This window comes from Pleuronectes platessa, chromosome 24 (assembly GCF_947347685.1).
Source record: "Pleuronectes platessa chromosome 24, fPlePla1.1, whole genome shotgun sequence".
Classification (NCBI taxonomy): domain Eukaryota; kingdom Metazoa; phylum Chordata; class Actinopteri; order Pleuronectiformes; family Pleuronectidae; genus Pleuronectes; species Pleuronectes platessa.
The window spans coordinates 8,525,128-8,663,223 of record NC_070649.1 but is presented as its reverse complement, the minus strand read 5'-3'; the positions used below and the strand labels follow the sequence as shown (position 1 = coordinate 8,663,223).

General features: G+C 41.6%; 1 protein-coding gene across 9 annotated transcripts; it reads left to right on the top strand.

Annotated features, from left to right (window-relative positions):
• The first annotated feature begins 59,083 nt into the window (after positions 1–59,083).
• nlgn4xa (neuroligin 4 X-linked a) lies at positions 59,084–127,296 on the top strand. Of its 9 annotated transcripts, none has more exons than XM_053417205.1 (8): positions 59,192–59,538; positions 66,337–66,341; positions 71,752–71,804; positions 79,917–79,937; positions 81,346–81,472; positions 118,232–118,417; positions 121,044–121,833; positions 126,402–127,296. In XM_053417205.1, exons 5-8 carry the CDS (start codon positions 81,352–81,354, stop codon positions 127,294–127,296), a joined length of 1,992 nt encoding a protein of 663 aa, XP_053273180.1. In that variant the 5' UTR covers positions 59,192–59,538; positions 66,337–66,341; positions 71,752–71,804; positions 79,917–79,937; positions 81,346–81,351. The 9 variants fall into 9 exon arrangements, with proteins under 9 accessions (XP_053273177.1, XP_053273178.1, XP_053273180.1 ...); XM_053417207.1 differs by lacking the exons at positions 66,337–66,341; positions 71,752–71,804; positions 79,917–79,937 and adding exons at positions 66,260–66,281; positions 77,946–77,953 and having other exon boundaries at positions 59,192–59,576; positions 81,320–81,472; positions 118,232–118,426; positions 126,402–126,723; positions 126,760–127,296; XM_053417206.1 differs by lacking the exons at positions 66,337–66,341; positions 71,752–71,804; positions 79,917–79,937 and adding exons at positions 68,044–68,060; positions 71,948–71,967 and having other exon boundaries at positions 59,192–59,551; positions 81,320–81,472.
• Positions 127,297–138,096: the final 10,800 nt, after the last annotated feature.

Below are 138,096 nucleotides of genomic sequence, written 5' to 3'. Positions count from 1 at the left end.
TTTCACCGCTCTTCTTTTTCCATCCTCCCCTTTCCTATCTTTCCTCCTCTTTCCCACCTTCACACTATCATAGTCTATTTGTTTGACATCTCCTCTCTCTTCTCCTCCCTTCCCTTGTTCTCATATATCATTCCACACTCTATCATCTATTTATTGCCTTTGTCTCCCCCCTTTTCTCCAACTTCCTCTGTTTTATCTTTCACTTCACGTCTTATCCCTTTCTTCTTTCTTATCTTGTGCCTTCCCCTTTCTGCCCCCTTTGTTTTTACCCTCCCTTATTATCTTGCCACTCCTTTCTCTCCTCTCTATTCTCCTCCACGTCTTCTCTGACCTGCCACCTTTATCTTGTGCACTCACCTGTCTTCTTCTCCTCTCTATTTTTCTTTCCTGTTCTTCTCTCAACTCATCCGTTAGCCTCTCTTCCCCTTTTTTGCCCTCTATTCTATTTTTGCGACCCCGCCTTTCTTTCCTCATCTAATGACAACCTATAGCATCACTTCTCATATTCTAACTTCATTTTCTCCGCGGCCCGAGTTCAAAACTGAAAGGACACACTGGCTCTCCAAAGCATGGAAACACAAACCCAGAGACAAGATTAATATCCCACTCAGATAAAACGATGTTAAAATGAAGGCGTACACTATCCAGAGAATTTGTACTTGAGACAACATCCAATATTCATTCTAATATTGGATGTTCCCTGAACACGAGAGCCTGCACAGTTTAAGATGTTACATATATACTGTATATTACACAGTATATAAATGGCTCCACATTTATTGACTTTAAGGATTAGCAATGCCAAAAAGTTAAATGCCAGAAGTGTATATTTGTTAATTTCTACTCACTGAACACAGAGACAAGATTCAAAGAAAAAAGCTCAGTATGAGTTGGTGGTTTTCAAAGTTTTTGTGCAGAGCTAATACATACATACATACATACGTACATACATATATGCATTAATATTAAGCACTTGACGGAGAGAAAGAAAAGAGATTGAAGTAAAACAGTGAACACACACTGCAATCAGAATGTTTAATTAAATTTACTTGGACCGATTGCTTCTAAAACACATCAGATTTAACGTACATGTACTATACTATCTCTAAAACATTCCACCTAAGTAATACAAACTTCTGCCCCCCTTTATACCAACAAGAAGCAATACTTACTAAAAGCAAGGTTTATGTTTTAGATAAAAAAACTCGTTTGCACCATTTGTGCGAGAAGGGGAACAGGGTCAACTGGGGCCAGCCCGAAAAGTCCAAGAGCCAAGACTCCATTCCCACCAAAATCAGCCCAGTGTTTTCAACATAAATAAATGAAATAAATAACAGAACAGAAGGGAACTTTCAGATAGCAATTTTTGGGGCTTTCTCTATGAGCTCAGAATAAGACAGTAAGACAAATCAACCTACATTTAACGACCCCTGCAATCATTTTGGCTCCTTCTAGAGGAAAAAGCAAAGAAGAAACAAGTTTTGAAATACAATCAAAGGACAGCGCTGTTTTATAATATCAGCTTCTGTTTCTCAATATGAGAGCAGACTGCAGTAACAAGCTAAGGAGGAGGACTGAAAGGGCAGGTTGTGTTCACAACCCCCTTATTATTCATGTATTCCTTGTCAAACTTGTTAATTCACTTCCTGGAGTGGGTGTGTGTGTGTATGTGATCTGTCAGCAACTGTTGACAACAGTAAATATAGCAAAACTAATTGGTAGTTTGCATAAACCAACAGTAAGTCTTGATACATGTGGAAAAACAGGTGAAGTCAGTCTGTTAGTTTAGAAGAGACAAAGGTCTGTGTTTATAAAGCGCTTTTCTAGTATTGATGACCAATCAAAGCACTTTATAGTACAGTGACAGGTGAGTTGAACAACATGTTATAACAGGAAAGGATTAAAAGATTAAATAAGTTCTTCCTAATGTGTGGTAGAGAGAAAACTCAACAGGAATGTCTAACCTAAACAACCATAGATTGTTTGTCCATACTCTCTGATATGACACATCAGGGTATCCCATGAAATATTCCCCGATGGATCCAGGTACCTGTCTCTCCTCAACAGGCCAATCAAACAACCATAGTTGTTAGAAACGATACGGCCAAGTCTTAGTTTCATTCCTCTGATATTCTTTGGACACTCTGTCTGCCTTCCTGCATTGCTAATGAGACTTTTATCTCTGTTTCAAGAACATCCAGCCATGCCTGAAATAACTGCTCACCCGGTCTCCACACTCAGCCTGCTCCACTGCTGCCCTTTCTTGAGGTCGTCTCTTGGTATTCTGTCCGCCAGTTGGTCACTGGAAACTGGACTCTGGACCAGTTGAAGAAGACTTTTGGATGTCCGACCTTGCACCTATTTCACGTTGTCTTTACGAGACTCTGTATTCGAACTTTCAAACTTCTTTCTCTCTCTTGGGTTGTGGTCCCACTCCAGTCCAGCCCAATACCTGTAACAGATGCCTAAACGCAGTTGGGACTGTATATCAACACAATTTCGAAACTCATTATCAACATTCGTATTCACTGGCAAGCTGCACTGATTCATCTTAGGCTTGGCATCAAGCTAAGTCCATCGTCACTTTGCCTTCAAAGTTCAGGAGGCTTCTTGGGATGTGTGATAACAGCTATTTATGGCTACTAGGTAACTTTTTTATATATCGCTAGAAAACATGCACATCCTCTGGACTTCGGGCTGTGTATGATCATTCTGACCATCATCGGATACAGTGACAACAGGCTTTCTGATTAACACAGGCCCAAACTGGATAACCACATATTGAGTTCTTGATCATTGTGTTTCTTCCCCCTGTGGATTCCTTTTAATTTGTTTTCCCCTTAATTAAACTTAACGTGAAGCTGAAGCACCACATGAAAAATAAACTCACAATTTCGGGCTGATACTTCAAGAAAAATGGAGAAGAAATCGTTTTTGATTAACAGGTGCTTGTCTTTGTGAGAAACTAGATGCAGCAGATGTGGAGCAGACGCAACAAGAATGCGTTTTTTAATCAAGTCTATTTTAAAGCACATCATCAAACAAACATGATCCATACAAATCTTTACCCTGTAAAATCATCACATTCAGCCCTTTCTGGTTAGACTCTTCATTCATTCTGAATCCTCCCTGCTGCTGTTCCTCATATTTAATTGAAAGGTAGATTAAAGTTTAAACTCCACATTTGGTACATTGTTATACTGGCTTTTTTCTCCTCAGCAGGGAGACTAGCCAGACAGTTTAATGTTGACAAGGCAGAGTGTGAGGACCTTGAGAGGGCATGGGGCTGAATCTGTGGCTTTGACTGTGGAAAATCCACTAAATGCTGTCAGGAAGCTGCACTGTGACGCCAATGGGCCTCACACAATTTCCCACTTGAGTCGCTTATGCAACATTTAGATATCCCTGCCTTTTATATCACCATCTGCTCTGGATCGGGGAGGTTTGTTCCTTTTCCCGTTTCCACGTTTGCTCGAGGCAGCAGCTCCTTGAGCCAACATTTTGAGTATTTCATCATGTGTACAGTAAATCACCGCCGAGAACGCTGGCTGAGGATTTGTCGATGCATCTTGAATCACGTGACTTCCTGTCACTCGGCGTTGGTGGGCGGGATATATGCTTTGAGGTGCAAAATCACCAGATCTGAAGGTGTGAAATGAAAAGCAAATGACCACAAACCAAGTCAAATTAAATCAAAGGAAAGTATCAGTTTAAAAATAGGAGTTTACTTGCATGTTGACCACATATATACATTATCTTAAAATAGATTGGTGTATTACAAGCAATCAAGGTCAACTACCAATATTTCCCAGACAAGTGTTGACCAACTAGAGTTAGAGCTTCTACCTGTGTCCTTTTTCTAAAAGAATAAAGAAAGAGAATTCCCCTTCCGTTCAAATTTTGATAATTAAGACTTTGCTGAGGTGATGTGTCATCACAATAAACCACATTCTATTTTTATTTTAAAACGATAAATTGTAGTCTATATTTATTTAAGGAGCTGTTAATTTTGTGCAGATATTTTACCCAACAGTATGATTTTTACCAATAGATGCACAATTACTGTGACTCCCTCCCAAGCGGAGAGGTTTCCTCTACGGGTTTTTAATGAAGTCTTGTTCTCCACATCAAACCGTGAAAACTAAGTTATACACGGTAACAAAGACATAACATATAACGTTAGCTAGTTAGCAAACACAGTATCAATAATTACAATCAAGGTTAAAGTAAATAACAAACAGACAAAATACCTCGTTGGCTGCATGCTCTGAAAAGGAATCTTCTTATCTTCTCGTATACAACTTAACATAAGTCCTTATCACCTTTTAAAGGCATTAATATCTCTCTTAATTAACAAACTCTTAGACATGTGTGTAACTACATCTGCTTGCTTCTCTGTGCCTCGCCCTCAAACAAGCAGCTCAGCGGAGGCTTCAAAATAAAAGTCATATCTCTAATTACACAATAATGCTATATACAAATACAAAATATACATTGGAAAACCTTAAGTAATATAGTGTCAACAGTTAAAATTACACAACTTCAGTCAGCTCTTAACATTTTCTTATTGTATTTTGTGCATGTACTAATTCTCGTGTCATTTCAGAATTCGGCCACTCCCCCCTGCTCTGCATCACCTCGTCCCACGGATCCCATTACCTGCCCCACCCCCAGACTCACCTGCTTTCCATCAGTCATTAGTCCCCCAGTATAAATACCGGCTCATTTCCTCTGTCCTCTGCCAGATTTTCTAGTGTGTTTGTTCCTGGCTTTCCAGTTTTATCCCTTGATTCATTGTTCTGCCTGATCTCCGCTCTGACCTGCCTTCTGGACCCTGGATTCCCATTTTGCCTGCTCCCTGTCGGAGATGTTAGCTTTCTCTGACTGTCTGCTCGGCTTCTGACCCCTGATTATCCATTAAACAAGACCTCTCGCTATTCCTTGGACTGTTCTAGTGTCGTGATTTGGGTTCGCGTTTGCCATTTTGCGCATCCTGACACACCCTTGCGAAGCGAACACTCAGTAAACCACAACACCACACAATACCATGTCTTTTTAGAAATTGTTCTTTATTGTGCTCGCCCAGCTTTCCACTTTGTAATCGACCCCACAATTTCCAGTTGCCGGTAAAATACTGACACAGCTCACTATAAATACAGTGGAAGACTATGGGAAACAAGGGAGTACCATCTATGCAATATCTCATAATAAAAGCTTCTAACGGCTGGACACCAGATTTTCAATTGGGTCAACCTACATAATGACTGCCAAGAGCAAAGTACTCCTTCCTTTACTATAAGGTGCGGCTCCTACTCTGTCATCCCAGAGGAAATAGGCTGGACACTTACACTAAATCCACATTTCTTTCAACTTACATTTAAACAGTTAAGTCCCCAGTAAGTATGTCTGACTATATTCTAAGATTTGCTCCCTATTCTTGGTGCTTAATACCCCAAAACTACATTGGGGAGAACTACTGTGATCATCTCAGCAACATTACCCATACTGCTTGTTCCACACCATATCTTATGTATCTAACAATTGTTCAGCCTCCAAAGCTCCTCTTTCTATCTTACTGTCCCTGTTCAGGTTTTTCTAGTGCACAGTAACTGGGAAATATACCATTATTACTTTATGGGCTTCCCAAGCTGTAGATTTGTCTCAGAGTATTGGAGTCTATACCCAAGATTTACAGATTTTTTCTTTTTGGTCCTTTTATTGTTTAGTCCATTCTATAGACATAGGAGGCAACGCTGTTCTCTACAGTGGAACATACTGTGGATGACAGGCAGCACCACCAAAACTAAATATAAATAAAACTGCTTAAAACAGCCATAGTTATGTCAACACTACCCTTCATACTGTACTGAACATTTGTGTGTATCTTTCAGTGAATAAGGACTATCTGGATTTGGGATAGGGATGATAATAAATCAGGGTCATGTGTTCAGGGTCATCCACTGGAGGCCTTTTGCATCCACCGGGCTTTGTATATGTCTGCTATGGTGGGAGGAGAGACCCCAATGATCCTTTCCACAGCATTTACTATCCTCTGCAAAGACCTGTGGCCTCAGACTTGCAGTTCCCATGCAGGCTGTGATACATATCATCAGGATGGTCTTAATGTTGCCTCTGTAGGGCGTGGGCATGATGGGTGGACGAGTGTTTGCCTTCCTCAGTCTCTGCAGGAAGTGGAGGCTTTGCTCGGTGGTCCTAGTGAGAACTCATGTGTTTTTGAACCAGTCTCCCTCATCTGAAGTTCACTCTGTGGAATCTCTTGAAATCTAAAGCCATCTCCGTATTCCTCAAATTAATTTGTGAAGCCCATATTCAAAAATCACAATTTACTTAGGGCTTAATCAGGTGAGACATCCTTTGCCCTTAAAGGGATAGTTCTCCCAAAAATGTAAATTCCCTCATGTTTTTACTACCATGCCGATGGAGGGGTGGGTGAAGTGTTTGAGTCCACAAAACACAAAACCCTGCATGAACGTGGCTCCAGAGGATATTCAGGCTAGATGCAAATTACCTTGTTCCGAGTCCAAATTGAATATCCGGGCCTTCGGACACCTTGACCCCAAAGAAGCAGAATGAAGGCATTTTATGTTGTTTTTTTTTATGTTGTTTTTATACTTTTGAAGAAGAGAGTTCCTTGTCTCCTGCAAAGTTATAACTTCTCTGCTGTCGAGTGAACTTCTAAATTTCTCTCACAGTTTAGACAAAATAACAGATGGCACTAAGACTGACATACAGCAAACTGAGAATTTAATTATAGCTTGCTGATTATAATAATTCCTTTGAAAGTCATTTGAGAGATAAACACACACACACACACACTGTTCTGGCATTTCGTTTCAATGACTTGTTGAGTTCCTGTTACTAATATGTACCATGTATGTGTACTTCTAATCAGAAGAGATGAATGTGGATTACACAGACATAAATAGCCTATAGCCTTCTTCCTCATCTCTATTACAAAGATTTTCTGAGGTCAGTATTTTGTGACTGGTTTCCAGTCTACAGCCAAGGGACAGATGGATGGTGTTCGTTTAATTCCATTAAAATGGAATTTAAAAAAACCTGTCCCAACAAGCAAATCATCTACAGATGTACGCAACACAAATTGTAGAAAATGTCTTTGTTTGGGTTTAATTACATTCATAAATATTGCACAGAACCAAAGCAGTGATCACTGCCTCATTAATCCTCTGTCAAAAAACTGCAAAAAACAAAAAGATATGTGAAAGTTGAAGTTTCCCGGATTCCGAGGAGCAGGGTTTAATCGTTCCAATTAAACAGATCATCGTGCAATGGAGTTTCAAATAATTCTTTGATTATTTATAAAGGCTTTTTCTACCCAGCGTGACAGGGCCACTAGAGCGGGTTCCTTTTACTGCATCAATTAACCCTACATGGTTTCAGCATTAGCTTTCTGGGACTTGCACTTGTCATAAAACATAGAAACCTTCAGCTGACTGCTTCAGTGAACAAATTAAGAGATTAAGGCCTTTTTCTTTTCCAGGGATCTCACATTGTCCCTGCTGCAGGACGACTTCATTGCTCAGCCCCCAGCTCTCTTTACGCGATCCAGAAATGGCAGACTGTTCCTCACGCAAAACCCCCAAAGAACAGAGGTCCACATTAATGAGATAGCAAGTTGATTCGGTAGAAAGTGTAAAAAATGCATCTGCTGCCGATGAAGCCGAGCACTGCGCTTGCTGTATCAGTGAGGAAATTGGAGCAATTCTCTGCAATAATCATTAAATATAACACAGCTTGTAATATTCGGAGATTCCTTCCCAATTTGCTGCAAAGTAATTGGCATCCTGCTGCCGTGCTGATTATGACACAGAGCACAGTCTGCATGAGAAGATGTGTCAGCGTCTATGGAATGACTGACACGGAGTAAAAGAGTGATGAGACACACTGAAAGCATCAAATCTGGTTTTGTGTAAATAAGTGGCAGATGGGACATTTATTCATAATATTCCATACTTAACTGCATTGATGGATTACTGACTTAAGCAATTACACATGCACCCAGTGACCAAATCTGTCAGTGGGACCCTGAAACTGTAAAGCTGGAGTCAGATATGAAGTCCGGTAAATATCCTCAGGATTGGGTCTGGACATTTCCCAGTGTTTGACTCTAGCACAAGGGGAATAAATACCATCAATAATTTATTATCAACTCATAATTGTAAGCCATTATTACTTAGAGTGTAAAAAAAAAAAAAAGCAAGAATGCCTGTAACCTCAAAGTCGACTTCATCGAAGGTCTGGTATTGCGGGAGAAGTCGGAGAATGTCGTCTGCTCTGAAAGAATCAAGGAGCTGGAGAGCAGGAAGACTCACAACACAAAGTTCAGAAGATGGAGGAGGATATTAAGCTCCTCATCGTAAAGTCTATTAAGCTTCAGGTAAGTGACATCAGCTCAGTTTCATTTGAACAATAACTTGTTGGATTGTGAGTTTGTTTCAGATTTAGACATTTGGAGTGAAAATAATGAAATACGTGTCATCTCTGTCTTTTCAGGAACTGGCCCTCATGTCAGACAGCGAAAAAGCCAGAAGAAGTGAGGATGAAAGAAAAGCTCAGAAGAAGCAGGAGAAAGAGAAAAGCGAGAATGAGCCAAAAGACAAGAAGAAGCAGGAGAAGATAGAGAAAGATAAAAGAGAATGAGCTGAAAGAGAAGAAGAAGCAGGATAAATTAGAGAGAGTAAAGAGAGAAGGAGCTGAAAGAAAAGAAGAAGCAGGAGATAGAGAAAAGCGAGAACGAGCCAAAAGACAAGAAGAAGCAGGAGATAGAGAAAGAGAAAAGCAAGAACGACCCAAGAAGAAGCAGGAGAAGATGGAGAAAGAGAAAAGAGAGAAGGAGCTGAAAGAAAAGAAGAAGCGGGGTGAGAAAAGAGAGAACGAGCCGAAAGACAAGAAGAAGCAGGAGGAGATAGAGAAAAGAGAGAAGGAGCTGAAAGAAAAGAAGAAGCAGGAGAAGATAGAGAAAGAGAGAAGGAGCTGAAAGAAAAGAAGAAGCAGCAGGAGATAGAGAGAGAAAAAAGAGAACTGGGATCGTTGGCTTATTATATTGTTGAAAGTGTTTTTTGCATCTTGGTTTGCGATTGTGTCCTAACTTTGAGAGAGCCTAACAAAAAAGCAAATCAGGAGAGGGTCATATATTGAGGGTTTCTATTGGCTGTCCAGAAAGAAATCAAATTGAACTCTTTAGAGCCTGACCGGTGTTAACTGCCGGCCCTGCACTCACTCTCACCGATGATACCTTTATTATAGGAAAACACAAAGCTCCTGGATATAATCCCTTGGGTGTTTAACTGAAAAGCAGCTCCTCTGGCTCATTTCTTCATCACTTCCCTTTCAATATAAATACAAAGGCAGCAGAAAAACACTTTGTCTTTTCATTTCAGAACTAGTGAAGGAAGCTGTTGTGTGATGTCAAGGATATCTAATACACTCTCAAAGGGCTTGCCACGTCACTCCGCCAATACCTTTCATTCTGGTATAAAAAACAAAGGTCCTGTCCAACATGCCAACCTTGAGGCTTCACCATGGCACTTCACAAACCAATGGGTGCCATCACTGTTGCATGTTAATTGTCTATCCTGTATTAACTGCTAAGAAAATAATAAAAACTTGGATCAGCATGTGATGCCATGGACAAAATCTACTAATACATCCCCTTGTGTTTCCTTTCCCCTCCGATGCTGTGTATTTATATTATACTTATACTACATTCAATCAGGTTTTTTTCTCATTGAAACAGAATCAATCAAATTGTATTTGTATAGCCTATATTCACAGAACAGAATTTCTCTCATAGGGCTTAACAAGGTAATGGAAAGGTGTGTCAATATTTATAAATAAGAATATGTCTGATAGAAATGAAGTGAGCAGCAATGACAATTGAGTTACTGCCAGTTATGGTAAAGTGAGCGAGTAGACATATTGTATATCAAGCAGTCTTGTTGTAATCACCATGCCTCCATGATCATGAATGGCACATTACTGACCTGCTACATCTAACTGGTGAATTATTCAACCATTCTGTTTGGACATTTCTCAAATATGTCATGAGAGTGCATGAATCGGTTGTTCACAGCATTGTGTGACTCTGATCTGGACCAGCATCATACCCTCTGTGTTGGATGGGGGTCCAGTGGCTCTCAGCACGATGTCTCCTCCTTGCCCTGGAGCGCAAAGTCAGGTCATCGATTTCAGGGGTCACATTTATCCTGGGGTAATCGTGCGCTGCTAATTGACCCTGCAGCAGATCCCTGTCAGTTACCCAGGGGGGAGCTGGTGGAGTGTGGGCTGGGGTTGGTGGTGGGGAGCATTAGTTTGGTGAAAAAGGGGGGGGGGGGTGATCGGCGGGAACAGCTGCTGCACCATCACCTCTACCGGCTCCTGTGGTGGGATGTCAGCTGTCTTCGTCTCAGTCAGAAAGGTGTGGATCCCTTTGAAGCAAAATGGGAGAAATCCACATTGACTATGACCACCCCCCCACTATGAATCGTGGTCTCTTGAACTGTATTCATGGCGGCTGATGAGGTCGCAGCGGGGGGGGCTGGACACGCTGCAGGAAGCCATGTCCCTCTGATGTACTCCGGCCCGAGGTCAGCGGCTCCCTTAAACTGAAAGTTCCAACACTTTATATGGTGAGGCTGTCCAGCCATATGGATATGATTCCACAGTGGAATCACACTCGCACACACTGTTAGACATGACATACAGTCGGTCTCCGACTCTGACAGCAGCTCCAACGGAATGCGTCTATTTATGTCCGTCAACATTTACCTGACAGCTACAGTACAGAGTAAAATAACCGAGGAGGCTTGATAAATAAATAACACCAGGAAAAATAGCAACTACAGCCTTGACTTCCCTCAATACACCAGCACAGATGTTCCCAGGTTCTTGACAGCTAGACAGATTGACTCCATGATGTGGAGTTCAGGGTCTTTGTGGGGGCGGGGGGGTCACACTCTCTGCAGGACTCCTTGTTCTTCACTCTGCAAACACGTTTTTTTTTTTTTTCTGACCCCAGCTGAACTCACTCTCCTGCAGCCGGGAGAAACTGGGACAGATGCTTGCCCGATGGAAGGGTGTGATGGACAAGGGTCCACACATCCAGGTGCCAGACATCTCAGCAAAGCACTGTATCTCTACTACATTTGCTTTGTACACAAATATATCAGGTCCCCATCACAGTTGTATGGCCAGTGGGTCTGTGGTATATCCTGCCATGCCCGTACTTAGAGTTCTAACAGATTTGGAAAACAGTTGAAGTTTAAGAGAAAGTTTTGAAAACTGGACAGTTTGTGTTTGCAGCCATTGTGCCAGGGTTCCTGTTCAAAGGGAATTCTTGCTGCAAATCACATTCAGTGAAATAATCCCGTGGAGTTGGAATTTGCATTCATTAAAAGTACATTATCTAATTATTCATCTGTAGGTTGTTTCATCTGGGTAGCTAATTAAAGTTCCAACACAGTGAAACATTGACTTTAAATTGAATTAATTAATAAAAAATTGACTGAAACTGTCAATTATTTCTACGCAGGTATGTAGACTAAATTAGTTTGAGCTTCATTCTATATGACTCATGCTGGAATTGACTGTCTGTATAAAGTCTCCAGTCGCTTCCTCAAATTGGCCACAAAAATAAAACCAGTTGCTGTGATCAGTGTTTGTCGATGTTTGTCTGGACGTCACTCATTTTGACAACCAATTCATATCAACTTCATGTGAACGTGTGTGTGGCATGGCCAAGTACACTATGGATTGTGGAGTTGGCTATTGATTCAATATTTGACTGAATCAGAGGGATTTTCGGGTCAGCTGTTTCTCAGTGTGCATCAATGTGGTAATTACTGGCTGACGCTGACCAAAGTGGGAACCAGTCACCGGCTAACTTGGAATTTGGTTGCAGGGCAGCTAAAAGAATGATTTTTGAGTGAATTTCTGGTACATGCACGATTGTGTCATCTTAATAAGCACAGCTGAACGATCTCTAACAAAGCTAAATGGAGCGTGGAGCCTTAACTCCTTCCACTAGATGCAGTGAGTGTTCTGATCTCTGTTCATCCAGGCTTACATATTGCATTACATGGACATCATCTTGTAACACAAGTACGTAGAGATTATAGGTTAAAGTACAACTCGTTTCCATGTAACACACAGCTCAATTCTTCATCCATAGCCTATCACTGCTGAGGGATCAGATACAAACAGATGATAGAGTCATTTATATCATCTGGAGTCTGGCTTGTCAGAACCCAGTAAAACGATGGATGATATTAGCCTGGGGCCGGTTCAATACCTAATTTAACCTCCCTCTCTGCTGTCTTAAATGATAGATCAATCAAATGCAGTCATTCGATTGATTTACATTTCAAGAGCAACAGACACAGTCACATTGAACATGAGCTCTGCTTCATACACAGACATCTCTTTACCCGAATGTATTTTTCATCCGTAGAAATGGTTGAAAAAACAATATTTGGCCTCGGGCAGTTACAAATATATTTTTTCTATTTAAAAAAAAAGAAGAATACATTAGTAATAAAACACAATCTTTTAAGTACATGATCATTTGCACAGAGAAGGTCTCCAACACTTGCAGCTGATCACCTGTGATCATCTGCTCCAGCGTAAGAACCCCCGTCTTCACTCCTCGGTTGCTAATTGGCCAGCCAAACCACTATACATCCTTTCCCATAGAAATCTTGTTATATGGTCTTTGTTTATTTATCTTTTTATAATCTACAAAAATGGACACATTGCACACGCACACATTGTCCTGCTGACCCAGATTCTCACTAGAGATACAAGCATTTACATTTACACAATTTGCCTGTAGTAACCAGAGCATTTGTGAAAGGCTAGAAAATAAAATAATGTATTTACCTGAGTTTGAAAAATCATACATAGATCATAAACTTCACATAACCGGTAAATCAATCTAAACATAAAATATGTATGTATTATATTTTTAGGTTTGATGTGGGCTGCGAGTCATAGTCAAGTCTGATATTTGCTGTACATATCTTTTAAGATGCTAATTGTATTAGGGTTAGTATTCCAGTCTTTCACCTAGGATAGTGTGTGTGTGTGTGTGCGTGTGTATTCATCTCTGTCGCCCTTTATACACAAGCTATCACATTTATTAAGTAATCAATCAATGGTGCTGGATCTGGATTGTTCTGGTCACCTAAACACTGATGTCCTGGCTGTGCACGTCTCATGTTGTGTGTTGCAGCTAAACTGAGTGTGCAGAAATTGTTTCAATGTGTTTAAATAAGTGTCTCACAAACTCTCACGCGAATAAAGAAACAAATTCAACTTCAGCACTGTTCATGGCCCGTATGACTTGTGGGAGACAAGTCCAAGAAGGACAATTTCTCCTACTCAGAGAATATTTCCCAGAGACCTGCAGGTCCTAGGCAGTAGGGTAGCATGGTCTCAACTTGGAGATGTGGCCGACCTTCTAGTCTTCATCTGAAGCCTCCAGAACCACTGTATCGTTCACAGGCCCAACTTTCTATACTGCCTGATATGGTCCTTGCCATTCAGGGGCAGCATTGGATTTTTCTGAGGATGGGTTCATACCAAGACTCCTGTTCCGTAAGCTTCTGTTCTGGTCTGGACAGCCGAGATATGTTTGTCCCAATGCTTATGCTGATCCCCAATATGGGATGCAATCATGGTCTTTAAGGTGCGCTTCACTCTCTCTTTGAGGTTGGTCTAAGGGGTGATGTCTGTGCACTGTTTGGAAGACCGAAGAGACAAACTGTGCCCCACGATTGGAGAGGAGAGTCCATGAAAGTAAGCATTTTGTAAGAAGCTCTTAGGAAATGGAAACATCAAATGTAACCCGGGCATCTCCCAATGGGGTTGGACCCTGGTTTGCTGAAGCTTTCTTGCTTGTTTCTTTGGTTTGTAAAATTGTTATATCTGGACATCCCTGTTCAGCTTTAGCCAGTCGCCCAAGTGTTGTTGTCCTCGGTTGGTTTTGGGGTAGTATCGATGGAAGTACTCCAAAAGCTACATCGGTAATCTCAAAAATCAAAAGATTGAGGCTGTGTGGGTCGTTCAGAGTTGAATCCATGCATGTACAAAGTCCCTTCAGTCTCACCCCCAAACACAATTCACTTCAACCCAGTTCGACCAAGGCAAAACAAATACAAAAACAGTCTGCTAAGGATTTTACAGTGGATCTCCACAAAGCATCAAATCAGGCAATTAAAAACAACTAGAAGCGTCTGTATCGCAGTTCAATAACAACAGTGTTTCTATATTCAATATAAACAGGGAGCTCTGTGTCCCCGTCGATGGTCAAGTCAGTCACTCAGCCAGGCATAAAGCCTCAGCCTTAACTCCGCCAAGGCCAGCAGCTCTGAGAAGCCTCCACGGGGAAATAACAATCCACTGAATGCTCATTCCTGACCACGGCTGCATCGAAGAGACGTCCGCTCCCGAGTGGTGACAACCTGCTGACTTTACAACAAGCTTTCGCTAAGGCAAAACTGACAATCCTCTCCCGCTGTCCCCTCTGACCCACACACTCATCGCTCTCATGGCCTATGAGTCACTTCCGTGTGTTGGTTTGGACCACGCAGGGATGGTGTGGGGTTGTGATTGGAATTTTTAATGATTGTGGGTGTATCTGGGGGGGAACATGACGGAACGGACCCTCTGACAAGTAGGCGGTGACGTGATTCAACACTGCGCCATACAGAATGCCTATGTGTGTGATCTTGAATGTGTGAGATGTCTGTCATTTACAATGTGCTCCGCTCTGTAGCCAAATCCAATTTGCCACACAAGTTGACAATTGTCGCGTCCAGGAATGAGGGAAGAGCGAAACATAGAAGTCGTTCAAACAAATGAGGAATACAAAAAGAAAAACCCACTGTGGCATACAAATGCAAAATTATGAGATGCTCATGAGGAGGTACAGCAAACATGGGAATTTAATACACACGTTAGGAAGACTTGTGCAAAACGAATACAGCCCAGACAGGTTATCGACAAAGGAGGAAAACCGGTTAAAGACATGATGTGAAGTGAATAAGACACTCATGGAAATATGCTTCAAAATAAAAGAGGAGATAAAGAAGAAGATAAAATGCCAACCAAGATATAAACCCACAAACCAAATGCGGGCAGCCGTGGCTGAGGGGTAGAGCGGTCGTCCTCCAACCTGAGAATCGGCAGTCCAATCCCCAGCCTTCTCCATGTGCATGCCGAAGTGTCCTTGGCCAGGATGCTGAACCCCTAGATTAACAAAGTACTGTACTGTTCATAGCTTTGAGTGGTCATCAAGACTAAAAAAGCTATATATATATAATATAAGTACTTTACCCTGCCCGCCTTCTGACAGCTCTGCTTGTAATCATTCTTGGGCCTTTCAAAAGAAGGTGACTCATGAATACAGTACTTCAAACAGCATTAACTCTCAAGATCCTGCTCATTGTGGGAACTGTTGGGTTTCTCTACAATTGTAAAGGTCTTCTATGTAAAGTGCCATGAGATACTGCATATAACGAATTGCCGCCATACAAATCAAATTGTATTGAATCTCTGCGTATGACCCATAACTGCTTGCGGTGCCGTGTCGTGACAACATAGTAAATAGAAAAACAGATCAATGGCAAGTTGGCTCATAATTACACAAAATTGGTATAACAAGATGGTGAAGTGAGTGAGGAAGAAGTTTGGTGGGATACAACCTTGAAGAGGAGAACCCATCAAATCCGAGCAGACTGAAAAAAACTGTTAAATCTGACCACACAATCTTTATTCATTTCAATTCATGATGGAAAAAGGAGACACTTTATCCAAGTTTGTTCCACAGTTCTGCTTCATTCACATGAATTTCTTGCGTATTAACGGTACATCAGATGCAACTTCTCTCCGAGACTTGTTATTTCTCTGTTTATTGACTTTGTCTCATCCCATTTTTCTTTCATCACCAGTCCTGCAGAGGAGAACACCCATTTCAGAGGAAATTTTCACACTAATATCCGAACGCAGAGACACAAATCAATTGCAGTGGGCAAACAGCTTTTTGATTAAGAGTCCCTGGTTGCCTTATGAAGAAAGCGCTGTGTGTTAACCCCCGTCCTACTCTGTATATGTATATATATATATATTGGAGGGGAGGTTGGAATCTTTTAAAATGGAGAGCTCTTGTCTGGATATGTGAAATGGTTAGTGGAAAACATGTAGACCCGTGGACGTGAGGGATGAAGCAGGGGAGGCATTATAGATGGATGGAAGGTAGTGGGCGTATCGATCGCAGCCCAAAACTCATCAAGCCATTCCAGGAAAATGTCCAATGGATCCGACAGCCAGTCCACTCAGCCCCCATGATTCCCTGGGTGGCTAATGACAAATCTACGGCTATATGTCATATAAGGGTAAGGCAGGCTGGAGCATTTGTCAGCAACTCCTGTTCATATTCTTTTCTTCTCCCTGCTAAGACGTTCATATACTTCAGCTGTCGTCCATGTGGCTGTGATGTCAAAAGAAAGGCGAAGGGCGGGGGAAGCTGCTAACAAACACAGCTACAAATGAAAACCTTAATATATACGTGTGAGTGAAGGTAGAGAGAAGGAATGGAAATCAGGACATATGGTGTGCGGACAATATTTATTATTGAAAACAAGTAACATTAGAATGACGAGAGCTGCGGGCTGTGAGGCTCAACAATATTTTCAACCTGAAGAATCATGCTTCATCCATTTTTTTGTTTTTACAATTTCTGTATTTGCTTTTAAGAAACGTATGGAACACTCGTAACAATATACAAACATAAATCTAAATCTAATATAACAAACATTAGGGAGAAAATTAAATAGATACAAATAAAAACAATTTTAAATAATAAGAACTTAAGAAAACAAAAGGAAATATACATACATATGCATACGTACACATAAATACACTCGTAAAAATAAACACAGTCACATTTAATCACTTTATTTAAAAAATCATAACACATTTGCCAGTCATGTTGGCAGCACTGTGACAAAGATAAACTGACCACGGGCTAAACGGAGTGATTTTTGTGAAAGTCACTTCTTTTGCTTTATACAATCTGTCTCTCAGCAAGATAGGTGAGTGCTCTGCATTGTGTTGGTTAGTTGTTGAGTCGGTCTCTACTGCCTCCAGGAAAAAGCCATATCCTAAAATGTGCACCTACTCCGATTTATTTAGCATGAGCAAACTAGCGGACATATAAATTTAAGCATTAAATAGTGTTGCAAACTCACTTACTGTGTGGCAAAGTTTACCTCAGGGAATGCGGAAGGAAACTAACCACAGAGTTACGTTCACTCCCTCATACTCGATTCAGCTGCTGATAATTTACTATGTTTTTCACTTTTACTTATAAAATACCATATATAATACACGTGTGTGTTTGTTATTTTATCATTACACAGCTGCAGGAGAAGTCTGTCAGTATTACTAAATCATTTTTAATTGAGAGATTATGTGTTAATGTGACCTGCTCTTGTGCTCTCTCATAATAGAGCACAAGAGTCTGGAAAAGTTTGTCGCCCCATGTATTGAAAATCACACACTTATTTTTTCTTAATAATCTGACCATTTGTTCTACTGTATAGAGAGAAAGATCTTTTTCTCTCACTTTTGAAGGAGTTGGTTAAATTATAATCTTAATGATGTAAATAATCCTAACCGAAACCTGTGCTATCAGTTGAAATGAAGCTATAATAGGTATTATGTATTCTTTTAATGTGATTAACTCTCCCAACAACTTTTAGTGGCAACTTTGCTCCACTCTGCTCTTCATCATTTGTAAACTCTTTTGTCACTGTCGGCATCCTGTAGATTGACGACTCAGGTTTTCCAAGAATCTGGGCCAATGGCAGGTTTTCACCTCTTGAATTGAACTTGCTTTAGAGCAGGTTAGCGCTTGAGCTAGTTATCCTGATCGAGCTTGGTTAGCACAGAAAAACCCAGAGTTAAACCAGAAGTTACCTCGATAACCGCAAATTCCGTTTTTTATAGAACAAACCCCTGCACACAAAGATCAGGCCACAGCCAAGCCAAGACTTTCATGGAGAATAAATGTGGTATTTGTGATATCAAGAAAATAGTAAACGGTCTGTATTTATATATCACTTCTCTAATCTTCATCCCCACTTAAAGCACCTCACAGTACAGTTTACTGCCATTTACCCATTCACACACACATTCATACAAAGCATCTCTGTGCGGCTAAAGTAAGTAAAGGAAAGCCATTTGTATCAATTTGATTTCATTGACGCAACTTATGGGCAAATGCTATTTTTGAAAAATTGTAATTACCACAGATTTTCACCCTGTATTGAATCTTTGCTCCACCAATTAAAATTGAATTGAGTTATTACTGGACTGAATTGGAAATAGCACTACCGCAGAATATGAGATGAATACAAATCCCTAGAAACGTAAATTTGATAAAGACTCCTGACTGTTGCAGTAATTTAAAAAAAAAGTCTTTAATGTTTATCTGATGCTGTGGAGGCTCTCAATGATGGAAATTGCTATTCATTTTTCTTTGATGGACTTTCTGAATTGCATTTAAGTATGGAACTTATTTTGTTATATTTTCTCAGGGCCTTTGTATTACCCCTGGATTTCCCGGGACCTCATTTGGAACACCTCTCCGGTGTATCCATCACTCTGTCCATGTGTCCGGCCTTGCTTCCCCTCTGCTCGCCCTTTCTGGTTTCGTAAGAGACTTTCTGTGTCAGTGAATTTTCTGCACCCATGCGTCCCATCCACACACTAACCCCAGGGGCACAGCCCTTATTTTATGCATGTCCTCTCCCTGTCGCAAGGCCCATAAATGGTCTCTCAGTGGGGAGAAGTGGGCCAGTGCTGCTGCATGTCACTCACACGGGAAGTGCCACTGACGGTCTGCCCTGAGCCCTGTTTACTGTGTCTGATTAACCTCCTCCTCATCCTCATACCCATGTGTCCGCCCTCCCTTTATATACTCTCACCCAGTGCACCCTCTGTCTCCAAGAAACTGGCTGTAAACCAGCGATTGCATGGGTCATGCACTGGGCAAACCGGTTCATTTTTTAGACAGAAAATATGACAAATTAATCCATGACTCAGTCTTTTCAGTTGGAAAAGAGGGTAAAACAGTTATGATGAGGAGCCTGAAATTGAAAGTTGTTGGGAATACATTTTGTCTTGACATTTCAACAGATGGTGAAGGGGCACAAGTTACAACATAAACACTGCAGATAGCACGTTTCCCTTTAGTACAACAAGGATTGCAAAATTCCGGGAATATTCAAAGTTGGAAACTTTCCATGGGAATTAACGGGAATATACGGGAATAAACTGAAAATTTTGCGTAATTTATACTAACTGTATTTACCTTGTCATATACAGATATAAATATAAACATTTTGTTTTGTCATAGGCTGATTTGAGCCCTGAGGAAACTTTGGGCACTTGACTATATGCTTCTGCGTCTTTGCACAGTATTTGCAAATGTACACAGCCTTTCCTTCTACATTGGCTGGGGTGAAATGTCTCCACACATGAGATAGTGCACATGGAATTGTTCTGTAGAATAAGATGAGAAAAAAAGCTTGTAAAAAAACACTAATGCAATGCTAGAGATATAAATAGTTGTTCAGTTGGAATCGTCTTTAAAAATATTTTTTACAATTGATGGATAAATGAATAGAAATAGGCTAGATGAACAGATGAACAATCCTCAATCAACATGTTAATATATGTTCCCCAGTAATATCATCGAAACTTACCTGACTAGTGCTGCACACTACAGCAGGCCTCAATAGCCCGGCTGTAGTGTGCAGGATGCTGGGAATTATCTGTGCATGTGATGGAGAAATGCACAGTGGAGGGTTGAAATTCAACGTGTAGCGTGTGCTGCCTTCCATACATCTTTAAAATAGAGTTTTGAATGATGTTTTTATTGCTCAGCATTCAATTTTTGAATTAATTTTTTTCCAAAATTCCCAAGCTTAATATTCCAATGGAAAGTTTCCAGAAAGTTAATGGAAATTTACCAGACATTTTCTGCCCCTTTGCAACCCTAAGTACAACATCCATTTTTTAAAACCAAACATCCTCCATACGTTTCCCAGGATTATAAGTGAATATTTCAAACAGACTGTGGCCATCACACATTACTACAGCCTGTTTTCCACTGGTCAGAAACACCCACCAACACCCTTTAACATTTGTCTCTTCTCGTCAATGGTAATGGTTCAATCAGCATTCACTTCAGGGGTAGATGACTCTGCAGGACAGGACTCGGCGATATGAAGCCATGCGTCTTCCAGTCCTGCGATAATAACAATACAATATTTTCCTATGAACACAAAGTTTAAACATTGACACACTTTTCCATTATGTCACAAACTGTTTATTCTAATCAATGCTGTTATTTTGCTGACGTGCTCGGTTACATGCGGCATCAATTCCACTGTTTATTTTGTTGCCCAGCACGCTGAGAAAAATAGGTGAGACTCTGAGTGAGGCTCATGGGGGTATAATGGATTGATCTAGCCTGAACATGGGCGTCGAAATGAAAAGCAAAAAATAACACAGTAGACAAACACAGTACAAAATAATAAAGAAAAATGAAAAAATAGTCGATACATCTCTTTGGAATTAAATAAAGGCTGCCTCTGTAAACATCAACTTTATTACAAATCTCTTTAGTGTCTCCAGGTTGTATATCTTTTCTACATCTCTTTTAGACCTGAATAGAGAACTTGCAAAACATTGATCCATAAAAAAATGATCGTGTCCGATTTTGTGAGAGAGAACAGAAACACTCGGTGTCACTGTCTGCAGATGATCGCGTCCGTCTTCCTTATATCCTTCCTTTTGGCAGTGCCACTGTACTGTCCTCTGCTCTTTTCTCCTCCTGTATTGTTGAGTGGAGTAAGGGAACAGCTTAATGGAAGTCTGAGATGAAGATGGCACGGCTGACGGTAATGGGAGGCTGATAAAGGCACAGCTCTCACAGTGGGAGGCACAGAGGGAAAAAATTAAAGGAGATGGGCTGATGTTGTCTCCCCAGAAGTGTTCTGTGGCAGGACAAATAGGCGAGGCTCTGCCACACTGCCAGAAAACAGAGTTGGTCCTTTCTGCAAAGCCGCAGGAGGCTTATCAGAACCTGCCACTGGTGCTTCTGGAGCTGAAGAAGGTCTTTTTTTCTGGGACCTGCAACGCCTGCTGAACCTGGGAAGACAAAACAAAAACAAACAATGAAATAAATACACGAGAGGTTGGGATCAATTGCTATTTGAAAGTGATTTTATTGCAGCAGCCTGCCACAAATGGAGTCACACTCCATGAGTCAGCAATAATGTTTTGTAAAATGATTATGGATGAGATGTGTAAAACATCCTCGGCATAGCATATCATCAAAAGCATATATGATACATGCAGTGGATGACTGTTTGTATTGACAACAGAAATAAACAATGTTCCTCAAACAAGCTATTTCGCATTGAAAAGTCCGCCCGGCAACCGAAAACTATCCAGGTCTTGGGTGAGTGGTCAATCCTTGGTTGTAGCTGGTGGGAATTCTGGAAGCGCCGCGAGCCCTGATTGGCCGGAGCATCCAAATCCTGGTTGAAACTTGGAAGAGGGCAGAGAGGTGATTGGTCCGTCAGAACCAAGATTCAACTCGACTCACAGGTGGCAGGAAATGTGCAACCAGACTGACGATTTCTGCTCAAGTAACAAAATAATATTTTTAAATTACTTTACACGAAAATGTATGTGTATCCAATGTCTAATAAAATTGACACACAATTTAGAGTATTGCTGAGTCAACTACTGTTTGAGATGGTTGAGTCACTCCATCTTATTATTGTCAATAACATTCACATTGTTGACAGTGGATTTAGTCTGCGACCAGAACAGGTTCAAAAGCTTTCACATTATTAACAACCAAAAGCCGGGTCAGTCCCAAACTTATGATTGTCATACTCATAACAATCTGTCTGAATAAGGGACCAGCTACGCTTCTTGTATGGGGATCATCACCATCTAGTCCTATATTCTAAAATGACAAACATCTGAATCCACTGGTTTCATCATGTCACATCAGTTTTGGGTAAAGATGTGTCTTTACTCATGAACCTGATTCATGAATACAATCTTAACATCATTTCAATATGATAATAAATTAAGAATACATAAGTTTGACTTTTCTTCCCACCTCGAATGAGAAACTTCACTGATTCTTAAACCCTCTTGGATCTGAGCAGCACACAATCAAGACGCCGACCCCCTGTAGCTGGAAATCCCCCATTTGCTGTCTAACAAGCAATCTCACTCCACACATGTCTGACACTGATTGGCAGGTGGGGGCTGTTTTTGCTAAATTAATCAGGAACTCATCAGAGCGGTGATTACATAACAGGGCTGTTTAATCTGCGTCGTGCTAATCACCAGCTTCTACGCGTGTTTGTGTTTCAACTTGGGAAAAAAAAGAATTCCTTATTCCGAGGCAACATGAAATGGGAAACCGGGAAAAATTTGAGAAAGACGTGAAGATGAAGACACTTTGACGGCAGTGTGCAGCTGTGGTGATGGCGGAGAACATCATGGAATACTTGCATAGGTCAGGATTACTGTATAACCTTTCAAACAAACACGTGAACTGGTATGTGTGATTCATTATGTGCTCCTTTCCTTCATTACCACATATTCATAGTGTAATTTCTGTGATTACACTGATGAGCCGAAACATTGTGATCAGTAGGGGCACTTTGACCAGTCTGTGGAAACAAAGCCCCATGCAGCAGTGTTTATAGTATATAGTATATCTTAGAAGTGAGCTGACTAGTTGATGTTATTGCCTGCATCCGTGAGTTGTCATTGGTTTATCGCCCTAGTTGTCTCTTGGATCATAATCTATAGGTACAATCAAATCATAATTAATTATCTGGTTTTATTTAAACAAAACTCTGGACCAAGAGGGTGAGGTCTTGGCAGATTACTAAACACAACGCGACTTATTCTCTCCAGAGTTTGTAACATCCGATAAATCATGGGTGGTATGTTTGAATGGATCTGTAGGCTCTGTATATTCTCTCATAATCGGATTATTTTTATTTCAACATATTACTGACCTTACGCACATTCAAGGATGTCACGGGTGCTGATCTGCATCATGGCATTCAAATAATCACTTCCTCTTATGAAAGTTGTCATTAGAGTAAATGCACCATGTTCATTTTGTTGCCCTAATTACTTTATAATGAGTAAAGAGCTTTTATTTTGAAAATTGGTGAACTTGGGTCTGAAGATGAAATAGTGGACATGCAATATGTGAAAAAAAATAACACCAGTTCAGTAAATGCTTCAAATTTATATATAAACCACACATGTGAACAGTAATAAAACCTAACAAAAGAAAACAAAAAACCTTGTCTATGAAATCTTGATTGAAGAATATATGCAATGCTCACTCTGTGCCATAAACTGTTCTTAAAAAGCTCTGCACACGTCTGTTATTGAAGTTACAGTATGTTGAGCCTGCTGGGCCACCATACTTTTAGGTTGAAATGAGGACGTTTACAATAAAAAGGAGAACTGACAGCTTATTATCATGTTTAGGTGAATAGACTGTTTTGCAGTCACCGACTTGTTCGCTTTCTGATATTCAGGGCCACTGTAATGAAAAAATCGAATGGTTTTTGAGTTTAATGCAGCGATGTAATGCTGGCAGTCTCTGGACGCTTCCTGAAACAGTCTCCGACAGACAAATTAGCTGCAGATTGCTCTTTGCAAACAGAAATCAAAAACCAGAAACCACAATGTCTCTCCGTGGAAGTTTGGGGCAGCCTGTAATGTCTCTTCGTTTGTATGCATTAACATCACAGTGCTTGCTGGGAATGTGCTCTGCATCAGAAGGAGGGCCGCCTCATGTTTCCACTGATCCCCCGGACTGAAAGTTCTCCTGCTTGTGAATATAAACGTTTACTGCCCCTAGCAGGAAATGGGGTTGAGCCAAACTCTTGGATAAATAGATTATCCGGTATCAATAATTGACTTTTTCCGAGCACGTTTTTTCAATCCGAGTGAAATGTGTCAATATCCGTACTCGTGATGAATGAAGAAGTTAAGACAACACAATCTTGTCCTTGTCACAGCCACTCTGTCCACAGGGACACTAACCTGTAACAGCGTTAGCTATAATCATATATTCTCAGCATCCACTGGCCATAGATTAATATACATAAATGCCTTTATATAAATGTATCAAATATTCCAATTGTTAATAAAAACTAAGACTGTGATCCTACTCCATATTTCAGCTTTCAAAGTAGTTTGTGCAAGAGAAATACACAATGGTGACAAGTACAAGAGCACTCAGCCAGGAGGAGTGCTTGCAGGTAGAAGGATTAGAGTCTCCTTGGAGGAGACCCCTTTTAAGTTGAGCTTTTATTGCTTTATCTCTCCGATATTCTCAATAGGTTTACGACCACTCACGGGTCCCGTGTGCTAAACTTAGGCCGACTAACAACCCTCCACGCAGCCGACCACGCAGCTTCGGGAGTTTAAAGTCCTTCAAATAAAATGTATTCATGTAGGCCAAAACGATGCCGCTAAAAAATACATGGCGGAGGAAAAACATCACTGGGGGCCGGAGTGAATACTAAACAGTCGGCCTCCGTGTTTCTTTAGCACAGAAAACGATGGGGTCGGTGCAGGCTGCTTTGAACCATTACATGGCCGAGCTTTAACAGTCAGGTAAATCCCGCCGAGGCTCAGATCAAAGTGTCAAAAGACAGGCAAGTGCAGCAGCGTAGACCAGCAGTCGAATGTCCCACTTGGATCTGCATGGGATACTTTGTGTACTGTAACCACATGTGATAAGCTGGTTTGCCGCTAATTTCTTCTGGGCCATTATCTAGAGATCACTGCTTAATTATCTCATTATGTAAACATAACAGATGGTGCTCAAATTGACTTTTTTCTCATATTTTACTAAATCTATATGGAAGAGTGTGAGTCTAGATTTACACTCAGTGGCCAATCTTTTTCTTCCTTTTTACAACTAAGAGTGCAGGGCCTCATATCCCGCCCTCTACACGGCCACACCTTGTGAATATTAAATTATCCTGCTGACCAATGGGTTTCCACGATGAATTACGACAGAGTCACGGCATCAAGCGATGAAAAGAGGAAGCGAATCTTTCCGACACTGACATCGAGGTGTTTGCTAGCAGACAAAACAGTGAGTACACAAATAAGACTGAAATAATAGAAATCTAATTCAAAAGGTGGAGGCAAAACAATAATCGCTTCACACTGTCAGAATGTGTAAGGAACTTGTTTTATTGCCTGTACGTATTCAGAGACACCTATTTTGTCCCCAATCTATAACATTTTACAGAAATATATTGATATGCTTCTGTTTTTTACTGGGATGGTTCAGTTCCGTCGGTTGACCTGTGTGATACTGGACTCAGTTCAGCACAAAGATCACAGCTCACAGATCTATAGAATCGATATCAGCTGATCAGTCATCATCGGGGGACAAAAAATCGTTGTGATCGCCCAACCCTTGTTTCCTCCTCATCCTTCCATGCGCATGCATCCATCAGGCGGCATTACGCACGAGAGTCACCACAGTATTTATTTATTTAGAACAATTGGACCCATTAATTCACACATCAGTGGATCCTGACCTCCACTTATATTTCAGCTAAAGCTGAACAGGAGAAAAGTCTTATTGGGAGCTGGCACCGTTCATTGACCGATCACTGAGCCAGAATGGGCACCATGCCACCATCTAAATAATCTGCTGCTAATGTTAGCCTACAGGCTAAGGAAGGTTTTTGGTGTTGATATAATGGGCCCACATTGATTAGGATATCTGCAATAAAGATGGATGACCCTTCCTCCCACTGTTAACTTTGTTCAAATGTCAAATAGAGTGTACAAAAAAAAGGTTTTGGCCGAAATCCTGCTTACAAATAAACCAATAACAGAACCTGCTTAGTGAAAGTTATGAAGCTAAAACGTCCCCGACATTAGTGCTGCCATCCTGTGGTGTTTTTTATAGCATCAAATAACAAACAAAATTTCAGGATGTTTGCTTTTGTTTGAGTCATTAGCTAATTACTGTTCTATGCAGATGATACCAGACAGATTTTTTCTCTTGGAATTATCATTGTGGCCAAGAGAATGCAGAATAATGGTATCCCATTTACATGACTTATATGGAAGATTTGAAAACACAGGTAAACAAACAATGAACAATCTGACCGCACTGCCTGTGGCTGGGGGCCCCACTGAGAACAGAAAACAGCAGGGATCAGAGACAGACATTACATATCAATTTCTTAGTCTGATTGATTTTCATTTTTTTGCACAATGAAGATTGCTTTCAAAGTCGAATTGACGGAAATTGCATGACGCGATGTCACAAAAGCCAATCAGCGTTGAGATTGAAGCTCACCTGAGACAGATCCTGGCACCAACCTGAGCTAACAGGTCATCAAACTGGCCACTGATCAGTCTCGGGTCCCAATGTAACAGTTGGTCATCCTGAGACAGCTCTTAGAAAAGATGGTGAAAGTCCAAAGAATAAACAGAAAACAAAGCCTGGTTATGAATTGATGATTTCCTGGTTTCCTTTACCCATCGTAACTCTATGACTCGTATTCTTTGCACTTCAGTGACAAACCATTTTTCAAAGAGGTCATGTTGTAATGGCAAGCAACGAGAAGTCCTACACCTGAGTATCACACCTACTGCTCAACTGCACAGCTAACGGTAAACAAAAACGCATTCACACTTTTCCTGCTAACCAACTCAAGCAATAAAGGCGGGACAAGCTGGTGACGTAAACATCTCACCCCCTTCCATCAGCCCTCCTTCCGTGATTCACTCGCTAACTTCTGAGTATCGTCTCTTCGACGCCTTCATTTGTTGATGGCCATCAGGACACAAAGAGCATATCAACAAATTCATGAAGTGTTTCAGGAACAACTTACAAACGGGGACTTGAAGGTCTGCCACGGGGATCACAGGTTCAATCACTCAGTGGTGCAAATACATGATTTACTGATTGCTTGGGACAATGAAAAGCAAGACGATCCTCCTTCCCACACAAAATCTACGTTACGGGTAATCGAAGTGCAGTCCAGTTTGATTATCGGACAAACACAGACCAGAGGAACAATCGGGAAACCAACAAAAAAAAAAATTTTAACGAGATCGACAGGGCAAATAGGTCCTGAGTTGGATTTGGAATTTGAAAGAAACACTTATTTCAAAGGATCCATCATTTTGGAACCGTTTCCTTCAAGGCTTGCTGGAGAGAACAATTCTATTTGACACTAATTCCAGAAAAAGACTGGTGCAGAGAAGAACATATTTATACATTTTTCATTTAATTTTCATCAATGTTGAGCCAACTAACAGACTTCCTGGGTCACAGAAGCGTTTCAAATGAAATAATTGAAAGTGCATCAATCAAATTAAAATTAATTTAATTGCAACAATAATAAACAGTTCTTTCTAGGAACTTTCTCTAGAAAATTATTAATAAATGACAGCGTAGAGAAATAAGCCACTACCTCGACAGCTAATGCAATAGGGAGAAGTAAAGTAAATACACAGCTACTCGGCAGGTAACTGCTGTTGCCTGTTGTGTATCCGTGTCATTTTGTATTTGTGTGTGTGTTGGGGCTCCATAGCTGAGGTCAACAGTGCGGAGCTGGAAACTTTGCATCGTCCTCTTCAGGCAGACCCCTTCCTGCTCTCTGTAGGGTTCCACGGGGTTGGGAAACAGCATTTGCATCGAGAGGCAGTGAAAATGAATTCAAGGCCAACTGTAAAATCACAAGGAGTTGCCATCACTCATGCTAATGAGACGGCACTCAGAGTGCAAACCTCCATAAGAACTGAACTATTCCTGAACTGGAGTTCCGGCCGGCGGCATCGTTTCTCTCTCTTAGATTTAACTTAATTGGCCTTCTTGACCCTGAAAAACACACCCCGAGGATCTGACCTCTCGGAGAGCTTCACAGTTAAGACCAACTTGAGGTGTTTTTGGTGGAGATGCAGATATGTTATCATCTTTGGTCCAAGGTCTGTCTACTTATTTCTGAGCGATGACACGAAATACAAATCTTAATGCAGGACATTTTAAATAAAGGGCCAAATTATAAAAATCCCCCTCTTCAATTCTAAGATTGTCCCCCTTAGAAAAAAATCATATTAATTGTTGCAGTGCCATTGCAAGTGACGGATGGGTCTGTTGTTGCTGCTGAGCTTCTACGTGAGGTTTCCTGTATGACTATTGTAACTCCTTCAAATAAAAGTAGGTCTGTGCACCAGATGCCAGGACGTGAAGCTGTGCATCATCGAGTCCTGCAATAACAATATAATCCTCGAGAAAACAAATGAGTAAAGATTCAGTCAACATAAACCCGGAGTTATTTTACTGTGAAACTGATAGGAAGTATTACAAATAATTTCCGTGACATGTTTGACGGATATGCATTCAAACCGCTCACCAAGAGACTTCCAGCTAACCTCTCCTCTTAAAACGCGGCATTTGACTCCTTTTATAGTAAGCTCTTTTTTAACTTGCTTTTTTTATTTTTCTATTTTTATTTAACTATTGCACCGCTGAGCTGACCGGTTTCCTCTTGTCCAACACCTTCCATTGTACTGTTGACCCTGTTCACAATTTTACTGAGCATGTGTTTCTCCTGTACATAACTATGCAGGTTTCAAAGAGTGTAAAGCATCAGACTCCATGCAGTTACAGGAGAGTGCTACAGTTTGCTCCTCCTTGGCTGTTGGGGGTGATATCGGTTGGATTCCCGGTGTGAGACGAAAGCAGAAAGGCTGTTTAATTTGAATGCTTGTAGGTTGGTTAATATTGTTTCGGAAGTGTGGAAAAAAAAAAATCAGGAGGGTTGATTTCTTTCGTATTATCTGTTATTTATGTCACCATTTGGGATTTTATGTTTTGGACTTCCTTTTGGATGATTTTCAATTTGTTGTTATTATAGCATCTTCTTCTTTTTTTAAGCCTATTTGGGCTGGACATGTTCAATTCATGACGCAATGATAAAATATCATAATCTGCTGGGGCCAATCTCATGATATTGGGGCATGGGTACAGGGTAGTCAGGTCACATTCAGACTCCCACACACCTACAGGCAGGTTAGCATCACCAATTAACCCTAATATGTATTTGGACTTTTCGGAGGAAGCCTGAACAATCAGAGAAAGCCAACGCAGGCACAAGGAGAACCATGCAAACTCCGCACAGAAAGGCCCCCTGCTGACCCTGCTGTGAGGCAACAATGCTTAACACCGCTCCACCATGCCACAGAGAAAGGCTCTCTCCGACATCCTCTTGAGTATTTTAGTATTGGCAGTCACTGTTGTGCACTGCAGGAGGGGTTTCTGCCAGCTGTGGAACACATGTCCTCATTGGTGTTATCGTTCCAGTGCTCATTTGATTCCCCAACGCACACTTTAACCTCCGGGTTTCAGTAAACTGGGAAGTTAAGTGACGACTCAGAGCAACAATGGAATATTGTGATAAAACATTTGAAGAGGGACTCATACCTTTTTCACGACAAACCCCACTGACAAAACTCGGGCAGGTTCCAGCCAATCAGCAGCCACACAGGATTACTTTAGAGCCCAACAAATAATCCATCTTAATCTAACATGGCAGCTGTGTGTCTGCAGCCTCCCACCCTGCCACTTAGTGTCCAACAGATAGTGCTCTAATGCAGCTATAATGAACATTTGACATACTGTATTTTGTTTCCTCACGCTGCCCGACTCACACAGCTCGGAGACATGCGTGATTGCACAAACTAATGCCCGCAGATTATGATTTTATGTGATTAAACAAGATTCCTAAAACCAGGCAGGGAGAACTGCAGCAACCACACCACCTGCCAGTAACTAATGGGCTCTCTGTGGCTGCAGCCATTGCTAAGGGACGGGGGCCTGTTTTTTACATGTCAAGGTCGCGGAGTCATTTTGGTACCAGCTTACCATTCTGGGGTTTGTTTCAGTTCTCCCGGTTTCAAATACCCAGGGAGTCCCGGCGCTGAAATGTGAAGGGGTATGGCATTTATTATAAAGCAACTCCTTACAACAGTGGTGTGGCGTATCAAGTTGCTTAAAGGGGACATATTATGCCCATTTTACCACAGTTGATATGGTTCCTTGGGGTTCTAATGAAATGTCTGTAACATATTTTGGTCAAAATACCACAAGGATCATTTAAAACAGCACCTTTTTACCATGTCTAAAACAGCCCTCCTCAGATTGACCTGTTTTGAGTGCCCCAACCCCTTCACCCCCGATGCGAGTGGCCCCAGCTCCCGAGCGCAGCCCCGCAGTGGGAGCAGTGGGAGCCTGAGCTGGCGCAGCAGCGGCATCCTTCCACACTGTTGAGTCAATGTTTAGAGGTGTCCGGGGGGTCCCTTGTTTATGTGGCAACTTAAATGTCTGACGGGTAGCAGCAGCGAGCTAACGTTAGCCGGGGAGCCGGGCTCCCCTAGCCGGCGGAAGCCCCTAGGGAGCTCCCAAGCTAGCATTAGCTCGCAAGATAACCGGGCCGGTGGAGCCCGGCTAGCGTTAGCTCGCTCGTCCAAGGCCATGCAGTGAGACTCCCTACAAGGGCATGGTGTGACTATGACGTTTATTTCTGTCGTAATCCCATTCGACGCACTCTAGTGTATCGTTTCTGACATAGAGGAACCACATCAAATCACATCAAGAGTTTTTGGGACGGTAGACATGCCAGATACACAAATTAACATGTAGAAGCACTACAAAAGTGGAATTTTCATAATATGTCCCCTTCAAGACTTTTAGGGGCAATTTGTCTGTTTTCTGTAAACATGAGGAAGTAGAATTGGACAATATCCTGAGGTCAACTATGCCACGTAGCAAGCAACATGTACTGAATGTTTGCAGATGAGTTGGATCGCGAGTAAATTAGATGGATTTATGCTCTCTGCCTGAAACATTTATCTTAGTGGTACTGATCGTATCCTTTCAGAATTGCTTCATGCAGTCATTACACCTGTTCACTCCCTCCATCAGATGCTTAGATTAAAGCCAACTGGGTGTTGATGGACTTCCCGGGAGATTGTTTGGTGGATTTGATGCAATGGCACAGAAAAGAAAGCAAAACAAAGAAATGAATGACAACTCGGCTTATAGGATGAGACAGGAAAGCCAGCGAGGAGGGGATTGCTACAGGACAGCTTGTGAGAGGGTGATTCCTGAGTAACAAGGCAGCAGTCGAACCCCATTCACGCCTGTCCTATTGAAATACAATTATTGCCCTCATAGTCATTAAACATTTTGATTAAAATACACAACAAACACCAGCTGCAGCACCGGAATACGTGCTTCACCTTAGACTTTACGATATCCTGTACGTACTGTGATCCATGACACCCCCATCTGTCTGTCTGCCCGTTCGCTATGGCAGCTGCCATTTGTGATTTGGATCAAAGGCCCAGTTGGTCAGCGGATTGCCCGGAAATTTCTGCGGTCTAAGGTCGGGGACAAACTGGGGGCAACATCAATCCGAATTTATGAGAATCACGGATGACATGGTGCAGCTGCAAGGTGCATTGCACTATTCGAGATGGAAGGATCACTAACAGGTCAAGGAGAGGGAAGTGGGGAAATATCCACGCGAGTCAGAGACAGAGGAAATAGTTTTGGCATAAAAAATAATAAAAGGTAAGATGAAGAATAGCTTAATATCTTGCCAATCTAAACTTCTTAGTAGCCATTATTTCAACATTTCTACTAGCCGAAGAGGTGAAAGCAAGCATTTCATATTATCAGCATAAGCTCCAGTTGCGTCACTGTGTAGTGACATGTGACATGCTACTGTTATGAAAAGTCAGAAATTACACACACACCCAACCAGAGTAGACTGACTGCTCTGATACTGCCTGTGTTAAAAAAAACAAAATCTGAATTATCATAAATTATCAAAGGACATCTGTCACAATAGCATTCCACTACATGTAGAGAGTGCAATGCATTTAAGGGCAGAAGTAGCTTAATATGGAGAAATAAAGCTTTATTAATAATTATATGTGGCGAGCACTGTCTGTATTTGTCCAATGATATAATCTTACTCAGCACAATACATTATAACCATATCAAGAGTTTCTCTAGGCACAAAATAACAAAAACTTAAGTAGGGCAAGCAACAAAGATATGCAAAGTGACTGAGAGTAACTTACTGACAACAAAACTTGTTACATAAAACATTCATTTGCTTCAGTGCTGACAAGGGATGACATCAATAACACAATAAAGGAAATTACAATAATTACGTACAATGATTAAACGTATTCGGAAAGCATAATGATACTAGGGGACGTCCTGTCTGTGGAGACATCGTAGTTGGACAGAATCCTCCTTTGTCCTACGATAGCAGCACTACTTAATTTCCTCAACTATATGACAGGACTCTTCGGTATAGAGCTCTGTATCTTCCACTCCTACAATGACAATATAAACCTTGTTAAAACATGAATGATTTGAGTCAACAGAAATGCTAGAAGTACTGCATGTATTTTTGTTTGTGATATATTCAACAGAGGTGAAATATCATTTCCCCTGACTATTGTGCTGTGAATCACGCACGGTACACAGAGATAATTGGAGAGACGCTGACTTTGTAGGAGAGCAGCGCGGCTAATCTCATAACATGGATGTCGGAATGAAAAGCAAGACATTCCGCCCAGCGTGGCCCGGAACGTAAAACTGATTTCCTTTTAATCTCACCTCTAAGAACACATTGCTCCACCATTCTGTAAAAAGGTGCCATGTAAATCGAAGGAATGATCTGAATGGTTTCTGAGGTTAAACACCAGTCGTACAGGGTAGCGGCTCCTTCACTGCTGGAGAGGCCTGAGTAATTTAACCTGCACTCCAGAGCCATTAACAATCAGCCGCTCGGTTCCCACTTCCAGCCTCCACCAAGAGGGGTTTGATTGTCCTGGTCAGAGTAGGAAAATGCTCGCATAAGAAATTCGGAAAGAAATATTGTAGCGGTGGTGGGGGCGGGTGCAAAAATGTCCAACGGCAAATAGTTTTATCATCAATATGCTGAGGTGGCAGTTATGGTAAATAGTTTGCACTTTTCTAGTCTTGATGACCACTCAAAGCGCTCAGTCCAATTTGCCATTCACCCGTTTACAAACACACAAACACACATTCATACAGTTCATCTATTACCAACAGATGAACTGTATGAACTGTATGGTACCACTTCAGTTTTTGTCTGTAATTTCTATGTTTTTTCCTTGTAATAATCTTTCCTGGAAACCACTATTTCTAGTGTAACCCATGCAATGTTACACCTTAAGAATGTATGTGCCATTAGATCAAAACTGGGGATCAAACTATACACACATTCTATACACAACTATTCACAATTCAGACAGATTCAGTTGGATTCCCACACAGCACTAATTGAATCAATACTAGAATATAGTCATGTCATACTCATCCCTATGCTGCTCGTATTTTTATCATTATTAATCATGATAAATATAGAAACTAATTTAATACATTGTTTTTTTACTACTGTGGTGGCACTATACAGGTCTAAATGGAATGTCGCTGAAGAACCTGCCTCATAGCTACTTTAATTGAAGACACAACAATAAACTATTTGTTAATGCAGGCATTAATATTTAACAGTTACACCAGAATTCAAAGCAGTCTTATTATTCCACTATACTGTATTTACTGATAGAATAAAATATATGAAGTCGGTAGCTCTGCAAATTTACTCTTCTGTAAATATTGACTGGGAGTCTCCTAGCTGGGGGAGATCATTTAATCCATACACTTCTTGATTGTGCATCACGGTGTGTTTACTGACACCATGTATGATACCTGCAGATTGGTCAAGATTTATATGATCCATAGTCAAATGTTTAACCAGCGTGGCAGCCAACATACATGTTAAAATATCCTTAAATTAAGAGTGTATCAAAGTGAGGATCAACAAAAGCTAAAAGGTTAAAACACACTAAGTCAAACCAGGGTTTTCAGGGTCTTTAACTAAAAACATAAAGTAAAGGTACCTTGCAATTGCTCATGAAATCCATTCTATCAAATTAAGAGTTGGAAACATTTGATTATAGTCCTGTAAAATGCAGCGAGACTGCTTTCAGTCCCTTAAACTAAGGCTGATCCTAACTGAAACTTTGAGGGCATATTTTATTCAATGCGACACAGACACCTTGTAAGCGTGAAGAAATCAAGTGGTTTCATGATTAATCCCCCCACTTAAATTTTTTCATAATTTGTTACTGGTGATTATGTAAATGACCTTGACAGGTCATACAGAATCATTTCTTAATTGAAGTCGGTGTGTAATATTTTTTGGTGAGCATGCGTGACCCTCATCTGATCTAGAGCAGGGCCGGAGGGAATCAGGGATCTGTACATTTCTTAAGGGGGGTACATTTGGTCTAGCTCGGTCCCCAGAGCAAAAAGTGCAAGTAAACTGAATGGTTTCTTCAATAACTCATAACTCAATAGATAGTGGAGTGAATGCCAGAGGAACATTTCAGCTCAACTTCAGGTTTCAGTGTCAGTTTGTCGCACTTATTCAGTGAACCCAAGCCCTTTATAGGCTAAGCATGACCCTATATTTCCCACCTCTGTTCCATCCTTCTTGGTGGAGTTTACCAGGTTAAATCGCCAATGTAACTCATGCTCCACCAGTAACTTGCACTGGAGCAAGTTAAATTCAAGATAATATCTAAAGGGTGCTGACAGGGAAAAGAGAGTTTCCACAGAAGGTCTGTGGGCGGCTGTGGCTAAGGGGACAGAGCGGTTGTCCTCTAGCCAGATGGTCTACAGATTGATCCCATTCTTCCCCATTCTGCATGTCAACGTGTCCTTTGGCAGGATACTGAACCCCAAAATTGCCTTTTCTCATAGAGAATGTGCTGCATATATAGATGTAAATTATGAAATTGTGTGTGAATGTCAAAGATCTGTACTGTAAAGAGCTTTGGGTGGTCATCAAGACTAGAAAAGAGCTGTATAAATGCGGACCATTTATTATTTTATATATAAAACCCTCATGTGTTTTATCAGAAAAATTACAGTGTACACACATTGTTCAATATTTGCTACCATTATAAATTAAAAATTCTGTCATACTGAGCACATATTAACCATTAGTCTGATATAACTTGATCTTGGGTTGATAATAGTTCATCAGACAAGAATTAAAAAAAATTGTCATTAAGTTATAAATATCCTGCTTTATTCATGTAAGCATATTGTTTATAATACAACTTTGTTAAACTAGTGCAGTGCCCATTATAATCTGCCTGTTTGCTCGGCCTGTACTAATGCTCTGGAGCCTACTTGATCATTATTCCTGCAAATAATTCCAGATAACTTTTATAAACAGTCAATGGTGCAGAGTGAAGGTAAACTTCATCCCACCTGGTTTTTCTTCAATGAAGATTCTATAGTCAATGTTTTTCATGAAATAGAACTGAACTCATAAGTCCATGTGTGTGGCTTATATATATCAAGTTTGAACGACTTTTTCAGACACTGCATGTCGGCTACCTCAGAGGTGTGTTAAGCAATTCACAAAATGGTCAGATTCAATATCACATCAAGTATAAAAACATTGCGAAACAAACATGGTGTTTTCAGACCATTGCCAAAATGGAAATGATTCTATGAATGTTGTACCACAACCACTGCTGTAGCTAATGGAGGACATAGAAGACATGTTCAACTTGGTCCAATGACTGAAGGAACACTGCCCCACCCCCACTGGTTGCTACCAAGCACTGGTTAACTGATAATTACATTTTTATAATTTTTAGGGATTGAGTGTCCAAATCGCACCAAAATTGGCACTTTACGTCCCTGGATCAAATAAAAAACACACGTAGAGTGTGAAGTCGATAAGATCCCACATACCAAGAGAGAATAAGACGGACGTGTGTGCAATTAGTTGGTAGATAAACACAAAAACTGATTGTGATGACACCTGCTGAAGTTCCATTTGGCTGCTAAAGAAGGCAATGATTGAGTAAGTGAAATTAATATAAGTTGAATGACAATAATTACACAAAGCTTCAACAATGCAACGTGGTTTTGGTGGTTATTTTCACATCCAATATGAATATGAATGAGAAAAACATGTATGTGATGATGACAGATTCCATACTCCTGCCACATTCCAAAGTGGGCTAACTTTGACTTTAGCTTATGGTTTCCTTGGCCTACCCTGGGGCAGGGTTAGCCTAAAGATTGTGGAGTTATCCCCTAAAAGTTGAATCACACCAGGCCAAAGACTGTCAGCATGAAATGGGCTGCTTGTGGTTAATGTCCTGCCTAGAGGCGTTATTAAAAAAAAAAAACTATTGGTTAAAATAGACATTTAACCCAGGGCTAGTAAAAGTGCAGTGTGAATCATGTAGCCCTGGGCCTCCGTTAACCCTGGGTTAACACCGTGTATGTGAATAGGGGCCGTGTTATCCCAGTGGTTCAGGCAGACTGGACCAGATTTGTCTAAGTAGAACACTGCAGGACACATTTTCTTCCGGCCGTGTATTGATCTGCCCTCTTCCCTTTGTGCAGAGTTAAATCAGACTGAAGGTTGACAGGTGAAGTCAAAAAGCTCCTTTATCCAGCCAGTTTGAGAGAGGGCATGGAACTGACTGCTCAATAGGAAGAGTGTTTTTTGAAATGATGTCTCATTCACAACTCTGTGGCCTGATGCTGTTGCCCACTGGGCAAGCTAAGTGCTGCAGGTGTTGAATCTGGCCAAATTCACCTTTTAAAATGTTATTCTGAGTGCGGCTTTAACCCTTACATACTGTTCGGGTCACCCGTTTGGACATTTGACGACAGTGAAAATACCCTAAATCTCATTCTTTTAGCCTGCAATTTGATGACAAAATAAACAAAAAATGAATATATTTAGAAATGTGTCACATAGTTTTGTACATTGAGAATGTCCAAGGTTCTAATTCTGTTTTAGGGTATCTTGAAAGTGTGAATCTGTACATGCCATGTCTTGTGTGTATTTTTTATGGAACATTGGGGACAGTCATTCGAATTGTCTTTGTTCACACCACATTTGCCCAGGTCCCTGCAGAGACAGGCACCTGCTGGTCCTTGAAGGGTCAGTGGGGGGGGGGGGGGGGGGGGGGGGGTGCAGATAGTGATTTGGAGGAGGACGTGTCGGAGCAGGAAGACAACATGGAGGAAACCTCTGATTACAGCCCCTCTGATTTAGACATTGATGGGTCGAAAAACAATACTATCAGTTTGTCCTCACTTCCACGACGGGGAATTGTTCGAATGACTCGGTTTGAATGGTTATACATGGTTATATAATAAATCTCAACAGTTCCACAATGTTCTCGCCATTCTTACATGCAATAAAATATATTCCAGTAATTAGGACCGTTATGTTTTCATGTCTTGGGTAAAACAGGACATGATATTGTGGGATGGCAGATGTTTTTCTCCAAAAACGACAAAAGATACACTCTCCCTGCTCTCTGAAACATGAATTAAGGATTAATCATCCATTTCTCACGTTCAGATAGTCTATTTATACATTCTAAACAGATTTGTTGTTAAAAATTTGGTAATGAGGAAATTATTGGCCAGGTTCAAAATTGAACCATGCCATGAATTTGGTCTCCAGTTTGAAATTAAGACACTCACTAAGCACAAGCCTATCACCAGACAAGGATTATTTCATATTGAATGAGCTTGGAAAACCCTGGTCAATGTTAAAGTTTTCATATATCTGCACTGTGCATATACCCTGACTACAAACAGACACTTAATACAGGTCCATGCAATTGTTAAAACACAAAAGCTAGACACACAACAAAGCCAATCCCTAGCTCAAACCTCTCCACCGCCTATTACAATATCACATATATCCTCAGATCAAGATCTCCTCAAAAGGTTGGGAGGTGCTATTACATCATGCTGCTCCCTCTGCTTCTGAAACATATACAGTCATTGTTCGCAGAGCCATAGACTCACAATGTATCTGAGTGTGGAATGCTGCTTTAAGAGGAAGGTTGGGGCAGGTATTTATCACAGCAACATCTTTTCTTTGCCTAGTGTCCAGGGAACATGGAGCAAATACAAAGAAGAGCGCCCCCTATGTGCTACTGAGCTACACTGAGGAGCAGAGGAGTGACTGGTGTTGAGCATTTGGGTTCTTCTGAGGGAAGAGTGGGAATATTGCTGATTGCTGATCCCTTAAAGATTACAGTTTAAAAAAAGAGAAGGAAATGGAAGCTATCCGCTCCGTCTCTCCTTCGTCAACACAGAGACGACTCCACGTCAAAAATCCAATGAAGGCAGACAAACGGCACTTGTTGCGAAGTACTCGCTGAAGAGACCTTGTCCTCGTCTTCACACGTCAACACCAGAGAGCCGGCTGCGCCTGTGGAATCCCATTGTCATGCCTCAGCGGCCTCTTTACCGCCTTTATGTATCTGTTTGCTTCCCCGAGGCGACAGGAATCGTCTGTGCTTAAACACGGAGGAAGAGAGGAGTCCTCGTCGTCTCAGATCCCCCCCCCCCCCCTCTCCCCTGTCTCTGTCTCTCTGCTTGCGGTTACTGCCACTGTTTGTCTAAATCATCAGAAGCGAGCTTGTCGTCTGTGAAGTCTGGAACGCCACACTTCTTCTGGTGTCTCCAGGTCTGACAGTGTCTTTACTTGGCCACACACCCTATTGATTCACGCACCCCCACACCCCCCCCCCCCCACACACACACACACACACACACACACACACACACACACAGTCTATCCACTGTTGGATTTACACCGGCCTTCAAGTCTATTTTGTCTCTACACTGCAGCATACACCCAGACATTTGACGGTAAATACAATTGTATTATTTTCCCGTGAAAAAAGCAACTTCATAGTGCCGGGTGCTCTGTCAATACAAATAAGCCTGATGATGTCATAGTGATGGCATGAGGGTTGAATCCTTTTTTAGGTCAAATGCAAATATTCGACTATGTTGCATAATGGGAATTGTTTTTGGGAGCTTAAACTCACACTTATGACTACTGCATACGGTTGAGACCTTGCAACGTTATAGAGAAACCCAACAGTTTCAACTGTGGAGAGTAAGAGATGTCCTGTTTGTTAATGGGAAGGAACCTCTTGACCCAATGTGGGCGGCCATATATGTATATACTTCTTTTAGTATGCTTTGGAAAACAACTGTACTGCCTTGTCCTTGTGGTTTACGCAAGGTTTTGGCTTGGCGATGTAGGAAGAACTTGTAACAGGGCCACTATAGGCAGTCCATTTAAAACCAGAACCAGTCCTTATATATTGATATCAAATCGGAGGTTAGTGCGCAATGTTTACAGTGAAAGTAGCTTGAAGTGACAACCTGAAATTATTCTGCTTTACTTCATTTGAATCAGGGAGAGGAAACTCTGTGACTGCTCTTAAACACATGGAATATAAAGAGCTATAACAATCCTCCCATCATGTGACCCTTTAATTAAAAAATGTAAAAAACTTTCTTGAGGAATTGAAGCGAAACGCTAGATAACAACAATATCTGTCAATATTTCTAAACAACAAGGATTGAAGCATTTTTAAATGAAAATACTCGATCCCGAAATAGATATGATAGATAAGTGATAACATACATAAAAAAACGAAGAGAAACATCATCACAAACCTTCCTCATTTGACAACCCAATTAAATGAATAACTATCTAATTAAACATGTATTTCCGGAACATAAATCTCACTTTTGTATAAAACCAGGCCCTTGTTACATTTTGATGACTTAGTAGAGTCAGAGTTTTGTCTCTGTTTTTATCACTCCATGAATATATTTGTACTAATCAGGCTGAGAATAATATATTAACGGACCCCTCAGTAAAACCACACACAATATAGATAGGAATAGAACTGGCGGTTTTAGTCAATTTAAATGAAAGATGAGTTTGATTAAGAAAGAAATCATTAAGAAAAACCATGCGTTGTAATAAGAAATGATTGTGTTTGGATCTGTTAATATTGTCCTGGAGAAATAGCTTTTAAAATGTACCTCTGATAACATAATGTGTACCATGGTGAGAACTCCACTTATATTAATAGCCAATGTGAAGTGCAATCAAATCATGAATGTGTATTTGGCGAGTTTTCAAATAAAAAGAAATCAAGAGCACGACTTTAGTAGAATCACAATACTCTGTAAAAAGGCCATTGTGGCTGCATTCTGGATGATGGAATCCCCAGTGACGGTTCCATCACGCAACATGCGTGCTAATAGAGAGGGAGAAAGGTCACGCGTGTCACATTCGGAGGTCCACGGCCACAGGTCACAGGTGGATTTGTAACCCTGCCAAACATTTGATTTGGCTGCACCCGGGCAGCAGTCACAGCCTCTCATCAGTCTACACGAAAGTCACACACACAGTCAATGTGGGCCTCGCTGACGACTGAAGCCGAGACTTCAGAGGCGTTAAGCACCCCCCCCCCCCCCCCCCCCCCCCCCCTCAGACCGCTGAGGGTTATGATGTGGGGAGAGGGAATAAATGATGACGGCATCAAAGAGAGGCCTGCCTTCTGTGCGGCGCTCAGCCGGCCTCCTCCGGGCTCCCACCCCGCTGCTCAGTCATGCTATGAGCCTTTCACTGACATCCTGATCACTGCAATCCATGACTTTACTCATGCTCACGTGAGAGGAACTTGACATTGACATGACACGATTACTTTTTTTACATTATCTAACACAAATATAGGCTGTTGGGAAAAAAAACTGGGAGAACTGCTATCATCTGTGTATAAAATAACAATTATACTAGAAAGGCAGAAGTCATTAATTGGGTTTGGAAAGATAAAGAACACTTAAAAGGATGTGTATAGAATGTTTCATTAACAATGTCCCGTGTCCGAGTGCATCATTGAGCATCCTAATGTCCTGGAACCCCAAATTAATTTCGGCTGCTTTAAAAATGAAAAGCCGAGTAGAATAATAGCCAGCGATACACCCATATGCTAGAGAGGTGTTAAGTGGAGCATGACTTAGTTGTAGCCCCACGAAAGCCTTAAATGAGGAGGTCAGAGTGGATGGTTAGCACACACAGAATTTAACTCTGATAGACCAAGTCCTCTTAGCTCAACTGAACAATAGGCCTGTCATCCTACTTGACGATGTCTTATTCATTTTTAAAATACTTATCTGTATTAATCTATTCCTACTCTGTGGCCGTCAGTGGGGGCGGACCAGTGTGCCCTTAGACTGTGGACTGAGTTGAACATTTCCTCTGCAGATGCACTACAGCAGTGGTCCGTAACTGGGTCAAGCTGTGGGTCAAGCACGCTGCCAGATCATTTTGATAATTTAATCATTTTCATTTCAACAAGACACAGACACTCGGCACAAGAGCGTACCTCTGTCATGTCAGCAACATTCACAGAATGTCTTCATGTTTAGCAGTTTTTCTCGAAAGTAAACACACAACATTAATTTTGCAATCCTTTATATTAAGTTTAATTACAGAGATTCTATTTTGAGAAGGTAGGTCTGAAGATTGTGTCGATGGCCCAACAGACCTTTGAAATATACAAAAATAACAGCAGTTATGTAAACTTATATATATATATATATATATATAATGAATTGTTTTTGCACCCCACACATGGGACATGGGGTTGTTTGTCTTTCTCAACCTGGTCTGGGAGTTTGAGGGTTCTGCGCAGCGTCTCAGCTGTTCCTAGGACTGCAATTTTCTGGATAGAGTCTTTGGATGTGGTACCTGGGATCTGCTGGAGCCACTCACCTAATGTTCCTACTATCACTGGGATCACAATGTATTTCACCTTCCACACCTGTTCTAGCTGTTCCTTTCAGCCCTCGGTGCTTCTCCGTCTCCTCCTGCTCCTTTTTTTCCCTGATGTCACTATCTGCTGGGCTTGCCACATCTATCACTTGTTCTCAACCATCTAGAGATTGGTATGTCCAATCAGGACCGGGGCAACTCAGATGTTCCTGTACACTATCCCTGCAACTTGGTGTTATGCTTCTCAGTTTAAGCCGTACCAGCCTGAATCTTACACATGCTACTATTGCAGGGCAGTCTCAGGGGCATCTTTGCACAGCCTGCACCTCTGGTCTTGTCTGCTGTGGTAGACCCTATAGCCTTCATGGATCTTGTGCTTAGGGCCTGTTTTTGCGCTGCCATAATTGGGGCCTATTTGTGCTGTCTATCAGACCAGGCGTTTCCAGCCACTGGTAGGATCTCTTGATATCATCCACTTCCTCTATTTGTCGGTGGTACATGCTGTGCAGCTCGGCACTTGGGGCCATCTTCCTGATGTAGTCCTGGATTTGCATTGCCTCATCCTGGATAGTGGCTTTGACGCTCACTAGTCCTTTGCCTCGAACCTTATTCTTTCCATTCAGGGGACTTCTCAGGATTTGCCTTACTCCTAAAAGGTATTTGACTGTGGCTGATTTCCTTGCACCGTGGTTTCCATTTGCCTGTTATGTTGTAGTTCTGGTAGGTCTGGTTCTGGTGGTGTGGATCAGTAAGTTGATGTCTCGTCCACTTGTAGCGTACGTCGATGTAGAGAATGACGTGACATGAGTTAAATCTTATGAAAAAACTATAAGATCTTCACTGCAGATAAACCATGTAGGAAGAACCCACAGTTCTAACTTTAATCGGAACCCATAACTCTTAATACATAGCTCTGCACACAATGTTCAACATATTCACAATGACAACAAGTGACGGTGTATTGTAGAAGTGTTGGAGGAGGACTCATTAATGGAAAGAAATACTTCTGAGGTAAACTCTGCAGCATCACCACAGGCCAAGCAAACAGCCCATTCCCAACAGGAAGGCTTAGAACGGGCACTGCAGTAAATGTAAACCCATGCAAAGCTCATACAGCAAGTAAAAACAAACAAAACTATGAATTCTGTGAAATAACTACAATACATCGGGAGCACGTCTGCACATCGAAAGCACAAACCCAGTCTCTAAATTGCCAATTTAATAATTTCCTGAGTGTATAAGCTCTGCTGCTGAGATAACAAAAAATGAACGTGGGGGGACAAAAACTTGATTCGGCCTTTATGAAGGTTTTTATTAATGAAGTACAGCTTTCATCAAAACCAATTAAAAACCAATTCCATCGAAATGAGTGATGTGTAATTGAGCTCCCACAGCTTGCCCTGAGGCCATGTATTGTGTTCATCCTGCCCTGAGCAGACAGCATGTCATGGGCAAGTGCCACGGACAAAGACTATGAAAAAGAAATGGAATATTTTGTTATTTTCTTGGCATCACGGGGAGGTTCTGTGTGGCCTGTGGGAGACCCGGACCCCGGCTTTCTGGAGAAGCAGCCGGTGCCATGTCCCAAGCTCCATGCCAGAGCTGCCACAACACAGCGGCTGCTTAAGGGTGATGGAGAGAATGCGGCAATCCATTGGCTGCAGGCTTAGTAAATTTCAGTCGGTGTAGTCCAATGGCAAACTAGAAAGAGAGTGAGAGAGAGAGGGAGGGAGAGAGAGAGAGCGAAAGAGAGAGAGACCTGGTTTCTCTATCACTAATCTCGTCCTCGCAATACACTCCCTGTATGAGAGCAATTAGATGCAGCACCGTTTCCAGTGCCTCTGCAGTGACTCATTGAAATATCTTCCGTGTTGATAAAGCTGCATCTCTATTCTGCCCCAGCACACACACTCACACACACTCACACACGCACACACTCTCGCACAAACGCGCGCGTAAAGGACGTATAGTTGGGCTGCCTCCAGTGCATCGGGACTGCGCGTCTTACTTTGGATTTGCCAAGGAGCCGGCTGGACGTGGACTTTATTCTATTTTTCTTTTTTTTTGTTACCCTCTGTGGTGCGCATTTCGCCTGAAGTCGGGACTTACATAAAAAGACTCGGACGGCGGGGATACAGGCTGAGGTAAGTGCGCCGGTGTCGAGCCCCTACCAGCTTTTTTTTCCTTCAGCGAGGGAAAAGCAGACTTAAAAAAAAAACAAGCGGCCGAATTTGTGTGCGTCTCCAGGCGCTGACCCCCCCCCCCCCCCTCCCCCTCCTCCGCGTCCTCATCTGACGGCTTGTCCGGACGCACTGGATGAATCCCCCCCCCCCCCCCCCCCCCAATGGCGCACGATCCACGGGGGGATTCATCCAGCGACGTCCGTTGTCGAGCTCAGCTTAATAGCAATTATTTGTCACAATCAGAACTTCTTCTTTTGAAAATCAGTATCAATATGGAGTTATCATATCTCCCCCCCCCCCCAAAAAAAATAACCTGCTGCAGCTTTGGATCGTTCTTGCGCACTTGGTTGTGTCTAAATATGGATGAAGGAAGGGATGATAGAAAAAAAAAAAAAAAAGGGACCGCAGTGAGGAGGCTGTTAACGGGCGGCCGCATCTCACATCGCGCGTGGCATCATGTATGTGAATCAGTGTTTCCTGCAACAATTCCCACTCGCTGGCGGAGCAACAGCTCACTTTACAGCAACAGGGCGACGCAGAGAAGGCGACCCGTGATCCGACGGCACGAAGCGCCTTCTCCCTCAAGATAGCAGAGCGTTTTAAAAGCTATTTCACACTTGGGAAATAGCCCCCCCCCCCCCCCACAACTCTTGTGTGTCTGAGTTGCGGCGGAGATGAGGCATCTTTCCTTCCTGCAGCTTCCAGCGTGCATCCCTATCCGGGCAGCCACAAGATGGTGGTGTGGATATCTGGATGTGGATTTTGAGGGCAAAGGGGGGGAGCGGGGTTTGTGCCTTGCATGAATTTATGCAGCTATACACCGCTGCTGTGATTTGAAGCTTGTGTTCACACCGGGTGGCAGTTGTGCAAGTCTGCTCCGGCAGGCAGGCTGCTGGTGTAACTCGAGGTGACCTTGTGTGTGTGTGTTGTCATTCTCACAGCGGCTCCTGGACAAAACAATGTCCGGAGTGGCCTTTTAGGTTTTAAACTCGGTCCCCAGTGGGGCCACAGAGACACAGGCCATACAATTGTACACAAGAAAAAACAGGTTCTCTCAGTGTGGGTGTTTGGGTGCTTAGAATAGGTGTTGGTGTGACCTCTTAAGCATTTTAATCCAGCTCTGGTCTTCATTGTTATTGTACGAGGGGTTTATAACTGATAATGAAATTAATCTCCAAGGAAATGGATTCCTGAAACGCTCTGAATATCTCCCTCCACTGCATCTAAGCTTTGACTCATTCTGGTGTACAGCAAATGCTTCCATCCTTCGCCATCTTCAGTAGAGAGAAATACTGTATGAGACACCATTTGAACATATTAGTCATTTTGAATTGGTTTGTGTTACACAGTGACTGAGAGAACAGGACGTGTCCATTGCTACGACATTTGCCCATGCAGTGCAGTCCCCTGTCCAATCAAACAGTCGTCCCTCTTAAAATCCCAGTTCCCCTTCTGGCTTGTGATTGTTCTGCAGGAGTCCTGTTCTCTTTGGACAAGCTGCACACTTCATCCAGGATGAAAGCCATGTCGTTCAAAATGAAAGTCAAACAATTGCAACACGCACACGGCATCGCATAATCCACTCTCCCTGCATGTTCCCAATATTATTAGAGATTGCTGAAAACAATGTCCTGCATGGGACAAATGCAGAAAATTGGTTTTAGTCTTTTTCTCTCTTTTTTTTTTTTCATTCCAGTCTTCCTTGTTGCCTTTTACTAATACAAAATGGTGTAGATTTCCACCTGGGAATCAATCTGAACAATCTGTTTTACTTTGGTCCATTATTGTGTGCAATTACAAACGCAGGCCTCCCATTGTATTATACAGCAGAGCAACACGTTCATCTGACAGTGAGGACATGTGGGTGTCAAGCAGGCAGCTGTTTTCCTATCCGTCTGGATCATATACACATAAACTCAAGACGGATACAGATGTGAGATGTCCTGTTCTCTCTCTCTCTCTCTCTCTCTCTCTCTCTCTCTCTCTCTCTCTCTCTCTCTCTCTCTCTCTCTCTCTCTCTCTCTCTCTCTCTCTCTCTCTCTCTCTCTCTCTCTCTCTCTCTCTCTCTCTCTCTCTCTCTCTCTCTCTCTCTCTCACACACACACAATTCCAGGAGGCCTGTTTGCTGCAGTAACCGACAAAGACTTGCAGTAAAGAGAATCACACAGATCTGTTCCCTATATGTTTAATCTTTAATCATGCTGTATTTGGCTCACAGAGGAGTGAGTGTTCAGCAGTCTCAGATGTACTTTTTGTTCTTTAAACAAACGTGTTAATGTTATTCTTTACGAAATGTACTGCATTTGCATGGGTTTAGTAGCTTGAGCTGGTTTGAGGCTGTGTTTGACTTGCTTGTAAATAGAAGTTGAGAATTACATACAACCCCATGTCCCATGTGAGGGGTGTGAGGGTAATATATATATATCGGTTCTCTATTATTCATTCATCACAGTCACATAGCCATCAGGGGCAATTAGGGGTTCGGTGTCATGCTCAACATCACTTCAGCATGTGGACTGGAGGAGCCGGCGATCGAACCATCGACCTTCCGATGATGGATGATGCCTTTTACCCCCCGAGCAACAGGTGCCTCATGTGTCTGTCAGTGAAAAGCACGGACTCTTAAGCTGCGTGGGCAGAATATGTGAGAGGCAAATTCAGGGAGGGTGAAATAGCTAAGTAGACTGAAATGACTTCTTAGGAAAACAACTAGCTGTGGTAGCCTACATGAAGTAATTCAGCTAGCCGCAGTAATGCACCGTAGTGTTTGGCCTTCTTTGGCATACGTTCTGGAGTGTTAACGTGAGTTAGTCAGTATGGAGCTGGTTTGAAGAACTAAACAGCCTCTCTATGGTCATCTCAGGTCATGTTGAGTCAGTCGGTCACCTTCACTGCTTAAAGCAAACTGAACTTCATCAAACAGCACTTGAGTGAGTTTATGGCACTATCTACCATGCTTTATATTCTACATCAGGCCTGTGAGCAGACACAACACCTGACCAGATAACCACCATCGGAAGCAAACAAGATAGATTTTTCTTGCAAGTTAATCTAGCTTTTTAATTGTAGATTTTAGTACCTTGGTTTGGTTTTTCATGTTGTTGTTAACCCATGATCTTTAGCCTACTATCTGTTGATGATGATGATGATGATGATGATGGGAGTCATGTCTTTTCCAACGTTCACAGCACATTTCTCTGGGGCTATATTTGATGAGTTAAGTGGTTAACATCTAGTCATTATCTATACGGCTTGTCTTTTGAGGGTCCTGGGGGTAGTTGGAGCCAATCCCAACTGACACTGGACAAAAGGCAGGGTAGACCCTATACAGGACGCCAGCGCATCACAGGGCCAACATAGAGAGACAAACAACCATTCACATTTAAACCCACGTTCGATTTATAGTATTGAATTAACCAAAACCTAATCTGCATGTCTGGTAACCGTCTTGCTTTGAGGCAACACTTCTAACCGCTGTATCACCATGCCACCCGCGTGGTAAACAATAAATCAATATACTTCCTCAATTTGTCTCTTAGTTTTAGATTTGTCTTGATGGTCAATGCTCAGATTTTAGGGTTTTGTTGTGGATTGGGACCAGAAGTGCTGCCGGCACCCTTGAGCTCAACCACAGTAAAAGGTTTGCATCTCTCTTTGTTGTTCACTTTCTGCTGCCTTATGGAGTTTGGGGACATCATACCTACCCCCCCCCCCCCCTGTTTTCGTACTTTACAGAAACAACTTGAGTCCTTGAATTTGCAGATGACACAATGGTCATCTCCCGCATTTGAGATAGTGATGACCCATGCATGCATATGTTCCTTTGGGGCTCTCCTGGGGCGCAGCATACTCAACAATTGTGGAATAGACAGTGAACTTCAAGAGGAACGCTACCCGCTGCCTCAGGAGATGCTGATCCGGTACCACACTGCAATCATTGACTATGCTCTCTGAACATCCATCACTGTCTGGTTTGGATTTGATAGTAAACAAGACAAATACAGACTACGAAGGACAGTCAGGATGCTGTATAGAGATGTGTATACATGCATTTACAAAACAACACACACAAAACCTATAGGATATGTGGTGTCGCTGATGGATTGATGGATTATTAGGTTTTTACGTGCATTATTAGGTTTTTCAACGGAAAACTTAATTTACTGTAAACATTGGTTCATTGTTCATGGCCCCCCGAAGATAATGTGGACAGGGTGACGCGTGGAGGATTGAGGATCTGAAATCTGTAACTGGTGCATGAAAGAAGAAGTGTGGTAATGTTAAGTATCTATGCGATGAAAAATACCATGCTTTGGACCTATAGTCTATATGAGCCTATTTGTGTTTAAATATGACCTGTCTAGAGGATTATTTAGGTGTATGATGGCATTCGGTTGCTAACATTTGCATTGTTCATCACCTTTGCCTATGATACACCAAGCCTCAGTAAATTCTTTTGTTTAAGATTTGAGGATTTCCTGAAAGCTTCATCCTTCCTTCGCTGAATTCTAAGCTTTGTTCTGGTAAAAACAAAATCATAGATGGACTAAAACCTCCTACATCAATATACTCCTTTGATTGTATGTTGATTACCACTACATTTGCTGTAAATGACATGTGTGGGTCAAATACATCCGTCTCTTTTGATTGTCAGGACAAAAATAACCTCCTGAGCAGAAACCGATCCACATGAAGGTGTTATAATGACGAAATGAAAGGGCATCTCAGTGTCATTAAAATGTTAAGAGACATTAAAAAACCTAGAAATGGCTGCCGGAACTGATTTTGTCTTTGCTGAGAGCAAGAAGGAGAAGGGGAATGAAAGTGTAAGCGTGCAGGTTGGTTTTTATTTGTGGGACACATCATTGGCCAGCAGAGGACATTTCACAAAGAGAGAGGCGTTGCACCACTTGCAAGGTGGCTTAGCAATTAAAACTGTGGAATCCAGAACTGGCCACCTGGGACTCCTGTGTGTGCGGAGTTTGCATGATCTGCCTGTGTTTGGTTGTTTCCTCTGAATGTCTCTTCCATAGTCCAAAAATATGCAGTTTGATGGAGACTCCAAATTGCCTGCAGGGTCTAATCGTGTCTTCTACACTGTGTGACTTGGAATTGGCTCCAGACCTATGGCTGCTTAGTGAAGGATGTGCAGGTACCGATCACAGATTGATATGTGAATGTAAAGGATGGGCTATGCTTGAGGTGAACTGGTTCACACAAAGTGGCATCTGACCTTATCTGAAGGCAAAAAGTTTCTTCCTGTGTCGACTGATCATACTCAAAGGGAGGGTGTTCAGATGGGGACAGCCCCTCAAGTGCTTTAAGCTCCGAAGAAGAGAACTCTCTTTCTTTGGCATTCTGTTGTTTTTCAGACTCTCATGCTTTATGCATGTGACCCAGGCTGTGCCCAGTTAGTGTTAGCACACTCTATATTTTGCAAATATGAAAAGATAGTTTCATGAAATCTCTCGTCCATCATGGTCCGAATGATTCTTCACAATGTGTTATATCATTAAAAGCATACATACATACATACATACATACAAACCTATGCACAAACACAGCTGCAAATGTTATAACCAATATATTATTTATACGTAGCTAATTATGAACCGCAATAGTTCAAAGTGTATGTGACATTTTCCCGTTAGGAGGACAGGGCGCCTCTGACAGGATCATTTTTATAATGATTGAAATGCAAATGACAGCGAGCGCCTTCATTGGTATTCATGGGCCTTATCTCCTGCAATCATTAAGGGTGGGAACAATGTTTCGCAATCTCCTGTGTGTGTCTGCCAAGGAGAGCCACGCAGCAAGCTCCCCATTCAGCCCGAGCCGTCTGAAGGACAGTTTATCATAAAGCGCTGCACTAGAATAAATACTGTACACCGTGTCAGTTTATCACAGAAACATTTACAAGCACATAACCTCAGTGAACAATATGCGACAATTTGAGCTGCACAAAGCCTCAATGCATTCACCTCTTTTACTGTTATACCAATTCTGTGCTGCCAGGTGGCTGCGTTCTTCATATCATTGCATTTTATCTCTCTTTTATCTCTCTTGTAGACAAACAGCCAACGATGAAGAAACTCTCGTTGTATTTAAAGACTATTTCTATTGTGGTCTGGAAATCTAAAGTATATGTCATTTGAATAATCGAAAATGTAATTATTTTCCATACAGTCAGCTGTCTTATATGAATACTGTGCTATAGTAATATATATATCTATAACATACTGTACATTAAGCTGCTTAATGAGTCAACAGACACGTCTCTTTCTTTTGCTATTAATATGAGCAGAAAGCAGTTGAGCTTTGCAGTTTCCTTATTAGTATGCAAATGTATAGAATGTAATCAGTGAAGAAAGAAGAAGCTTTGGGGTAAATATTAAGATTTATCATTTTCTGTTCTTGGGCTCGTGTTTTCACCTGTAACAATCCCAAATGGAGACAATTGTGTTTTCAATTTACTGTAGTTTCACGAGAGTGAAAGACAAAGGAGGCCTAAGTAATGTTAATTTAGTAACCTGGGATTTTTCCTATTTTACGGTTGTTGTTTGAAGTGTTGTTGCAGTTTTTCTTACTGTCTAGTGATGTCAAGGAAATACCCAGAACCAGTCTGTTAAGGTTTTGAGAATTTCCGCTATTGTGTTGTGTTTAACACAAATTGTAACATTCTTAGATGTGTGCTTAATGGCTGAACATTGCTGGTTACTGTTGTTAAGCTAACAGGAGAAAAATACTTTGGGTCTATCTTGTGGCCCATTGATTAATCAATACTTATTAGTTGGATCGATCCACTACAGGTGTAAAGACTGAGTACGTTAACTGAGGACCCAAAGGCACAACTCTGAAACAATGTCCAGTTTCCCCCCCAAAAAAGTGTTATCGATATTACCTACCCAAGCATCTATATACTGGGGCATGAATGCAGAGTTTCATTCATCATGCATTTAAAAAATGATTTGAAGTATTTGATGGGCTTTTGCAACTAAATACTGTTTTCTAAAGTATCAACAGTTATGTTCATGACAGCAAAGTCGACATTAACCGGATAATCTGTCATTGAAAACTAATAAGAATTGTTAGATAACCACAAACAGAGAAAGTATGCACCGAGCCGCCCCACCCTGGACAGGCTGTAGTTGGGTTAACAAAGGCTCTTGTTACTATTTGAGGATATAATAAAGTAGCCGGCTTTATTAGTAGTTTGTTAGTTTTGCTGAGGGAAACCACATCACACAACAAATGTTATTCTAGTAGGAGGCTGGATCAAAATGGACAAGTGCCCCAGACCCTCAAGGGACCGATGTGCTCCATGTCCAGTTAGTTTATCATGGTTTGAGTGCCTCAAGATAATGTTTATTATAATTAATGTATTATATAAGTAAACTTGAATTGAATAATTAAATTAATTTCCTGATGTGTTTGTCAATACTGCACAACTAAATCACTCTGAAACTGTAGAGTACTTTCTAAAACGTAAAATAACAATGGTTTTTAGGCAAAGACCTTTTTTATTTTATGATATACAGTATTCCTGTGGTTACAAGGCACATACTACTACATCAAATAGAAATCACCAAGTAACCACAAATGAAGTTACCCCATGAACCATGACCTTTATTTCAAAATAATTGTGTCAGTTTCCACTCTTATGTAGACGATTTTCCAAACATACAGTAAAATATCATAGCAGAATTTGGGATTTGCCTTTGCACCATGAACAAAAATAAGATCTCTTGTTTGAGCTTTCAGAGAGGGGGTTCATTTTGAGGACTTGTGACCAAATCCTTGTCCAGTTGAGCACCCTCAACTCTCTCAGCAACGAATCGTCACCTAAGGACTGATCTAAATGACTTTTAAATGTCAACAGTGGCTGTGTGCTCCTGGGAGGAAAAAAAAAAAATCAGCAGTGATATTGACTGTAACGTCACAGTCAGTTTAATCAATACTTGAACAACTCTGTCTCGGAGGTACTGACACTTTGTGGAGCCGCTCCATTAACAGTGTATCAGACCGAGACTTGGTGGACTCGCACCATGTTTGCTTGGGTTCAAACAAGCCTGCGGTCTTTATTTCACTTTAACACATGACAGTATTTACTGTGGAATGTCCTCCGGGATCTGTCACATGGTCTATTGAGACACTCACTGCCAGTACATGATCATGGGACAGATTCTGTTTGCTAACATCCTCAGTAGATTTAGTTTATTCAAACATCATTTTTCAAATTATTTTGGAAAGGAACTACCTGGAGATTTGAAGATATGATACCAGTCTTGAATTTATCAAGTATTTTTTATGAATCTCCCTAAATTAACATTAGTGTTTTTAGCATGATGAAGTTTATTCTGATGTCACATACCTTTTAGTCACGGATTGCATTCGATAATGGAGGGTAAAATGCAGAAAATGGCTCTCCTTTATAACACATAGGATTTGTGCACATTAACACAACCGCATTTGAAACCGGTGTGGAGAACATGCACTGTCAGCTGCATGTTCTCCTCGTGTCTGCGTGGGCTATCTCTCCCACTTCCTTCCATGGTCCCAATGCAGGTTAGGTTGACTGATTACTAAATTGCCCGTAGGTGTGAATGTGACTGTGAATGTTTGACTGTCAGCTCGGGCTGGTTCCAGCCTCCCCTGACAGCTCTGAAAGGGCATGGCTAATTAATTAGATGGGTTTTAATGTCGCGGCTGATCGGCGTACATTTCACAATAAGCCTTTTGCATAACTGTAGCTAAATCCCGGCAAGCTCAGATAAACACACAACTTTAGATACAAGGTGATTCAATAGAGCTGGGTGACATATAAGCTGTTTCGCCATTCTGGGGCTGCAGCCTGTAGAGGCCGCATTTGAAAACTGATTGCATCTCAGAAAAGTTATTAGTCTGAATGAGTTCTATCTTCCCAAACAAACGCCCCAACAGGTCGATCCAACCAGCTTTGGTGACAAATGTTTTCGATGTACTGGCGCTAGCTAACACAGAGGGAACCTCCTTTCTGTTTGGCCTTTGCCTTCCACACGGCCCAAGGGGACCTAAATTGGGACACAGCCAGTGTTAGCCCTATCCCATTAAATCACTTTACAGGTCATAATAGTGAGAACAGAATAGATGAGAACATGGAACCTTGTCTTTTCCTCTGTATCTCATGAAAAGGAGAAAATCAAACTGAGATTTGCACGTACGCTCAAGAAGGTGTGACAGTCTGCTCTCAGTGCCATGACAGACAGATACGGTCCCCAGTTAAGGACTGGTTTAGACTGAGAAGCTTGATTCTGCCCCCTACACTTGTATATGGAGATATATATTTGCAAAGTTACAAGAAAGATTAAACCAAGTCCAGCAACTATCGTCATAAGTATAGATTTGAATATGCTGGCATAGAGAACACTTGAACTCTGTTGGATCACAGTGAAAGCTGAGCCATCTGTAGCTGATCCCCGAGGTGACCAACCACATGGCATCATGATGTCACCCATGTGTTCGGGCCCATAATCACACTTTGCTCTTTTTTTTGGTCAAAATGTAATAAATCTCCTCAGTATCTTCAATTTGTTCATAACCATTCCAGCTTGCAGTGTATTCTGGGTATTCTCCCTTCAAGCTGGAGGCGTGCAGCTGGCTGCTCTGCCTCTTACAGTGCGGCAGAAAAAAGTTCCAGGGATATTTTCTGTAGGAAATCCAGACGTGGGTGCAGCAGTGTCAGGGATTTGATAAATATATATTTTCTTCTCGAACATGTTTTTAGCTTTTTTTCTTCTTCTTAAAAAATGCCTTTTCTTCCCACTGGCCGATCCACAACATTGTTAGCAAAGCAGAAATTATGAGACATTTTTGCTTCAGTTTTTAGTTCAGTTCTCAGCAGGTGTCATTGATTGTTACCATGGAAACACCTCTAAAGGTTCTGAAATAAGCTTGCGTATAGGATGGCAAATCTTTTATATACATATATGAATATGTGTGTTTGTGTGTGTGTATCTACAAAATATTACAATACATGCAATACAATATAAAATCTTAATAACTCGGTATAAACGGTACAGCAGGACAGTTAATGTACTGTGTACATATTTATTGTGATGACACGTAATCCAGTGCAGCCGTGTGTGCACCTGATGGATTTATAATACTTTTTGGACAACGATGGAGTTCTATGGCACAAAGAAATATGACACACTTTGATAGACAAAGAATCCTTGTCATGATTTGGTATTTTCCGATGTTAAGTTTCCACCTCAGGTTTATTAGTACCTCCCTGTGTTTCTTGTACATCCCTGTGTTTATGTTTGTTTGAGTTGTTAATGTGTTTCATGTTTTCACACTCTTGTTTCTCTGTTTCCTGTTTTATTTTGTAGTTTCTGTTCCTAGTGTGTTTTTTTTGCTTCACTTCCTGTCTGTGATCGTCTGCACCAGTCCTCATGTGTTACACCTGTTTCCAATTGCCCCTGTCTTCCCTGTGTGTGTATATAAGTCTCTGTGCTCCCGTCTGGTCGTCATTGTCATGTCCTGTTTGTCCTGATCTCCTGTGCGTCCTCTCCTGAGCTTCAGTCCTCTTCTTCTCTTCGTTTGCCTTTAGTTGATTTTTCTGTTAAGGACTTTTTCTTTAATGACAAAGACAGAAGTTTCTTTTCAACAAATGCAAAAAAGTTAAGATTACTTTCATTTTCCATCTAAAAATGTGGTTTGGTCTAAAGCACAATAAAAGCACAATAGAAAAAACTGCATGAATGCAAATATATTTTGAAACTTTTTATGTTTCAACCATGTTTGATAACTTCATTGTTGCCATACTAAGTGGACAAGTGTGACACAGCAGAATGTTCATCCCAACAATTTGCCCTTCACTGTCATATTACGTATTAATCCTCCCCATTTAATGCCACTTCGATTTCTATGTGAAACATTTCAACATCTGTTGTTTTTAAAAGTGCTCGATAAATTTCCCTGTAATTCAGTCCCTAACCTGACCCATATTAAAACATTATAAAAGTCTCATGGGAGTCTGGGAAATAATGTAAACGTGGGTTTTGTATTACTGTCCAGTACAAGCATTCTAACTGGATGTAAAACATGGACACACATGTAGAAAATAAGACAGACGTCTAGACAAAGGCCAGTTTGATTATATTACTTTTGAGCTGCATTCTTAAAGACATGAAGTCTTATATCTACAGGAAGAAAAATTCCACAGTGTCGGGGCCATTACTTCAAATGCATTACCTGTCATCTCACACTGATTACTGTATTGTAAGAACACCTTTATCTTGTTATTTCTTGCAGCACAATTGCTTCTAGCCATAAACTACATTTCCTTTTATTATATTTTGCCATTTCTCGCAGATGCAGTGAAGAAAAATATCACATTCTGGGGGGGAAATCGACTTGTGCCTCTGAGCCTCAAGACAGCCGATCAAAAGGTCTAACATGTCAAAAATTCAGCAACTGATCAGACCTCAGACACAGCTGTAAAGTCATGTGACTCAGGAAACGCGTCACAATTGGGCTCACATCGCACAGTGTATTTGACTTGGCTCGGTGACATGCTGGTAATGTGAGGTAGAAGCAGGTCAAAGATGGATCAAGCTGCAAATTAATCCTGATTTGAAATAGAGGCTATTGTAAAGAGTGTAGAACGGATGTGATGTGGGTCACTCTCTATGGATTCGGTCAGCGGCCTCACAGGAGAATTTGAGACCATATGTAGATGGACTGGGGATGACTTGCTGAGGGAGACCAGTAGGGAATTACAGTAGCCAAGTCTACATGATGTGTGGCTACAAATACAAAGCCTGATTGAACATGGCACCAAGATTTGTGAGAGTAAATTTTTTATCTGGTCAAATTAACACAATACACTGAGAAACCTTGATGTTTTCAGAAGCTGTAAAGACCCAAGTCTTGTTAGCCATCCAGGCTTGGTAAAAGAAAGATTAGTGTGTACTATCAAAACATGAAAGTTGACAGTACAGACGTCCGCAGCAACAGAGATTACTGCAGGCTGCTGTACCTGCTTATTGTGAGAAATAACAGTGGATTCCATCTCTCAGTCATAATCCATATACTCTGTGTATCGTTGCGTATCGATGACCCTGTTAACAGCTGTACATGTGAGAAACGAGATAAAGCGCTCAAGTTTACGTTCTAAATATATATTTGTTTGTCTCCAAATTATTGTATAGTAAACCTATATAATGGAGTACATTAATACATACATTACCACTGTAGTAAAGCTTTGGGAAACAAACTGGGACTTGAACTGGTGACTGTGTAAGGGAATCGAGACAAAAGAAACAAATATTGGAGCCTATACTGTTAAGAACAGCCTGATTCACGGGTGTTTGTATCACTGGGAAACTTTTACCTCATTATTTGACTACACAAATAATACATAGGAAAAGCAAGCAGGTCCCCCCTCACTGTTATATTATTATTCAATGTAGCAAAGTGCCAAAGTACTTCAGTCCTTGCACCCACCTTGTCCTACCCTGGCTCCAACATACTAAGACACAATAAAGCTTTACTAGGGTGATATTAAACTCGGCCAGCTTCTGGAACACTGCCACACCCAAAGCATGACACTGAATTTTCAGCAGGCATTTTTCTCAGCTCTGGTGTGTTCCCAGGCAGACAGTCTCAGGCCCACAAGACAAATCCCAGCTGCTAGTCGGGAGCAGCTTGAATCCTCCCTGTTTTCGGCTCCGCTAATCCTTGATGGAAAACTGTTTCGTTTAAATGCCTTGCTTGCAAAGATTGGCATGTACTTTGACTCTTTAAGCAGAATTCAAGTAATTTATTCATGCAGCTTTTTCATTTATATTTGATATCAGAAAGGAGTCAGTGCCGGTCATCGTGCGATTCAATTATTGATTTGGCCCGAATTTAAGTGGCACACAGTATTTATTTATTTATGTGAGTAAGGGGGACAGTTAATCGACATTTTTCAACTGGATCACTCAGGTGTGAGATTTTTTCCCCCGCACAAACCACTTAAAATGAGAAAAAGATATATACATATATATATGTAATATATTAAGGCTTGGGGGCAGTGGAATGAGGCGAGAGCTCCGTCAGGAAATTGAATAATGGGGCTGCATGCCATCTGGTTTTGATGCAATTGTCCATGAGACCCCCCTGAGCCCACAAAGCAGATTTCTAATTGAAATTAGAGGAGCCGGGGAGTTATGTCATCAAATTGTTTCAACCAATCTCATGACTTTGACAGGCCGCCACTAGCGTTGCAATTACTTTTTACAGGTTCATTTCAAGGCTTGTCCAACATGACAATGTGGGTGGATGGGGAAGTCTTAGTGCTGTCACTTAAAAACTAAATAAAGCAGCTTAATTTATTTGCACACATGTATTTTAATATATCCAACATTGATTAATCATAAACTCCTTTATTTTAAAACTAAGCAATCAGCAGACTTCTCTTTTTATTTTTCTATTCATGGTTTCAAAATCACATTTCTATAATTTACACATTATTTCTTCAGCAACACAATGAGACTGTGATTTATTTGTGTTATAGAAGAGATAACTAATAGCCAAGTTTACTAAGGACTAGAGGGCTGCAATTGATCAGAGTCATGGTGCCTTTTAACCTGTGCCCAGAGGGTTACGTTCCCCCCCAACAGTTTCTCGGTCAGTTCTCAGCATGGTTATGCAAAGGTTACTGAACCAAGCATGTTCTCAGCATGATTATGCAAAGGTTACTGAACCAAATCTCCATGAAACGGGGTGGAAGTATGGGACATTAGCCAAAAAGAAGCCAGTACATTTGGGTGTAGATCTGGTCAAAGGGTCTGAGCCAGGAATATTATGTATCTGTCTTTACCTTTGCAAGATAGGGCTTTTTTTTTTTTTTTTCACCAATTTCCAAGGAAATAATGCATTGATCTAGATATAAAAAAAAGAATAATAAAAAAAGAAAACCAGGGTAATGATGTCTATAACCGTGAGCAATTTGGTGTGGATCTGATTCTAGCAGATTTAAATGAGGTTTCAGAGAGCAGAGGGCTTTATTCCGTTGCTCTTCTTTATGAAATAGGGCTAGAAAATTGTATCTTCCACTAATGTTCAGCTGAGATGTTTCAATTTAAGTATGCTGTTTGGACTTGGTAAAGGTATTTTCTATATCAAATACCGTTCTAGCTCCAAACACCTCCTGCGTATGTACAAGGAAAGACCTGCTGAGCTTGTACACTGTGAATTTGAACATGGACGGTAATTGTTGATAGTGTGGTGTGGTTTAAATCTAAAATAGAAATCTCAGCAGAGAGCTCTCATAGAAAATAAAGGCAATCTTGTATTCTAGAGACCATAAATGTCTCAAGTGTATTGACGGTACAGTCTTTTATTTATCCTCTGGTGACCAAAGATGTCATGGCAGTTTCATGGCAATATATCCAATGTTTTGGAGTCATCCAAAAATGTTCACCTCTTAGTGGTGTCAGATGAAATCACTTTTATTACTAAATGTGTCCTCAAGGCACCACGGATTTGGAAATTTAAAATATTGGCAATCCATTCTATATTTGTCAAAATCTTTAGGACTTAATCCAAGTGGTTGACCAACACTATTAAGCATTGATGAGCAAACACGTCCAATTACTGTCGTACAACTACTATATGGATAAGTGGATTACAATAATTACTCATAATGGTATATTCAATCATCTGTTTGCTTTCTTTTTGTTCTCTCAGGATTTCCCACCAAGCTGGAGCCCAGGTAACCCGAGACCTCCCCCAGGCTCTCTCTTGTTTCTGGACAAGGGAGTCACCCAGCAGCAGTCGGTCTCCATGCAGACTCTCAGGATGGGGAGCTTTAAGAAAGCTGCTTCGTTTGGCCGGGGCTCCCTCTCTCAGTTCAAAGTCTGAAGAGGAGCAGCGTCTCGGTGGAGTGGCCGGGGCTCCGCCTAGGACCCGAGGTTGACCTCGACCCCAACCTGCCAGGCTCGAGCTCAGCACAACAGGAGCATGTCCGTGCCCAGAGGACATTCATGGATGCACTGCTCCACAGCCAAGGCCAACCCCCTGCTGTGGTTAGGGCTGATGTCCATCTGTGTGGCCACTGTTCAGGCCCAGCTGCACCCAGTGGTCACCACCAATTATGGGAAATTGCGGGGAGTGAAGGTCACATTACCCAATGAAATCCTGGGACCAGTGGAGCAGTACTTGGGGATCCCATATGCACTGGCGCCGACAGGGGAGCGGAGGTTTCAGCCGCCAGAGTCCCCCATGTCCTGGCCGGGCATCAGGAATGCTACCCAGTTTGCCCCAGTTTGTCCTCAGTTCTTAGAGGACCGCTTTTTGCTCAATGACATGCTCCCTGTGTGGTTCACAGCCAACTTGGATACACTGGTCACCTATGTACAGGAGCAGAGTGAGGACTGCCTTTACCTGAACATCTACGTCCCCACGGAGGACGGTAGGTCAACCGACTCTGTCCTCTCCCTGTCATGTCCCTCCCGTGTTTTTGTTGTTCTGCACTTGCTTGTGCAGGTCGCTCCTGAACTCGAGGCAGAATATTACAGAATGGTATACACAATTATTTGTCAGCTAAGATTCCAGCAGTACTTGACAAAGCTGAGATTTTTGTTGTGATACCCACTGGTGCGGAATCATGGTGTGTTAATATTATCTCCATTGTTTTAAGTGACAGTAAGTAAACAATAACTACAATTTCAATTACGCATCACTCTGAATTGAATAATTGTAATAATAGATGTTCAGGCAAGCATGAACAAATAAAGGCTAGGCACTAGAAGACGCACAGTAAATTACCTGTTGTTTAATGTACACATCTTCAATGCTAGATCCATCGGTAGCTGCTACAGACTCAGCAGAGTTTCTCCTCTTAACACTGTTTTTAATCATTCATCATGTTTCATCTGCTGTTTTGCAAAATGTGGTTCATTTGCCATCAGTGACACTCATTGTTTTATTCCTGTAAATGTCTCAAATGAAAAGATTGCCAGGTAACGGACGGACCTTTTTTATCGACAGCACAAACTAGCATTAATTACCCAGAAATGCTTTTAATTTTCCGTCTGTGTATGCAGAGAGGTCCTCTTCTATACCCTGCCTGCTCAGCTGTCAGTCTAACGTGCACAATCGACACAAAAAAGAGGTTAGGAACACTGACAACGTTTCCCCGAAGAGCTTTTGTTCTTCCGTTTACGAACAAAAAAAATGTTTTACCAATCCATTTTAAAACCACTTTCAGGAGAGATTTTTGTCCTAATCCTTTGGCCAAAGGTACTTTATTCGAAAAAACGACGTACTTAACATACGGGACATAATTATGCATGATTTTTTCAAAAGTGGTTTCCTTGTAATTACCTTCCTCAAAGATGAAGAAGAGGAAATGCAGAGCCTCTTGTCAAAGTGCTGAGGGCCCCGACAGTCCAAACACTGCTTTGTATTAAGATTTGAGTGCTAGTCATCTATACGTGATGTATAATCAAATAAAAAGCAGCACACATTGTGGGGTTCGGTAAGGCTCATCTATAATGGCCTTACGTTCTCCAAGCTTTCGTGTGAGCCAGCACTCGTGACTTGGAGTTGCACTTGTAACAGACGAGCGCTGCACCCGGTCCACTCGGCTCTACAGCAGTCTCAGTGTTTGTCCTTTGTGTGTTGGAGGGTCAGGGGGGGGCAGGCTGTTTTAGGAAGCAGCGGGACAGTGTGGAAGGACGGTGAGGCACATTGAACGTGTGTGTCTGGCTAAGATCCTTGACAGCTCCGTGCTAAATTTAGTTTGAGCTCTTGAGTACATGGTAGATTAAAAAATGCAGGAGAGGGATAATCTCACAATCCTTCATCGGTGCACAGTTCTAGGGCTTTTCTCAAATGATTCGATATCTCGAAAAAAAAGAGAACGAAAGACAAAACAACACAAAAATATTGTTCTCCACCGGCAACAATAAATCCGTGCTTAGGAATCCTGTTCGTATAACACAATTTGTTTGTGTGTCCCTTTTATATGCCTTTCCCACTGACAATGGCCAATAGTAGTGTAAGCTAGTAATATCATTTTTTTTTTCCATGGGCCTGGGTTATTCCCTTTTTGCCGTCCATGCCCAGCTGTGCCGACACACATTTCCATTACAGCCTCACAGCAGACGGTGGCCCTGCCTGCTGTGGTGGCGTGCTGCTCCGGTCCTGCAGGGACAAACCAAGGCCGGCGTGTCATGATCTCCCTTGTCTTGTGCAGCTGTGTGGCTAGAGACAGTTGTTTATCCCTCCGTGACTGTGCAGCTCCGATGAAGGTCCGTGGTACGAGTGCACTGTCATATTTAAGCCCTATTTAACTGTCTTTTCAGCTGTATGGCAGATCTTTATTATACGTGCTGTTATTCAATAAACACGTGGCTCTTATTTTGGTCGGTGATCTTAAGGGCAGAGGTCACCATAGAGATATATATATATATAAGGCTAGATGTCTTTTCCGCGTTTCCGGCCAACGGAGTCGAACATCCGCACATGGCGGCCATCTTGCGACAGGCAGTTCGCTCACCCATAACATTGTGTTGGTAGTGGTACATGTACTTTTTAAAGAAATAAAAGAAAATAATTCTTGATTTATATTTGTAAAGGGAAATCTTGTACCTATTTAAGAACATTATTAATTTTTTTTAGAAAATAACATAATTATTCCTAAGTACGCAGTGTCATAACTACATCACTGACGTTTATAAAAAAAAATCGGTTGAAAATTGAACAAGTTATGGTTATTTAAAAAGTACTTACCATTACAACACAATGTTATGGGTGAGCGAGCCGCCTGTGGCAAGATGGCGGCCATGTGCGGACGTTGGCCGAGACATCTAGCCTTTATATATATATATATATATCTATGGAGGTCACACCTTGTTAAGCCTTATGAGACACAACGTGATTTGTGATTATGAGTTACACAAATCAAATTTGTGATTACCGTTTGATTCATCTCCGCACCTCAAACAGGCTGTGAGAGCAATTATTTCCTCCTTTACCCCCTCCTATGGTTTCCAAACTGCTCCTCAGGCAATGTGCCGTGGTATGACATGCTCCAGCACAACCACCGAATCCCACTGGTGAAACAAGTTTTATCGTTTTATTCCTCATCGTCACAATTAAATGGAAAAACCACACCAAAGCTTTTGCCTAGTGCAGTGTAAAACTGTCAAGATGCAACAACTGCCACAGTCACCTACTTAGCAAGGGGGGGGCGCTCTCTCGCTCCAACAGCCGGCGCGTGTGAATAATCAACCGCGTCAAAATAAACACAGGTTCCTTCACAACAATTGATATGAATAAATAAATGGCACTGAAATATGAATAACTAATTACTCAAGTTATTGCCGCCAACACATGCCATCAATGTAAATGACTTTACCTTTTGTCAGCATCACTACCAACCCTGCCAGAAAATCATTGGAATAATAATCTGTAAATCAGGCGATGCATGATATTGTATGAGGGTTCACTGAGGGTTTAGATACATCTTAAGAGTCATTATCAGATGTAGTTTGGTCACGGTTTCAGCTTCGGATGGAAACCTTGATTTCCAGTGGATACAGTGGCTTTGTTTACCTCGATGAGAGAAGCAGGCAGTGGCTTTTAATCTCTAATTGCCCCCCTCTTCCTGAATGCAAACACAGCCTGCAAAGGTTAACAGCGTTTTTAAAAATAGCTATTATCAATAGACATGACTCTCGCTGCACTGTTGTTTTTCGGTGCTGTGGAAAATTCAGATTTCTCTGAGTGCTTCACGTTCAAGTGCATGGTTGTAATTGCGGGTGAGGTGGCGGCTGCAAGTGCTTACACTCTACTGTGTGGTGTTATTTGTGCGTTACTGAATTGCAGTACTTTGGTGATGATAAGCGTAACTGTGGTATTCCTTGTATTTGCTGCTAAGAACATCAGAGGCAACAATTTCACATTATTTACCCACTAAACTGTTTGTCAATTTTAAATCATTTATTTTGCCCACATTTTGAAAATTTATGCTGATACTAAAGATTTTCAAATACATATGATTTATATGTCATGGTATATATATATATAATTGATCGTGTATATTATCATTTACATAATTTTGGGGTAATTGAAAAAGCTTGATTGGTTGTGGTGGTAGTGGTCTGTATGATGATCTGCAGTGAATGGCCTTTTGTGTCTGTGTGTGCGTGTGCGTTTGCGTGTGTGTTCATCTGTCTAACTCTGCTCTCTGTTTGAACACTCCCATTTATTTACATATTAATTGAAGGTGCTGGAAGTCAGATCCGTCTAGCCCACGTTAAGCCCCAGTCAAAGGGAAAAGACAGGGGTGTGAGAGAGAATAATAATCTGAATAAATTCGGACGTGGTGAATATTTAACTCACGTCTCACTGTGGACTCACACGAGTTGAATGTCCACCACGACCGCCTCCCTCTGTGGGCCGCTACACCTCAACCCTTGTGGCTCCAAGTTGTTGGTGGGAATGCGCCTTTATGTAATTTCATGACTCATTCTATAGGTTTGCTACAAATTTGCTTGGTGGAAAAACTTGATTCATTTGTCATAAAAAAAAAGGGACTGTTCATTTTGGGACCACTTCTAATGTGTGTGTGAAACCGACTCACACATGATCATTAGAACATTGTTGTTGGTGTCACATGAAACACAGTTCCACCTCTATCCATCCATCCAATAGGGTTTGCAAGTTTTTTTTCTTTTTTTATCAGAGCAGGTATTGAAACACAACACACTACGTAAGTCGAGACAGCCCTGTGTCAATAAGCTATCTTTAATGGATATTTAATGGATTTTGTTTAAAGCAACAGGAGTGTGCTTGGAGGTAAGTTGAATCTGCAGGAAACCCACATCACACAAGCTTGAGTGCACATTAAAAACCACCCAAAGTGGAGTTACTCGGTTTCAACCTGAAAATGGTATGGTATGATAAATGGACCAAAGAGGACCCTGTCGGTGCAGATAATGTATTGAATTCCATTATATCTATCACAACATTTCCTTTTATGACTCTTTTATCCGTTCGTACCGACTCTTTTTTTTTTGCAAAAAAGAATATGTCCCCACAGTCTGAGCTCAGTGGGAGTGACATGTCCGTCCCAGTTAGAGCTCCCCTCACTGCCCATCATCTTTATATCCTCCATGTTGGCCTTTTTCAGAAGGCTGGTTTAATGTCAAAATATCCCGCCAGCCGAGGATCATGGACAGATTTATAGTTTTCCTGCACCTCAAGTGGGTTGGCAGATTAAGCAATTCCTATTCTTTGTCGTCTGATTTGAGTCGAAAGGGGAAATCCACTTTGGCCTGCTCCAGGGATGCTGAAATGTCTGTATTGTCATAGCCTTTGAAATTTGCTGCTCAATCCAGAGGCCCACCACACATGGCTGTGCCGCTGAAACGCTCAAGTGCTCATATAATTTGTGCGTATAAGGCAAGTGTGATAGTAAGGGAGGCTAGTTGTAATTCCTACCAATTAGCCTCTGCATTTAAACTGGTGTAATTTTCCACCGAATTATAATTTTGAATTACACTAATACCTATCTGTGTGTGGAATGCATATCTCACTAAACGCTCAACCCATCCACTTCCCACTTGGCGCGTGTGTTGTAAATTGCCTGAGAAAGTGAAGAGCAGAGTTTAAAGCAATTTGACATGCATACTTTCAATATGAATACATTGGATGGTAGGCAGTGTGCCTTAAAGGGATAGTTCATGGGTAAATCACCTATACAAATCCCCATTGCAGATAAACCAGGCAGGATGGAGGTTAAGTTTTCTAACATCACCTTTTGTGAGGAGGACTCACTAATGCCAAGCAATAATTCAGACTTAGGTGCATTGCCACAGACCGAGCAAAACAGGCAGGTTCAGATAAGGTTCTGCATTTGAGAGTTTTAAATCACACAACTGGTGGTTCCGGTTGAAGTCTTTAAATGTACAACACGGTGCACTGATAAGCCACCAAATTGAAAACACTTGCATGCGGCTGCACTGATCAGTGTATCTGTATGAGTGTGTGTGTGTGTGATGTTGAGGCGGCGAGCCCGGCTTTATCAGCCTCTTTGCAATAGCTTCAGTTGGACTGGGGAGGTGGCCTGCTGCTGTTGAGTGAATTAATCAGAGTGAAGATGTTTTCCTCAGGGGGCTTTCTCCGAGAGGGAGACAATAGCGCGGGCGGCCCCTGTCTTCATTTTTTAATTGTCGACATCTCCTGGATTCGTTCTGTTTTACTGCTCAACACTTGGCTCAAATGTGAGACCCAGCGTGGTGCCTGTTTCTTTCATATTCCCTTCCACGGGCACTACCGGCAGCTTAATGTTTCAGCTCCAGCTCTGATTTATTCCAAGCTTGCGAAACCAAAAGACATTTTCGGGCTTTTTGTGCAGTGTTGGAGAAAGCTGTTCCTTAAATTAAAATAGTCTTTGCTCCACTTTGCGGGGCAAAGATGAAATGAGGTAAACAGAGGGAAAACTGAGAGAGGAAATAGCTCTAAGACTGGATTTTTTTTTCTCCTAGGCACTGCTGTTCAGTTTATTCACCTGCGTCTCCATGCCAAACACATAAAGTGGTTATGTAATTTTGTTGGGTGTGTAGTCAGCACTTCCACTTTATTGGCGAACCTTATAGTCCAAGTTTGTGCTTGACTCATAGTCTCCCCGATGTGTAATAATAAATAAAGTCAACTCCCATCAACTTCCTATTTTCCACTGGGTGTAATTAAGGTTTTAGAAAATTGTGTATAAATATTAAAGATAGACAGCATAATTTGATGGGATAATTACAATAATTTGTAATAAGATAATGTTGATTTTACTGATGAAAGTAAAAAGACTGATAATCTTATTCTCTTGATACATTTATGAGCATGCATTTTGTTTACTTTAATCAATTTCTGATTTGTTTTGATTTAGGCATTTATAATATTCCATACTGGAGTTTTTGCTGTGGTGAACAGTTGATTGAGTTTGAAAAGAGTAATTTTCTCCAGCATTATGTTTTTAGACCTTAATTATTTCTTTTTTGATTGTTCCCACATGGATCATGTAAATAAAGCAGTTTATGAAATGCCTCCAACTGACCTGGGGCCAGGTACTTTGGCACACGCAGGAGCATCGGCTGGTTTAATCATTCAGATTTGGAGGCAACAGGCACAGAGGGCCAGGCGGCAGTAGGTGCAGGTGGTTAGTGACATTGTGTTGACCCCGGGGCCCATTAACACACAACATTATACAGTCAACGTGTTATGTCCTTGTTCTGTTGCCAAATTTTCTATTCACATACAACACACAACCAACCAGACCATTAGTTATACCCTCCATTACTAAAAGACATTGTTCGATATAAACACACTTCAGCTTCAACATTCTGTTTTCCGTTTATCAAATAAGAGCAATTTATGGAGGACATAAGTCAATTATAATATGAAAGATGAGGATGTTGTACCACTTAAGTAATCAGTTTATTGCTGTGCAGTGTTCCATAATTTCATAGATGCTAGTTCTGACATCTGGCACGAAACTAATGTTTCTGCCTGGAGGCAACACAGCACCCAAAGTATAGAACCAAAAAAAAAACCACGAAAACTACGGAAAAATAGAACACTCAAGGGAAATCCACTTTTACAGTTTCTCTCTAAATCAGGTCCTTTTAGTGCAGCTGCTCTCACAGAAGCTATTGTAAAAGCACCTGGACTCATCCGGGTCTCCTGCACTTATTACTTTCATTTGTAGAAACATTTTGTTATATAATGCATCAGAGTATTTGCCCGTAGCAATTTTACAAGCTGCAGCTGACATTTGCCTCTCACGAGGTCATGCATAACTTGAGATCATAATCTTATTACATAACCGTAATATTATCCCCAAAAGACACTACAGTTGAACAATTTCAGTATTTATTTTTATTTATTTTTGTCAAAGAACATCTGATTTCGTTGTCCACTCACTTGGTTACATGAGTATATACACACACATACTAAACTTCACCCCTTGTAGATGGATGTCGCGAATTTGCCTCAAACCCCATTCCGGTCGAGGTGACGATTGTGCCTGATGGTGCATATACTACACATACCAAGGAAGGTATTGGAAGCACTCTGCCTCCATCTAGTCAGCTGTATTTTAAATACTGTGATGATGGAACAGCAATGATTGTACAGAAAAATATGTTATTCAATTTCAATCAAAAGCAGCATCAATCTACGTACAAGAGACTGGAAAATTTGTTAAATTAAGGTTATGCCCCATTATGCCTAATAACTAATTTGCCTCATACCTTAATTTTATATCTACTGTAAATGCTATATTGAAATTAGCAATCACCACTTAATTTAGCATCTGTATGACAGCCAAAAACACAAATAATATTTGCTTTCAATAATTGGAAATTAATTCAGGTTGTAAAAGGTTAAATAGAAAGCATGTGTGTTTTGTGTTTGTTTATGTATTTGTGTGTGTTTACCCTTGGAGATACAGTACATCAAAATTATGTTTCAAAATAAATGTCTCAGCAAATGAGAGGGGCTACAGAGACAATCAAGCTTATTGATGATTGTAAGAAGAATATTTCCCATCAGATGATAAGTGAGTTCATGAAGAAGTCAGAAAATGGAATCATCAGCATTTCACGAGGTGTGTCTCTTTCCTATGTAGAACCGAATCCTCGAAAAAGGGTTGAAAAAAGCACTTGCTGCACATATGGTAAAATACTTGAATTTCCCTCAAGCCTTTGAACTTGTCAGATTCCAGATTTATGTATGGACATGAAATCGCAGCCAGAGCCTGGGTCCTTTCAGAGAATAAAACGCCTGCCCGGACCTTTTTGTCACTCCACCTGCAGTATCTGCATAACCGACTCAAAGGAAAGAAAGCTTCTTAGTTCCTTTGCAACAAGTCACTCATACCTAGGGAAATGGCTTCAGGCTGGGTTGCAGCATAGCAGAGAGATGCTGCAACTGTGTCATAAACTCCTCTTCTCTCATTCCCGCTCGACGCTCCCATCACATGCCAGAGATAAAACCACAGTTAGGATGTTCCATTCGGAGCCTGTGATCTTGTGACATGTAGAGCTGTCTTCGGGGGAGCCCTGGAGAAATGCATGACACCAACTGACACAGAGCAGCATGGAAACTTTTGGGACTATTCTTCCAACTCAGCTCTACTTTAAGAACGTCTGTTTTATCGTGATCCAACTCGTGTCCTCCAGCAAACAGAATTTGCTGGTCTTTAAATCAACAAATAGTAGAATCCTTCCTTCTATTGTTTATTGTTTGATCGTATACTTGCTTTATTAACTTGGAAAGACAATCCCCATAGTTTTGAAATACTCACTGTTAATTGCTTTTACTTCAGGTTATTATCATGAGATATGAAATGTGTATGTTATTATTCAATCACTTGTAGAGGTCCGCTCTTTGCACCTTTTATACGCTGCTATGCAACCTCAGAAAATAAAATATCTCAAAACAACATTTTCTTTAGTGTACTCACATAAAGTATAATTTGAGCTATACCTTAAATTAAAGCCCCACAATTGTAATCCTTCATTCACTCCAATTGTTGTCTAACATGCTTATAGTGGTTGCATGTATTGTGGGTGTAAAGCTACTCGGGCCAAATACAAAAAATTGCTGTGAAATATTGATTTCATAAGGGTGTGGGTGTGACTATTCATCTACAGTATATTTATAATGATTTATTTAAGCTTGTGTGTGTGTGTGTGTGTGTGTGTGTGTGTGTGTGTGTGTGTGACCAGGCTGAGCAGATGTGGGCGTTCATGCTTGGCTGGGTTACATTGACATGGCACTAGTCCGTGTTTGTGCAGCTTGCTCTCTCGGTGAGCAGCTATATTGTGCAAACACTATCCCACCATCCCGGCCACGCTGCCACATAATGTGCCTGCTGAGAGCCATTCTCCACTATTTGCTGATCAGCTACAGATCTACATCATGGAGGGTGCAATGAGGATGTAAGGATGACACAGTGTGTTTAGTTTTAGAGCTCAAGGATTATTAGGCAGCAGGGATAATGGACCCCTATTTTTTCACGTGTGTTGTGTTTGGATTTGGGGTTGTTTAAACAAACCCAATGAACAAATGACTATAGAATAATTAGTAAGATAAAAATAAAAAGTATCCTTCCTTTCTGAGAGTACGTTTTAACATTATTATCAAGCTCATACCTGTGGTCAGTAGAAAGCTTCAGTCATGACACAGTTAGCCAAGCTTAGCATAAGGACTGCGACACCTTTGGTACTCACTAATTAAGATGTTGCTATTATTTGTTGAAACTGTTCACAGAAAGAAAGGTTTGAAATGCAATGAACAGGTTTGAAGGGGCAGTTATGGGCATGGATCTATGTCTGGTGACAGGTGTCCAGTGTAGAGAACCAAAGGGCTGTGGCTCAGGAGGTAGAGCGGGTAGCAATGGTTCAATCTCAGTTTCCCCCCCGTTGCGCTTGCTGAAGGGTCCTTGGGCAAAATACTGAGCCTCAGAATTCTTCCTGACGGCTGTTTCATCAGTGTGTGAGTGATGTAAGTGGTCATCCAAACTGGAAAAGCGAAAACAAAATATTTACCATTAAAGCGGAAAACCTATACAGAAACACTGGGCGGATGGATATGCTGGTATTTGTCAAGAAATAGATTCAAGACCTAGAACAAAATATCCGGATTTTACATTTTATTACATTACTTTACAGGTTTTGGTCAATGACTCTTTTTTAGTTTTTAGTTAAACATGAATTAACATATTCTGTAAGCCCACTCCTTGGATATGGCTACCCACTGGGATTCCAGTCTGTTGACTGTCTCTTCACTTCCCTGTCTGGCACTGTCGATTAATAAGTAAATAAATGCGAGTGTCTAAACAGAGAAGAGTGAGACACACGAGTAGAAACACACACACACACGCACACACCTCACACACAAGCACATAGGCAGGAGAGATGTAATTCCCTGCAGATCATCACACAAGGTGATGGTCCTTTTAGCATCATTGTTGCACAGAGGAAGCGACAACCACTTATCCCGGAACACATAAAAGCTTTGCATTATAAATTCATGAAGGTATTATAAAGATCAGCTCCACGGGAGATTAGAAAAGAGCAGGATGGCGTGTTGACCGGCGCGGAGAAAAGAACATCTGTTGGCACTCCACAAGACATTTTACAAGAGGAACAATGGAAATAATATGTTAAGTAAGTCCGTGAATAAAATGGGAGCTTCATGAAAATCGTATGCTTGATCCATTAAACCACCAAAGACTGTTACTCTCTCTATAACCACACCTGAGGCCAAAAACCTTCAGCAATTAAAATAATGTCTACGCAACAAAGAAAGACATGAAAGTTATGTTACCTACTTACACACAAAATATATTTAGTTTCTTTAAAGTTCATGAGGAAATTAATGATCAGCTGGCAGAAATCATCAATGCTTTAGATTTAGACTGGGTAAAGTAGTCACATCATAGATGGCAACCAAAAAACAAAATGTACACAGATGCACCTGTTCAGCATGAGCCTGAGACGTGACCCTGGACCTGACTGTCAGCTACTATTGGTCATTGTGTGCCTCAGGACCCCTCTCCTCTATTTTCCCACTTTTCTTTCAGGAGAAGTGTGTCTCTTTTCTCTCTTCTCAGTCTCCAGCACGGGGAGTGCAGCTCTTTTCTGAGACCTCTCAGCCCAGACCATGACCTCTGGTCCCAGTGCTCTCTGCCACAGCAGTCGTCTTGCAGCTGTTTGCCTCAGTTTCCCTTTCAAACCGAGATCACCAAATGGCCAAATCCCATTTTGCCCTTTGGCCTTACCCCTTGTTTTAGAGGGGTTATCGTGCCCCGTGGAACGGAGTCACAAAGGGCAGTGGTTGAAATCCTCCCCTACGAATTGGGACAGCCCTTCAAAAAAAGATTTTGATTCACATTTAACAGGAGGAGGTGTTTGTCTAAAAGCACAAAAAGGATGTTTGCAAGTAATTAGCCTTTGGACCCTGAGGGAGCAGTGACCTCCCAATCCAAATGAGCAATACCCAAACAGAACTTATTTTTGAAGCTGCATCTCAGATGTTGCTCAGCCAGTCGGCCGCTCTTCATGTTTATCTGGAGGAGCAGATACATCATTAATGTATGAGTGATCCATCGAATGGGATACCAGGCTTTTACCTTCATGGTAAGGATAACAAACCCAGTTTAGATGGTGGAATGGTCATGGTTGGGTCAGGTTCAGGAAAGGTTCTGGTTTGCATTTAAATTCATATTTGTTTTCGGTCATGCTAAGTCTGTTGACTGCTGATCTCTGTCATGGCAATAACGTTCATAGAGTCGCTTCCTCTTTAGCAAACTGATTTCAAAATAAAAGTTATGAATTTAGAGTGCATTGATTGCTTAAGAGTCCTTTGAAATAACAGACACGCAATATATCTATATGCCAATTAAGTTAGACATTCAAACCAGACCCTTGAACAGTAATAAAGCAAATTCAGTTTCTATCTTCACACTGCACCATTGACTGTTTATAAAAAGCCCTGTGCTCAATATTCCGTGCAACAATAACAACAGACAAACAATAAAGAAGTGACATCACGTTGTGGAACTGTTGCATTAGCAGTTGAGTAACATGCAAGTCGTTGATACTTTGAATGTCTTCAAGTTAAAGAACCAATCGCTTGTTTTTCTCACACAGCCACCCATGATCTTTCGGATGTTTTTTCTTCTTTTGGGTTGAGATCTTTTTTTATCTTCCTCTCTCTCTTTTAAAAAAAAAAAGAAAAAATGTTTCCCCTTATTCTACTTTTCTCCTCAACCCCAGGGGCCAGCTCAAACAGTCAAGGCGCAGACTTCCACAGTAATGATGGCCATGATAAAGGTATCTTTTTCATCTGTTTTCCCCTTTTTGACCATCATAAGAAAAGTCTGGCACTTGTGCATGACAGCAAACGTACAGACCAAATTTTTAATCAACCTCATTTTCCCCCCTTTGAATTGCCCTCTATTATTCCCCTCCACTTCAAGCGCTTCTGATTGCGATCCTCTCAGCTCCTCCTTTTTTTGGTGACAGCCTTTTTCCTCTTTGGAGTCATGTAAAGCAGAGAGCTGTCTGAGAAAAAATGTGATTTCTGAATTCAGCTCTGCATATAGGTTTGCCTCCACGGATGAGTTAAACATTTTTTTAAATGTCCCTCTCCTCCCTTTCTACATTTCCTTATTCCGTCCTCCATCGCTTGGTGAAGCATGAGCACTAACCTAGGTTGCCTTGACAGAGGCAAATGTAGCACAGCAGCCACATTTTTTTATTTTTCAATTAATATCTCACTCCTCTGCATGATAATAACCAAATAGTGCAAGGTTTTTTAACCTGTGTGTTCGGTACTCAGTGGGGAGTGACACATAACTGGAGGTGGAAAAAATCCACAGGAGACATTTTAGTTGTAGGACAGTGTTTGTCTTTTGGTGGCCACGAAGCAGTGACATTTCTCCATCACATTATTATGGGTGTTTTTTATCAATGCTCCTCCAGGAGGTGATGTTTGACATGGTACTCACAGTGCATTGTTCTCAATGAGTTAGCATTAGCCGTGCAGCTCTGTGTGTGTGACTGTAAAATGCAACCAGTCTTTTAAACAAAGGGTCAAGATGAGCTGTTATTCAATGGGGTATTTTGCTTCATGTTTGCCTTTATGATTATTTAGAAATTAAGGAAGGCGATCGGATCAATGTACCTATTACAAGGGATTTTGCTTCTTCTGCTAAATATGGAGCTCCTGTGCGGCTTTATGTATTCAGGTCATCCATCTGTCCATCCATTTTTTTGCGAACACAATATCTTTAGAATTCAGCACACGCATTCAGTTGGACTCGCGGATGAGGTGATTACCCGTTGGTGTCCAAAGGTCAAAGTCACAGTGACACACAGTTGCAATCAATTATTTTTTGTCTTGCGAGCGCAATATCTCAAGAACCCTTTCATGGGATTTGGTCACATCTCTTTGCAAGCGTTCATTTCAACTGAAAGAGGATCTGATTAGATTTTGTCGGTCGAAGATCAAAGGGTCTCAGGTTATGATGACCTCACATGACATTTTTTTCATCTTGTTAGCGTGATATCTTTTGTAAGCCACAAATCCGATCAACTTTGGCACCGACTTTCATTTGGAATCCTGCATTAACTGATTAAATATGGGTGTATCTCAAATCAGCCTTGAGGACATTCCAACAATTTTGACCAGATGTCTTTTGGACTCATATTTTAACTGATTATATTTTAATTGTCAAAGGTAAAGGGGAGAGTGTCCTCATGTGACTCTTGAAAATAATGTATGCTGACTGAAACTGCAATGGTGGCAGATTTCATACAACCTCAGGACGGTGGTTCTAGTTTATGTTTCTTTCAAGCCATTCAAGAAAATGTAAAGAAACTATACAGACATAAAAACATAACTAAGTGGAAAATGCATGATGTATCCTTGAGCACTTCTGAAACAGTTACACAATATACATCTACATCTTCCCTTTTGTTGACAGCATCTTGTAAAATGGAGATGTGTAGGCGCCACCATTCTCTCTGCTTCTTCCCACTACAGCAATGGTTCGTTTAAATCAAAGTGCCCAGAAATAGATGAGGCTTATTAATACTCCTGTATCAATACATTCATGCAAATTATGTAATATTAAAAACGGTTTATTTAATGAAAAGTTTAATTAATTTTTCAGCGGAATTCCAGGATTATTTGAGTAGACCTTTTTTCATCAAGTAACTTATGTTTTATTTCACAATGCGCCATTGTTCAATCTTTACTTTTGAAATAATACAAATTATTATACAACACACTTTCTCCCAATGTCAGCTAGAATTGGATCAACCTGTGACCCTTGCAGGATAAGTGGTATAGGTGATATATGGATTGATGGATGGATACATGGAGATGATTTCACAGCTTTACATGTATAATATTAATTTTTTTTAGATTTTGTGTACTCTGACCTATCAAAGCTGTTGTGCTGCTGCTACATAAATGTCTTGTGCTTCACTTTGAGACCTTGTCCCCACACCTAAGCTGCTTCTGTGCAGTCGTGAAATTTCCTTTACATACATATCAACTGTTGACTATGGTGTTCTGATTAGTCCACAACCTGCTCTAGCTTATCAGCAACATCTGCCCCTATAAGGGATTTACTATTATAGGATTTAATTAACCTTGAACTGGATGTTAGACGTTTTAGCTTCTACACGCTCTACTTTCACACACTGATATTGTCCCCGATGAGAAGCACATTTCACATTATATGTAGTCATTATATCCATCATGGCTTTAATGATTTGTTTCATCATCTAAATCACCTCGGAGTATGGGGCTCCTGAGCGAAGCTGCAGTCAGCATTCGGTAAAATGGCAAAAGTGGAGTGAGAAAAAGAGATGCGTCAGGGAAGTTGGAGGATGGAGGTGAAGTAAAATCAATGGGTCATGCCATGTGTGGGTGGCTGTGGCTCAGGAGCTGGAACAGGTCGTTTTCTAACCAGAAGGTTTGCGGTTCTATCGCCGCCTCCCCCATTCTGCTTGCTGAAGTGTCCTCGGGCAAGGTACTGACGGAAGTGCTGCAGTGTGAATAAGCGGATGGCCAATCTGCACTAGTCATTAACATATCTTGGCTTTAGACACATGGGTGTCAATCTCCGGTCAGTGAAAGTTTACATAGGTTTCCTAATGTAACTCAATAACATCCTGCATTAGGCTATTTATTTCTGGTGAACACCCTCGTCTTTCAACCTCCTCACATGCACTTGTAACTCCGGTTTTTTTCCCCTCCAAGTGAAAAAAATACCCTGATGGCATCACCATGACATCATCAGAGGTATTCTATCATACTTCACAAAGCCCTTCCAGAGAACCATGATGCAACTGCGTTCACAGGCTGAACAGTGTTTGTATAGCAAGACACCGCACTCCACACTGTGTTGATGTTGGTGTGTAGTGGGAGTTTCTCAAGGCTTCAATTGCCTCTGGGGTTTATCACATCGGTCAGGGAACATCGCCTTATATTGGATTTGCATCTAACGGATGTAGTGTAGTTTATCTCAGATTAGAAGAGCCAGAGCAGTGGAGGGTGACACTGGGTCGTTAAATAGAATTTTAATAAAAGCATCTGCCCTCACCAGGTCTGGAAAAAATACAATTTATACATTGGAATCGCAGCATTAAATCCCAAAGCCTGTGATGATGTTGGCAGAAGTGCTCCTATTGAGATGTCTAACTCAGGTTTACTGTAATACAGATGAAGATGGAATAAAAATAAAAGTGTTAAACTTCCAATGCCCTTTTTTCAAGGCCAACACTTTGCACATCTGGACAAAACGTCTGTATACGCTGGGAGACCTGGAGGGAGCAGGCACTACTTTGGCCTGCCTGCTTTTTTCCAGGAGGGGCGTGCGGGATCGATGCGCTCTGACTGGTCGAACATCTGCAGTGGCAATGAATTACTCCTGTGGCTCCCCCGTGGTTCCACCTATACCTCGACGTCTGCTGCAGAGAAACCTCGCGGCACTGCAGACTGCCTCTCTGACCTAACGAGCTGTTCTCTCCCACATTACCCCCTCCCCCCTTTGGAAGTTTGCTCTTTACCATTACACGGGATCCTGTCAGGAGCTTTGAAGGAAACCAGTTATTCTCGGTTATAATTACGCACTTATGTCCCGAGTGCAAGTGTTGCTTTTGACATTTTAATTGGGCTTCCGTTTGAAAAATAGATAAATCATTCTAGTGGTTTTAAAAGTACAAGGTCTGCATATATACACTTTTACAAATCCATTATATATATATCACGGTAGCATTGGGCATGAGCGAGGTGTTGGGGGGTGGGGGGGGCGGGGTAACCTCTGAATGAGAGGGATGTTGATAAGGTTGTATAGCGTGTTAAACAAAATGAACAGCACTTAAGGCTCTGGCCCGTCCTTTGACCCTTTAAAGGATGGATGTATAAGTGCTCTCACAATTGACTTGTTAAAAATGTTTAAAGTTTATTTCCATATACTCCAAGTAGACATCCAGTGGGGACATATTCAAATCAACGTTTGCCGGTTAAACAGTGGAAAGCATGGCCAGTGCATCACACACGTGTTTCAGAATGGTTGTACCTGCCTCTAAATCAATCATAGGTGGGCTTTTGTCCTAAGTGTCGTGTTCGATTCCCTTTAAAAAACCACTGCAGGGTGATGCTTCTCTGCAGAGGAAACATTTTTGTGTGTTTAACATGGAGGGAGCATTTGCCTCGCACCTGCCCACATAGATGCACATTACTGTCTCCATAACATGCCCTTAAAATAACATAGAGATACTGCACCACTGACTTCAGACCAGTATCTTGGTGCCTCGGGATAGCAATGCACCAACAATGTGTGTCTTTGGTCTGAAACAACCAAAGACACTGTAGTTGCGGTGTTGTGGGTGAAAGACCGGGCTCAAAGACTCCATGCTGACATGGGTATACTCATTTGTGATCACACACTTGATTTTTTGCATGTGTTCTATACTTTGCGAATGCACAACAGTCATTACCCTGTTTTCGGTAGCTGTTTATCTGTTCCCGACAAGTTTTTGTTAGGCTCTGAGCCACATAATGACTTTCTGTGACTCTGGAGAGGGGGAGCTGGCTGTATTTGGGCATGTCAGTATAAATGTATTGAACAGGAAGTAGACCGCAGTCCGTGGAGAGCACGGCGGGACAGACAGCCGTGATGGCAGTGACGGTGGTTGGGTGGTGGCGGGGGGGCAACACGGGCACTCGCTTTACATCACCGCCATTAACTGCCATTTGTATTTGTCCCGTTAACGGTAGACAACACTGGAAGCAATGGGAAATTCAAGTCGGCGCCCCCAAACAATCTCCCTCCTCCCTTCAGACACCATCTCACCACCCCACCACCCTCACCCATATAAAGATGAGTAATGTGTGCAACGCTGCGCAGCCAGTGGAGGAATATATTATCCCCCCGGCTCGGGTGGCAGTGATGAATGTCTGGGACGAACCCGCTGCACAGTCACCCAGGCAGCTCCGCGGGGCCCCGGAGAGTGCGGAGAGTGAGAGAGACACACTGATAGTAAGAGAAAGAGAGAGGAGCACTCGAAGCAGTTTGATTTCTTTAGTTCTAAGTGGACTCCGCGCTGACAGGATGGGGACACGGGGCCCGGAGACCACCCTCTCCTCTCTCCCAGCCATAAAAACACGGCTCTAAATCTGCAGGGCATCTCTCCGCTGTACCAAAGTGCCCTGAGTGGGTCCCCCTCCTCCTCGCCATCCCTCCTGACTTCTGACCAATGGAGACCAATGGGTAGTAACAGTCGATTTGCTTGTTTGTGTGATGGAGAGCCCGCTGATACGTTGTGTCTGGGGCCCCAAATGCCTGCAGCGACCATTAGATGTGTATCAGTTAGAGACTATGACAACTTAATGGCTGCGGTCCTGTTTTATGTGCGTCTGCCCCTTCAAGGTGGTTTTGTCTTCCCACACTGTTCCGCTGGCCGTCTTCGAATGTGGAGCAACAAAAACAAACGGGAGCTTGCAGACACCAAACCTTCGGTGCCTTAATTAGACCTTTTGCATTTAAACGGCAGTGGATCTTTGCAGGGCTGGTCCGGTGCTTGGACCCCAGCTTATCCTCAGTCCCAATGCTTAGAACCCCCCCCCCCCCCCCCCCCCCCCCCATCCTTGGCCTTGGTTACAGGCTGGGAGTTGCAAAATGACAAAGGCACGCTAGCGAAGCCGAGAACTCCCTTTTTTATGGCACAGTGGAGATTGATAACCTGCCACTGAGACTTGCTTTTGACTTACCTCACTGTGTTCTTTGGTGGAGGAGGGGGGGTTGATGTAGTCCACCTGCCACACGCCTGCCTGCCTGTCTGCTTGCCTGCCTGCCTGCCTGGCTGACTGTGTTGCTTTCTGCCAAGCCTACTTAGCTGCAACATACACACCACACAGCAAAGCCAGTTTCCCAGTTGTCATTGCCCACAGCAACTGGGAAAGAAAGCAATAGCTGGTGTGGACAGGAGGCATCCTCTTTCAAACCTAAGCACAGAGTGGTGTTTTAAGAGGATTTAGGCTCCTGAGTAGTGCAGTTTCATTATATCCTTGACAAACACAATGAAAATCTCAACTAACAGGCAGTGTGACCAAGTTGAGAATACTTACTAATAGAACCAAACAGAGAGGAGAAATCACCTGTAATTTTAAAGCCCCCTTGTTAAATTCTCTGTAATTTACAATTTCACAGTGCTGGTGGAGTAATTTTATTCATTTTCCTTCCTGCTGTTGCTTCTGTGTTCTGAACAGTGAGGGCAGGTAGACTGGCGATGTCCTTTTTGTATCTCTGGTATGGACATCCTTCTACCCTATAATTAGTTTTGTCTGCATGGACCCCACAGGGCACTGACTGCACTCTCTGCAGTTTCCTTGGAAGCAGATATTGAGAACAGCAGTGCGTCCATAGTGTCCACAGATGTCTGTCTGATATGGTTCTACAAGGGAAGGCTAAACTAACCAACTACTCATTGTGACACTTCAAGCATTGATTTAGGTACTCGACCACCCACCTCCATACAGAGCACAAGCCGTCTTGGTATTCAATACAATATTATGAAATGTACAACTGAATAGCATGGCTGAAAAGACTTCAGCCTCCAGACTGCTTGTTCTGAGTGCATGCACACCAGTGTCTACTTGAGTATTTCAACTTGAGCGAGGTAGGACCTGCTCACATATAGTACACAATTGATTCAGGGCCAAACCTTTGCCTTCAGTTCAATTCCAATCTGTGCGAGCAAGGAGGCGAATGAAACATCCATTTCCACGCTGAGGCCAATTGCAGCAAGGCGTTGCGTGGAGTTCAATGTCAGTGCGCTTAGACCCACAATATTTTCTTTCCATTTGTGTGTGTGTGTGACCTGGCCCTGAAGCAAATGACGTGGAGTTTTTTACGTCATCCCATATATATATATTAATCTCTGCGTGGACTTTGTATGTAATCTCATCACGCAAGAACTTTGCTTTGTGTTTGGTGTGAACACAACGGGGTTAACCTCAGGATTTTAATTTGAAAAATGGACACGCAGCATCCATTGCACCTCTTTTCCACTGTTAGAAGGTTTCTTTAGTAGTTAGGCCGTATTCTTGTCGAGGGTTAAGAACAGAGGATGTCTCACCTTGTTAAGCTTAATGAAAGAAATTGTGATTTGTGAATTTGGGCTGTACAAATCAAATTTTGATTGATTATAAATTGGAAGGAAGCGTCCTGCCTGGAATTATAGGAACTGTGCCCTTTTGGCTTTTAATATCAAACATCTGTTGTTGGAGTGTTGCATTTCATTGACATTAACCGTAATGGGAGAAACAGCTAAATGGATTTGCTATTGATGGCTGAAAATGATAACTAGATTAGAGAGATGCAGCGTCAGAGTGATATGACATGACTGCTCTAATGGTGTTAATGGTGTTAGTGTTCGGTTTGCCCTAACGGCAAATTACAACAGGAGCAGACAGCCTTCCAAATTAGCAATTAACATTATGTCTCTAATAAAAGCAATTTCAAATACAGGCCTTATTTTCTGTGGTTTGGGCAAAATAAGCGCCCCTATTTGATCATTCACAGTATGCGCAGTATCTTGCATCCTTGGCCAGCTTCCCTCTCAGTTTGATATTTCCCTGAGCAGATGCTCTCATCCTGAATGACATTTGAGAGACATCCAAGCAGCCTGGTCGTCAGGGCCGGGGATAATGGGTTCGTTCAGCCGTTGGTTCCAGGCAACCAAAGCTTACTGTGGTGCAGGAGATCTGAGACACACTGGGCCGTGTGAGGACAGCAGCGATACTACTCTTTTTATATTTCTTTCGTGAACTCAAAGAAATATGTTCACAAACGCTACTTATGCATCAGACTGCCTGTTTCGACACACCCAGAGGATTTCATGTTAACGCTAGCTGATCTGCAGATGAGGACGATACTGCAGGCTGATATTAACCCTGCTTGTTGGGAGGATTTTTTTTATCTTTTCCTTCCAATCTCCTTTCATGCTGAGGACCTAGTCTTAATTTATAATTACCACCTACACATGTACTAATCACCAAGCTTAATCACAACTGGAGAGCCTCATGAACAACGTATTCATCTGGCATAATTGCAGTGTTCACTGAGCATAAGACAAAGAACGAATGGAGGAGGGAGAGGAGACAGATTTTGCTATCGTAAGGTTAAAGCCGTAACGTTCTCATCAGGATCTGGTGGAGAATATCCGACAGGACTCCAACCACCCATATTGTGTTTTATATGCACTACTGTAAAATGATCACCGACATTCAAAAAAGGTCAAGCTAATTTCCCTGTTGTGCAGACATCGATAGTGTTGAATTCTTGATTACAACATCAAGGGAATGGAAAGAGCCATTCCAAACGTTTTATGTTAGAGACTTTGGTGGTGGGATATCGGATGGGATATTTTAAATTTCCCTATAGAAGTAAAAGTATTATAACGTTGTCTATCTCTCTATTTATCTACCCACTGAGGGTGTCAAAGTTAGATAGTTTATCGTTAAACAGTTATTTCCATTAATAGCTAAATGGAGTTCAAGGGTATGAGACGAAGGGTTCAGTACCAAAACTAGATGTTTATCATAGAGAATGACCCCAGTCAGACCACTACTCTTTTAACTGCCATTATTGTATTTTAATTATCCTCTCATTTGGTTCAGCAGTTCACGTTTGTATTTAATATGGTGTATGAAGTCCCTCCATTTCGATTTGTCACCCCCTCTTATGTACACACGTTTATATGGAGAGCCAGACTAATTCAAACTTAAACTATAACTAGATTGTTACAATGGGTGATGGTTTGTCATTAAAATAGAGAAGGCACAGTGAAGCCTATATGCTTGAACACACAAGCAGTTTATTGAATTAAGCCTAAAGATCTGGGATAGTCGCTGTGCATTTCATTTGCTTTGGAAATGTATAAATTTGTCCTTTTTCATTATTACCTCCTCTGCATGACTTTATGAGGTTCATACACTCAACTTTCCTCATAAAGTTACGGATATTGAAATACTAACCTCTGATATATATAAAAAAAAAAAACGTCTGTGTGTTTCTAAACCCATCCAACACTGAATGACTACAAAAATAAAGGCTTGATGCATTAAGGCAACCTTTTAACATATATATATTTTTTTTCTTCGCAGATATCCATGATGAGAACGGATTGAAGCCAGTCATGGTTTACATCCACGGCGGCTCCTACATGGAGGGAACCGGCAACATGATTGACGGCAGCATCCTGGCCAGCTACGGGAATGTCATCGTCATCACAATCAACTACCGGCTCGGAGTTCTGGGTGAGTCCTCCAATCGGGGGGCTTTAATTACTTTGGGGAAAGGCTAATTGAATCAGAACATGAGTTATTGATTCGGTGATTGATTTAATGGCTAATCGGCTCACAGCGTTTCACCAGCTGGCTGGTCTTGCTTTGGAAAGCCACGACGTTCACATTGTTGTTTGGGGACGAACATGTAGGGAGGGCAGCAGTCAAAATCCTCTTAGACTTTTGTTAAATACAATCTTTTCAATATCTGATTCCTTTAATGGTGTGTTTGTTAACATGGTTTTCAGATGTCATTCGTATTTATAGCGAAGAAAATCAACCAGGTCAATCCCTTCACACTCTCATACACACTTATGCAAAGATACGTGGTGCATGATGCTCATCCTTGATTGCGTGTGTGGGGTTTCATCACTTCCAGCTATCGTGTGTTCCGTTCTGCCAATGCCAATCAGCTGCGAATCACAGTGTAGGAGGCACTTAGCATTTTTCTGCATTCTTAACAAATAGTTGTGTTTCAGTGCAGCCTTGGATGGCCCACACAGCACAAGATAAGTACATTCAAACTAAAAGAAATACTCTTACATCACTGCCCTATTCAATTACTTGAATCGCAAAACATCAATAAGGCTTTAAAATGTGGTGCTGGAAAGAGTGATCCAAGCTGGAATCTGCAGCCCAGTGATGTGCATCTTACTTTGTTCCTGTCTGTGAGATGAAAGTAGTTTCTGGCTCACACAGGGATACTTTATCTAGACTCTGACATAAAGGGTCGGGCTCTAAATGTCTGGCGCCCGAGAAAACGTTGGAGTCTGAGAGGAGGCCGATAACGTCAAGCTTTGGAAGGAAGTAATTTGAAAATGTCCCTCCAGATGGGGGTATAGCTGGAGCCCCTTTTCCCCCTTTGGAAACTCTTAATTGAAATATCAGAAGATTTTGCTTTGTTCTTATGAATCTAATAAATCTGTGAACCTAATCTCTTCATAAAAAGAAGAGAATTCCCAGCTGTTAAGTTCTACTTGAAGAAACTATCCAATATGGAAAGCTATATGGAAAATAGTATTTGTCTTTTCTAATCACAGCTCTATTAATTATTTCTAATAACTATAAGCAAACATCTTGACGGCTGTGGCTCAGGAGGTAGAGCGGGATGTCCACTAACCATAGCTGAAGATTCCTTGGACACTGAGCCCCAAATTGCCCCTTGCGGCTGTGCCGGCATTGCGTGAGTGATGTGTGATAGAGGAAGTGCTGCAAAGTGTTCTAACTCCACTCTGGACCATAGGCTGTTTATAAAAGGCTCTGCACACAAACAATCAAATAGTGACAGTATATTGTCGGCCGAGAGAACAGCCCACTGCAAACAGACTTTAACTACATGCAGTGTGTGCTGCTCGGTAGATTTTACATAAATCTCTTTCGCTTCATATGGCATATGAGTTCTTACACTCTCCAGTTACATGCTCGTAATATTTGTCTTGTTACCACTTAGATACCATGCGCACTCATCTGAGCATATTTCATGGTAATTGTAGAGATTTAGCCTTGATTTATAGCGCAATAGCACTGTCACACTTATTTAGGGTATAGTACTCTTCATTGTTGGCATGTGGTTCACTATCTCCTGAAGCCACAGTTCACCCAACCACCGCCACTGCTCTGTTCTGCTTACCATTCGTTATAAGGCCGGGCTGTCTGCACCAGTACCTATATTTAGTTGCCTGAGAGCCAGGGGGGGAGAAGGTGTTCTGGAAAAAGTGTGCACTGCAGAGAGGAGAGAAAAAATAGAAGAGGAGAGAGAGGGGATGTATATGAGGATACGGATAGAGACAAGAGAGGAAGGGGAGAAGAACACACAGGAATGGAATATAATGATGCTCACATTGGAGTCACAGAAAGTAACACAACTGAAAGACTGTAAGTTAAAACAGCAGTGAGCGTGTGCGAAAACAAAGGGTTTTCCTCTAAATTCCTGTTATATAATTTAATATGATTCAAAATTAGAACTCTCACACACATATACAAACCCACAGATGCTTGACTGTAACTGCAAGTACAGTATCAAACATAGACTAGCCCCTAAACCTACTAACTGACAGTCCTTTTCTGTTGCATTATGCCAGCAAATGCAATGTTTAGAGCGGCTCTGTTCCGAAAACGTATATATATTCAATTTCTAGGATAAATTCAAATAATGGTGGCATTCTGAATAAGGATTTATTCACCTTTTGGAACCGAACCAAGGAGTTCAGGTTTCAGTCTGACTCTCTGTTGAGCTGTGAATGCTGCATATTTGTAAATAAATGTGAGCAGATGGGTCAGTGGTGGGGGCCAACTGTAAATGTTCGCCCCAGGGCACCAGAGTATGTCAATCACTCCATGCCTGCAATGTTTAAAAGCAATAAGCTGGATAAACAGTGCTGAGTTTGTCCATATGTTGTTGTGGGGACAGATTTTCATTTCAACAACTGCACAGCCAGCTAAGTTCGGCTAGCTCGGTCACGAATGCACTCCACATCCTCGACTGCGGCCGCTTGACAATAAAAGTTTTAATGTAAAACAGCAGCTGCAGGACTTGTAGTTTGCAAGTAAGAAGAGTAGAGTTAAAGTAATCAGTACAAATCTTAGAATTTACAAGGATAACAAAGCAAGTGCATTTATTTAGAACCATTCAGACACCATGTAATACAAAGGCATTGACCTATATTAAAATAAGTCATTAAAGACTTAAAAAACTGTATATTAAAACAAAAATAGTATATACAAATCTATAATATAAAGAACTTGATACAAGAAGACATTAATATATATATGTATTAAATTATCAAATATACATTTTCTAAGTGGTTTACATTGTTAAAATACACAGGAAACAATAGGAAGGGATTGACCCCAGATAGTTTAAGCTATTATAAAGCCAAACGCAAAGAAATTTGTTCCTACTAATTCAGAGCATTGAACATTGACGATATCATCTTCATTGCAGATAAACCAGGTAGGATGAATGCAACGTCCAATACACAAACCCATCCAAACAGACATGTCTAGAATGGGCACAACACTAGTTATTTATAAATCTGCACAGTTGACAACTATGTAGTTGGCGATCTTCATGACAAGTTGAAGCAATTTCCCGAGTTGGCTTATGCATAGGCCAGCAACCAGGTTCTTATTTGTCAAAACAGAGAAACCTTGGCCATCAAAAGTTACTCTGCTGAATAACTATTTACTAAAAGAGATGGCATACTTTCCTCTTCTTTGCGGATTTGTCTAGGTGTGGTTAATATTGAAGGTAAGTAGCATTGGAGACCAAGAAGGCTAGATGCAGCATGGGACTATAACTTTCAGTATTGCACAGCAAACTTGAATCTGGAACAGATGCAAGGACATATCTTTATTGTTCACTGTTCCAGCCTGACCCCATTACCCCATTAACTGATCGAAATAAGGCAGAAAACAAAAAAGATTTTAAATATTCTTTGCAAAGGTGGAGTTTCTCAAACGCTGGTATAAAGTGTAGTGAACGAAGAAAAAGGACACAGCTGAATGTCTTTAAAATGTCTGGAAGCAGCAGTCCCCCTCAACTCACTAATTGCCAGGGCTTTTGTGGTTCAAATGATTCAAACAGATACCTCCAGCTGCTGCTGGAAAGGTGCGAATGTGCAAAGCTGTGCCGGCGCAGGGAGTGTGTGAACAGTGTGAAGCTGAGCTGAGGCAGACATCTTGTGAGAAGGGAGGGTGAGCTCGAGGGTCAGATAAAGAGAACGGGTGAGAGAAGCCATCAGACACTCATCACCCTTCACCGCTCGCACCTCACACACCCTGTTGGGTGCAAGGATCTGCTTCAGTCTTAATCTCCACACTGACTCACCTAGAAACCAGCATTTTATTATTATTTTTTGAATTCTCGCAGATTACTAGAATAATAGCTGGTCTCCCACGCATGTAAGCAGTTGCAACATTTTAAAATTCCGACCTGTTAACAAAGACAACAGAACATAGGTCGGGAATGCTTGTAATTGAAATCTATTTTGCATTCTAAACTGGTAGCCAAGGCTAAGTCGGGTTCTTTTCTCTCCAGGAGAGATTCAAGATTCAAGAGTTTTATTATCAAATGCACAGAGATAACAATTAAGCAGTCGCTGGCAATGAAATGCTTGAGTCATAGGCTCTCTTCTAACAATGCTCAAGAATTAAAAAATCTAAAACTAAAATAGTGTAAAATAGAATATCAACAATTTAAAATATGATATAAAATATATATATCTAAATATATATATACAGCTGAAGGAAGAAAAACAGTATTGCAATTTTGCCAAGGTGCTTATTTAGTGGAGTTATTGCATTTGGGAGGAGTTTAAAAGTCTTATGGCCTGGGGGATGTGATAGGTCATGTGATAGGAGCCTGGCCAATCAGGGAAGGCTACGTTGTGACATAAAGACCCAATCAGCAAGCAGTTGTAGGTGTCTACATCATCGTTGCCAAACATTCAATCAAAGAAAATTATTAACATACTTTGAGAGAACACCATGACCTTAGCCTTTGGCTATCAAAATGAAATCCAACTTCAAGTGAATATGTGTGCCAATGTCAAAGAACTCCCTCAAAGTGTTCTTGAAATATCACCCTCACTAGGCAAAGAAGGGCATTTGTGAGGTCACAGTGAACTTGACCTTTGACCTTGGACCACCAAATTCTAATCAGGTCAACCTTGAGTCCAAGTGTGCCAGATTTGAAGAGGTTCCCTCAAGCTTATCTTAAGATATCACGTTCCTGAAATACATTAACATACTTTGTGAGGCCACCGGGACTTTTGACCTTTGCCTACCAGGATTAAGTGAGTCAATCCTTGAGTCCAAGTGAATATTTGTGCCAAGGGATCCTTGATGGCTGTACAGTGATATTTTTAACAATGTTGTCCACATCTGTGTACCCATATTATCATTTATTAAGCATCAGCGTGTGTGTGAGTGTTGCTTAACAATTATTATAGTTGGGTCGGGCAGTAGGGAGAGACTCTAATAACCTTCAGGTTGATCCGGCCCACAAGTGACCCCAGCCTGTCATGCCAGCATGCCATATAGTTTCGGGAATGCTCTGGCATACTATTTTCTTTTACACTTGCCTTGCTGCAACCTACTGGTGCCTCTTGCAGCGGATACCAACAGTTAGTGGTCTCGTGTCTAGGTGGGGAATGTCGTCTCTCTACAAGTAGGAAACAGAAAACATTGGCAGAGAAAGTGCATGATTTATCACCAAGGATACCTTCTTGACAGGGTGGAGGCCAGGGCACAAGCAGACATTAGACTGACCCTTCAAGGCACAACACACTCGGGGGCAGTCATTAAGAGGGCAGGATTGTACATCGACTAGGCCATGATCTAGGTTCTCTCTTTAGGGCCCACAGGTTGCGGTTTGCACCAGAGCTGCAGTGGACTGTTAGTCAGTACAGATTTTGGTTCCTGCGATTGAGGTACTGGAGATGCCAGTTCCAGGATGAGGTCTCTTGGATAAGACGGAGTGCCATCTGGCCTCAGGAAGCTGTCACGTGAGCCAGAGTGACGGTGAGCCTCATCACAGCGCACTGGGATCTGTCAGAGGCACATGACACTCTCCATTTTCTCTCCTAACCCCCTACTGCCCAGTGTGGCGAGACGCGAGATGACTAGTGATGGCTGCCTGATGGAGATGCACTGCTGCTTTGCTTTCCTTTTTGCCGCAAAACCAGTGGGTGACAGAGAGAGAGAGAGAGAGAGAGAGAGAGAGAGAGAGAGAGAGAGAGAGAGAGAGAGAGAGAGAGAGAGAGAGAGAGAGAGAGAGAGAGAGAGAGAGAGAGAGAGAGACGCTTAAGCTTCACAGAGAGAGCCGCATGTAAGGGATCCCTCTCCCAGGATGGACGAAAGTGGAATAGATGACGCGTGTAACATCGACTAAATAACAGTATTAAAAAAATTCATGAGAGAATGCAAGGCCTGACTAAACAGGGTGGTGTGTCAATGTTCAAAGTATGCAACAAAGCTTTGTAGATGTAATCATAATCCATAATCAGATGCCATCACGATCACAAAGATGTTAAATCGGTGCTGGACCACAGCCTCGAACAAATAAAAAAAAATGTATCTGAGCAAAAGACATGGTCTCGGTCCTTTCAATTTTTTTAATCTTGGAAAATTGTGGCAGATTCATCACCTGCTTAACTAAAAGGACAAAGAGAAAAATAACAGGGAGGAGTAACAATGAATCACAGCAGGTGCAGGCAGAGAGGAGGAGATTTGATTATAACTCTGAGCCGTGCTGCCTGCAATAATGCCATTATGATGTAATAGTAGAGTAGAGACTCATAGGTGATGACAGCAGCCCTTTAGAATGCTTGTAAAACTGCAATGTGAAACCAAAACCAACTGTATCAAATGTATAGTACAACCAAACCATGAACCGGAGACCTAAGTGTGGAAACACGGCAGTTTGACACTGCGATGTGATGTGATGGTGTTTACCATATTACTCAGTCAGAAGATTAGTATTGCTTTTATCTCCATTTAGAACAGACATCCAGGGCCTCTTTATAGGCTTAATACAAAGCCTAAAAGCAAGTGAAACTGTCTCAAGTTAAATATCTATCCTCACTTACCCTCTATATCCCCTCTAGTCTGTCTTTGCTGTCTGATTCCCATTGTTTCATTCTGTATCACTGTGATTTATTCTAATTTGAGATGGCGGACTCTCTGGCTGTAGGTCAGGTACTCAGCCTCCCTTCTCCTCCTGCTCCTTCATGACTCCTCCATGCATGCAAGGACGGCCGTGGCCAGGAGGAGGTCATTACTATTCTCCCCCCCTCCCCCCCGAGTAATCAACAACACTTGAGGAGTAAGATGGAAATGTGTCATCGCTGTGCCTATCTCACAACATTCGGCAGAGGCAGATAGCCACCACGGCCGTGAGTCAGAGGGTGAGGTGATGCCTTCTGACGTGGCACAGAAAGGCAGAGGGCTGCAGCTGCAGCTCCGGCCCGAGCTGCAAGAGAGGGAAAAGGCAAAGACCTCTCGCAAAACATGCTTCTCGTCTTGGCCGGCACACACGATGAGGCCGAGGGGAGGGGCAGGGAGGGGGGGGGGGTGCGCAGAGTCATCTGTCGCCTTGGCAGAACAGTCATTAACATGACAAATGGTGCTGGGCGTGTGCTTTTGACAACGTGTGCCACTGCCATGTTCCAGACTAATCAGCGGCGTCCACTCGCTGTCAATGCATCACCCTTTGTCGTCCGCCCTCCTGTGACAGTATTGTTCCCATTGATTCAGGAAATCACCCTAAAGAAAGTTCAGCACTAACAGCTGTTTTACTTTAAGATGAGGAGACCTATCTCCTGCCTGTGTCTTAAAGACATACCCTCAATCTAATTATCTTAGCTTGACAAGGGGGATCAGCTAACCTGCTGGCTCTGTCCACAGTTCCGAAATGCAACTGCTAACGCCAGTAAAACGCATTGATCACCGTGTTATTTGTTGGGAAAGAAGAGTGAGTCCAAATAATAATACTTATATTTAAACATTTATTTATGTAGCACTTTATAAAAACACAAAGGGCTGCGGCAGAACAAAGCACCGTAGAAAAGAGACTTTTATTGGCAAATTAAGGATAAAAGGGAAACATTTCAATAAAGACAGTAACGTAACCAGAGATAAAAGCAAATAATTCTGGACGGTCAACATTTAGAAGCAGCTTTATACATGGTTTGAACAATAATTGAAACTGTTGTAGCAGAAATTTCAGAACACTTAAAAATTTAAACAAAAAGTCTAATAGTCATCAACTTGCTATGGTAATATTTTGCTAAAATTAAAGGCAGAAACAGTCTAGGGTTTTCAGAAAACAGGAAAAAGGTGTGTCCAGTGCCAATTGCATTGAAGTTCTGGCCATTATTGTGTTTGCCAGAGTAATTGTTACAAAACTGTGATTTATTATTATCAGTTTGTGCATTCTCGAAATCGTCGGTTACAATAAACAGAAAATGTGTCGTGTTGAGATGTAGCCATGTTTTTTCACGTGAAATGGATAATTGAAACGTTTCGGGCAAAATCCCCACTACTGTGATTTCAGTTGAAAATGCACCCACTCACAGAAGTGAGAACTACAACTACACTAGAGGTTTAGATGCACTAAACCGAAGGAGTTTGAAAAAGCCCATTATTCGTTTGAGAACTGCAGGACGTACCACCGTAACGTTTGCTGATCTACTAGTGTAGAAGCAACATGCAAAATCAATTACAAGTGTTTCTGACCCTGTTGCCTTTGCCAACAGCTGTCGTGCAGTTAAATTGTTGCATCCTAGAGTAACACAACCTCCTACATGCATATAGGATGAGCCGTTGTTCAAGCAATTCAAATCTTGAGTTATCCCTTTACAGCAGCTCCTCTGTGAAGCCACTGCCTCTCATTTGGTTGCAGGAGAGGTAAACCGCGGAGCTATCTCTCACTTCGCTCCGTTCGCTTTTATAACTCGGAAAGTTTCCTCTTATATAACCCGAGCCTCGGTTTTTCTAAAGCAAACCTGGCTTTTAAAGGTCAGCGTTGTCACAGCTCCGCGCTCAGCCTTCATTACGATTCTAAACAAAAACCACACCGTATTGATATTCATGTTGAAGCCGTGTACTCGCTCCAAACCCTGCTGTCTGAAACAACTGGGGGGTGGGGGGGGGGGGTGGGGTGGGGGGGTGTTGTACGGAGGAGATGTTGCCGTTTCAAGCATTAGCTCTCAGAGCCGCCACAGACTGCGCGACAGAGTGAAGCAGATGCACTGGAGGGATTTGATACAGGCTCGAAAAAAATAGGCCCAGATGGTTTTGCCCCTGAGAGGAGAAGGACGTCCCTGCCAGCTCTGACCTGCACATGGACACGGCTGTTTGTGGCCAATCACAGCCGATCAAATGAGCTAGAGTAGGATGTTGTTTACGAGTTTGTTTGTTTTTTTAAGTTTGGTGAGTAAATCTCCCGGATACGAGGCCGTGTTGTTTCTTTTAATCGTCCTGGACGACCCTCCGATGACAGATGATGGGGGCAGCAGCACCAACAACCCCTCGACACCCCCCCCCCCCCTCCTACTCGCCTGTTTTCCTCCGAGAACGTGTTAGACGAGTGTGATATACAACCCTTTTGAATAAATGATGTGAGGCAAGGATAGTGAAGATAATTGCACGCTGCAAACGAATTTTCAGCAATTACTGCTTTCGGAGATGGCAGGCTCATTTTGCCCGTGTTTAAAAAAGCAGCACAGCACGTCTGGAGGATAATGAAAGGGAGCAGCAAAGAGCTCATCCAAATGGTTACTTTGACAGAGAGCCACACAAAGAAATGTTCCCAAAACATCTACATCAGAGGTGGCTAAGTGGAGGGGAACAACAGCGAAGGTTCTCACATTAGCTTCTAATCTTCGACAGCCATGCGTCGGACAGTGGACTTGTTATTTTCCGGAGCTGACAGAGCTGGTGTCTTTATTGGCTTAGCAGTCAGGAGTCAGTCCTTGCCACCCCAGCCACATTTCATTTGAGTCTTTGCCCTTCAAATGGAAAATCGTAAAAAATTCACACAGATGCCCACAATGTTCTCAAAATGGCATATTCAATGTGTTTAGCATAATGCACCACCTATTTTGTACATGGCCCGGCCCAGTCTGGGTAAGTGGATGTCGCCTGCTGTAATTCAATATATAAAGTAAAATCCCATGCAGATATTAAAATATATAAGATTTGATTTCATTGCATTCATACAGTGCATCTATTAGCAGCACTATTGTTCTATGACGGGCAATTCAGGGTTCAGTATCTTGGCCAAGGGCACTTTTGCATGCAGATGGGGGAAGACTGGGATTGAACTGCCGACCTGCTGATTGGAGGACGACCGCTGTACCCCTCAGCCACAGACGTGAATACATTTTTTGTGAAAATGACCAGCACACCTAAAGTGCGGTTAGTTGAGGTAACTAAAACAATGGAAATGTTCAACCAGATCAGGACTATACAGCTACACTTTGAGCTAAATTCCCACATCAATGTGTTGTATGTTGTATGTTAATCATCAAGAAAATGATGTGGGCACAGATGTCAAACAAATGTCATGGCAGATAAGAGTCATGTCACTCAAAACCAGAAACGGGGATATGTTATGTGGGCACTATGTGGAAAGTCTGAGGATCAGAAGAGTCTTCTGGGTTTATCCTCTGGAGCTAGTTGATGTTTATCCTCTGGAGCTAGTTGATGTTTAAAATGTTGTTTCTATGTTGAGGTATTTGATTTCAGATAAAAAATGGTAGAGAGACTAAACTAAAATAAATATGAATGCCACTAAAACAGCTATATATACTGTATATGTGTGCGTCTGTGTGTGTGTGTGTGTGTGAAACACTGATAACATCAATCGTGTCCCTTCTTTTTTGCAGATTATGAGGGGATTCTATAATTTGACCTATTTGATGTAGTAGACACTTAAGCTGGTCACACACTGTGCGACTGTTATTAAATTCCACCTCACACCGTGCGAGTAAATCATCTGAGATTAATGTGCTCACAATGTATGGAAGCTTCTTTCCTATTTCCTAATGCTAACGCACTGCCTCGATCATATGTGCCATTCTGTGTGCAGAACATCCATCTATTTAGCGGAACGGATGAAAACTACATTTGGGCCTGCTATATTGTTTATCGATCTACCGACACCCCCGATCACTGTCTTGTTCCTCCTTCTTGCAGTGCAATTCCTTCAAGCCATTAAACTCATTTATGTTAGATTTTTTGCCATTTCCTGCAGACGCAGTGAGGAAAATGTGTGTTGGGCGTGTAGCCCAGTGGACACACACAGAGTTTCCCAGTCCAACTGTGAGAACTCAGTGGTCTCCTACATCGATGTGACCACATACACTTTCACACTTGGACACAAATATAGTGTTAAGGACCACTAGTGATGTGAAAGACTTGTGAATACTTGTGTATACCCACCACTACACCAGACTTTGGGCCAGACCAGCTACTGACTGTGTCTTTGACTAATGTTCTGCTTCACAGAATCCAGATATGTTGCTAACCGAAAGCCAAATCACACAGCAGATTTGTTTTTTGATGATTATTTGATCCTGTTGAGGCATCACATTAGAAAACATAAAAAAAAGAAAAAATTGTGTTTCTGGAGAGCATGGAGCAGGTGTTGTCAGTTTTTAGTTGAATAACCTGTTCTAATTACCCTGGAATCGCATTCTGCTTACGCCTCAAATAGACTCGTGTCTGCTTGGCTTTAAATCTTTTTCTCAACTTCATGTTAACCCCCCGAGAACAAACTAGTTGAGTTCATCGCGTGGTTAACCCTTTTCTCAATAATATTTTATTAGCCATTATCCCGACATCACGGCGGATATGTTACATTAGCATTTTTATTTTGAAAGCGCGTTCTTCTGCACAGTTAAGTATGCCACTGTGCCCAGGCCCTGGGACGTGAGTGACAACTGAGGTAAAAGCCATAATTTGAAGCAGTAAACAACAGTGAAGAGAGATGACAGCTTTGTTTCAAATGACTCACGCTTTATGTCTGCCGTGGCTGAAGAGCAGGATGTCTGCACAAAGGCTCAACCGCGGCGCACCGCACATCAGAGACAGCACTTCCTCACATTTGCAGAAAGGTAAAAGCTGCTGTCAGAGGATATTACTGGAGCTCTTTTATCTGCTCGCTGTCACATGCTGCATTAGGATGGAAGAGATATGGAGATAGAAGGGCAGGAGAGAAGGATGGACATTCCTTCTCCTAGTTACCGCTCAGGGCTTATATGATCAGTGGGCTTACTGTGCATGTCCTTATACAGTGACATAGTGGACTGTTGTGTCATCATTCTTCCTATTTGGTCTTGGTGAGATTCTTCCCGTGGATACCGGTTAATGTGATGTCAAACGGAGACAGCTCGGATATCTACACTGCTACAGAGTCTAACGGCTGCATGTCTCAGAGATCTAAATCAGAAACAGTAAATGTCAGGTTTTGGCGTCAGAATGAAAGAGACGGATATTTCAAAAACTGTTCTGCAGCAACGTGCGGTGGTGATGGAGAGGCGGTGGACTAGTTGCAGAATAATTGGACTATGAGCAGAAAGTTACGGACATCGGACTGGAAGGTCGCTGGTTCAATTCCTCGCGGTGACAATAGAACATACCTGCCAGGACAACACTCGGATCTGTTCCAAAGTCCAAAGAGCACTCTCCCTACCCCTACTGTCTAAGTGCCCCCCCAACATCTGCTCCCTGGGCGCTGTGCATGGCTGCCCACTGCTCTGTGTGTCCTGTGATGTTCACCAGATGGGACAAAAGCAAAAGACAAATTTCCCTACTCTGCATGTCGTGGGATTGTGCATGTGTTTGGGATCAATAAATGTATCTTATCTTATCTTATCTATACTGCAGGTCTTGCTTTACCGTGTCTGACCAAACACAAGTTGCCGTTGAACGGGGGACTTGCATTGACCCCCGAATGGCCGCCATTATGGCTAAAGCTTCTGCGAGATGAAAGATGCAGATCTCCCCTACAGAGCCTCCTATGGGCCTCTGATCGCCCGTCTCATGATTCCAAGGAGCAGTTAATGCCCTGCATAGAAAGGATTGTCTTTATCCTACTCCTGCTGGCACAAGAAACCGTTAGGAGGACCACATACGCCCTTGGTTTGTGTAATGGTGTGAGAGAGTTGGATCTGCCTGTCCAGGCCCACAAGCTGTCAGTCAATCGCTGTATGTTGTCTCCTTGGATGGCATTCTTTGATGCTGCTCAGCTTGTTTCAGCATACACTTGATTGACTCAACTGGTGGTATTTTTTTTTCATGCCTAACATGCCGGCTCTATCGCTGCTAAATTTGAATACATCAGCAGCAGACAAGACCCCTCATATTCACTTGGGATTCAGGCCATCAAGACTTTATTGAATAAGCTGTGGTCAATGTAGCCAGGAGTACCACGTTCTGTGACCCAGGGGCACACCCACAGCCAACGCATGAGCCAAAAGAAGATATCACTTTCCAGATCCAGCCATCTGGAAGCCCACATACACAGCGAGATTCTTGCCAGAACGGAATTGAGGGTGAAGAGGTAAAACTTTTTTTTGGTTCCTTCGAGACCACAGGAGAAGCAGCACTGCCTTGGCTCGGGCCTGCACAAATTCAATCTTATGTAACGATGGAGTACTCCGGTGCCAAGTGCGGAGCGGCAGACCACCAGAATGCATCGGGGCCTCCATCAAAGAGGAGTGGGCTCATTTGCATGATGTCTGTGGGGCAGCGTGCTCCCCAGATGCAGGGCTGATTAAAGAGTCATGTCGCTCAACACGACTCATGGGCAAAGAAAGAGAGGAGCGAGATGGCTGACCACCAAGTGGGCCAGCACCGCTTTGATGTTCTGGAGACACAAGCGCAGACTCGGTGGCTGCTGCTTCTCTCCCTAATTAACCTGTCTGAATCCTAATGAAAGTGCATGATTATAAACTCATCACATAACGCAGGGGAGCAGACTAGAGGGCAGAATCACTCAATGTCTTCCGGGAAACAGGCAAAGAACTCCTCTTACAATAAATACAAAAGACCGGGAACAATATCAGTTAATAGAATTATTACGTGATTGTAAATATACAGCCGTTTGCAAATTTCCTTTTTCAATTAATTGGATCCGGCGGTGATTTACACCTGAATACCAATGATGTAGCACAAGAAAAACATTTCAACAATACAACAGTAGATTTACTCTACTTTGTGATTATGGGTGATTCAATTCAGTTCTATTTTTACTGCGCCAAATTACACCATTATCTCAAGGGCACTTAGCGAGGTCGAGATCTTACTAAGTTTCAACAGCTATGAAAAACTTGGCTACTGAGGAGAAAGAAAAACCTCCCTGTTAACTGGACGAAAAGAGAGAAAGAGGGAGAGACAGAGAGAGAAAGCGGGCGACCTGCAGATGGCGGCAGTAAAGTTCCAAGAAAAGAAAGAAAATGACTCGAAGAGAGATACAAGTACTGCAGGCTCAGTATCTTTCCCATGAGCAGACATTGGCCCGTGCATTGGGAAACTCCACTTGACACCATTCAATTCAGATTGAGCTGGTTTTTCAACCACATTTATTCAGCATTTGTTACTAAACACAATTATCAATTCATTTTCATACCAAGATATATAGAAAGATACACGTAAATACTGTATTTAATTTTCTTAAAAAGTGATGGATTTGATCAGACAACTCAATGATGTTTATTGTAACCCACATAATATTGAAAGCCACTTGGTAGATGAAATGGTCTTAGTCAAAAGAAACAATTTAACTGATGGTACGACCTACATGGGATCTACCACCTCCTTCCCAAAAGGTGTGGTAGCGCTGGGACATCACACCGATGTTTCTCCTGCTACCGAGTCCGACCCTGCGGTAAGCAAACCGCACACAACCACATCCTCTTAAGGGCTTTTAGGCCGAGCTGACTGATGTGCCGTTTTCCCGATTTCAACAATTATCACAGCTGAATGCGGTGACCTGTAACAGTAGGACAGGTGATCGCCTCCGGGCAGCGAGGAACCACAGGGTGTCCGTGAATCTAAAGGAGGAGGTCTCAGCTGCATGGAAGGGATTTAGTCATCAGCTGTGAACCGAGTTGTGTTTAAGGAGCATAGCGTGTGGGTAGATTGGTACTAGTACACTTGGTATTAGTACATGCTCTTCTCAGATTGGATCTCATTGTGCGATTGAAATAGGTACAGCTCGTGGTCTTATCCACAAAGACAGTGCATCTCCGGTGTGAGGACGCAATTCAGGATACTGGAGAATCTACAGATGTATTCATTTGTTATCAGTTGTATTTCACATGTAGCTTTTTGATGAGTGTGTCAATGATGCTGAGAGGCTAATCTCAGTTTAAAGGTTTAGTTGTTCTTCAACTGATTTGCTGGTTTTGGATTTACTTTTATCCAAACTAATACCTTGCTGAGGTCAAAATATGAGATTTACATTTGATTACAGCTTTGTAATAGATGTGGAATGTGTTTATTAAATTAATCATCTAATTCCAAGTGGAAATGGAGGTTTTTGTTCGTCACATGACTACTGGCTATCATTCTGAGGAAGCAAAACATGTTCCAAAATTGTCAAAAAATACATATCCTCACAGTTTCCCTTTATTCCTTTGTGTTAGAGCAAATTAGGAGGGAAGTTGGGAGGCAAACTTTGGCATTTTAAAAATAGCCATTCCCTGTAATGCCTGGATTCATCCCATATGATTCACTGCCTGAGATGAGTGATGGCCCGTTCTCTTTGAGCACCCAGAGGACCTCGGTGTCACACCGCTACACTTCACTGCATTCATGTGTGATAATTACAAGAGCAGCCATAGAACTTAGTGAAAATGCATTTCAGCCACTCATGCTAAAATAGCTGTAAAAGGTAAGGGCAAGTGCTACAGACAAGCTACATAACCTTTCCCATTATGCTGCATTAAAGGGGACCTATTATTCTCATTTCCACTTTTATATTTTTATTCTTTGCCTCAACTAGAGAGTCTTTGTATTAATCATAGCTCACAAAGTTATTTTTTATTCCAAACTACCCGTCATGCAACCTGCCAGTTGAGCATCTGACTGAAACGGGCAACATTAGCCTAAACCTCATTAAGAGGCCTCTTTAAAAGTACATTTTATTCCCATTCGACCTAACATCCAGTTTAGAGATTCTAAACGCAAACTTTAAAATGAAGTAACTAGTGACTTCTTCTAATGGGCAGCTGTGACTCAGTGGATTTAGTCTTTGAATCACAAGCAGCATGTTTACCTTTTCCAGAGGTGTACAACATGTAGTGAGGACTTAGTTAAAATGGCAAATGGGTGGGGAACTAGTCGACTGTTTTGAGAGAGTGAACCTAGTCTTTAGAGCAGTGTGATACCTTGTCTAAAAGGGACACTTCCCTTCATTATTTGAGTTACACATATATGAACATTCATTACTTTTAACAGTCTTACCAAAGCAATAAAGAGTGTAGAACACCGGTGCACTGTAGGGGGTGTTTAAACATACTTGACCGATTTCAGCAGTGATTTCAAACTTTGTTTTTCAGGGTAGGTAGAAGCGGTTTGTGTCCCTGTCAGCTGCCCTGTAGGAGCTGCTGCCTGGAACAGCCGGGGCCCTCTTGAAAAAGAGGATTAGCGGCAGCTTTGACATGTTTGTATACTTGCTTACTTTTGATTACTTATGTAATTTTCCAGCTTTTGTGACCCACTTCTGTTGACAGGGCACGATTGGTTCAGGTGAACAAACACAGCCTGCCCAAATTGCAAGTCTCTGGGCCCTGTCATTTGAGGCGTAATCACTGATATTGATTGTTTATTACATCCAATCTCTTCCTTCAACCTCCTCATAAATCTGTCAGACTCGGCCCTCCGAACCCGCTGTTTGCTTTGGATGTTCCACAGCTGTCCAGGTGCTGTTAAAACAGTTCGGTGGCTCGACATAACCAATGAATGCAAGCTCATGCTTGGTTGAACAGAATGTCCGCCGGCTCTCTTAGCCCCTTGTTTTGCAGGAGAGGTCAGTTTTCTCATCTCCCTTGATTGATTTTCTGAAGTCAGATTGAACATCAGGATAACTGAAGCATTTTATGGTGGAGCTTGACATTAGATTCTGGCTGGAAAAACACCGGCTGTGCTGAAGTGCTCTCTGAGAATTCAGCTAACATGGCTGTTTCCTTCCCCCCCCGAGCTCTGTTGATCTTCCTCTGCCCACCAGACAATCTTTATTTTCTTTTTCTGCGGAAAGCATTCCATCCTCCCTTGTCTCTCTCAATCTCTTTCTCCCTGACTGTTCGGAAGACCTGTTAGTTTTCCTTTTTATGGTCACTCCCATCACTTGGCCAATCTTGTCGGCCTGACAGTATTCACTAGCAATCTGACCAAGAATGGTAAGGCTGCAATATGGAGACATTCCTCTATGGAAGGTACTTGCTGCCAAGAAAAATACATTAATACCCATGGCAGGATGGCAGGTGGATACATGCATATGGAAATGATGAAGTGGACATTTCCCTCTACTGTCTCAATTCTACCCTGCAACAGCAGTTTTAGGAAAAACTAGTTTCTCACATTGTTTCTGAGGTGAAGAATATAGTTTTCACCAAGATAATGAGGTCATATTTTATCTTAGCGACTTGACCTTTGGCCGGTATTACAGCTGTTTGCACACATTTCCTTCTGTTCTTGATTTTGTAGATTTTTTTGTTTTACCTCTTGCAGATCCCCTCAAGCTCTGAGGGTATTATAGGCTGTTCTGCTCAACAGTTAAAGCATTATTAAGATCTTCCCACATACTTTGAAAATTAAAGATAAAGGACCTTTTCTTGAAGTGTGGATTTCTGGGTCTGCTTTGGGTCATCGCCCTTATATAGAAACCAGCCTCTTTCCACCTTCACTTACTGACTGCATGACATCTGCTTCCCGAGTTTGCTTGTATGTATTTAAAATCAATGTTTTTCTCCGCAAATAATGTTCACTGTTCCTTTTCCGTCCAAACAACGCGTCTTTTTTAATCAAATTATCCTTTTTTCTAGAGCTGAGGCAGAATTGATCAGTCAGAAGGTCTGACCATCTGTTTCCAGCAGAACTCTGGATTATCCAGATTTGCATACAGTGCAGCACAGTTGGGCCCTATTACCTCACAGAAAGAAGGTCCACAGGGCCTCTCTGTATGGAGCTCTGCCTACATGTGTCCACGTTCCCTTTGAACATACATGCAATCAATTGATGACTATTAGTCAAGCCTCTGATAAACAGGACACTTATCACGGAGTCTCCCTACCTCCGGCATCTTGCGCAAGGACACTTCGGCATGCAGGTGGGTTAGACTGGGATCGAACTGCCCACCTTCTGGTTGGAGGACGACCACTCTACCACTCAGCCACAGCCACCAAGAATTTCATGTTCTGCCTTTCTGCAAATATGCAGTCTGATGAAAGTTTTCTTGGTCTTCCAGGTCGTCTCCCTCTTATTGCCTTTTTCTTCATTTTGATCTGCACAGTGAAAATCTTCAAGGTGGAAGTGCGTTGACATATTTTTCATACCCTCAGTCAACCCTCTGTTGCTTGGCCAATGTTTGTTGAGTGTTACCACAATGTTCGAAGTGTCAATTAATTATAAACTGACAATTCTGCACCTAACCTTGAAATCCTAATGAATTAATTACCTAACCTAAATAACAAATTAATAGGGTTAGGAGTATTTTACAAGTGACAATTACCATTGTTTCCCCCCCTTTTTTTTTAATTAAGTTGACGAAATATAAAGCAACAGTTCATTAACATTTAACAAAATGCATTATTAATGCCGGGTGTTTGCCGCAAGCCCTGTATTTGCATTGTTACTTCAAAAATAGCGTCAAATTAATTTCAGAACACTCATTTAAACTTTGTTTCATTTCCTCATTTGTATGATGGTTATTTTAAGGTAACGCTCCTGGTGGAGGTTTTGAAAAAAAGGGTAACCTTTTTGTTGCTGCAATGCTTTACATCGTGCTAAATTACAGTGCTTAGTGACCTCCTGTAACCAGAAGGTCGGCGGTAAAATCCCAGTCTTCCTACGTCCGCTTGACGTAGTGTCCTTGGGCAAGATACTGAACTCCAAATTGCCCCTTCTCATAGAGAAAGTGCTGTACATAGATGCACTGCATTAATGTGTGTAAACCTGTACCGTAAAGCACATTGAGTGGTACTCAGGACTAGAAAAGCACTATATAAATATAGACCATTTACCATTTGATTGCTTGACAGATCTCTGAAATAGTCAACATGGACATTTGTGGCAAAATAAACCCGGTAAATCATTCAAACTATGAATAATATATGCATGCCATATACGTGAACAACCTCAAAAGTTGACTTGGCTCAATCAGTACCCACAATCGATAAGATGGATGCCACGTCAGAATTGCGGTAAAAGCTAAAAAAGAGATTCAAACTTTGGGAGCCTGTCTAAAAAGAACACAACATGGAAAGATCTGGGCCAACTATGCCATGGGCCATCGGACTGAGAGACTTCCCCCTGAATATACCAAGTGAGAAACAAAGAAGGACGAGGCCAAACTGAAAATTAGGACAACTAGCACCATAACTCAAAAGGACAAAAACAAGTGAGAAACAATAAAAACTGTGCCACGATGAGAGAGGCTGCTGGAACTCAAACGGTGGGGAGGCATAGTCAGTGTTGTCTGATCGGGGGAATATAAAGTCCACATGCCGGGAGTGCATTGGCCCTCCGATGCTTTTTGTGACGTGTGATAACAGGGGTAGAGGGCTGTGTCATAAATGTTGGTCCAACATCTTCCCTACATGTTCAAATGGGTTGAGATACGGTGACTGGTGTTGGAGTAGATATGATTCAAAACGTTTTCATAATCGTCCAACCATTCAGGTGACCACTAGTGCCCTGTGAAATATCATCTGGTGTCCCTCCAATTTTTATTTTTCCAATTTCTCCTTTCTCAAACACACACACACACACACACTCATATAGATACAACACTTTAATAGACTCATATTATAGACATAGCATGTTTTCCACTTCAGCGCGTGTGTGTGCGCGGGTGTATATACATAGGAAGACATAAAAAAAGACATTCGAGGTACTACATCACATTTATGGGACAACATTATGACCTTTGAGATCCAACTTCATAATTATAAACTCACATTCATAATTAGAACATCTAGAGCCATCATTATGAGATATATTACAATAACTATCAGATGCTTTCCACGGTTGTTAGTTATTACTGCACAATTATGAAATTAGAAAATGGCTCACGGTATTTTATATTTAAATGATTCACACTTTTCCTTGTCTTCCTATTGGACTTCTATAGCAGCTAAGCAGACTCGTTATAGATTAGCACTCCTAACTCCTAATGGACTGGATCGGAATTGCCAAGCAGTCTCCTTCATTGAATCTAATACTATTGTCTGTAAACTCCAAGTCCTGCTTTAAAAGACAGACAATAACACATCCAAATTGCAAAGTTTGTGAATTTTCTCTTTCCTACTGTACTGCAGTTTAAAGAGAGACCACTAAACACTTGATCTCATTTCTTCTTCTCGTTAATAGATATCAAATTACCACATTTACAAAGTTGCTGTGCACATCGCTCATGCAAATTGGGTAGTAAGACTTTAAAACAAAACAGAGAAACTTAAATTAAAGCTGAATTCACAACCATTAAGGCAACATTCTTGTTTGATTTAATACTTATAAACATCGCCACTAAAACTCAAGCGGTGAGCATGAATCGTCTCCTGCTGCAGTGGGATGATGTTCCTCCCCGGCTGTGTGTGGTGCTGTGCAAACTGGTGCATTGTCAGCCGGCCAGTTCACGTGCGCCTGGCGTCTCTGTGGAGGTTGACCTGTTAGACCCTGATGGATTTGATAGCCCAGCTTTTGGAGGACAGATGGTATGTGGTGAGGTGACGGTAGTGGGTTGCTGTGTGTGTGTGGGCAGCTGATGAACAAGGGGATTTAATGCCTTGTGACCCAGATCCAGCCTGAGCACTGACGTGTGTCCAGTGTTCAGTGCTGTAGTGGGGTTTCATTGTGGATGCGTGTATGTGAATAGCTCGACAGTACAGTCCAGTATGAATACACACTCCTTTATCAGCATTCAGTGCACACATCTAAAAATGCTCCTGGGTTTTTAAACTTTAGAAGCAACAAGAAAGTCTGCTAGACAGCAAAGAACACTGACTATAGGGACGAGATGACAGTGCGTGTTGACGCTGCGCCCCCTCCATCACTGTCACCCGGCTGTCCCCCCCACCTGGAAAAGCTGTCACTCCAGCAGGGGTCTCCATCTCCTTTCCTCTAACCCCCTTCTAGTCCAACGTTACTCGCTTCCCTCCTGCCTATCCTCCCAGCTCCCCCCCTGCCACAGTCAGTGGATTTGCCGCACACAGAGCTGTCACAGGTATCAAGCCTGTCACACATCATACACCCCTGCCATATGTGCGCCGGCAGAGGAGTACAAGGAGGGGCGGAGCACAGCCGGGGTCAGAGCTGAGAGCTTGTTAAGCCCTCACCGCGAGGTCCACTGTCCCGGCCGCAGCCGCGAATTCCCACCAATTTTCTTCTTCTTCTCTGTCTGCCGTTTCCCCAAATGACAAGTGTAAAGTGTCGAGCTGACAGCGGATCTACACCTCACTTCTCAAGGGTACCGTTGTGGAAGAAATATTCTCATCCTTTATTCAAGCTAAAGAATCAATAACACTGAGAGAATACTGTACGAGAGGTAAAAAAAACCTGCAGTCCAAACTTTACTCAAGAATAAAACGCTTAGAATAAAAGACGTTTTTAAGGCAGAAGGAAGGACAGAGACAAGGAGACTAGAAATGATTTGTCTTTTATCATGAAGAAAGAAGGGAGGTAGAAAGTGAGTGAGGATGAAATGAGGACGGAATAAATGAGAAATCAAGGGATGAAAGAAAAATAAAATAAAGAGGGTGAAAGAACAGGAAAAGAGAAAAGAGAAAAACATTTGAATACATCATCATCTTTTCAGAAAAGACAGAATGAGAAGGACACATACTAAAAGGAGGAATGAAAAGAAATAATAGAAACAAGACTTGACCAAAACTGAGTTTATGTCTGGTCAGTGTTATTACCCTGTGCTTAGCTGTCGTCCATAACATTTTTACCATCCACGAAGACAGTGAGACCTCGTAGTTTCAAATGTTGCGTGTTTCGACCCTAGCCTGAGAGGGAAAGGGAAGAACATGTACCAGGTGGGAGAATTACATTTTTTGGTGAATGTTCAATCTAATACAATTGCATAGCAGAATAAATGTCTTGTACAAACAAGGGAAGGACTCTAACCTAGAGCTAATGATGTTACCAAAGCCAAACAGATACAAAAAACTCCTTTAAATCTGATATTAAACAAAAAATAATAATCCGCCAATCTGGACGCTGATCGAAGACAGGCCACACTAACACCCGTGGGAGCCAATCGTGCGCCGGGGGCCGCACAGCCTTTTTAACATAAACACACAGCAACACATATCCCAAGGCAGCCGTAACATTGCGTTTGAAAGGGATCTGTGTACGTCGAAACGCTGGATGTGTACCATAAATAACATTATTCATGATTCAATGTTCATGACACCATCAATTATCGTTTGCATTTAGCCGAATCCCAGTTTCAAACATTTATCTGTCGGCTTCTCTCTTACTCTCTGTGCTCATATATACAGTATTTTAACACAATCAAATTACAAATGAAGCATGGCCCATTAAGATGAAATGTTTACACGCAGACATTTAGTAGGCCGTGCTATGACTTCTACTGTCTTGTACAAAAAATCAATAATTTACAAAATCTAAAATGCACAAAAGTTGGCAACATGTCTGTGAACGTCCTAAAATGTATTTTATTATATGTTAAAGGTTAAGACCAATGTTGTATTGTGCACTTTGCACAATATCAAGTAAAGGAAATGGAAGGACAGAATCACAGAGGGAAAGTTATGATTGGGTAGAAAATGAGAGAGGACAGGTGGAAAAAAGGAGAGCAGAAAAGAGCGAAAGGAAAAAATTGTGACTTTGAAGATGAGAAAGCGAACAGCGGTTAGGATGGAGGGTGTGAAGAAAGATCGTGTAGGAAAAGAAGGACAGATGAAGAAAAGACATAAATCAAATGTCCAATAAAGAGCGAAGTAGAATATCCCAAACTCTAATTGTACCGGTTACTCCCCGCCTCTGACGTTGTTTCTGCTGTTATGAATTTGATTTGAATTCTCATTTTTGCTGTTCAGTCATTTGCATCCTCATCAAAGAGACTCCTTTACACGTAAAAAAAAAAAAAAGCCCACATACATTGCTGCGTTAATAATCAAATCATTGGGAAATCGCCTTGTCGTCCTTCCACACGTCTCCTGAAGGTTGGCTTTTATCCGCCGGTATGACTGAGTGACTCCTTCACCCTGTTTTAAAAAAAAGCCTGTTTCCCGGGGGCCATCATGCAAAGAAACATCTACACGTTTCATTCCAGAAATGTATTCCTCTCTGTGTGCCCTCATTCCGTCCTCTGCCGAATGCAGATCTGCCATGGCTGGCTAGGTTTTGGGAGCAATTTTGAAAAAGTAAGAGGGGGCCTGACATCCCCACTCAGCTCACACACATGATGGGGAGGGGGTGTGAGTGGGTGAGTGTTGGAGGAAGCAAAGGCAGAGAAAAGATAGACTATTCTAGGGGGGGGACACATCCTGGAGGCCTGTTTTTTTTCTTTCCCAGTACCAGACACACTTGTGGGTGACCATTCTGATTTCGCCCTTGCTCGCTGTTTAGCAGTAGTTTTTGTCAGACAGTCGACATCAAGCCATCAGAGCTGTCAGTCTCCTACATGCTCTCGTGATGATTTTAATGATGTGGGTGCTGGAGCAGCAGCAGCAGCAGCCGCTCCGCCCTGGGCCCGCCGTCATACGGATGGATGTTGAGTGGAGGGAGACGGAGAGGAAGTATCTTTGACTCAGACTGACACACGATCGCAGTGTGACATCTCCGGTGACATTTGTGAAGCGACAAACAGTCGCCGAGTCACGCGCTTCAGGATCTCACCATCACACACACACACACCACACGGTGGAATGTGACAAAACAAGTTTGCGGTGCGGTTTTCAGTGTCATTTGCACACATTTGTGTTTGTTTGCTCTGATACTTAAACATTTGATTTCCTCCCTGTTGCCTGCTGTTTGAACCGTGCTCACTGATGTGCATCGATCAAACTGAGTGTGTCACAGTGTCGAGTAGAAGGAGTCTGCATCTGCTCAGCCAATCCTGGCTTTAGCAGGGTTCAACCACTGACTCCCACTGGGACTCTTGTGCTGCTCTCTGCTGCCATCGTCTTACTCAGCACCCCAATAACCCAATCCATTTGAAGAGGCTGTCATTTGGAGATAAAGCATCTACTAAGACTCATACAGAGTCGGTTGCAGTTTGGTCAGACAGCATCTACGATGATTAGTAGAGAGATGATAAAAGGGATTACTGAAGTAGAGAATTCAGGAATACGCTGAACTCCCTGTGGAAAGGAAATCGTGCTTGATGCAACTCATACGTGATGACATCTTTAATTTGTTGTGAGAGAGATGGATTCTGTTTTTTTTTTGTGGAATATCTTTCTTCCATAACAAATAAAATGGCAGGAAACAAATGCTATCAGTGTATTTGTAGATCCACCATTTCAAAATTCCAATTCACAATTGTATGTGGTGTAAAATTCGTGGTAAGTCACAATCACAAAAGCTAAAGAAAGGATAGTAGTCTTGTCATTTAAATATTTAGAGCTATGTGGTGGCAAAATACTTTCCGTATATATATATATATATATATATATATATATATATTTTTTTTTAATGAATGTTTCTTCTGTCAAAATAAGACGTTTCTGATCTCGTGCAGTCATGCAGTTGTTTTTAATTGGAAAATACAGATCTCACAATAAGGGAATGATAATTCATAAACATGAGGCAATGTCACTTTGTCCTAATTAGGAAATATTATGTCATAATTAGGAAATATGTCTGATTGTGATTATGAGAGTGAGATTTTAATTTAATAGTCTTTTAAATCAAAAATCAAATGCATATTTATCAGCTATAAGATGCTTCATTATCATAAAATAGATGAAGGATTATCTTAATTGATCAATAATCAGATTGCACTAATTGAATACATTGCTAATCTGTACTGTTTTCACTTATCCTGCCTTTTGCATTTTACAAAATGACATTTGAAACCTCATTTGAAATAATTTACAATCTGATGATCCCTTAGCAAGGACGTGGGTCAGCAGTAAGATAATAATAAAAACAGTGTTGGCCTGCTTATAATCTTTGTCGAGGACTAAAAGCCCAACGTGCTTTCATCACACGTGTCTAATGAGACATTTCAAGTTGGTAAGCCACTTGCTGAATTTACCTACCGTACAATACCTTGCGTGCTGTACTGCATCCTCTCCCTTTTAAAATGCCTGCAGTGTGCACGGCTGCTTGTGCCCGTGAATTGTTTGTGCAGTTCTGCAAGCTGTGCAAATGTCTCCCGACGGATGTCAAATAGATTCTAATTAGCTCTGCGGAATTTAATGAACATACGCCGGTGGATCACTGGGGTAGCGCCCCGGCTGAATGGATGTGTAACCAATCACACTTTTCCACAGTTGAGAGGAGCCCACTGCAGCAGAATATCTCTCTGGCGCATTCCCACTCCGCCTTTCTCCCCTCGCATGTGGATGACTTTCACTCCACATATGCAGACCATGAAGAATTTTTGCAGAGGGCAATGAAGGAGGCCAAGCAAGCAGAAAGCGTGTTTATCACATTGCAGTATTTACCATTGATGGTGCTCGTGTAAATGTCTGGTTACTGTTCTGTTTCTCGTTTCCCTGTCCTCGATTTTTTTTTTCATATTGATTTACTTCAGTCGAATCCATTTCCAGCGTGCACAGTCAAATGTCACAGTGAAGTGGACACGGGACCCGTTCCAACACCTGCAGTCCTCTGTCCCTGGTGATTAGATTCTAATTACAAAGAAATGCATCAAATCCACTATACCTGCTCCGGAATCACCGTGAAGATCTCAGAGATTTGTTCATATTCAAATCAAAAGGATTCACTGTTACGCTCCATGGAGCTCGATTGTATTTAGAGCCGCTATCAGCATGCAGGTCTGGTACACAGAGCGAAAACTGATTTCTCCCTACTTGTCAAGTTTCAATATTAATGGAACAATCTGACCTTATGGGAAATACGCACATTGTTAACCATTGTCAGAGTTGATCCATTCCAATTTCAACTCTGTGAGTCCAGTACAGGGATCCAGATCCAAGATGTGTTTAAGATACATTTATTTGTACCAAACACAGGCACACTCATGCAGGTAGGGAAATTGAACCTCTGCTGTTAACCCATCTGGTGCAGGACACACAGAGCAGTGAGCAGCCATGTACGGCGCCCGGGGAGCAGATGTTGGGGGATTAAGGTGCCTTGCTCAGGGGCACTAGACAGGGTAGGGAGAATCCTCTTGGAGTTTTGGACAGATCAATCCAGGTTCGTCTTTTTGTTGTTTCTCGTGGAGTCGAACCAGAGACCTTTTCTGCCCATAGTCCAAGTTTCATGAAGAAAAAAAACACCTAACACAGCATCTTGCTTTTATTTTTTTATTTTGTTTATTTTGTTATATATAGCAGTTTGCATTTAAATTGCACGTGTATGCCAGATGCTAATGCAATGTAAATTTTTCACGTATTTGTACTTTTCAAAATGAACTTCTGGCCCCACTGAGGGGTAGAGTGGTCGTCCTCCAACCTGAAGGTCGGCAGTTTGATCCCCAGTCTGACCCATCTGCATGCCGAAGTGTCCTTGGGCAAGATGCTGGACCCTGAATGGCCCCCCATAGAATAACAAAGTGCTGCGAATAGATGCACTGTATGAATGTGTGTTTGAATGGGTGAATGTAAAACTGTACTGTACGGCGCTTTGAGTGGTCATCAAAAGCGCTATATATATACAAAACCATTTACCATTTACTTCAACCAGCGAGTACAGATATACGTAATGTGTTCTTTTACTTGGATACAGGATTAGTACTTAGTCGCTTCCAATCTGGAGGTGACATAGCCATTAGTACCAGACAGAGAGCTCCTACCACCAGAGTGTGATGCTGTCCCACACCCGATGTTCCGCTACAGAACACACGCTGTACTTCCATGTGTGTCTGTGCCCAGAGCCGGCTTGCTGAGATCAGAAAGCGAACTCACTGTTCATTCCCTTTGATGCCGTGAAACCGACATCCCTCATCGTCAGAGCAAACAACACCAGGAGAAAGCTACCGCCGCGCTACCGGGAGAGGAGTCGCCGCTCATCAAAGGCTTTCCTCGCCCGAAAGTGAGGGGAAGCTCCGACAACAGATGCATTCTGTTTACCTGCTTTGAAATCGGCCCCCCCAAATAATTAAACTGGGCAACATCTGGGCTCTGCTGGCGTTGTATGAACTATTAAGAGGGGGGGGGATGGCCATGCTCCCCTTGAAGTGACTCAGTTAATCCCGTTGATTGTTAGCTGCCTGTTTATTGTGCTCTCATAACGCGATCTGAGAACAGACAGGGACCAGATATAATACTGATTTACTGCAGCTTTTAGGAAAGTCAGGCGTTTACCATCAAGAATGTCAATGTCATTAAGTGTAGTGTATGTTTATGAGGTGGTCTATTCACAACTTTAGTTAATAAAGGATCTATTCTACAGTTACAATAACACACAGAAGGTTCTATTGTTGTTAGTCCGTTATAATCTAAAACACCATTACATTTATCAAAATGAAGAAAAGAAGCATATTGATGATGAGCTGGAGTGAGAGGAGCCTGTAGACTCAGTGTCAGGTTGTTGATGTTGTTCAATCGGGGGTATGAGCTTTGAGCACCCTTGAGCAAGCATCATTTCAGTTTTTCAGTTTTACAGCAACAGTCGGGTGGAGAGGTTTGCAAAGGAAAAGTTAAGCAGGTGACATTAGAAGAGACAGTGAGTGGATACAATGGAAAAGGTGTGTTTAGACGTACAAAATGAGAGATGGATTTCAATGAAGCCACTGCATTGGAACTGCGGGGGGACCACTACCAACTCTGGAAAACTATAATGTAACGATACGATAGGTTAAGAGAGATCCCGTTTTTCAGAAAGAGGGTTGAAAGAATCATGGTGTGAAAAGAAGCTCACTCCTTTCTGTATTTTTACGGGCATGTATTCTTTTTTTCCTCTCCTCACACAACTGTTAAAGAGGTCACAGGCTATTGATTGCGTGTAACCTGCTTTCGGGCCGACAGCGACTCTGCAGAGATCATGTCGTGTTTCCACCTCCTTCTCTGCCCTCTGCTTGCTTTTCTCCACCGCCACTTGGAGAAAGTAATAAATAAATAAAACACTCCAATTTACGTGGTAATTAACTGTGTAATAAAGCCACGGCGAGACAAAACTGTGTTGTTGAACATGATGGATGACATTAGTCAAGGCAGCCCTGTGTCTTTGTGAGCTCTTTTTAATGAATTTGGGTGGCTTTTAGATATGGGGGGCTTTTAGAAGGTATATATATATATATATGACTGTGGTATAATCCTTTGAAATTACCTCAAATATTCCTAGTCTGTGCTGAGGGGAGGTAGCTTTACCAACCACAGCTAATCTCCAATTTAAATGTCCACATTTGTCTTTTTCCGTCATTATCATAATGTCACTCTGAGTGTGACTCATTGCTCTGCTGTCACCCAGAGACTGTCACCTGATGTGACCCTCCAATGGGCCAGTGTGGGCTGATGCGCTCTGACAGCTGTGGTGTGTTTTTTTTTTTTCCACCACTGCACTGTCAGTCAGGAGAGGTTATGTTTAACACCAGGCGTGCCCCCGTGTGGGCTTAATGCCTCCTCCTAATTACAGAGCTCAGCCACGAGAAAAACACTCGGCTATGGTCGTCTCCTCGTCACCTTCCCTTGTCTTTGGTGGGTTGTCTGACCGGAGTGATGGGCGGCGGCGAATGTGACGGGCAGGAGGTTTGGCTGCGGCTGAGCTCGGCTGACCTTGCCGGGTTTATCCAAAACCATTCCCTTCCCATCATCCCCTTTGATAATTAACATTTCATCTGGTAGCCGCGGGAGGAACACTCTGGACAGAGAGCACAATTAACGGCTATTACCGTCACATTGTCAGGGTGCTTCGCTCTCACCATAGGGTGATAAAGCACTTCTACTTGTTTCCTTGCTCTATTAAAGTTATAAATGAATTGAAATGGGTTATCTGCTGCTTTTACTTTATTTTTTAATGGCGCCAACCAGGTTTCCCAGAGTGAGAATTGAGAAAACCTGCTCCATTTACAACTACTGAGTGCGGACTCAGTGCATGTTTGAGCTTTTATGGGCTAAATTATACTGTAAGACATTTGTGCTCGCACTGTGAACCAGAAAAGTGCATCTGTCGGTATGCATTGAGTACTTGTATTGTGTTTAACGAAGATGCAAATTCAAGATGCACTGAATCAAACGTTTTCTTTGCCAATATTGATTAAGTCGAGGGTGTCTTGTTAATATTGATTCCTGGTCATACACTGTGTATAGAGATAGACAATGTGCAGTCACTTCCTCCCCCTACCCAGAAAGGAAGCCAAAATATCTTGATGACGTGAACGATGCCAGTACTGAAGTTTACTTAGTGTTTGTTTGATTCTGTCAAGTTTATTAAAGAGACCGTAATTTAGCAGGTTACTATAATGATCAGCTTTACATGTGAGTGACACTAATATAAAGACTGTAATCTGAGTATTTCATCACACACGCCTTGTGGAGAGCATCAAAAATAATCTGTTTATCTATTTATGTTTTATCTATTTGATTATGTTTTTTCTTTAACTTTTTTCTCTGGGGGGGGGGGGGGGGGGGTGATATATGTAATATGTGGAGCTCACAGAGATCACTTATGTAAATGGGGGCCAAGGAGTGTTAGTAAAAAAGTGGATACTGGTCTGATCTCGATGAAATTCAAAACCACTGTATTTACAGTCGGACGCATTCATTTCCATTGGCTAGATCACAAATTCAATAACATTCTGTTTTAGTGTTCCTGTGCTACACGTGAATCCGAATTGGCTCCTCAGTGAAGAAGGGTGAGGTTATATAATGTTGCACGTCATCAGTAAATCCCAAGCAATTGGCTTTAACCTAATGCAAACATAGGATAAATCATGTGCATGGACTACTAGCAAGATTGATGTATCATCAACTTCACAGGCTCTCTCACCTACATATTCCCTACAACTGATCAGGTAGTGAGATAGGGAGAAAAGAGCAGCTAATGCCAGTGTACTGTTACTTCTCCTCCATAAGTAATAATAAATTATGAAATGCTGTATGCATTCTATACCGAATGTAGCTATAATATTCCAAACGATCATGAAGAATAGAACAAAAACCTGCATATTTGTTTGTTTTTGCAGCATTAGGGACATTTCTCCATTAGTGAGTGATGTAATGACTCATATGGCACTCTGGCCTGTGAACATGTTGTGCTCAGAGCTCCCAGCGCTTGGCTTTCCGCCGGGTCACTGTCATCTGTGTCACTCGTGCTGCCCTGCTGTCACCTGATGCTCCGACTTTTAAACTTCGAACGGTGTGCCATCCCATGCAGTGGCATTTAGATAACACTGGTGGTAATTTCCGGACTTGGTCAAAGAAAACAAATCGTTTTCAATTTCATCTCGGATATTTGGCACAGATTAAGTCAGTGCAGCTGCTCTAATGGACCGGAAACCCATGTCATGGACCGGAAACCCATGAGATGGCATCACTGCGGCATTCTAAAAAAACACAACCTTTTCACCTTTGATAACTTTATTAATTTTAGTCATCTTCAATTGTTTTTCAAGTGTGTAAATAACCATGTGTCACCACTGTTGTCTGAATTGGCCATCAGACGTCAGAGCTCTCGTCGGGCAAATACACAAGCCTCCATCAATGGTGATTGTCTTGTTCCCATGCACAGGACATCTTTCGGTCAGTCTGTCTTCTCTGCAAAGGGGGCAAAACTATGGAACCTCTTGCCCACTAGTCTAAAACTAGAGACTAACAGCAACACTTTTAACAGAGAACTAAAACAACGGCTCAAATCAAATCAACAGTGCTCACACAAATAATTTACAACTGGTTATTGTTTGATCATGCTGCCTTTGTTCTCTACGTAGCCTATATATATATATATTCAACTCATTATATTGCTGCTCTGTACTCTACTGTATACTGCATTTTTACTCTTTTTAATTATCACTATCAGTTTTTTTATCAGTATTTGATCTTGTTTCTGTCTTGTTCAGTTTCTTTTGTTGTTTTCAAAAAGCCTCCTGTGGACAGGTGTTGTAAACTAGCATTTATGCTAATACACTGTAAACAATGCATCTGGTTCGTCCAATGACATTGTCATGTCCATGTCCAAATAAAATCTACATTAACATTAACATTAACATTAAATTGGAACTGCACAGACGGGGATTTAAACCTGAAGCAAACACATTTCAATTGTCAGGTCGAAATCGCTCGTGTCTCCAAAATGCCAACATCTAGTTGATCGGTGAGATGACCACATCAATTTGGATCTTTTTGGAATTCACCAAGCTGTCTAACAGCCATTGCACCAAAACTAAAATTGTGGTTTTGACTAATCCCCTCCAATCACGCATTTGAAGCTGGATCACAAAATAAACATTAGAGGAAGAATGGTCACAATCAAAGCAGTATAGATCAGTATAGTGTACTTACAATGGAATGTGTGTTCAAGGAAAACCTTAGATATGCTGATGATATAATTTCATTGAAATGATACTTTAACCTTAAGGTCACACAGTGTAACTTCAATGAAGGAAGTTCCACTTAAGGTGAATGGTCTAAAGTTGTAGTCACTTATCCATCCTGAGTCATGGATAAGTGTAGGGCTTACCTCAACCAGGAGCTGTGAGTAGAGAGAGGATGTGTGTGTATTGTTTTTCTATAATATATTGATAATTATGTACAACAATCAGAACAATAATAATAAGTTGCAGAGAGCATAAGTCATATATTATGTTAACAGTCTGACCACTACGATAATAGTCTTAATATTACAACAATAATTATAGAAAATAATATTAATAGTATTATAAGATCATTTTGTAGGGTGGGGGAAAAGTGTATTAATACTTAGAATTGTCTTGCCACTGCTAATGTAATTTATAATAACATCACCAATAATAATGTCATAATGGTTATTGACATTAAGTCGGGTCCCCCACTTTGTGAGAAAAAAGTTCTACTATTTTGATGGTTTCAAATACGTATTAAATAGCAATTATTTTGGTGACCTGCCGCATCATGAATAAAATTAATATTAATAATAACTATTATAAGAATAGGTAAATAGTGAATCGAGCAAACCTCACAAAACAAAGCTTTCAGTTCAAGGGTTCAAAATCAATCAGCAGCGACTCCTGCCACGGTTCAGTCCAAACCTTGTGCTTGTGTCCACTGTGTGCTTTTCATGACTGACCTACATTAAGCCCCCAGCCCCTGTCAGGGCAGCATTAATACAAATAGCGGAGGGAAGGGATTATTGCCCCCCCACCCCCACCTCCTCTGGAGCAGAGGGAGTAATGCTGATGATGAAGCGCTTCCTCTGGGCACAGAGAGAGATCACAGTGTCACTAACAGCACAGGAAAAATCTTATCTGGAAACAATAATAAGATTCAGTTTGAGATATTGTCCGGAAAATATTAAAGCTGTTATATCCTTTGTGTCTGGTGCGTTTGAAATATATGTTTTTTTTGGTTGGGACATACATGTTACATGCGAGTCATTGATTTAGTTGGATGGATACACTACACAAATCTGCATAGGGCACTAGAATCCATCGGGAAGCTGTGATAAAGTCACATGATTTATTTCCATTGAGCTCCTGACGCATAGGTCAGGAGGCAGGAAGAGAGAGAGACATGTATATGTTACGTGTATTAAAGAGAGTGACATTTATATGGTATGCATGTAAAAAAGAGTGGCATGTATATGGTATGCATTTAAAAGGGAGTGACATGTATGTGCTACTCATATCATTGTGACCTTCCTATATCATTAGGGAAACAGCTCTGTCAGCAGTTTATAGGACACGGTCCTGACTCAACTTCACTGAATACTTTTGCTCAGAAAAAACATGTCAGTGTACCAGGATGTTTTTGATGTTGTACTGTTAGGAACATGCAGTACAGTCTTCTGTGATTCCGGAGGTAGCTAGATGACAACATTACGCATCGAGGATAATCTTCTGGTAGTAGTTTGACGAAAACTTCCGTGTAACTATTGGTCGGATGCATCTGGGAAGCTAACCTGAAAGTACTTCTTTGTTTTACTGATCACTAGATCACTTTTGCACAAGCTGTGAGTCACACATTATGGGCTTCCTCAGCAGATGGTGTCTCCTCAGTTGACTTTGAGATTTTTCGTTTTTGTGAAATATCTAAAAAGTTGCATTTGCAGCATGCCAAAGGGAAGAGTCACATGTTTATGGATAAGAATGATTTCTGGATGCAGCCGATTAAATGCAACATCCATACAGTTATCTCAACCTCAGCGGAACAAATCCGTGCCTTTTCAAAATGTTAAATATGACGTTGTGTGACATTGAAAGAACTGCTCAAATCTGTCCTCCTTATTTTTCAGCTTTATGTTTGCCTGTGGGTTGAGGCTCTTTAGCTCTCTATTGCGTTACACTCAACAAGCATTTGTGGCTATAAGTAGGATTGTGTAACAATTTAATGGAATTTCATTTTATTTCAATTCCATTTTATATGTACAGCACCAAATCACGACACATATTATCTCAAGGCACTTTACGTAGTGGGAGAGAAAGAGAGAGCACAAACTATGGAAGAGAAAAAAAACAAAGTTGTGACTTGTGTGTGTGTGTGTGTGTTTGTGTGTGTGTGTTTTACGGGAGGGTCCACCTGATTGTGATTGTTTAAATATGATCTAAACATTTAAATTTTACATGTGAGTCAAAGTATAAGATAGCGTGGCACAGGCATCTATTTAAATGTCTTAGTCTTTTTTTTGTTGTATTAAGAATAGGCTGAATATCCATCAACAAAAGCACAAAGCAATTGCAAAGATAGCCCTGGACTCCTAAGGGTTAATCAATCCAAAAGTTAGGGTTAGGGGAAAGTCTTACAGTCTATGAAACCTAACATCTGGTGTTACAAGTTTGTTCGTGGAAGGCAGATGAAAGGCCGATGAAAGGCACTTGAAGAATTAGATAGATGACAATAGATGATCGGCAATTGTCAGCTACTCCTGTTGTTGCCTCCAGTGTTATTATTATACACGGTATGAGTTGAACCTGCTTGTTTTTGCAATAAATGGTAACAGCGTTGAATGGATACAATTATTAAAACCTCCAGTAAGCACAGGTCTCTAGAATTGAAGCACTTCCGATGTGTCACTGTGAATCAAGACCCCCTGTGGAATATATGTGCAGATATTGTATGCCACACTATACCTGCACATTAAGGCATACATTTCCTCAAAGATTAAAATATTGAATGAAATAATGACATGAAATATTGGCAATATATTGATTTGTAGCATGTAGCGTTGGGAGCATGGCAACTGAAGTATGACTGACCTCTGACGGGTTTGTGGACAAAGTCAAAGTCACATCCGACAGTGTTCTGATGTTTTTAAGGAGGCCTGATTGCGCTTATGTTAGCTCCACTCACTGACACGTCAAGGTAAGATTAGCTAAACAGCCTGGCCTGATGTATAGAGGTTAGAGGAACAGATTGACAGGATGCTCAGGAAGTTCGCTGCAGAGTCACAGGAAGAGTGCATCTCCAAAGGTTTGTCATTCAGTAGATAAGCTTGAAACAGTGGCATGCTCGAAAAAATGCTATAATAACACAATAGTTACAAGTGTGTCAATACCGGACTTGCTATATGAATTATAATCACCGCAGTTCAAAATCTCTCTTCTTAAAATCCAACTTTTGACGCAAAGTGACAATCCTGCACAGGTTTATTTTATCACATTTATATTTCTTTTTATTCTTAATTTTTTTGGTTCTTTTTTTAGGCCTCTTTGGTTTCAGATGAGCCTGTTCTTTGGACGTCCACGGTGTGTCTCCAGGCGACAGGCTTAGTTATGTATGCACTCTATTTTCGGAAACATGGCGCTTTGAAATGAAGCTTTGACTAATCTTCACACGTCCCGGGGTGCACCTGGTAGGCATGCTTCTCTCCCCGGCTCCTTTGTGGTTTCGGTTTGAGAGGAGATGGGAAAACATGGGGGAGCAGAAGAGAAATGAGTGAGGGTGAGGGAGGGGGGAGGTGGAGTTGGGAGATGAGATGGCCAGGGCCTGTTGGTCATTCTACAGGGTGTATGAGGCTGCCAGAGGCCTTGTAATCCCCCCCCTCACACCCCTGCCCTCCATCCCCTCTCTATCATCTCCTCCACCTCACCATGACAAACCGGATCTGCTCTTTATCAAACAACCTCAGGCTACCTCTCCCCTTTTTCCTCCTTTCTTACCCAGCGGTCCTCATCCCATTTGTCATTTACACTGCCTCGGTCTTGGTCAGCTCACAGGGACAGACTGTCGCTGCCGGGTTTGGCCGCCGAGCTCTCAGGCCTGGCAAGGAGGAGCCACCAGTTCCCCCAGTGGCATCATTTAGAAAGCCACTTAATGGGTTTAGGCGCATTTGCTAATTTGTCAACAAGTTTTGGATGTGGAACCCACCTCCAGGCTGGTTGGCCTGGCACTTGACTGAAAGGGATCACCACTGGCTGACAATTTCTGGAGCCATGGGTGAAATCAAATTAAAACGGTGCGTGTTGGTGCTTAAGGCTGCAGAGCTTCATGCTGAATGGCTTACAAACAAGCTGATGTACTGATTAATTATCAGTATTGTCCTGAGTCTCAATGGAGACAGATTCAGGGCCGGATTTGAGTGGAGCAAAGAAGATAGGAGATGCAATAAATTAACCTTTTCTCTCATTGTTGTTTTGCGGATGATCAAATCTGTCCTCGGATTTCTCATCCATAATTAACATTCTCTTCACTGTTAAGGTAATCTTATTCTCACGTTGCCATTGTATGCCAATTATTGCCACCGCATGTCAAAGCAATTTCTCAGATGATTTACCACAGGTTGATTAGGTTTCCAACTCTTTGTAGCACACTTGGTATTTGGTTAAAAAATGGGGTTTATTCATAAAATAGGAGGAATTTCGAATCTTGGATTACATTTTTTTTCTACTACTGTTAATATCTGTGTGTAAAAAGGGAATTACGTGCAAACCATAACAATCAACCGTTGTTGTAAATTCAGAAGGTAGATACAATGTCCAATGAAGAGTTCACGTTCAATCTCCATTGAGATCATTTCAGCATTTGCCAATTTCCTCCATTATCTGTCGGTTTGTGAAAAGTCTTATAAAACACTGAATTAAGCCTTAAAAGTATTGCAGTATTAAAATTACACCCTAATGATGAGTTTCTGCAGGCACACCACCGGGAAGATCCGCTCAGAATTGGGTAGTTAAGAACACAAAATGTTTAATTTCAAATCCATCCAATTTACGCTGCTTTGTTGGCCCAGGTCACATTCCCATAATTAGTTATTAGCATTCTTGTAATATTCTGCTGACATGATAACAAATTTGCAGCAGAATTAACGTGAGTTTGTTCATCTGGTGTCTGGAGGCTCGGTTATCCAACTGAATACTGAAGTAAAGTTTTGCACTTCAAACAACTGGCTACATAAAAGGCTGTCACCTAACGGAAAAAGCTTGGTAAAATGGTTGTTTAAAGTAGCTAAGCACAGCTCGAATGTATTAATAGACCCATTATACCCTTGGAACCTATTAAAACATTTTTTTGAATATTGTTATAAAATAGTGAAGACAAGCCAGATAAATTTAGATGAGGGTGATGATCCTCTCTTAATTTCATCAATTCATCTCTTGAACGGTAATGATTAGGGACAGTTTAGGCTCAGGAAAGGAAAGAATAGCTGGAGGATAATAGAGAAATGGTCTATCCACTTTTCTCTCAGGTTTACATCAAACCAAATCACCAAAAGCCTTTCTGAAGTCAAGTTGAGATCACTTATTTCCTCTGTTTGTTTCCATCAATCCAGGTTTTCTGAGCACAGGCGACCAGGCAGCCAAGGGCAACTATGGCCTGCTGGATCAAATACAGGCTCTCAGGTGGATCAAGGAAAACATCCAGGCCTTCAAAGGAGACCCAAAGAGAGTGACCATCTTTGGCTCTGGCGCTGGAGCATCGTGCGTCAGCCTGCTCACCCTCTCCCATTACTCAGAAGGTACGTCAAGTCGCTCTCAGGCATGCGGAGGAGCACAGATTTGCTCACAAGCAAAGAGAACCTTTCATTATTTTTGCAGAGTTTGCTGTATCTGCTTCCATGCTTTGATACAGTGCGGGTGTTACATCAGGAACACGTTTCAAAGTGAGCTCTGGGATGCTAGTGTTGTTTGATTCAAGGGAGGTGTGATGAGCAACATTTAAACTCGAGTGACACCGAGTATTTTTGATCTCAAAATCCAGTTTAAAGCGATGGCAAAGGGAAGTCGAGTGTGATTCACATATTCAACCCTTCAAAGATTGAGCACAAACCTACATGGAAGCAGAATCAAATGCTCTCCTCTTAGGTTCAATTCATTTTTTTAAATGTATATAGTACCAAATAATAGCATACATTATCTCAAGGCCCTGTTGGATCCTGCAGCTCTAGAGAAAGAGGTTTTATCAGCCATGCCTTATCGTGAACATATTCATGGTCATACATTTTATAGATATTAGCTAATCTCTAAACTTTGATTTTCATAGTCTAAAGTGGATTATATTGACCTTACTATTAGTTCCAACATTAGGAAGGCATTACTACTGAGACACAACAAATATATTCCCTCTAATTTCCCCCCTTTTAATATAAATAACCTCACAACCTTGGCATTAGCACCGCCTTCACGAACTGTCAGTTCAGTAAAATCCGTATTGTAAAATCTGATCTCAAGAAATTCACCTAAATAAGAGCTATATTGTGTGGTGCAAGACACTTTCCTTTAGATATCTGTAAATTCTGATTTAGTAACCACTTACGGCATGTTATGATTAGTTTGAAGTAACAAAGTGATGATTAAAAAATAACTTTCCAGGGTTATAAGATATATATATATATATATATAAATATGATATGATACGATAATCATTATAAAAATAATCAAATCTGAAACTTTGGTGAGGTAATAACTGATCTAATTATCATGGGGTAAAGTTAAAAATTAAGAATCTCAGATTCTCTAACAATATACATTTATTTTATTTGGTTGAAATAAAACAGCAGAAGCACAAAAGACACGTCCGCCCCAGGTATTTTACTTCACTAGTCAGTAAATCAAATTCCGTTCTCTGCTACTTTCTATCAGATTACTCGTGACAGTACTTTCCATCACCACATGCATGTGTTCATTCAACCATGCCTCCGTCTCTAAACATCTGCATTGAAGGAGAAGGAAGGAATGGGAACAGGGATCTGCATTATCATAGTGCATTTGTATTTATATGTATTATTAATGGAGGATATAAATAGAGGAGGCAAGACTATTGTAGAATTCTCTGACTCTCATGGAGAGTCACTAATGAATAGTTCTGTGCAACCTCAAATTTAAACAACAGGTGAAGAAAATCGCCTGACCCGTCTGTCGGAAAAAGAGGCGCATTTGGAGGATTGAATTTAAAAAATGCTGCTGCAGTTCCCAGTCCATTTTTCTCTCCATGTGGGACAAAGACAATCTTTGAGAAAAATGCAACTTCCTGCAAAATCAACCTTATTATATTGCTGCTGGAAGTTCCTTGGGTTTACCTTAGAGGCAAACAACTGGGCAGGAGATTTCCCATTTTCCTCTCGGCCTTGTGTTGCGGTTACTTGAACGGTTTCATCTTTCTTCGTCTTGTACCAGAGGGAATAGGAATGGCTTACTATACATTAATATAATGTTCTGATGGGCAGCCGTAATGACCGAGAGTCAACAGCGCTGTGCATTGCCAAGCATCTTTGGCAATGTATAATACATCACCATGAAGGTTACTGCTCCCTTAAGCATTTGCTCCTGTAACCTGGAGCTCTGTTGGGAAGCTGCTGTGGAGATGATACCATCAAGGCATTCGGCTTTAAACAAACTAAGGTCATAAAAGGTTCTCAGTCGCTCGGTGCGTATAGTTTTGTAGTTGACATCTGACTTGATGTTTAACTGATACTCGACTAGACTTACAGCGGCAGCAGTGAAACCTTGTATGCAGCTTTACAAAGCCTTGTGGGAAATGTCTTCATTATGCTCCAAACATACTTTTCAAGTCGGCCTGATTGAGTCACAACGTGTTTGCATGAGTATAAATAGCAATCTCCGAAACAAAAAAGAATAAACATAACTCCTGTGTATCTCGTGTACTGTAGCCTACTTGCTTATTGGCAGTCCATGAAGCTCGCGCTACCTATTCAGGGAAAGGGAAAGTGCCTGAGGAGCTGTTGCTAAACAAATAGAAAATGCATTTGGTTCATAAAGGACACACATATGTAACGTCTGCATTCTGAGTCATCCTTTCATTTGCTGAGAAATACGTTTATGCTGCTACGAAAGGAGAGAGAGAGATTTTTTAGTTGGACTGGGCTTGTGCAGCTACACAGAGGTGAAGCGCCGAATAATGTCTGTATATGAACGTCTACGCAACCTTTCCACTAAAGCTGGAAAATCAGTACCCAAATGGGGGAAATTTATATAATTTAGTTTCATGGTTATGCGATTGTCAAAAAAAATGCCATGCTTTTACCCAATGCAATGTTTTCTGCTTTTTACCTCACATGAAGCATTGAGTCTATGCTGCCAGAATTGTGTGTATGAGCCTTCCACTAATACCCGCTCCACTCTCAGATCTGTTCCAGAAAGCCATCATCCAGAGTGGCACGGCACTGTCCAGCTGGGCGGTCAACTACCAGCCTGCCAAGTACACACGCGCCCTGGCTGAGAAGGTGGGCTGCAACATGTTGGACACCATAGACCTGGTGGAGTGTTTGCAGAACAAGAACTACAAGGAGCTGATTGAGCAGTACATCACCCCCGCAAAGTACCACATCGCCTTCGGGCCTGTGATTGATGGAGATGTGATCCCGGATGACCCTCAGATCTTGATGGAGCAAGGGGAGTTCCTGAACTATGACATAATGCTGGGGGTCAATCAGGGGGAGGGGTTTAAGTTTGTAGATGGCATTGTGGACAGTGAGGACGGGGTGTCGGCCAACGATTTTGACTTTGCCGTGTCGGACTTTGTGGACCATCTCTATGGATACCCGGAGGGAAAGGACACCCTGCGTGAGACGATCAAGTTCATGTACACAGACTGGGCGGACAAGGAGAACCCGGAAACTCGACGCAAGACCCTGGTGGCTCTGTTCACCGACCACCAGTGGGTGGCGCCAGCAGTGGCCACGGCTGACCTCCATGCCCAGTATGGATCGCCCACCTATTTCTACGCTTTCTACCACCACTGTCAAAGCGACATGAAGCCCAGCTGGGCCGACTCCGCCCACGGGGACGAAGTGCCATACGTGTTTGGAATTCCTATGATCGGTCCCACGGATCTCTTCAACTGCAACTTCTCCAAGAACGACGTGATGCTGAGCGCTGTTGTCATGACCTACTGGACTAACTTCGCTAAAACAGGGTAAGCACTCAATTCCCTTGTCCTTTTCCTTTCTTGCATTTTTCTCCAGGATGCACTATCACTTGTCTGAGAATTGGTTCACTCAGAAATACACAACCATTAGTATTGAATTTGCATCTAAACGCTCACCTCGCTCTTTCCTTAGGTCACAAGCGAACACATTGACTCAAACACATACAGCTTGAATCTTTACAACTTCAGATTGGCCATTAAAAATAAAAATCCACTGTTAATATAATAACATCAGAACTTGTCTCCTGATGTACTAACTTACAAAAGTATTTGTTAAGTATGCACGAAAGGTTCAGTCGCTCAATTTATTCATGGGAATCCCAATCCTTGTTCCCTTTCAATGCGACCAACAGTGATTACAGAAGACTAGAAATAAATACCCCAATAAACAAAACTATGGATGAAACAAGAAATAATTATAATTGTTTTTCAAGGGAAAGAGGGCAAAGAAACCATTTAAATCAAAACACATTAAATTAGCATGAGAATTAAAATAAAATCATTGTCGCACCTTCCATGTTTCTGGCTGTGTTCATATGTGTCCTGATGGAGAGAGAGAGAGAGAGAGATCACTGTTCAGTATGTGTGACAGCTGATCTACATGTACATGTATCTTTTAAAGTCCTCAGAGGAGAGGTAAATGTGGATAATTCTTTTGTTTCACATACCATGGGATTATGAATCTGGGTGTTTTTAGCCAAGTCATACTGATAAATGCACTTAAAGGTGTATACATAAAATCTTGATCAGCTTCATAGTTTGTAGGCTGCTCTCTGTTTCACAGTGATTGGCTGATTTATAGACATTTTGGGAGGACTCTATAATTCCTCGCTGCTCTTATTCCAGTTTGTTTCCAATAAAGCAGCAACTGACGGCAAATGAATCACTGGAAGTGTTGCCATCTTTCAACTCTCCCCCACTCTTTACCAAGTCCCTCGGAGTGAATCGCGCCATATTGATGTCTAGAAACTTTTTCCTGATGGGTTACAAAGGAAATGGATAGTTGGGCACAGGGCAGATGAGTGTGGTTTTGTGTGGAAGTATGGGTTTGTGCCACCGCAAGGCACAGAAACAAGGTTGTAAAGACTGATATATTGATGTTAAACCGATGTGTTTGATCGATATCATTTTACGATATACGTCTGAAGAAGGACTCACTATAGACTTCAATTGGGTTTGATTCAACTGCTACACAATTTAACCCTGAATCTCCAAAAGTGTTTTGTGGACTCAAACACTTCAAACACTGACTGTTTAAGTGCAAGGGCCTGGTACACTGTCTGCGGACAACTCTAACTGTGACACCTGGGTAGATTTCTCACTAGCAATCCATATCGAGATCTACTCAACCGTAACCCAACGTTCGAATCGAGTAACCCAACCACAATATTCATGAGATATCAAATGTTTCTTATGCAAGAATAAATTATACACACAAGACCTAGTTTCGTCAGATTTGCGAAAGCAGTCATGCTCAGTTTGAACGCTCGCCTGCGCTAAATATGTTACTAAGTGCCAACATGTCAATACATCAGAAGTTCCTTTCAAATTCAGCTTCTTAAAGGATGGTAGCCTGTCAGCGGAAACTACCACATGCACTATGAGAGAGGGAATAGCTCACTGCTTCCTCCACAGCGCAATTACACTATGCCCAAATAAATATATTTTTCTGATCAAAGCTCCTAGAGAAAATTGGAGCTATATTATATATGAAAATTAACTGTCTTCCTACTAAATGGTCTTGATTATTTCCGTGGATAGCATCACGGATGTTGCCGCAAATTAGCATTATCGTCTAATTATATTTTAGGTGGGAATGTTGCTGGCTCCACCCATAACATTATGATAGATCTCTGCGTATATAGTAGCTGCATGGGGAAGGGGTGGTTGGTGGGAGGCAAATTAGAAAACTGAGGAGAGGTAGGAATAATTGTTTCTTTACATATTGTATTAACACTTTTCCATATGTGCCTTGTGTTGACCGTACAAATAAAGTGAGACACAAAAACCCCAAACAAATGATTTGCTGTAATTTGAAATCAAGATATTTAATAAATAATCAAATAAAACACCAGAATAAAGTTTAAAAAAAATGTGTGGGATATATAGAACACTGAATGATGGAATTAATCTACTACAACGATATGGAGTGGTAGAAAGTAGAAAATGGTTGTTCATTTAAAAGTTAATAAATTATTAATACTTAGCCTCCACATTTAAATATACACATATCCAATATACATTTATAACTTATCTGGTGTCAGATGGTACATAACACATTATACATATCGTAAAAAAAGCATCTGCTCCACCACTCTGGTGACAGGTATTTTAACTGTGATATTTCTGTTTTCATACCGCTGTCAGATTGTGGAGCACAGAAATAGAACCGATAGCAGGAGTTACCCTTTTTAATCAACAGATTGGAGGCATGATGGGAACATATGCAAGCAAGGCATGTAGTATTCAGTTCAATTAGCATGTAAGGCCTGCAGCATTTCTCTCTTTCATTTATTTTCCTTTTTTCTTAGCAAATAAGCTGCAAAGGGGCGGCATATTGGTCAAGCATATGCTAGAACTGAGATAACAGGAGTTAAGTGAAACCCCTCCACATTTCAGCAGTGTAGTGTGTACAATTCCATATGCAGCCACCAGTTGGAGGACTGACAATGCTTTGTGGCTGAGTCCAACTGGTAAGAGGCTTATTGAAGTGGTTGGAGGCCCCCAGAACATACTGGAGAGACTATAGAATGTTTCTCTCTGGCCTGGGAATGCATTGGGATAAGGGACTGAAGAAGCTGAGGAGAAAACTCTCACAGTCGACCAAACTATAGATAAATGGTGTTAACCAGACTGACATGTATGGAGTCAGTTCAGTGGCTCTGACTGAATCGCTCCCCGCCTGGAAACACTAAGCTCACTCGGGTAGGCCTCTGGAGGGAAAAGGAAGACTCGAGGTTTACAGGGCGGATGCGTTGGTGGATGCGGGGCTGAAGGACTGCTATATGAACAGTAACAGCCCTAGTAGCAAGTTTCAGCATAGCTAAAGGCAACGCTGCTAAAGAGTGAACAGAGCACTGACAGTATGCCACAATGACCCAAAAGGGTGAATGGCATGTGCCGTAAGAAGATGTAGTCATCTCACATAGTCTCACTTTAACATTTTTCAGGGTCAGCTATGTCTAAGCCATTTTCAGACATGACCTTCAGATATGGCCGGACAATTGACAATAGACGTTTAAGAAATTAAAAAACAGCATGCTATTATACTCTGAAAGACAGAAAACAGTCCAGCATTAGGCTGTTTAAAGAAACACTAAACCTTACATTCTCAAAAGCTTCTATTTCTTTTTACTTATTGAAAGTGCATTTAATGACTCTGAAACTGTTAAAGCTACTTTATCTACTTTATCTACTCATTCCTGAGTTCGACCCACTGTGTTAACCTTGAAAACATGTCTGATAGCATTTGGTCAAATAATGTCATGAAACCTCCTCTCTGCAGTAACCATAAATGTGGGCTTGTGAGTGTGTCTTAATGGGCTGGTTATAATAGCCAGCTGACACATGTAGTTACACAATTTTATACAATATATATATAGTAGGGGGTCCCTGCTCCATCTCTCCATCAGTTTGGGGGTCCTTACCTGAAAAACTTTGAAGACCCCTGCCCTATTCCATATATGTGCAGTATACTACACCACTACTTGGACAAGTGCCCATGTCTACACTAATCTATCCAAAACCATATTTCAGTAACACATGTGAACACACAAATCTACCCCCACTCATTGTTTGCCTCTCATACACTTAAGCATTCATCAGTGTTTCTGTGTGGCCCTCAAAATGCAATGCGTGACTCAAGACGAGTCCTCCCTATTGAGTATTTAAATATACAATCCCCCATTCACACAACAGCCCACACACGCGCATTTACAGACACACAAACACCCCAGTGTGTCATCTCCAAGGTTGTTGTCTAGCCTTTTCTCCCCCTCACCCCATCGAACATAATGGAATCACTGTCACAAAGACGAGAAAGGCAGATGTATTCCAATATACAAAAACGGTAAAAAAGAAAGAAAAAAAAAACACATGTAGTATAAAACAGAAAATTAAGAAAATAGAGAGAATACCTGTATGTACCATTGGTTTGTAGCATACTTTTCTATTCACCTCAAAAATCCATTAGATTTAATGTGAGGGAGAAGAAAAATTGAAGAAAGCCATGACTTTATTGAGTAATGACTCATCTGTAAATGTTACAAATTACTGCTAAGTGAATCTAATGGACAGTTATACTGCTGACTTGTATCATCGGGCTGCTTTAACATCTTTTGAAGGATGTTTTAGTTTTACAATAAATGCCTGTTATTAAAGAGGTAATTATGTTTTAAATGGTAATGAAGGAACATATTATAAAAGTATCCTCTTGATTATTTTGAGATGCCATGTATTCATTAACCAGCTTTCTGTCCAAAACTGTATAATATAGGTACATAGAAGTATTTGGTACTTGTATTTCATCTCTTCTCTATTGTGTTTTCCTCCTTCAGGGATCCAAACCAACCAGTTCCCCAGGATACAAAGTTCATCCATACAAAGCCCAACCGGTTCGAGGAAGTAGCCTGGACCAAGTACAACCCCAAAGACCAGCTCTACCTCCACATCGGCCTCAAACCTCGAGTCCGAGACCACTACCGAGCTACCAAGGTTGCATTCTGGTTGGAACTAGTACCGCATCTCCACAACATCAATGAATTCTTTCAGTATGTATCCACCACCACCAAGATACCCCCACAGGACACCACCCCCTACCCTTACACCAAACGGTTCCCGAACAAAATCAACTGGCCATCCACCACCCGTCACCCGGGGGTGCCGCCCGCTAACACAAAGCAAACCACCGACCAGCGCAAGAGCGGTGACCTGACCGACGAGTCCACTGTGGTGATCGAGACCAAGAGGGACTACTCCACGGAACTCAGTGTCACCATCGCAGTCGGAGCCTCGCTGCTCTTTCTGAACATCCTCGCCTTTGCCGCGCTGTACTACAAGAAGGACAAGCGGCGGCACGATTCCAACCGACGTGTTCCCACCCCGCAGCGCAACTCCGCGCCCACCAGCACCCCGTCCACTGCCAACGACGTGGCCCACCTGCAGAGCGAGGAGCTGATGTCGCTGCAGATGAAGCAGCAGCAGCTGGAGCTGGAGCACCACCACGAGTGCGAGTCCCTGCAGGTCCACGACGCGCTGCGCCTCGCCTGCCCGCCCGACTACACCCTCACCCTGCGCAGGTCACCCGACGACATACCCCTGATGGCACCGAGCACCATCACCATGATCCCAAACTCACTGGCTGGCATGCAGCCTCTGCACAACTTCAATACTTTTGGAGGCAGCCAGAACAGTACCAACTTACCCCACGGCCATTCCACCACACGGGTATAGCTCTGCTGAGACAGGAAGAGCGGTGGATTCCCTCTGGGCCGGCGACTTACCACACAAGGCAACCATTGTGTGAAGCACAGACTGCAAAGTCTCAGCAGATGCTTTTTGCTACCATGCCTTCTTGAAAAGTATAAATAGTATAAATTGATCATGAACTCATGAAAATATTCAATGTGAATGTTACTATAGTAATAACTCTATTTGGAGCTAAGTTTCATGGAAGGATATTGAGGAGTTTTACCAAAACAAAAGGCAACCAGGGGTTGACTGTTAATATTCTTATAATACAAGATGAACAGATTCCGAGTGACAGAGAAGAGACTTATTGTGCCATATAAACACAATCAGAAGACAGTGGCAAAAGTTGTTGAAAAGCAACAGTTGAACATCCGGAACATCACGAAAATATGATCCGTCATGCATCACACACCTGACTTAGGCACACAATTCTACACCCCAGCCTGAAATGTATTTATGAAAACTTTGTAAAAAAAGAAAAAAAGGAGGAAAAAAAGGTATATAGTTGTGTGTGGAAATTTATGGATTTAAACAAAAAAGAAAAAAAAAATTATATTCGAAGAGCTTCTGTTGTTTTCATTTTGGCTGTTTCCTTATTTTTTTTGCAGCCTGCTGTTTCGGTTGAGGTGCTTGTAAATATATTAGAACATCCTTCATTCTTTTTATTTCCAATAACAACCTGTGTTTTATTATTTTTCACACAATGACCAAAATGCGAACACAATCCCATCCTTAAAGAGTTGCACTTTGGGCGTCTGCAGGTCATCACATACGGTGCTGTCTTGTGCGTTGCTCTGTGTTCACTCTCGAGACATTGCATGTCCAGGACGAGCTCTACTCTATATTCTCAGACACGTCTCCTGTCTGAACGTGAGGACTGACTGGATCTCATCACCTGCTCTCATTCGGTTTTGCTTGCAGTACTTTTCGTTGTGGGCTTTTTCTGTCTTGCAATCTCGGCACTACCTGAGCTTACAGTGTGACCAGCAATGTATTATTTAGAAATAAAAAAAAGGCAGTGATTTTTTTTTTTTTTGTATCACTATTAGTTGGATATGTTTGTAAAGAAGTGTATGTTAGATATTTCAAATTGTCATATGCTAGCAATATGTAAAGTATTGTGCCAGGCTTGTGATATTTTGGGCAAAAGCAAGTGAATGTGTAAATAGTAATGATATTATTATAAAATTATAACAAAGTAACCATTAACTCTCTTTCTGTTTTGCATCCTAATATTAAAAAAATGGAAGTACATCCAGAAGGTTTTAAGCTACATTTGTAAATTCTATAAAAGATATATTCTTGACATTTGATCCCTAAACCAGTCAAGATAACAAGGGTTTTAATATAGACTTTTAAAATCCTTGGTTTGTCTTATATTTGTTTGCAGTTTTGCCTTAAGTGATGATAGAGATATTTCTGGCTGGACACCTGTATGAACTTTTTCTGCAACATTTTTAATAAAATATCACAGTATTTTCTAAAAACAGAATATACATAGAATTGGATTTGGTTGCATGATTTTACAGTGTGCGGTGTGTTTGAATGATGGTCTGGGATGTCAGTTTAATTAATAACACTCGAAATTTACTGAATGGTTTTAATCTCACCTCTCTGAAATTCAACTTTCCTCACACATTACACCCTCCAGCAGCACAGTGGGCATCCCCTTCTCGGTAGGATCCAGTTGCCATCCCCCTGTTTGGTTGCACAACAACTAGAAACAGGTAAATTATAAACTATGGAAAATAAGAGGTGCACCAGTCTAAATTGAAGTAAAAAAAAAAAAACTTGACAAGCTTAAAGTTAGAAGGGACACGAATGGAGTTGCATCCCACCTCTTGTAAAGCTGAATAAAACCTGCACAAATTAGGTTAAAAATGACACAACAGATAACTTGAGTTTCTTTTGTAAAGATTTTCATCGGGTTTTAAACGCAAAAACATGCTTGTAAATCCTAATAAACATCAGCTCATTTGTTTATTGTCACAGACCCAAATTTTAAGCCCATAATGGGAGCCGCTCTGGGTTAAATGTGACTTGGTCAGACATGACTACTAATGTGGTGATAGAATTCACCAAGTGAGACATTATTATGCGGGTAGTCCATTTCCCTTCATTCTTTGTGTGGACCATGAGTTATATACATTAGAAATTATACTCTACTGCTTAACTACAACTATATTGTGCAGGTTGGCTGTTTGTATTACAGCTTTCCTATGCTAATTTGGAAAGAATGTAGATTGAACGATCCAGCTGCATGGTGCCCATTGAGTTTGACTTAATCAATTCCAGCAATCTAGCAGTTGAAACGTATGAAACACCAAAATGCATCTGCAAACAGTTTAGTCTCTGCCAGCTAAGCTGAATTCTCTGGCTGTTTCAGCCTTGTGTGAATTGTTGTTGTGCTCACTGAGGGAAAACAAGACATGCTTTTGAGCTGCATATCAAAGAGTGCTGCTGCAAGGCCTACCCCTGACACTTGCATCCAGTCGCTAATCATGCTGTATTCAGTGAAACTGTCTTTAAATCACCACCACCACCTCCCTCCCCACTATTCAATCTATTGATCCCCTTTGCAACAAGCCAAGCAAATTAGCTTTTGACTTAAAACTAAAGTGACAGGGGGGGAAATTGAAATCTTTAATAGTTATCTCCAGCTACTGAGGCGCAGTGGATAGCTCCATGCAATCCTCTGTGACATTTCAGAAGCTCCCTCATAAGTTAAGGCTGAATGAATTATTTTCATAAGAACGTGAAAAACTTCCTTTCATTTGCAAGATAGTTTGATCCATTATACATAATCCACCCGATGAGCCTCGTAGATGAGGTGAAAAATATCCATTTCGTGGGTGCAAACAATGCCGTGCAAATGTGCAGGCATCCTTTTAATTGGCATATTGTTTATGCTGTGTGAGTGTTCAATGTGAATGCTGGAGACTCAACTGAAAGTTAATTAAGCTGGCGACAGTGCTCTGTCGCTCAAACCAATCCTTGAACTGTCATTAAAGTGCACCCCCCCCTCTCCAGGCAGCCATTACAAAGGCATATCGATTGCCACGTTGACGAGGTGCACCCAATTGGAATGGGCACTGCATATGTTTGCGTGGCTATTGGAAAAAACGGGATGAGCTGTTTCTATGTGCTATGAAAAACATACAAAAAAACCATTGTGAGCAGCTGCAGCCCCCCCTCCAAAAAAAAAAAATCCACAGTGTTTACCAAACATGTATTAAAATGCAGGTGAGTACCTCGGCAGCAAAGCCAGTTGATTGCATTGCCCTCCCTGGGTAGCTGGATCCTCAGCAGTTGAATCTAAAATATTCAGAGTCAATACGTGTCTACTGTAAGTGTTGCAGTAGCAGTGATGCCCTCTACAAATCTGTATCAACATCTTTTTTCGTTTACATAGTATTGTCCCAAACTCACATCAAGTCTCCTCAATAGTTTTCTCTCCATTTGCAGCACGAAGGTCATGACCTGAGGACTATTCGACGTCGCTTGTTGTCGGTGCAAAATGGGTGACTCAGATGTGATGGCAGCAACGGATCAACCCATGGAACCCATGCCAGCTGTAATTCTAAATCACCAGCCACAACCTGCGTATCCACAATATGTCTAAAAATGGCTAATTCATGAATCGAAAGATTGTGTGTGTGTGTGTGTGTGTTTGCATGGAAAGCTGTTGGTGGTAACCAGAGGTTTTCAAAAACGTTATCATTTATTCAACATGGTAGGGTTCCACAGTAAATCGGAGCTCAGGATTTACATACAGAACACACTTTCCCCTGTACTGGGAGGTGTAAGCTCTTTGGCTGAACTTCAGTCATGTATGTTGACAATAGATGATATGGACAACAGCAAACTGGGAGGAGGAGCCAGGCTCGCTTGCTGGGAGGCTTTTGGATGGCGGAGAGACGGATCTTTTGACATCCGATCCTTGGTATCCTGACGTGAGCTGGTGAAAACATTGGCTGCAATTGTCTTGTTTCTTTTCCCGAACAGATCTGGCGCAGAAAAGGAGAACGTAAGAGGGGGAGAGGGGGGAAGGAGGAAACACCGCAGAAAGATGTGTGGTTGAGGTGTAGTCGTGAAACTCTGCTAGGTGGCTTCAAAAAGAGTGTTGACAAATGTTTTATTGACTCCACCTAAACTCCCCTCTCTGCAGATTGTATGGGTCTACAATCATTTCACAGTGTTTTCCTCATCTTCTTTTTTTATTTACTTGGGAGGTCAGTTTCCCCATTGGTGCTTTTTTGAAGAGTTCCTAATCTTATCTCTCTTTGTCACAAACAGGCTTACAAACTACCTCCCTTTTGAGAAAACATTTATTTGTCCTGAAACTTGGACAAGCAGCAAGAAATAGTTATAGTATATATAGTTTCTTGGAACCATAATAGATTATTGAGGATGAGAATTCTCACACCAGTATTTTCACACACAAATTAAACATATGCAAATATATTTTATGGAGACAGAGTTGTAGATTAGGATTCATGATATGGCCTCTGTTATGGGTAAATGATATGCAGGCTGATCACCAGTTCCATTCAATCATCTATTCTAATTTCAATTGTAAAAAATATGGTCTTTTTTGATTTGCCGGTCTTCAATCTGTCTTTGATCTGCTTTATTGCATGGGCTTCATTTGTGTGTAATAAGATGGCCAGCAGGACCCAGGCCATCCACGGATGGACTAATGCTGTAAGCTGGGGGCATCTGGGGGAAGCAGCTGGCCCGCGCTAATGTTCTCATTTCTCTCCACTTCCCCATTGTCTCATCAAACAGCATCAAACTGATGCCATTCAATTAAAATGTTTACAGTCGCCAATGTGAACTGGGAGAGCAAAGACGACAGGGATGAATGAGAGGGCCTGCTTTCGGTTGGAGGAGGGTTGCAGTGTAATTACGCAGCTGAATGTGATTTTGTGGCTGCCGAGCAGATGCACTGCCATCTTGTTTACTAAACTGTTGTACAGTGGATCACGTCCAACTTCACTAACTGTCTTTCTCATGGCAGACGTGCAAATCAGTTCAGAATTCCACTGTTGTTATTGCTAAGCACTTTTGGTCGGGCCAAAACAACTGTTGCCCCTATTCATGTTATGCTGTGCGGCAAATATGGTGGCAAAAGCTTTCACGTGTTTTTGAGGAAGGGAACCAAGTGAAAATAAAGAACAAGGTCATAGTTGAAGAAAAGGAAAGAAAATAAATACAAATATGGCAGCAAACAAATACCTTCAGTATAATGCCAGATTTTAACCCTATTTTCCAGTGTTTAGTTTCCACCTCTTTTTGAAGAAGTGTTTCAGTTTATTAGTACCTCCTCGTGTTTCTTGGACATCCCTGTGTTTATGTTTGTTTGGGTTGTTTCTGTGTTTCAAGTTTTCACACTCACGTGTTCTGTTTCCTGTTTTATTTTGTAGTTTCAGTTTCTTGTGTGTTTTCTTGCTTCACTTCCTATCTGTGATTGTCTGCACCAGTCGTCATGTGTTCCACCTGTGTCCAATTGCCCCTGCCGTCCCTGTGTGTGTATATAAGTCTCTGTGCTTCTCGTTGTCCTTGTCGGATCGTCGTTGTTATGTCCTGTCCTGTTTGTCGTGATCCCCTTTGCCTTTTGTATGCCTGGTTTCCTGAACTCCCCTCCTGTGTAAGCCTCAAAGTGTTTTTCCCCTTTGTGGTTTTATAGGATTTTCCTGTTAAAGACTTTTCTTCATTAAAGAAGACACTTTTTGTTAATACTCCGCTTCTGGGTCCAACTATTTCATAAATCCTGACATAGTCGAAGCATCAGGAACACAACTTTGTACGTTTTTGAGCTTGAAGCCAGGCCTTTCAAATTGGTTAATTTTAACTGTGTTCACAAGTTTAGCATCTTTGGCTTTTAGATTTACTGTATTATAAAAATTCATGTTCCAGAAATTCCCACATTGTACCCTCAAACTCACTAGTTCCATTTAAAGGCAGCAGGATTCCTGCCCTTGTGTGATTCTTTCTGTTCTGACCCAATTGGTCTCATCTGTCCCCGATTGCACTGCGATTCATCGGGCATTGAAATGCGCCCCAGGCTCTTTCTCGGTTTTCTCATGTATCATCCACCTTCTGTAATGGATACCCGTCGGCCATCTTGTCACCTCGTCTGTTAACTGTTATTTTTTTGTTGCTTTTTTAATGCATATTAAGTAATTACACAATTTCACCCTGCCTGATATTGAACCCCAAAATGGCCCCTTCTCAGAAAATGTGCTGCACATAGATGCACTGTACGAATGTGTGTGTGAATGGGTTATAGGCAAAAACTGTACTGTAAAGAACTTTGAATGTTCATCAAGACTAGAAAGTGCTATATAAATAAAGACCATAGACCGTTTGTGTCTACATTGGCTAAGTGTAACATTACCTTATGTTCATGTAGCTTGAACTCAATCAATCACAGAATTGTATTTGCCTTAAAGAGCATTGCAGGACTGTACAACCCAAACAGTATCTTGAAACAAAACAAACACACAGCTTTGACCACATTGTCCTCCGTGTTGTGTTTTGTTCTTTGAAACAGTTTCTGACATGCTTCATGTTGGAGTGAATTTGTGATCAATTCCTAGTTTGGGACAGCGGGAATGCAAACAGAGGAGCCATGAAGGTATTCAGTTCTCAGGGGAGCTCCTCAGAGACCAGTTCCACACCATTCACACAAAGTAAGAAGAAACAAGGACACAAATATTCAAATTATTGAACTTATTCAGAATAGGACATTACCTTGATCATAGTGTTATATTCACATTGACAGGTTACAGAGCTTATCGCTATTGTGACTAATGCCATTATTGAGAAAGTGCTGCACATAGATGCACTGTATGAATGTGTTTATGGAAAAAACTATACCGTGAATTGCTCTGAGTAGGATACACCAGACTCAGTTGTTGTGTCTATGTCAAATTAAACCCCTCCTGCTAGGTCTTTACTAAACTGCAATATAGCAATCTATTTAATAAAAAATTTGAGATGTACAAATATTTGATTTTGCCCCATCCTGGTATCTCCAATCTAATACTTAAATATTGATCAAAAGTGTATCTGGCAGCTGCTATAGCCTTTTAAATTTGGCTCTACTTATTTTTCGCAAAGCTCCTTGACGCAAATCCTGAAGGTCCCAGTTCAAAGCTATTTCGATCATAGGCTTAAATTATTGATAGGATATTAATGAGCATTTAATCAGGATGGCGTGACTCCTGACATTTAAAGCAAAGCAAACTGCTGTACCGATCGGGTATCCCTCTGTTTGAGTTCAGGCTCCAAAAACACTGAGGCCAGTCGCACAACCTTCATTACTCTGTGATGATCATTTTAATTATAAATGATCAGAGGCAGCTCACAAGTGTGACAACAGCCCAATTTTATTTTGACCTCGCATCCAGTAAAGTTATGGAATTAATGCAGCCAATCCAGATGTGACCTGCTGCCTACAACTTTTGTTCTGATGAGAAGCTTCAACCTGAATATTTTTTAACTGGACTCTTTGAAGAGAAAAGGCAAAGACGGGATCATTACATCATCATTTAAAGATTGTTTGACAAATATGCGGAGCTGAGCAGAGCAGTACTCTTTCCTACGAAATAAGAAACTACTTTTATTATTTTTGTGAATCTCAACCTTTCACAGTGTTATTTACATCTTTTATAGAAGCATCCACACATTTGAAAGCATTGACATTTTGTTTTTATGTCCGAGTTATTACAAAATTACACCTTAGACACCTCATTTTCCTGAACCTCTTCCTTTTTTTACCAGAGCAGTTTTATCTAATAAGGGGTAAAAAAAACATCATCTGTCATTCCTGTTCCGTAATCACCTATATCCTAATCCAATCTGAATTTAGTGCGGTGGTCTATGTTTATCATGATGTGAGATAGTGTAGGAAAAAAGAAGAGAGAGTGCGTCCCCGTCCCCCCCCTCTGATGGAAAGCATAACATGTAGGACATGGAGGTCAGTGCCGGATGATATCTTGCCCTGCTGCTCGGTTGCCAGATGAAATAGCCCAGATGATTTATGGTGGCTGGCTGGTTGGCAGCAGCGCAGGGAGCAGTGTTTTCACCGGCCCCGGCAGACACAGCTAAAATTGGGTTACTCACAAAATGTAAAAGGTCCGTGTGTCTCAGACTAACAAATCTAATCAGGGCCTTCCTCCCCTGCAGGTTGTTTTTAATGGTGCTGGATTACAGAGGTCTCTCATCTCTCCCTGCCTCTTGACAGCAGACGTAGAGATGTAGTCCTGTCGATAGGGTTGCAGCGCAAACACACAGGGTCCTCTGGGGAAGAGGTCTTTTGGCCAGTTTCGAACAAATGTCAAGTTTAAAGTCACTACTTGTTTTTTTTATTTAAATGTAGGAAAGGGGAATCTCACTGGCAAAGTTAAGACACTTTTATCTGTTATTAAAGGTCAGTAGCAGAAAATTACACTTTTGCGTAATTCATAGCTTGTAAGTTTCACCTATTCATGGGTTGATACTAATGGGTCTATATATATCTATATAGATATAGATATATATATGAGTGTGCACGCTCAAGGACACTTTAGTATGTAGACTGGAGAAGCCAGGGATCAATCCTGATTCTGATCAGTAGATGACCTGCTATACCTCCTGAGCCACCGCCACATGTATCGATAGTCGATGAGTCATTAACCAGTGCTCTTATCGGGTTTTTTTTTTTAAATACAAGTGCTGTTCATATTTGATAAGTTTTTGATCAAATAAATTTGGAGCAGATACTCTGCACCTCTCTCTTGACGGTTGAAAAAGTTATTTTATAGGCACATTATTTAAAAAGATAAAAAAGACAAATGGATGGAAGCAGGAAGCATGGCATGGCAAGCTAAAATGTTTTTGTAAATGTAATTTGAATTTTAGGATGCAGAGAATAATGAACTGCCATTTTATGACACTTGTTCTGTCTGTCACTTTGACATTTGACATAAGCGAATTCTCATGAAATGCATTTGATTACACTGAATGTATACTACCATACTGTGCAATGTTGTGAGCGGAATAAAAAGAAATGCTGCAGTAAACCCACAAGCTGCGACTGCAGCCTAGTGCTGTATAAAACCTGAGGTAACGTGTTGTTCGGTAAACCTGTTATCTTTTGCCCAGCCAGATGCTGTTATTTCATTTTGCATCAAGTGTTTATTACAGTGAGAGTGTATTTACCCGCTGGGGGCACAGTCGCTATTGGTTATTTCCCAGTAAACATGACTATAAGCTATGCATCAGCTGCGCATCAGCTCTGCCCCTCTGCGGCTCTGCTTCTCTTCTTCTCTGCACTGTGGCATCATGGGAACATTAATATTTGCTTAATTCACGTATCTGTGTTATGAGACCATGCTCTTTTCACTGCGGATTAGCATCAGCAGTAGAACATGAAAGGAAATAAAGCAACTTGTTTGCACGAGGGCGACCATACAGTGTGTTCAAAAAGGCCTTATTTAGAATAATGATGGTCCAGTGGGGTGGGGTGTGGGGGGGGAAACATAGCAATTATCTTAACTGTTACAGTGGTTCTAGTTTGTAAATTGGATTTATATATAATAGAATGTTTTACATGAATAATTGAGGAGTCGTATGCTACATGTTGTTTTGAATAGAATATTTAAATGTTCAAACACACAGCCGGGACTGTTTAGCACTTTATCAACACACGGTTTGCATGAAACAAAAATTATGTATTTTATTTGTGCAGCCCAGATCACAGTTTACCTCATAGATCTTAAATATAAATGTGGTGTGAATGAGGTATGTATTTGTTAAATCACATTTTCTTTGCACTTTAAATCCCGTATTTTAATGGGCATTTGTTGTCCGCTGAAATCTACTGCACCAAATTGGTTGTTTTACAGCAATTATGCTGCAGTGAATACGTGTGAGCTTATTCTTGAGCTACAAATGAGCAGTTACAAACGCCTGGCGACTAACCGTTAACCTAACAACGGCAAAATAAATGTCCATCACAAAGTTTTAAACCAAAAAAACGAAACAAAGAGCAGGGCTTGATTCTATTTAATGGATTGACACTAAAGACAGATTAGAACTGGCTACTATAGGGTTTCTTTACATTGTTGTAATTTAAATTAACATTTTAGCTACCTACATTGATAATATAACGACTCCTTACCCACTGATTTACCTACAGAATACGCCTAAACTAGGCATCCTAAAATTACGAGTTACGAAGAACTGCTTTTTACTTGATGTAATTCTTTACACATTCACGTTTGTTAGGCTTATCTAGGTTTTGTAGGCCCAGTCAGAGCCTCATTCTAAATATGGGATAGATGCTGGGGACGGCATTTGACACATGTGACTTCCTGCTTTACACTGATAGATACTACTAACTAAACCCTCTTACAATGGTGAGACTTAATTGGCACTGTAGTCTTTTTGTTGGGGTGAAACAAAACTAAGGGAGAAGGAAAACAAGATATACGAATGTATGCAACTCCACGTCCACAATGACAAAGTGGGCCACGTTCACATTTGAAGAGGACAAAACCATTTTTCACCTGCTTGTTGGTGAGCCGATACAAAGTGGATTACATCATCATGCAGGTGCTGATGCCACCGGAAGCCTCTGGATCTAATCAGTGCTACATAAAGAGCAGGAGAGTGCGTTGCTCATCCGTCAGGCGGGAAGAAGATGCTGTGCGGTGACAACTGGAAAAAGATTGCATTGATTTCCAGCTCGCCACCTCCACAGTGCAGTTAATGTATACAGAGCAGCGTGTATTA

Coding starts and splice junctions, on each gene's coding strand:
- nlgn4xa (XM_053417202.1), top strand. CDS start 59,084: ATGTCCGTGCCCAGAGGACATTCATGGATGCACTGCTCCACAGCCAAG. Junction 81,473..118,231: donor CTACCGGCTCGGAGTTCTGG/GTGAGTCCTCCA, acceptor CCATCAATCCAG/GTTTTCTGAGCACAGGCGAC. Junction 118,418..121,043: donor CCTCTCCCATTACTCAGAAG/GTACGTCAAGTC, acceptor CTCCACTCTCAG/ATCTGTTCCAGAAAGCCATC.